General features: G+C 43.1%; 3 protein-coding genes across 4 annotated transcripts; 2 read left to right on the top strand and 1 right to left on the bottom strand.

Annotated features, from left to right (window-relative positions):
* The first annotated feature begins 45,719 nt into the window (after positions 1–45,719).
* Positions 45,720–55,710, top strand: ACP5 (acid phosphatase 5, tartrate resistant). Of its 2 annotated transcripts, none has more exons than XM_075276062.1 (5): positions 45,720–45,819; positions 49,309–49,588; positions 51,292–51,419; positions 53,264–53,609; positions 54,633–55,710. In XM_075276062.1, exons 2-5 carry the CDS (start codon positions 49,316–49,318, stop codon positions 54,870–54,872), a joined length of 987 nt encoding a protein of 328 aa, XP_075132163.1. In that variant the 5' UTR covers positions 45,720–45,819; positions 49,309–49,315; the 3' UTR covers positions 54,873–55,710. The 2 variants fall into 2 exon arrangements, with proteins under 2 accessions (XP_075132163.1, XP_075132162.1); XM_075276061.1 differs by lacking the exon at positions 45,720–45,819 and adding an exon at positions 45,884–46,073.
* A 4,880-nt stretch (positions 55,711–60,590) lies between these two features.
* Positions 60,591–67,170, top strand: ELOF1 (elongation factor 1). Its single transcript, XM_075272546.1, has 4 exons — positions 60,591–60,692; positions 63,039–63,163; positions 63,746–63,816; positions 65,098–67,170. Exons 2-4 carry the CDS (start codon positions 63,048–63,050, stop codon positions 65,160–65,162), a joined length of 252 nt encoding a protein of 83 aa, XP_075128647.1. The 5' UTR covers positions 60,591–60,692; positions 63,039–63,047; the 3' UTR covers positions 65,163–67,170.
* A 1,663-nt stretch (positions 67,171–68,833) lies between these two features.
* CNN1 (calponin 1) lies at positions 68,834–119,843 on the bottom strand. Its single transcript, XM_075272572.1, has 7 exons — positions 119,739–119,843; positions 75,089–75,210; positions 74,926–74,992; positions 74,500–74,637; positions 72,877–72,987; positions 72,461–72,607; positions 68,834–70,055 (listed from the first exon to the last, which is right to left on the bottom strand). The coding sequence occupies exons 1-7, from the start codon at positions 119,796–119,798 to the stop codon at positions 69,810–69,812; spliced, it is 891 nt and encodes a 296-aa protein (XP_075128673.1). The 5' UTR covers positions 119,799–119,843; the 3' UTR covers positions 68,834–69,809.
* Positions 119,844–144,179: the final 24,336 nt, after the last annotated feature.

Raw genomic sequence — 144,179 nt, 5'->3', positions numbered from 1 at the left:
TTATAGTAGTTATATTCTTGTACATAGGGGCAGTATTATAGTAGTTATATTCTTGTACATAGGAGTAGGATTATAGTAGTTATATTCTTGTACATAGGAGTAGTATTATAGTAGTTATATCCTTATACATAGGAGCAGTATTATAGTAACTATATTCTTGTACATAGGAGCAGTATTATAGTAGTTATATTCTTGTACATAGGGGCAGTATTATAGTAGTTATATTATTGTACATAGGAGCAGTATTATAGTAGTTATATTCTTGTACATAGGAGGTAGTATTATAGTAGTTATATTCTTGTACATAGCAGCAGTATTATAGTAGTTATATTCTTGTACATAGGAGGTAGTATTATAGTAGTTATATTCTTGTACATAGGAGGCAGTATTATAGTAGTTATATTCTTGTACATAGGAGTAGTATTATAGTAGTTATATTCTTGTACATAGTGGCAGTATTATAGTAGTTATATTCTTGTACATAGGTGCAGTATTATAGTAGTTATATCCTTATACATAGGAGCAGTATTATAGTAACTATATTCTTGTACATAGGAGCAGTATTATAGTAGGTATATTCTTGTACATAGGAGCAGTATTATAGTAGTTATATTCTTGTACATAGGGGGCAGTATTATAGTAGTTATATTCTTGTACATAGGAGCAGTATTATAGTAGTTATATTCTTGTACATAGGGGCAGTGTTATAGTAGTTATATTCTTGTACATAGGGGGCAGTATTATAGTAGTTATATTCTTGTACATAGGAGCAGTATTATAGTAGGTATATTCTTGTACATAGGAGCAGTATTATAGTAGTTATATTCTTGTACATAGGGGCAGTGTTATAGTAGTTATATTCTTGTACATAGGGGGCAGTATTATAGTAGTTATATTCTTGTACATAGGAGCAGTATTATAGTAGTTATATTCTTGTACATAGGGGCAGTATTATAGTAGTTATGTCCTTATACATAGGAGCAGTATTATAGTGGTTATATTCTTGTACATAGGAGCAGTATTATAGTAGTTATATTCTTGTACATAGGAGCAGTATTATAGTAGTTATATTCTTGTACATATAAGGCAGCATTATTTTAGAAATACAGTATAATATTATCGAGAATCCTGAATAAGAATTATGTTTTACCAATTTAAAGGAATAATTAATTCACCACCTGACATTTATGAGTTTTGTAATGTACAAAGTATTCATTTAATAAATTGATTTTCATACCTGCTGGAAACAGTAATATAGTAATATAGGTGCAGTATGCAGTTCTTAGTTTCTGGCCCTTTATAAAATCTATAATTTGTATTGATCAGTCGTCCTTCATCTTCCTCTCTTCTTTTATCAGCACTCACTGGCAGGCACATAGAAAACCTCCATCCAGCTTACAAGGAACTATGATTTATCAGGATGAGACTAACATACAAGTAACTAAATATATCTTCCAAAATGTAGACTGTGTATAGACATAACCCTTTTAATAAGGAGAATGGCTTCCTAGACTTCTAGGAGGAATAACTGAAGATCCTTTCAATGCCTATTTTTGAGAAAAAATGCCCCAGAATTGTTATTTTATGGGAAATGCAAGTATTTACTAAAACAGCCTTGTCGGGAGAGGTGAAAGGTCCCTTTTATCTGTGCCAATACAAATATCCCACATGTCACAAATATTTAAATAAGGTCTTATAGTTGGATCTCCCAACGCTACATTTCTAGTTCTTCCTGTTGCTATAAGGTCATGTCCAGGTGCACTGGATTTAATGCCGTGTTATGGTGTGGATTATACAGAAATCTGCTGAAAATTACAATGGATGTAGTTTTACACTCTATAGACATACGGATAGGGAATGAATATTGGGAGCCCTATATGGGACAGTCACCATAATGTCTCTAAAGCGCTGTGTAATATGATGGCCCTATAAAAGTAAGCAAAAGAAAATAACAATTCCATTCTAATTCCACTCCACATGGACATCAGATAATGCTGCGGATTGTGATTCACCATGGAGTTCACCCTTTGCAGTGTATATGATAAAATCATCAGCAAAATTTTGTAGTGTTAGACACAGATTTTGCATTCAATTTGCTGTGCCTCTGCTGCTTTGCTTTTTCACCCCTCATACCGCTATACATGGAGAGATAAAATCTACACGAGCAGAATAGAAATGACAGGAACAAGCTTTGTGCAGACACCAGTCCAGCAGAGAATGGTGTGACTTTTAGGACTAGTTCACAAGGGGGGTTTTGACCACGTATTTTGATACTGATTTTGGAAGTAGTTGACATCAAAGGTAGCTGAACTGCAGTACTGGCCTCGGCCACTATACAGGAACCAGAACTATCTGCTTCCGTCTCTGGATTGTGTATGGTATGTGAGTTAGAAGAAGCTCTGTATAGCTGATTGGAGCAGGGGGCCAGCTGTCGGACCCCCACTGATCATATATTTATGACCTATCCTAAGGATAGTAAAGTCCTAAAACCCGGACAACCCCATTAAGGTTGAACCTGCACCTGCACATATTACCCCAAGAACAATGGCGTAACTAGGAATGGCGGGGCCCTTTGGCAATCTTTTGACATAAGAACCCTGACCGATGCCGAAGACACCGACCGACACCCCCCCCCCCCCCCCCCCGCGCATACCTGCGCGTTCTATTATGCCCCATAGTGGCCCCTATACACAGTTTTATGCCACATAGTGGCCCCTGAACACTGTATTATGCCCCATAGTGGCCCCTGAACACAGTATTATGCCCCATAGTGGCCCCTGCACACAGTATTATATGCTATAGTGGCCCCTGTACACAGTATTATATCCTATAGTGGCCCCTGCACACAGTATTATATGCTATAGTGGCCCCTGTACACAGTATTATATCCTATAGTGGCCCCTGCACACAGTATTATGTACACAGACTCCAGAGTATAATAATCGGAGACCGAGGGGGGGATACAAACATAAAAAACACTGTCACTTACCTATTCCCGGCAGTCCTTGGTGGTGTCGGCCATCTTTAATGACGTCAGGATGGCACATGACCCCCCGGTCAAGTGATGTCAGGGACGTCACACAGCTAGGTCCGATGCCTGTATGGAGCATGGAGAGGTGAGTAACACTGTTTTTATGTTCCCTTACCTCTTCCGTGACTCCAATCGTTATACTCGGGGGTCTGAAAAGACCCCCGAGTATAATAATAGTGTTTGTGGGGCCCGTGGCATTACTTACTGATCCCGTACCCTGCCAGGATCGGTAAGTAAATAGGGCCCGTTACCGGTTGACGTTACTCCAGCCGGTAACGGCCTATTAAGAAAAAAAAATAGCCCGCAGCGGTAGCGGCTGTGACCGGGCCACTAATGTCCCGGACCCTGTGGCAGCCGCTATCTCTACTACCCCGGTAGTTATGCCACTGCCCAAGAATCTCTATTGCACTAGATGGTTCATCATATGGTCTCATCACACATGATCCTATAAATACAGCCTATCTGGTGTTGTGAGCAAAATAGGCATTGTCCATTCCTGATTTACTGAGTGTGTATAGATAGATTAAGAAAAGCTGACAATTCTTACAATATAAGAGAAAGTCTCTCATCTGTACATTGGCCTCGCTCTGTCATTCACCAGCACTGTAAGTGTTAAGAGCTTTGTGTCTGTATCCAGCGCAGATGTGATAGTTAATCTATCTGTGCCCCTTTCTCGTCTCTCACTGAAGTAAGGGTATCCAAATGGGGTCATTAGATTTTAGCACGTAACTCTCCCTGTCCTTGTACCTCTCGCAGATCCCCTGCTGGTAGGACGTGATGCCAGTGCAGAAAGACCAATACATACGGGTACAAGCAAATACATTGAACATCGTAACTCAATAACCCTTTAGAGGAAAAACTCGTTTTCAGAAACGTCAGTCACTAGAAAAGAGCAAGCACAATATTATATATTAGGAGAAAATAAACCTAACAAGGACTGCTCTCTTTTCTACCGCTTTACATATCGAGGCATAATAAAAAACATCTGAAGATCTTAAAATGAGGTGAATCCGACCTCAGATGGACAACACAAAACGGTTTCCTCTGGGGGGCCACACAGTGGCTCAGTGGTTAGCATTGCAGCCTTGCAGCGCTGGAGTCCCGGTGCTTAAATCCCGCCAAGGGCAGTAAAACCATCTGCAAGGAGTTTGTATGTTCTCCCTGTGTTTGCATGGATTTCCATCCCATACTCCAAAGACATACTGATAGGGAAAAATGTACATTGTGAGCTCTATGTGGGGCTCACAATCTACATTTAAAAAAAAACAAAACAGTTTCCTCTGGGACATTGTTTATTTAACGAAAATGAAGCCAACATAAAAGAGACTTGTGTGAAAAACTAAGTGCCCCCATGAATCAGTAGCTTGTAAAACCAACTTCATAGTTTTCTGGATGATGTTATCTCATGGTGTTGGACATTATTATATTTTTTCCAAGGTGTTGTACAGCTAGAAACCCGACAGTGCACTGAAGTTAGCTTTGCTGGTATGCGCCCAGGTTGCCTTAGGGTAAGTTCACACAGAGTATTTTGGTCCGCCTCAGGTTCCGGACCAAAGGACGGGTAGCCACGACTGAAAGCCAGTGCACTGCATCGGCATCCAGCTGTGCACTCCGCTCCGGATTAGGCCCAATGAATGCGCTTAGTCGGTGACTAATAAAATGGTCTAGTCTGAGCTGTGCCCACTTCCAACCCCCCGTTCTTGTGACTCCCCATTAAAAACACCGACACATTGGCTGGAAGTTAAGGCCACAGCGGCCAATTTTATTAACACCATCTTAACAAAAAGTTCTTAAACAAAACCAAGAATAACATTGACATTATATATAAAATAAACATCATCCTCCCCCCACGATAATTCTACCCCACATAAGGAGGGGTCTCTGAAGGCCCAATTTACCACCACCATAGAATAGCAAGACTCCGGCTATTACCCCTGGCCGTGCACACCTAGCCCAGGGGCACCCACACCAGAGTGTAAACCGTCCTGGGTACCCTGCCTCAGGACTTCAACCATTAAGTTTCACCAACAAACATCCATACTGACAAGTGGGTGGAGTTAACCCACTTTTGTCCTCCACCCCCGTTTAGCCTACAAAGACCCCTCCTGACCACGCCGCCGTGACAAGTAAGAATAAGGGAGGGCGGGCGGGACAACTTTGTTCCTTGAATCTCCTTGCTGGAATTAGCCCCTCACTAACAGACCCTATTTACCAAATAACCCCTAGCTAACCCGCCCCTGTGTCCCTGACTTCACCCCTTCACCTAAACTTGACCTACTAGCTCTCATCCCATTTCTAGTCATGACCTCCACTCCACTACCCTTTCAGGTCCACTTCGTTCTGCTGTCTGGAGGAGGGAGTGTCTTCAGGCTGATTCGCGAGGCGACTCCACCTGAAGAATGAGCACCTCGCTTCTTTTTTCCGGGAGCCGGAAGAAACGGCTCCCGTAAAAAGACCTGAGCAGCTCCCATTGATTTCAATGGGAACCATCTTTTTGGTCAGGATTTTGAGGCGGATGCGGCCTCAAAATCCTGACCAAAAAACTCTGTCTGAACTTACCTTTAGTGGAGGGACATTGCTGCCAAAACCAACAGCATCGATATCTCCGGCACTAGGCGCATAGCGGCAAAGCTGACCTCAGTGCACTAACTGTACAACACCATGGAAAAAATATAATAATGTCCAGCACCATGGGATTAATGGTGCTCTAAAAATGAATAAATGAAGAATAATAATATTTACATGCTAATTGAGGCCTGTAGAGTTTGAGATGTAGCTTCTGGCTCTTTTACAGTTTCTCTGAGAACTGCAATTTCTGACTTTTGGTTGAAATTGCTGAGCTATCTACTACTGGGAAGATAGTCAGCTGTCTGGAATGGTCTCCACTTGTGAATAATCTTTCTCGTTGTAGAATGATGGACTCTAGATTTATTGGAAATGGCCTTATAACCCTTCCTAGAATGATGTACAGCAAGTGTTGCTTCTCTAAGATCATTGTTGATGTCTTTCCTCCTTGGCATTGCATTAACACATACCTGAGTGCTCCAGACCAGCAAACTTCCAAAATGTCTGCTTTCCTAGATGTGGTCACAGTTGCTGGTGATCAATTATACAAGGGCATTTGATCAGCAGCACCTGACTGCTACTTACCCTCTTCATTCCTATGGAAGCAGTAACTCAGTACCTAATTTTTCACAACCTCCTTCTGCATTTTGACTTAATTTTTGTGGAATAAATAATGACGCAGTGCTGCAATCCAACCACAAAAAGTAGGATTCATCCAACTGCCCTACTATGTCCTCACCACTTACCAGTCCTTCGAAATGATCTTCTATTGCCCTTCTGGTCTTTTGTTCAATACTTCAAGACCAATGTACTGTATGTAGTTTCAAAACTTCCAAGGCACCTCTGGGTCACTAAACCCACTTTTAGTGCCAACTGGCCCCTTGGTAGTTATTGGTCACTGACAAACCTTCATGACTACCTGACCATACCACCATTCTTCAATAAATATATACCATCACTTCTGGACATCACCTTTAAGTCCAAGTCCCTACTTTCCTCACCCAAATACTGTAACACCTACGTTCCATCCTATTGTTCCCATACTTCTCCCTTAGACGACCTGGCACCTGCAACTATCTAACCAACTCCCCTGTGCACATGTAGCAAACTTCCTTGGTGGCACTTGGCCCTCCTAATGGTTCCTTACAACAATTTTTGCCCATTTATCACTTTTTCCGTAAAATTCCAGGAAAAGTAGATTGTTTCCTCTTGTTCACTATTTTGTGATCAGGTATACCCCACGGATAACTGAATTGCTTTACCCTTCCTTACTGCCCACTCTTACATTTTTCTTAGTTTGTTCAAGGCCCGCCTCAGATTTTGGCCTTAATCCATACTTACCAACAGTCCTCATATATTTGGAAGGCTTCAGAAAACGGGTAACCTCCTGTTCCTCCTGCAAATTGACATGTTGTGGTCTAAAACGTGCAGCCCAGGTGCCCTTCAGGTGCAGCTTTTAGTCACAGCACCATAATGCTACTGTAGATGGCAGGGGCCAAACTGCCGCCATCACTGCCCATGTAGCTCCAGCCTCAAAGGGTTTGTCCATGATTTTTTTTTTTAATGGTCTGTCTTTAAGATATAACCTAAATATCTGTTCAGTGGGGTACCAGCAGCTGGACCCTGCACAGATCAGCTGTATGGAGGTGTGTCCAGTCCTGGTACTATACAGTGCACAGAGTTGGAAGCAGGTAGCCCTGTAGAGTGGCCTGGTTGGTGTTATTGCAGCTCTACTCCCTTTGACTTCAATGGGAACTGAGCTGCAGTAACAGTTTATTACTGATCCATGCAGGGGCCGCTGTTGGCCCCACACCGATCAGATATTTATGGCCAATCCTAAGGAGAGGCGAATTAAAAAAAAAGTTATGGACCACCCCTTTAGGGGTATTTTTTTTCAAGTCTAGTGTTTGGTTAAAAGAGTATTCCAGCTAGAACAAGTTACCCCAATCCAAAAGAAAAGGAGCAACTTTCTCTAACTCTGGTGACCCCCACCAATCTTGAGAAGTAGGGTGTTTTGCACTCTAGTTCCGACCAGAGTATTTGGTTGTACAGCATACACCGCTCTATTCATTTGAATGAGGACCGCCAGAGATAGCCAAATGCTTACTTAACTTGTTCTAAATGGAATACCCCTTTAAATTGTCTGGTTTCTAGTGTTTGGTTACATATAGACCTCCCTTCGCATTTATTAATATAGTTTCTCCAGCTGTAATATATTCTAGAGATATGGTGACAGTGACAATGGGACGTCCTCTACATCTAGAGCAGCGGTTCTCAACCTGTGGGTCGCGACCCCGGCGGGGGTCAAACGACCACAACACAGGGGTCGCCTAAAGCATACCTCCCAACCGTCCCGGTCAGTGGGAGGTATGACCCGGTTTCAACTCATCAGCGCCCGGAGGACGCCAGCTCCTGCTTTAATGCTGCACTGCGGCTTCTGCATGTGTAGCCGCGATGTGATGACGTCACATCGCGCCTACAATTATATGAGTGAGACTGCGGAGAGAGAAGCGGGGGAGCGTTGGAAGGTCAGTATAAGAGGGTTTTTTTGTTTGTTTTAAACATTAAGTTGGAACATAATGAAGGGGCCCATGAAACTGGGGGCAGATGAAGGGGGGGAAGGCATGACACTGGGTCAGATGAAGGGGTATGGACAGCATGACACTGGGGACAGAAATGGAGGGACATGAAACTGTGGGCAGAGATGGGGGAACATGAAACTCTGGGCAGAGATGGGGGAACATGAAACTGGGGGAAGAGATGGGGGACATGAAACTGTGGGCAGATGAAGGGGGTGGTACGGCATGACACTGGGGGCAGAGATGGGGGGACATGAAACTGGGGGCAGATGAAGGGGTTATATGAAACTGGGGGCAGATGAAGGGGTTATATGAAACTGGGGGAGAGATGGCGTGGGGACATATAATGTACGGGTGATTGTAGGAGGATTATACTGTGTGGGGGCACATGAAAAATGAATGAGAATGGGCGGAGTCAACATAAAAGTGGGCGGAGTTGAATTTGCTGTCGCGGCGCGCAGAGCGTGCCACACATTTTCTCCCTCTTTCTGATCTTCAAAAGTTGGGAGGTATGCTTAAAGCCATCAGAAAATACATATTTCCGATGGCTTTAGCCACTGAGAAGTCGCGCTACCGTCTGCAGAAGCACTATTCAGCTGGAACGCATGTCATTATGGATGTGCGTTCCAAACTGAATGGGGTCACCGCAAAATGAGGAACTGTATTGCGGGGTCACAGCATTAGAAAGGTTGAGAACCACTGGTCTAGAGAAAAGAAAACCTCACCTGCAACATAGAAGGGGATTTTTTTACAGTAAGAGCAGTGAGATTATGGAAGTCACCGCCATAGGATGTGGTGATGGTGGACTCATTGTCCATGTGCAAGAAGGGCCTCAATGCCTTGAATGGAAAAATATTAGGGGTTATGGGTTTCAGACTTTGGCAAGGACACGTTGTCCAGGGTTTTATACTGACTTCTGGAATTTTTCCTCTGACATGGGGCAATTGGCATCAGGTTCATGGGGGAGGGGGTTGGCCTTCCTCTAGATCAACCCTGTAGGGTTAGGGTCAGTTCACACGTGAACCAACCGCGCGGGTTTTGACACAGAGAGAGACGTGGCGAGCCGCGTCTCTCTCTGATCAAAACCCGCCTGCCACGACCATCGCGGTCGCGGCTTTCCCCTCCTATGTTGGCTCAAATGAATGAGCTGAAACAGGAGGGTGCTGCCGCTAGGCAGAAGCCGTGGCCCAGCACGCCGCGGCTTCCGCCTGAAGAAAGGGCATGTCGCTTCTTTTCTCCGCTAGCAGCAGCCCGCCGCTAGCGGAGAAAAGAAGCCCGGCGGTCTGCATAGACCACCATTGTGAACGAGCCCTTATAGGTTGCACTTGATAGACCAATGTCTTCCTCTACTATATAACTATGTAACAAAATGTTAATTCTGGAAATCAAACAGAGTAATTTTTGAAAAATGATGTTAATGTATAGGAAACAAGCCGAGGTCTTAGTCATCGGTGATTCCTTGATGTCTTGTCTGCAGTTAGAGGGGAGGGGGACGGTTACTGTGCTGATACGGGAAGCAACGTGACAACACAGACACACAGAGGAAATTATCCATTGAAGCTTATATTAAGTCGTGAGCTCTGATAATATAGTGTGAGGATGTAACATGTCATACAAACATGGTGGCAGGACATCACATCTATTATGGTTGATGTATATATATTAGATAGTTCTAGCAGCATATACTATGAACAGCGTGATATATCATCATCATCATAATAAAAAAAATTAGATACGAAAAAATGGCTACTTCATGTTGGGAATTTAGAAATGGCTTGGTAACACTGAGAAGAAAGCAGCTACCAAAAATGTCTATTACTATGGGTAACTTGTACATTGAGCCTATTCATATCCTTGGGACCCATGTAATGCTCCATTTGGCCTATTCGCACTATATTGGAACTGAATCCTTGATGCCAGGTTCCCTCTCAGGCTAGGTTCACACTTGCGTTGGGTTTTTGTCCTTTGGGTCCAACATGGGGACCTGAAAGACAGAAACCCTGTGAGCGTTAAAAAGCGGTGACCCACAAATACCTGTGCACTCCATAAACCACAATGGGGTCCACCAGGTTTCTTACGATTTTATATTGAAATTGGTGAAGAGAAAAGTCATATACTTGCAGTACTTTCCTGGACCGAGATGAGCAAATACTAGTGTGAAGCTAGCATCCAATATTTCTATTATTATCTACAGTCTGACTGCCATCTCCACATACATGTGCACTAACATGCATTACACTTTAACCACCTTGTTTTCCGTCGGTATCATTGACATGCTGCGTTTTGTAAACACCTTCGTGTTTTTGATATCGCAGCATTTCCCCTGCAGATTTTTTTTTGCAATGTGTGGATGAGATTTGCCATAATCTCACCTACTTTGCAGGGACTGTAACTTGCTGAGGTTTTTTTTTTGCTTCAGAATTCCTTCTGCAGCCAAAACTATTGATTTTCACTATGTATGGCCCTGGCCTTAAGCAGGCTCTGCATTATAAAATCTGCTAACAATGGACCCAGAAAAACAAAAATATAACAGCAAAGTGAGCAGAGCCGTGCTATTGTCTAGACCCTGTAACCTGTTTTGCTCACTGACCTTATTTAACCTTTACAGATCCCAGATCCTGTTCTACAATCCCTCTGATGTTTCTGCACTGACCTCATTTGCTTTTAGAAAACTTAGATCCATCTTACCCAGTGGCGAACTTTTGACATGGGCGCCCCCCCCCCCCCCAACCGACCGCCGAAGACCTCGACCGACCCCCTCCTCCGCACTCTATTATGTCCCTTAGTAAGCCCTGCACACAGTATTATGTCCCTTAGTGTCCCCTGCACACAGTATTATGTCCCTTAGTGTCCCCTGCACACAGTATTATCCCCATAGTGTCCCCTGCACACAGTATTATCCCCATAGTGTCCCCTGCACACAGTATTATGTCCCATAGTGTCCCCTGCACACAGTATTATGTCCCATTGTGGACACCCATAAACAATTATTATACTCTGGGGTCTTTTCAGACCCCAGAGTATAATAATCGGGGAATAAAAACATTAAAAAAACAGAAACAGTTGCTAACGCTAGGTTCACACCTGCGTTCACGGTCTCCATTCTATGGTTTCCGTCTTCTGCATGCCAGAAGACGGAAACCATAGACCGGGTCCGGCCGTGAGCGGTTGGTGAGCGTTTTAGGCTCTCCGCCGCGAAACCGGATTTGTTTATCCGGACACAGAGTACTGCATGTCCGACTCTGTGTCCGGATTATAAAACCCGGTTTCGCGGCGGAGAGCGCAAAACACTCACCGCCGCTCACGGCCGGACAGCTTTCTCACCCATTCAAGTGAATGGGTGAGAAAGCCTCCTGCAGGTTTCCGTCTCCTGCCTCTGTTTTAGGCAGGAAACGGAAACCTCAAGTACGGAGTGCCGGCGCAGATGTGAACGAGCCCTTACCTGTCTCCCGACTCCTAGGCTGTCGGCCGCCGCTCTTGTCTTGCTTTAATGATGTCGGATGTCACATGACCCGGGTCATGTGACGTCAGACACGAATGACGGAGGCCTGGCAGGATCGTGGAGAGGTAAGTAACAGTATTTTTTAGGTTCCCTTACCTCTCCCGATCCGCTGATCATTATACTCAGGGGCCTGCAAAGACCCCCGAGTATAATGATAGTGTTTGTGGGGCCCGCGGTGTCACTTGCTGATCCTGGCTGCGCCCGTAACGGCCTATTAAAAAAAAAAAAAAAAAACGCAGCGGTAGCGGCTGTCACCGGGCCCCCTAATGGCCCAGGCCTTGTGGCAGCCGCTTCCGCTGCCTCTATGGTAGTTACGCCACTGATCTTACCCATCTGTTTGTGTTCAGAAATTTGTGTATCCAGCCTAAGGCCCCTTTCCCACGGAGTAACGCGCCGCTCATTTAGACATGTAAACACGTGTCAGAGCGCGGCGCTTCAAAATAGATCCCATTGACTTCAATGGGTGCCGGCTTACACGCGCTACACATTGAAATCAATGGGAGGCTTTATAACCCATTGATGTCAATGTGTAGCGCGCGTAAGCCAGCACCCATTGAAGTCAATGGGATCTATTTTGAAGCGCCGCGCTCTGACACGTGTTTACATGTTGTCAGGTTCTGGGGTTGCTAGGTGGGATGGCATAGACACACAAGTCCAGTTTCTTTAGTCCACAACAAAGCTAGAGTTTATTTTCACTCAAAAAGGTAGTGCAGCAACAAAAGGAAACAATACAAAAATAAATACCTGCCCGGCTAGACTCTAATTAAACATAGAATAGGTTACCTCACCTAGAATAACAGAGATCCAAAAAGCTAATTGAGTCATTCAGGACACAGCTCCAAAAATATGACCTCTCTGTTTGCTCTCCAGCCAAACTCTGCCTAGAGTCTGCTGCTGCTGGAGCTGGCTTCTTAAGCCTCCTTGATGAGGAGACTCTCTGCAGCTGAGTCGCTGCTGGAACATCCCCAAAGTGTGGACTGGAGGGGGGTGGGATAACAGGTCCCACTACCAATCCTACCTGCCATTCCTAAAAATCCAGCCCAATACTGAGCATTTATCACAATGCTCAGCAGACGAAAGTTGTCTGCTGAGAACAAACATTCCTTCTGGAGTTTTCTCATCTCACCCACCTGAGTAGTCTGGGCGAGATGTACACCCCCTCCATTACCTGACCAGCCATCGGCTTACAGTGTCTAAATGAGCAGCACGTTACTCTGTGGGAACAGAACCTAAGGATCAAGCAATTTATTATGTTTTTCCATGGTCACATTTTTATTTTTTTTAGCTCTATGAGCACTTCTTTCTTGTGGGATTACATTTTTGGGTATATAAAAGATATAACTGATGTACTTTTATTAAATTTTTCCTGAAATTTTGTTGTATACAGTATGGTAAAAATAATTCTCTTGGTTGGTACAAATCCAATGATACTAAGCAAGTATTGTTTTATTTATGTTGTAGTAGTTTTGCATAACAAACATTTTTTAAGGCAAAAAAAACAGTCGCATCCCAAGCATCATAACTTTTTGATTTTCCTGATATATGAGACTAGCTCTCGTTCATATGGGGGGCGGTGGGGCAGATTTTGGCACCGAGAGTGATGCGAGGAGCAGCATCACTCTCGGGTCAAAACCCGCCTGCCACAACCGTAGTGGTCGCGGCTTCCCCCTCCGGAGTCGGCTCAGATGAATGGGCGGACTCCGGAGGTTGCTGAGCCGCGGAATCCACCTGAAGAAAGGGCAGCTGCTAGTGGTCTCCATATATCATCATTGTATGGAGGCGGATTTTGAGGTGAAATCCGCTGTCAAAATCTGCCTCCTTGCCCCCGTGTGAACTAGCCATTCGAGTTTTCTGCTAGCAGAAAAAGGATTCCTTTGAAGTCAATGCGAGGCTTTTTTTTTCAGCGCTGAAATTCAACACCAAATTCCTCACCATTTTCCTCCGTTTGAATGGATCCTTAGTACTACTTTGGAGTAAATATAATTTATTGGATTAATTTTTAGAATTATGCCGTTTTGACAGCTCTCAAGCTGTCCTGCCACTGAACTTGTTCCTTGCACTGTGCCTGTGATTGTTCCGACATCTCAGCAGCTCGCTGGGATACCATATAATGAGCGTGTTGTTGACGTTAATGATCCGCCTGCTCCGGCATTTTGGCTGATCTAAGAGCTGTCACGAGGCGTGTTTTCAATGGGAGCCGGTTTTTGGTCAGGATTTTGAGGCAGATTCGCTACAGAATAGACAAGTGTTAGTCTATTATTATGCTTAGTGAACAGAGTGAAAATTGTATGTTATAGTACTTAAAAAAAGGAAGAATTAAATATAAAAACATCAACATTTATCGAATTACTTGTTTTAAAAAGGCTATCTTTAATGACGCACTCCCTTTCACAGGAATGCATTCATTCTAATCCATCCCAGTAATCATCCAATCATAATCTCATGGATTGTCAAAAAAAAAAACAGGACGCGGATTGTCATATTTTTGTCCATTTTCACTGATCAGTCAACAGGTTCCATAATGCAAAACGACTGAGAATAAAGCCAATAGTTCATCAGATTTACGGACATTTTTTTTCAATGTTCATGTGAGTGACATCTAAGAGGATTTGGAGTTTTATGTCCCAAAAACTGAGACCTATAACGATATAGTAAGAGCTGAACCAGCACAGAATTTTGGACTTATTAATATTAAAGGGATGCTACTATTAAAAACCTTTTTTTTCTCCCTAATACGTACGAATAGCCCTAAAAAATGCTATTCTTCTCCTACTTTTAGATGTCTTCTCCACCCCGCCATTTGGTTAAAATCCCATTTCCTGCCAGTATGCAAATGAGTTCTCTCTCAGCACTGGAGGTGGTCCCCAGCGCTCAAACAACTTGCACAGTATTGTAAGTCGCCATTTTCTTGTGGCCAGCGAGCATGCGCAGTCGGCTTTACCCTAAGCCCGAGACCTAGAAGTTTGAAGCCAACCCCAGAAAGAAGACGCAAAGAAGATTCCTGAAGAAGATGGAGGCGGCGCTGGACAGTTCTCTCGCAGCACTGGGGACGCCCCCAGTGCTGTTTAAGTGCTGGGGACCGCCCCCAGTGCTGCGAGAGAACTCATTTGCATACCGGCGGAAAACAGGATCTAAAGGTAGGAGAAGAATAGCCTTTCTTAAGGCTATTCCTTCGTGTTAGGGGGGGGGGGAAGGTTTTTATTGGTAGAATCCCTTTAAATGGAATGGAAACTTGAACCTTCTGATCTCTCAGTTTTTCCAGGACTGACTGTGTTCACTCTACTCCATCTGCACGTCACTTAGTGACCCTACTCGTCCCATATTACATCTTATCCCACTCTGTAGGGTCACGGCTTTCCTATATGGATCCCGTTCATTCGTTCCATACATTCTTCCTCGCTGTCCTTAGGTTGGGTTCACGCTTCTGATCATTATTATTTTTTTAAGGAACTAGCTATGAGTCTCTCCAAGAGGAAAAAAGGTAAAGGAAAATTTCATCTTATGTCTCTTTTTAGATTTTCCCCCCACTTTTTTTAATAAAAACAAGTGCAGATCATGAGTGACGCGGCTGCCGTGTGAGCCCGTCCTTACACTGACCCTCCTCATCTCTCTCCACTTGTCTTGCAGGCTCTCTCTGATTCTCCTTTCCACTCTGCTACATAACTACTATTCCTGCACGGATCCTGAAATGTCACGGGCCGATCTCTCCACACCACCTGCCCAGTTCTATGCTTCCTGTTTGCAGTATGCAGGAAGACATGGAGGAAACAGATGCAGCAGCTTTCACTGCTATTACTGGGGCCAGGTGCATCCTATGAGTAAAAGGAAGACTGAGAAAGACCGAGAGGGGAGACACACTCAGAAGTGTACCCCACTATGAAGCACCCCCTAGTAGGGGCTTACCCCCTCACAGCTGCTCTATGACACAACCTTCACTCAGAAGTCAAAAATAGCAAAAACATGGTCACCCCCAAATAGCCCTGACCCAGTGTGGAGTTGCCTGGTCTTTTGAGCGCTGCTGGGTATCTAACTATTGTCGGGGGGGAAGAATGTACAAGTTGTTTCGAAAAATGGTGCCATATTTATAAGATGAATTGGACGTAATTTTTTGCTCTCTAATGTCACGGCAATATTTTTGATGGACGAAACCAAATATGGCGCAGACCGGCTGCTCATGATATGGGGCTTGTGCTATTGTGTAATATAATGCCGGCAGCCATAAACATTACAAGGGTTCTTATAAAATGGGGCGTAATGCTGGTGTAAGAACCAAAAAGACCCTCTGAGGCTAAAGCCCCACGGGCTGTATCCGTAGCAATAAAGCGCTGCAGGAAGAACCGCTGCGTGAACGCATTGCGGTTCTTTCCGCAGCACTTTTAAAAGAAAGTTCACAGAGTTTTCCTCCGCGGACTTTGCAAATCGCAGTGTGTCCGCGCTGCGATCTTTTCCGCAAAGTGGGCATGGCATTTACATGAATCCCATTCACTTTGCCAGCACTATACAACGCCACGATTTTTCCCGGGCAAATCGCGGCGTTTCCGGGCTGTGGGGCCCCGGCCTAAAGCCTCCGAGTGAATAGAGTGCTAGTTCGCCTGCATGAACAGATCTTATTTTTAGTTTATTTTTCATTACATTGGTATGGATACAGCGGCAACTCATTTCTACGGCTTTTTATGTTTTGATAATGTTATTAATTATTTTTTTTTTAACATTTGTTTTTGCGCCATCTTTTATTTATTTTTATTTTTTTAATTGTTTATTTAAAGGGGTTGTCCAGGCTAAAATTTCCTGGACAACACCTCTCTGCTCTCTGGAGAGAGTGCACTGCCATCTTCTAAAAGCCATATCTTTTTTACTTTTCTATTGACAGAGCTAGTTAAGGGTAAGTTCGTATGGGGCTTTTTGGTCCAGAACCTGAGGTGGAGGCCACCTCAGTTTCCGGATCAATAAACAAGTTGCCGCAACTGAAATCTGGTGCACTGCACCGGCATCCAGTCGCGCACTCCGCTCCGGATTAGGCCCAATGAATGGGCCTAGTCGGGAGGAGGGAGTGTCTTCAGGCGGATTCACGAGCTGAAACGCCCTGAAGAATGAGCACCTCGCTTCTTTTTCCTTGCGCCTGGAACAAATCGGCTCCCAGAAAAAAGACCTGAGCAGCTCCCATTGATTTAATTGATTCCCACTGATTTCATTGATTTCAATGGGAGCCGTCTTTTTGGTCAGGATTTTGAGGCGGATACGGCCTCAAAATCCTGACCAAAATACTCTGTGTGAACTTACCCTAAGGGAGCCTGCACACGGATTTTACACTCACTCATTCTGAACGTAAACTCAGAATGAGTGAGCGGTGTAAAAAACAGATCCAATTGTCTTGAATGGGTGCCGGCGTACACGCGTATCACATTGAAAGCAATAGGTAAAAAAAGTCTCCAATTGATTTCAATGGGTAGCGCCCATATGTCAGGACCCATTCAAGTCAATGGGATCTGTTTTTTACGCCGCTCACTCTGATCGAGTTTACGTTCAGAATGAGCGGAGCGTAAACTCCGTGTGAAGGCTCCCTTAGGGCATATGTTATTAGTACTTTTTTTAATTGTATCATTTTGCAGTGTGTGTGACTTTTCAAAGATTTTTATTCCATTTTTTTGTAGGTAAAGTGAGCAAAAAAACTGAATTTCAGGTGTTATTTTTCTAACTTTCTTCACCCTGATGGATAAATAACAACCTGTTATATAGCACGAGTCATTATTGAAGCAAAGTGATGGAAATTCTGGTTAATCTCATCCAGGCATATTGGGGGGAGATGTAGCATGATTATTTTAGCTGCAGAAATGCAAGCATTTTCCATATATATTTAATAGGGGAAGGAAAAACGCAGCATTTTCACTCTGTGTTTTTTCTTTTTCTTTCCATGTTTCACTACCTTGGATTGCCAGAGTATTAGTTCCCGCCAAAAACTAGGTTAAAGGGGTATTCCCAAGTACATGATTATATTTGTAGATAATTAAAAGTTAAACATTTTTGCACATATAAGTAGTTACAAATTCTGCAGAGTTTTAAAGATTTCCTCTAACTTTCTTAGTAGTGACAGTCTGTTGTCTTGATCGGTAGCCAATGGATATGACCACCAATGCAGAAACTTTCTATGGTCTGGGACTTGTCAAAAATCCAGCCATGATTTTCTTATTGTAGCTGTGTTATCAGGCAGGGACATTACATGTATCAGAAGATATCCCGGCCACAATGAGGAAACCATGGCTGATTTTCTGACCTTAGAAAGTTCCTGCATTCATAGTTGTATTCACTGGCAACCGATCAAGACAACAGACTGTGACCACAAGATATTTAGAGAAAATCTTTAAAACTTTGCTAAATGTTTAATTACTTATATTTGCAAAAATGTTTAACTTTTAATTATATGCAAATTTAAAATTAATTCTGTACATGGGAATACCCCTTTAATGATGGCTCTACTGGATGCCTTGAACTGGCCTTAGGCTTCCATCGAAACACATTGGCACCCCCTGACTGCAGTAGGAGGAGCCAGTGCAGGGGATTTAACCATTGGGCACTTCTTAGATGCCACAGTTACTATAGACAGCGGCGTCTATAGTATTAAACAACCAAGAACAGAGTAATGTCTCCGCTTATGGTGCTGGCTTAGCTCCTAAGGTAGTGCCATATCCAGGACATAGCAGTATGGCTTGGTGCACTTACTTGCTACTTGCCTGCTGCTTTTCTGTATGTGCAGTCTATAGGAGACATCACATCGGCCAGTCTCCGCCTCCTGTCCCCATAGACTTCTATAGGCATCATTTGTAAGCTGATCTCTCGTTGGCTTCTGTATATGCATTTTCTCAGTAGATTTAGTGTGAGTGATCAGTGTAGGAGGACAGTAAGTGGAGAAATATTACTGGCGCCTAACTCCGACCCAATTAATACATATGCAGGTCAAAGAGCAACCACTTCTGGCCTATTAGTCAGAGACTGCTCATGTTAGATGTAGATTTCCTATTATCACATGAATATTTAGGACACACTGCTGTCGATTTGAGACAGCCGGCAAGGAAACCAACTATTAGTTATCAATCCCCTCCTCCTGACAGGTCCACTTTAATCCCCCCTTCCTGTCCCTTTACTACTTCCTTCATTCAGCAGTTTGCACTGTATTGCAGGAAGCGCTCTGCTCTCTCCAATGGACTTGTGTTCTTATTATTTTGCAGCATATTATATATTTAGTGCACGTTTGCTATTATTTTATGACTAGGGTAGGGTTAGCTGGATGGCCTGGAAATGACAGCAATAAAATGTAACACTATTGTAAGTGACTGCAGAATGTGAATGATTTCCTTAAAGGGGTTTGCCTACCTTTAGAGATGAGCGAGGACTATTCGAAACGGCCATTTCGAATAGCACGCACTCATAGGAATGAATGGAAGCGGCCAGCACGCAGATTTTACCGGCGGCAGGCCGCTTAACCCCCTGCGTGCCGACTGCCTCCATTCATTCCTATGGGTGCGTGCTATTCGAAACAGGAGTTTCGAATAGTACTCGCTCATCTCTCCCTACCTTTACAACTTAACTCCATCCACGGAACATCTCGGGGCGTCCAACCACTGGTTCCTCCACTGATCATGAGAACAGGGGTCACCTGAATGTTATGACAGTCATGAAGGCACACTGCCACTCCATTAAAGGGATACTATCATTTGATACCCCTTTTCTCACGTCGGAATAGCCTTAAGAAAGGCTATTCGTCTCCTACCTTTAGATGTCTACTCCGCGCCGCCGTTTTCTTGTGGCCCGGGCATGCGCAGTCGGCTCTGCCCGAGACCTAGATAATTGAAAACCCAGGATGGAAGAAGACGCACAGAGAGGCGGGTTTCTGAAAAAGATGGAGGCAGCACTAGAGAGTTCTCTCACAGCATTGAGGACACCCCCATTGCTGTTTGAGTGCTGGGGCCCACCCTCAGTGCTGCAAGAGAACTCATTTGCATAACAAAGAAAACCCGGTTTTCTACCAAACGGCAGTGCGGAGAAGACATCTAAAGGTAGGAGAGGAATAGCCTTTCTTAAGGCTGTTCTGACTTATTATCGAGAGAAAAAGGGTATTCAATGATAGGATCCCTTTAATCTCTATGAGCCTACAAGTTATAGCCAAGTTCGGTACTTCAATGGGATTGGGACACACTAAAGTACTTAGAAGAAGACTACGGGGCAGATTTATTAAGACTGACATATCGTATGCCATTATTAATAAGGGCTTGACTGGCGCAGGGCATGGCTGATTTATGAAGGGGCCCCGGCATGTGCTCATGCACCAAAAGGAGGATCTACGCCAATTAGGAACTGATGTTCATTTCCATAATAACTCATGCCTGCAATATGTTAGTTTGAGGATTCCCCAGCACAATGTGGTGAGCGAAGAGCATAACAGGGATTGTGGTGCACTCTTGGCACAGGAAAGGAACTTGCGCCAAATGTGCACCACAGTATCACCCCTCTACGCCAGTTTAGGAATTGATATATTTTCTCCATGTGTAGCTTCTGTTAATAGCTTCTGCTTCACTGAGGAATTTTCTCTCTATCCCCCACTGTTCCTGAGCAATCAATGCAGTTAGTTTTGGTGCCTGATATGCTATTTAAACTCTATAATGTCAGGTGAGCGGTGTCAGGCGGGGGGACGGGGGGGGACGACGACTTAGAGATCCAATAACAGACCTCATTGGTAAAGATAGCCATACACCTTGTACAGCTATTCCCCTGACTCCTTCACACACATGCATGCTTAGCTGACCCTCCATATCTCTTCAATGGGAAAAGAAGAGTAAACTACTGACTGCCAAACACCTCTATCAGCCCATTATCTACCCTGAGAACAGAAGCATCAACATGCCCGATCCTTCTTTGTCATGGGACAGTCAAGTCACCCCATAGGTATCAAAATAGGTCAACTGTACTGAAACCGGCAGGTTCAGCTGACATATCTAATGTTCAAGGGCACCTTAAGACTTACCAAACTTTATCAGATCGCAGTATATTTCACCAGACCCTGACACCCAGATGTCACCAGATCCTAGCAAACTGAATTTCCGTGTTATGGATGGCAGCATAATATAATTCACCATAAATGGTAATAATAAAATACAAAATTGACTGAATCTCTAATGTCATTTACGAGTCTAAGTCATTTTCTAGGTCTCCAGCAGAGGGCGATAGAAACCGCAGATTACTGTTGTGTACAGAAAATACTGTCACCTACTGATGAGTTGTCACAGACCAGATCTAGAGTTGGGCAGGCTAGCTATGCTCAATGTAAACCCACTAACCTCACCAAATATGGCTCCCTCTGAATAGACTTTGCATGGAACGGGGATACTTGGCTCAAATGTAATTTTTTGTGGTTTGGTGAAATTTTCCTTGAACGGGCAGATTTATCAATCCCTCAATGCCAGTTTTTTGGTGTAGAGAGAGGGAGAGGATATTGTGGTGCACATTTGGAACATATCCCTTTCCTTATTGTGCCCGGGTTATCTTCTCATACCTGTAGTGTCCCTGTCTGATAACCAGTCCACAGTAAGGACATCGTGGCCGGGTTTCTGACAAGTCCCAGACCATAGAAAGTCCCTCCATTCATGGTCATATCCATCGGAAACCGATCAAGACAACAGATGTCATCACTGAGATGGTTAGAGGAAATCTTTGAAAATCTGCAAAATTTGCAAAAATGTATATTTGTCTACAACTTTAAATATAGATATATTCATGAGAAACCCCTTTAACCCGGCCATACAGTGTTGGCCAAAAGTATTGGCCCCCCTGCAATTCTGTCAGATAATACTCAGTTTCTTCCAGAAAATGATTACAAGCACAAACTCTTTAGTATTAATATCTTCATTTATTTTGCTTGCAATGAAAAAACACAAAAGAGAATGAAAAAAGTCAAATCATTGATCATTTTACAAAAAACTCCAAAAATGGGCCGGACAGAAGTAGAAGGCTCAGTCGGCCTCAATGACACTGCGCTCTCCTGGTTCTCCTCTTATCTCTCAGAGCGCCCCTTCAATGTATCATTCGCGGGCTCTGTTTCCTCCCCTCTTTCCCTTGCTGTTGGGGTTCCTCAGGGCTCGGTCCTAGGCCCCCTCCTCTTTTCTCTCTACACAGCCCCCATTGGACAAACCATTGCCAGATTTGGCTTCAGGTACCATCTTTATGCTGATGACACCCAATTATACACATCTTCCCGTGACATCACCCCTGCACTCATACAGAACACCAGTGACTGTCTCTCTGCTGTCTCTAATATCATGTCCTCACTCTATGTGAAACTAAATCTCTCCAAGACTGAACTACTACTGTTTCCACCATCTAATAGATCTGTCCCTGATATATCCATTGCAGTCTCAGGCCTTACTATAACTCCTAGGCAGCAGGCCCGCTGCCTCGGGGTCATGTTTGAAGCAGACCTTTCCTTCACCCCTCATATTGAATCACTCACACGCTCATGTCTCCTCCACCTCAAAAACATCTCCAGAATACGCCCTTTCCTTACCAGAGATACACTAAAAACGCTTATTGTCTCTCTGATTCATTCTCGCCTTGACTACTGTAACTCCTTACTTATCGGTCTTCCCCTCACTAAACTCTCCCCACAATCTATTCTGAATGCAGCGGCCAGGCTCATCTATCAGGCTAGACGCTATAGCGATGCCTCTGGTCTGTGCCAGTCGTTACATTGGCTGCCTATTCATTATAGAATAAAATATAAAGTTATCACTCTCATCCACAAGGCTCTCCATAATGCCGCACCTCCATACATTTCCTCCCTCATCTCTGTCTACCGCCCAACCTGTGTTCTCCGTTCACTAAATGACCTAACACTTACATCCTCTATTATCAGAACCTCCCACGCTCGTATACAAGACTTCTCCCGAGCTGCACCACTTCTCTGGAATGCTCTACCCCGGACAATCAGATTAACTCCCAATTTCTACAAAAACACATAAAGAGGCCAATAATACATACTGTGGTTACGGGACTCAGCTCATATATACAAGAAAAACAACCATATCCACAAACAAATATAAAAGTATATAATTTTTATTACTCTCCAATTAAAAAGTTTTTCATGGACATACAGTAACACATTATTGTTATTAACTATATTGTACTATATTAATTTCAATATTTTATTTGTTTTTTCACTCTTCCTTGCACATGCGCACCGGTCACTCGTCACGGCACTATTCCTTTCCCAATTTTTATTTTTATTTTATTTTATTTATTATTTCATTGTTTATTTCTTACTATTATCTTTATTGATATCTGGTCTTCTACACTTCTATTAAATGTACTTACACTATTAATATGCGAGTAATTTATCTAAAAGAAAAAATTTTTTAAAATTATGTTTGTATTATATGTACCTTATTTCACTTATATAATGAATTGCATCTATTTATAACATATATTTATATTTTTAGGCAGTAGTAATCTAATAGATTGTGACACCGATTTCATGTTTAAAAGATTTAGTAAATATAGATTTAATTCAATTGCTGGGATATGGGTTGAATTTGTTTCCTATTTGCCATGTTTACAATAATAGTACTAAACAATAGCGGACGGTATACACAGAATGGTCCGTCCGTTTGAATATTGGAGAAAATGTAGTATCGCTAGATACAATTCCACGCAGACGCACTAAGACCTATATTAGAGCAAGAATGAAAAACAACAGTGGGCGGTACAGATAGAACGGTCTGCCCTCCTGCAAACTGTAGCTAGCGTAGTATCGCGAGCTTTGAACTTAACGCAGGCGCACTAGGACAGTACCCGGTCCCGGAGTACTTAGAAGGGATCATATCATAAGATGTTATTAGAAGTTGGTGGTTATGCGCAAAGGCGCTTTTTACATATATATATATATTCTGTGGACATTATGGGATAGATATTTTGGTGTTTTTATATGGGTTCATTTAACTCCCGCATGCGCAATGCAAATGGCGGCGGCCATTTTTTGGACATAGGCGGAAGCCTATGGACTATAAATAGACGTCATCTCTAGTCGACAATTGTCCCCGGACGAAGCCCTGTAGCAGGGGTGAAACGCGCGTCGGACAGTTTATATGATGTTAAGGTGAGCTAAGGCATATATTCTTTCCATATGTGGGCACTTTGGGATAAGGTTGAGCTGCTTGACTTTTAACTACTATGCCATATGTAACTTCATATAGTAATGGACTAGAAGTCCTTTTTCTTATTATGGCATATATGTGTGCATTTATACTATTCAACTCATCTCTCAGTTGCCCGGCCCATGGCTAAATAGTGACTTTAAACACTTATGCTCTTATCTCTCTGACATCACTCTGGCTTGCTGGCACTTATAAACCTCATGGTTTACCCTGTTAATTTTCTGTTATTTGTGTAATGTGTTACTGTATGTCCATGAAAAACTTTTTAATTGGAGAGTAATAAAAATTATATACTTTTATATTTGTTTGTGGATATGGTTGTTTTTCTTGTATATATGTCCCAATTTCTACAGCTTCAAACGCAAACTAAAGACGCATCTTATCAGACAGGCCTGTCACAATGTCTAACGTAAACCCTTCCGTACTATAATTAGAATCCCCAAAATGTAACCCTCCTCTGTCCCCGCTCCCACATTACCCCATATTATATGATGTCATCTCAGGATAACTGTATCTGTCCAAGCTCCATCCACATGTTAAAGGACACAATTGTTGACAGCTCATAAAGTTTTATGTTTGTGTAATGACAGTCACCTCTATTACAGAAGTGTCTGACCTCTGTATAAGCAATGCCGCCCCTGCTACCTCTTGTGTCACCCCCTCTACCTCATAGATTGTAAGCTCTTGCGAGCAGGGCCCTCAGTCCCATTGTGTGAAGTGACTTTCTTTGTAATGTATCTTTCTGTCTGTATTTGAACCCTACAAATTGTACAGTGCTGCGGAATATGTTGGCGCTATAGAAATAAAATTTATTATTATTATTATTATTATTGGCCCCCTCAGCCTAATACTTGGTAGCACAACCTTTAGACACAATAACTGCGCACAACCGCTTCCAGTAACCAGCAATGAGTTTCTTACAAGGCTCTGCTGGAATCTTAGACCATTCTTCTTTGGCTGCTGCTCGCGGTCCCTCCTGAGATGTGAAGGGGGCCTTCTCCAAACTGCCATCAAGAGATCTCTCCCCCTCCCCCACAGGTGTTTTATGGGATTCAGGGCTGGACTCATTGCTGCCACTTTACAAGTCTCCAGGGCTTTCTCTCACCACCATTTTCTAGTGCTGATCTGAAGTGTGTTTTGGGTCCTTGTCCTGCTGGAAGACCCCTGACCTCTGAGGGAGACCCCGCTTTCTCACACTGGGCCCTACATTATGCTGCACAATGTGTTGGTCGTCTTCAGACTTCATAATGCCATGCACACGGTCAAGCAGTCCAATGCCAGAGGCAGCAAAGCAACCCCAAAACATCGGGGAACCTCGGCCATGTCTGACTGTAGGGACCGTCTTCTTCTCTTTGAAGGCCTCTTTTTTTTTTCCTGTAAACTCTATGTTGAGGCCTTTTCCTACTTTTGTCTCATCTGACCAGAGAACATTCTTCCAGAACGGTTTTGGCTTTCTCAGGTAAGTTTTGGCAAACTCCAGCCTGGCTTTTTTATGTCTCTGGGTAAGAAGTGGGGTCTTCCTGGGTCTCCTACCATACAGTCCCTTCTCATTCAGACGCTGACGCTGGATAGTACGGGGTGACACTGTTGTACCCTCGGACTGCAGGGCAGCTTGGACTTGTTTGGATGTTGGTCCAGGTTCTTTATCCGCCATCTGCACAATCTTGCGGTGAAATCTCTCATCAATGTTTCTTTTGCGTCCGCATCTAGGGAGGTTAGCCACAGGGCCATGGGCTTTACACTTCTTGATGAAACTGCGCACGGTAGACACAGGAACATTCAGGTCTTTGGAGATGGACTTGTAGTCTTGAGATTGCTCATGCATTCTCACAATTTTGCTTCTCATGTCCTCAGACAGTTCTTTGGTCTTCTTTCTTTTCTCCATGCTCAATGTGGTACACACAAGGACACAGGACAGAGGTTGAGTCAACTTTAATCCATTTCAACTGGCTGCAAGTCTGATTTAGTTATTGCCACCACCTGTTAGGCGCCTCAGGTAAGTAACAGGTGCTGTTAATTACACAAATTAGAGAAGCATCACATGATTTTTCAAACAGTGCCAATACTTTTGTCCACCCCCTTTTTATGCTTGGTGTGGAATTATATCCAATTTGGCTTTTTGACAATTCTTTTTGTGGTTTTCCATTGAAGACAAATTAAATGAAGATAATAATACCAAAGAATTTGTGATTGCAATCATTTTCTGGAAGACACTGAGTATTATCTGACAGAATTGCAGGGGTGCCAATACTTTTGGCCAACACTGTACATATTGTGTTTGATTCATTAAAAGGAACCTGTCACATGAAACACGCTGCTCAATCTGCATGTAGCATGGTATAGGGTAGATCAGTGGCGTAACTACCGGGGTAGCAGTGGTAGCGGCTGCTACAGGGCCTGGGACATTAGGGGGCCCAGTGACAGCCGCTACCGCCGCGACTTTTTTTTTTCTTTAATAGGCCGTTTAATAGGCTGTTATAGGCCCTATTTACACCGCGGGCCCCACAAACACGATCATTATACGGAGGCCCAGGAGAGGTAAGAAACATAAAAAAACACTGTTACTTACCTCTCCACGATCCGGCAGGCTTCAGTCCTAGTTGTCTGACGTCTCTGATGTCACATGAACCTGGCTTGCGTCCCGGGTCATATGACGTCCGACGTTATTGAAGAAGGAAAACAGCGGAGGCCGACAGCGTAGGAGCTGGGGGACAGGTAAACAACAGTAGTTTTTTATGTTTTTATTCCCCCGGGTCTCCGATTATTATACTCTGGGGTGTGAAAAGACCCCAGAGTATAATAATTGTTCATGGGTGTTCACAGTGCAGCATACTACTGAGTGCAGGGGCGACTAAGGGACATAATACTGTGTGCAGGAGCCACTATGGGACATAATAGTGTGTGCAGGGGCGACTAAGGGACATAATACTGTGTGCAGGGGCCACTATGGGGGATAATACTGTGTGCAGGGGCCACTATGGGACATAATACTGTGTGCAGGCGCCACTATGGGGTATAATACTGTGTGCAGGGGCCACTAAGGGACATAATACTGTGTGCAGGGGCCACTATGGGGTATAATACTGTGTGCAGGGGCCACTAAGGGACATAATACTGTGTGCAGGGGCCACTAAGGGACATAATACTACCGTGTTTCCCCGAAAATAAGACAGTGTCTTATATTAAATTTTGGTCCTAAAGATATGCTATGTCTTATTTTCAGGGGATGTCTTATTTTATTTTTGTGTCCTGCTGCCACCAATGTGCTTGCTGCGCAAAGACTGTATGAACAAAAACATTGCAGCCGGCTGAACACTGTGTGCGGTGCTCTGTGTGCACAGGAAAACCGGCTGCTGCTGTGATACTGCACGTTGTATCCACAGTTCCTGCTGCTGTGGAATGATCGGGGAGAGTGGACCCCTGCTGCATATGATGATTAGTGTATGCACAGCGGGCATCTCCCATCTCATCCTACAGCAGCAGGAACAGTGGATACAACTTTTCGCAGCGGTGTCAGCAGCCGGAATACCTGTGCACACGGAACATCGCACACAGTGTTCAGCCGGCTGCAATATTTTTCTTCATACAATCTTTGTGCAGAAAGATTATTATTATTGGGGGGATGTCTTACTTTTGGGGGGTGCCTTATATTAGGCAATTCAACAAAACCTCTGCTATGCTTTACTTTTGGGGGATGACTTATTTTCGGGGAAACAGGGTATGTGCAGGGGACACTATGGGGCATAATACTGTGTGCAGGGGCCACTAAGGGACATAATACTGTGTGCAGGGGCCACTATGGGACATAATACTGTGTGCAGCGGCGACTATGGGGTACAATACTGTGTGCAGGGCCACTATGGGGCATAATACTGTGTGCAGGAATGCCGAGGAGGGGGTCGGTCGAGGTCTTCGGTGTCGGTTGGGGGGGGGGCCATGTCAAAAGTACGCCACGGGGCCCCGCCATTCCTAGTTACGCCACTGGGGTAGATGGAGGAGAAGATTGATATACGATGATGCAAATAAATTGGCAACTGGGTGTTACCATTTACCTTATCAAGGGGGTGTCCCCCTACAATGTCAGCACTGATTGGACACTTTCAGGAGTGTGTGAGGACAAACCACACCCCAAACTGGTTGTCAAATTAGTCTGTAACACAGACACATCAGTACAAGAGGAAGTGCTATTATTATACTCTGGGGTCTCCTGACACCCCAGAGTATAATAAGTGGATACCCAGGGGAAGTGAGTAAAAAGAACAAATAGTTGAAGGGGTTTTCTGGGTAGAATTTTTTTTAATAAAGGTCTGAGAGTGCTAGTACTGGGTTAAGAAGTGCACCCATATACCTTTAGCAGTGTTGGGAGTGATTTCTAGGTGTCTCTGGTCACTGCTGTATCTTCTGTGTTTGTTTACATGCTGTTTCCTTCCTGCCATGCAGCTTCTTGTGACGCTGCTGCACTAACTCCCTCTCACTCAGCCACTCCTCTCTCACTCCTACACCCCCCTCTCTGTCTCTCATTAGCATAGCGATCCCGTCATTACTAACCCCTCCCACCCTTCCATGTCTCTCATTAGAATAGCGATCCCGCCCATTACCAGCCCTTCTCACCCTCCCTGGCTAAACTATTTTGCTCACCGTAGAAGACAGGAACAGGGGGAGAACCTGTTCTCCGGACACAGGAAGTCTGGTAAGTATTGCAAAAGATAGGGGAGGGGGAAGGTTGATGGTGACGTTCCGTTTCGGAAGCGGTGAAATGGAACGCCACCGGATAATCAGAAAGTGTTCTTGGAGCGGTCACATAACTGCTCCAGGGATATGGGTAATTATACATTTTTTTTTTATTGAAGTAAATTAGAAGTTAGGTGGGGGGGAGGAAGTCTAGTTTAATGGTTAATTTTTAGCTTATCCTGGACAACACCTTTAATACTTACCTCTCCTGGCCATTCTTGCTATCATCTGACGCCATGTGCTGCAGGGTCATCACTAAGGCCTGGTCCTCAGCAGTCACATGTGGACCACTGATGTCATGATACTTTGACCCAGTGTCATGATATCAGTGTACCCCACATGACAACTGAGGCCCAATCCCAGGCCTCAACAGTGACCCTGGAGGATTAGTGGACCAACGGAAGTCACAAGAATGCCCAGAAGAGGGTGGGTAAGAGTAAGATAATCCTTTAATAGTCCCACCATGGGGAAATTCAGTGTGTTACAGCAGCATGGATAATACAATAATACTACTAGAAAAACAACATACAAAAAGCTTAGATAAAAAGATAAAGAAGATAGTGGGAGGGCTATCACAACTTAAGGATCTTTCAGTTCTCAGTGATCTTCACTTAGCCTGACCACGGTTTTGAGGAAGGATCTCCGATAACTCCTTCTCACGCTTGGGGTAAAGCAGTCGGTCACTGACAGTACTGTCCAGTGCTGTCACGGTCTCATACATGGGGTGGGAGTTGTTCTCCAACATGGAGCTCACCACGGACAGTGTCCTTCTGTCACCCACCACCTGTACTGGGTCCAGGGGGCTCCCCAGGACAGAGCTGACCCTTCTGATCAGCCTGTCAAGTCTATTTCTATCCCTGTTTGGTACGCTACTCCCTACAGTATGACTGTTAGTTATTTTTACTCACTTTCCCTGGGCATCCACTTATCATACTTTGGAGTCACAGGATACGCCGGAGTATAATAGTGTTTCTTGGGTGACAAACCCCAAAAGTTTCCGGTTTGGGTCGAATCTGATTGATCCAAATTGATTTCCTCCTCCCTAGTTCTGGCCTATCTTTAGGATAGGTCATCAGTATGAGATTGCTGGGGTTCGACACCTAGAACCTATACCGATCAGCTATGGCTTTTTCATTGTATACCAGACACAGCGCTATACATAATTGACGGTGCCTGGTATATCAGTCCCAATTATTTGAATGGACATGAAAAACACCACAGCCATTCACCCAACTAATCAATGAAGGTGCCAGGAGTTGGACTCCTGCCAATCTGATGACGTATGCTAAGGATAATTCAGTAACGTAAAACCCCTGGAGCACCTCTTTATATACTAATCTGCAGCCACCACTAGGGGTGCTAGCTGTATAACGATTTCAATGGAAACTGATATATCTAGAGACACAAAAACACCTTTAAAGGGGTTGTCCGGAATAACTAGAAATCCCTACACTAGTCTAAACACCCTCCTCCCTCCTACTTTCTAAATAACATAATTTATCAAAAAATAGCCTCTGCCCACGACTTTGTCTGCGTGTTCTTGGCGTCGATGATCCGCCTATATTCAGCAAATTGCTGCCATCGATGACCCGCCTGCTCCGGCAGCGTTTCGGCAGCTGTCAAGCTGGCCTGCCGCTCAACTCGTTCCTCTTGCCGTACCCCTGGGACGACATATAACGATGATGTTGTTGGTGTCGATGATCCATCTGCTCCGGCGTTACGGCAGTTCTCAAGCTTGCCTACTTCTGAACTTGTTCCTCACACCGTGCCTGTGATTGTTCTGGCATCTCAGCAGCTCGCTGGGATGCCAGATAATGAGCGTGTTGTCAGCGTTGAAGATCGGCCTGCGCCGACGTTTTGGCTGCTTTAAGAGCCGCTTGACTCCTAGCTTGCTCAATCCTCCTCAGCTCCACTTGAGGAGAACTCTGTAACTTCTGGCTCCTTCATAGCTCTCGTTGTTTTAGAATTTTGCGACAAATTAGATTTTCTTTTTCTCCGGCATGTTTAAAATTGGGAAACTGACAATTTGGAATAAAGGGGTTTCCCATGTCATTGTCTCAGCGATGGAGCAGATCAGATAATATGCAAATGCTTGTACACAATGGGCTCAGTGTTATCTGTGTGTTTACATAGAGAGATAACAGACCATGCTTTATCAGCAAACTCCAATTAGCCGATAGTGCTGGCAGCAAGAGCAGTTTAAAAGTAGCCTACGTGTTAATCCAGGTTACAATCTATCTGTGCGCCAAATTTAATCTAAATCCGTTCTGCCGTTTTTGCGTGATTCAGTAACAAACAAACATACAAACTTTCACATTTATAATATTAGTAGGATAGGATAGGATGGATAGTTACCCATATCCCTGGGGTGGTCATGTGACCGCCTCAGGGACATTTTCTGATTATCCAGTGATGATCCATTTCCCCATTTCCAGAAACGGATCGTCACTGCTACTTCCCTCCCATCCACTCCACTATACTTACCATCCAGGCTTTTTCCGGCAATATGGCTCCTCCTTCTATAATGAATCTGTCTGTGTGTGCTGCCACCGGTAATTCACCTCTACTGCGCATCCACGCATGTGCAGTAGAGGTGGATCATCACTGGAGGAGAAGGAGGAATACAGGAGCAGTCTTGGAGGTAGGGGGTTGGGCTGAGTAGGTAGGGAAGGGCCAGATAGTTAGAGAGACAAGCAGGGGGTGTGTGGGAGGGGAAGTAATTTGAGAGAAGTGAGTGAGGAAGTTACATAGTGGGAAGCAGAAGCAGGTAAACAAAAGCAGAAGACATTATAGGCCTCCAAAGACACACAAAAATCACTGAAAACACGGCTAAAGGTATATGGGTGCATTTACACAGTCCAGTCATATTAATGTGACCACCGCCTACTTTTGACGTCAATGTTAAATAACCAATCGCAGGCGGCACATGTCATCAGCCATCTGGGTGCAGTCATCATTGTGGAAGGCATGATGGATCAACACAAGTATGCATCTATCCTTTTGGACCATGTTCACCCCTACATGCTGTTTTTCCTCAGGATGATGGCACCTACCATCAGGACAATGCAACGTGTCATAAAGCTGGCAGTGTACGTGTGTGGTTCGAGGAGCACCAGGATGAGTTTACCGCACTCCCTTGCCCAGCAAATTCCCCGGACTTGAACCCAATCGAGAATCTGTGGGACCACCTTGATCGGGTTTTTTGCACCATGGATGCTGAACTGCGTAACCTAGCACAGCTGGCCGTGGCACTGGAGTCGGCATGGCTCAACATCCCAGAGAACATCATCACAACATCCCCTCTCTTCCTGCACGTCTCGCAGCGGTCCGCTCTGCCAAAGGTGGTTATTCTGGATTTTGACAGGTGGTCACATTAATATGACTGGACTGTGTAGTAACTCATTTAGTAGCACTAACAGGCATTTAAAGAGGACCTTTCATGGTCCGGGGCACATGCAGTTCTATATACTGCTGGAAAGCTGACAGTGCGGTGAATTCAGCGCACTGTCGGCTTTCCCGATCTGTGCCCGGTGTAAAGTGCTATCGGTCCCGGTACCGTAGCGCTTTACAGTCAGAAGGGCGTTTCTGACAGTTAGCCAGGGTCGCCCTTCTGCCCAGCAGCGCCTATCGCGCTGTACAGTGTGAGCGGGGAAGAACGCCCCCTCCCCTCCTGATAGTGCTCGTCTATGGACGAGCGCTGTGAGCAGAGGGAGGGGGCGTTCCTCCCCGGTCTTAGAGCACAGCGCGATAGGCGCTGCTGGACAGAAGGGCGTCCCTGGCTAACTGTCAGAAACGCCCTGTTGTTGACTCCGCCCACTCGTTAATTTTTCATGTGCCCGCACACAGTATAATCCTCCTACAGTCACCCGTAAATTATATGTCCCCCCTCTATCTCTCCCCCAGTTTCATATACACCCTTCATCTGCCCCCAGTTTCATGTCCCCCTTCCATCTCTGCCCCCAGATTCATGTCCCCTCCATCTCTGCCCCCAGTTTCATGTCCCCTCCATCTCTGCCCCCAGTTTCATGTCCCCTCCATCTCTGCCCCCAGATTCATGTCCCTCCATCTCTGCCCCCAGATTCATGTCCCCCCTCCATCTCTTCCCCCAGATTCATGTCCCCCATCTCTTCCCCCAGATCCATGTCCCCCCCATCTCTTCCCTCAGATTCATGTCCCCCCATCTCTGCCCCCAGATTCATGTCCCCATCTCTGCCCCCAGATTCATGTCCCCATCTCTGCCCCCAGATTCATGTCCCCCATCTCTGCCCTCAGATTCATGTCCCCCATCTCTGCCCCCAGATTCATGTCCCCTCCATCTCTGCCCCCAGATTCATGTCCCTCCATCTCTGCCCCCAGATTCATGTCCCCCCATCTCTGCCCCCAGATTCATGTCCCCCATCTCTGCCCCCAGATTCATGTCCCCCCATCTCTGCCCCCAGTTTCATGTCCTCTCCATCTCTGCCCCCAGATTCATGTCCCCCCATCTCTGCCCCCAGATTCATGTCCCCCCATCTCTGCCCCCAGATTCATGTCCCCCCATCTCTGCCCCCAGATTCATGTCCCTCCATCTCTGTCCCCAGATTCATGTCCCCTCCATCTCTGCCCCCAGGTTTATGTCCCCTACATCTCTGCCCCCAGATTCATGTCCTCTCCATCTCTGCCCCCAGTTTCATGTCCTCTCCATCTCTGCCACCAGTGTCATGCCGTCCTCTCCATCTCTGCCCCCAGTGTCATGCCGTCCTCTCCATCTCTGCCCCCAGTGTCATGCCGTCCTCTCCATCTCTGCCCCCAGTGTCATGCCGTCCTCTCCTTCATCTGCCCCCAGTTTCACGTTCCACCTCCACATTACACTTACCTTCTCCTCCCTCGCCGCTCTCTGCACGCCTCTCTCGCTGACACATATGCGGCTGAAGCAAGAAGTTGACACAGGTCAGCTCCTCGCTTAGCCGCTGCGCGCCTCTCTCGCTGACACATATGCGGCAGAAGAGAGGAGCTGACCTGTGTCAGCTCCTTGCTTCAGCCGCATATGTGTTCAACTCAGATCTGCGTTCTCTGGACACAGATCTGAGTTGAAATCGGGACATACCTCCCTCCAACCGGGACCGCGGGACATGTCACCCAAATCGTGAATGTCCCGCGGAAATCGGGACGGTTGGGAGGTATGGATAAGGGGCACACCATCAAGGCTGGTCAGGAGAACACCATCATGGCTGGTAAGGGGCACACCATTATGGGTGATAAGGGCACACAACCCAGGGTGCCCAGACAATTCTCATTGTGCCTCTGAAGCGAGGTGTATGAGGACTGTAGTAGACTCTATAGCAGGGCTGGACCAGACATGGCAGGGTGCTCCAGTAGGCCCTGGTTCTAACATGACCCAGTCACATGGGAACAGCCCAATTTGCTGCTAGCAACCACTGATATCGATGATGTCCCTCCAAATGAGTCCTTTGGTGTAAGATATGGTAGTCTCACACGACTCTGTATAGAGAACAGCTTAGACATGAGTCTTATCTCAATCTTTATGTGCATGTCACCACTCCACCACATTACACACCATGAAACAAGACACTGTGTGACCTTTCAGCCCTGATGTTTTTCCCATCATGTGACATTTTGTTGTTTATCTTATCGTATGTGGTTTTGCGTATTTCAGTTCCTCTTATTACATACTAGGGTCAGGAACCGTATCTACCTATTTATCCAGTCGTATGACTATATTATATATTTCATGTGCACTAGGTGGCAGTAAGCAGGAAACAGGTGGTCTGTTCTATGTGACTGTATGGCGCCTGCTCTTACAATGTAGCTATAAAGGGTGCTGTAGCCACAGGGGGTGCAAAGACCTCTCTACAAGATAGAAAGGAACCATTATTATAGGTAGCACATGGTAAGTGAGGTCCCGTTACATATTTTGTATTGGGACCCAGGAGCTTCAAGTTACGCCTCTAATAACCGCCCCATCCTTTTTTATTATAGGGGCATCCATCTTACCTGACCGGTTATAAACTCCATTTAGATATGACTACATTAAATATAACAACCTGTAATGTGGAGATGACTCAGTTACCTTATATGGGATATTGTTGTGGGCATGCTCTGTGACCTGCACAAAGGTCACGGTGCAGGGAGGACGTGAACTCTGACCATCACCTATTGTGAATGGAAAACCCTGTGTTATCTATAGCAGGATGATATCCTCATTGTAATCCTGATACCTGAACACGAAGTGTCAGTTTTCAGTATGAGGATTGCAAGATTTTATGGCTTATAAAAAAAATATTCAAAATGACAAAAAGACCAAAATCTCTTTAAAAAAATAAGTTTAGCATAAAAACTTGATTTAGATGATTTACTGAAGTCACTTCCCTAAAACGGCCCTTTGAGCTCTCTGACGTTTCGGCACTGATATTGCTCCACTGTCAGAAGGGCGGCCCTTATAGCTCAGGGTCTTAGACTTGTACGGTCAGTGGGAGGTTCCTCACAGCCCAGAGTTGAGGCTCAACTGTAAAGCCCGCCTTTCTGACAGTGCAGAGATATCGGTGCTGATAATAATGGCGCCAATATCTCCAGCATCGGGGTGCATATCGCGAAAGCTGACAGTGCGCTGAATTCTAGCTTCTGTTTCTAACTCTGTACAATGGCATAGGGGAGCGGTCAATGAAGGACGGGGGGAGAGGTGTATTAAGCGAGCAGCACAGTTCATGGTGGACTGGAGAGGGCGAGAGTATTTGCAGGGAGGCCATGGAGAAGGGGGCTACAGTAATCTAAGCGGGAGATAATGAGGGCCTGGACTAGTATCTTTGTGGTTTTAGGGGTGAAGAAGGAACGGATTCGATGGATGTTCTTGAGTTGGAGGTGGCAGAAGATGTTAAGGATGTATACCTTACATATGGCTCTGATAGCCAAATCAGCTAACTGAGGAGGGGTCCAGGTGTTGGACCCCCATGGATCAGAAACTGATGACCTATTCTATGGGTAACCAAAGCCTTTGACTGCAGAAATACACATCTGATATTAGTGCTGACATATGAGCACAAGGCCGACGCCAGACTGTGGATGAGCAACAGATCGGCACAAGGAATACCCCTGTTGTAATTGGATGCGGCTAATCCGTGGCTTCGCCATGCTATATATTTCAATGGCTTCCTTTTTTTTCTGTGGTTCAAAGATAAATCTGTATGGAAATTTTCTGTATCTCGAATGTGGAAATCCCATGTCAGGGCTCGTTCACATCTGCGCCCGGGAGTCAGTTTTGCAGGTTTCCGTTTCCTGCACAAAACAGAGGCAGGAGGCAGAAAACTGCAGGACTCTTTCCAACCCATTCATTTGAATGGGTTTGAAAGGTGTCCGGCCGTGAGCGCCAGGGAGCGTTTTATGCTCTTCATGGTGAAACCGTTTTTTTTAAACGGACACAGAGTCGGACATGCAGTACTCTGTTTCCGGTTTAAAAAAAATGGTTTTGCCGCGGAGAGCTTAAAATGCTCACTGGCGCTCATGGCCGGACTCGGCATGACAGGTTTCCATCTTCTGCATGCAGAAGACGGAAACCTGAGAACGGACTGCCGAACAATAGTGTGAACCCAGAGTTAAGGATACAGCTTGATGTCAGATTTCCATTTCAGCGCGGGATCCATTCCTAAATCTGTAGAAATGAACCAACTTGAGCTGGCCATGCCCATTAGATTTCAGACTATCTGCTGATGGTTCCGTTCGCTCCGCATAAGCCAACCATCAACTAAAGTTGGTCAGAACCAAAATCTGTTGCATTACATTTTTCTTCCATGACTTGTTGTGTATGAACTAGTCTAACAGACCTGTGTGAGAGCGTGCAGACCTGGCGGGACTAAAGGGCTAAGGAAAGGTGGGCGAGGTGGGCTCAGACTCGTGCTGGCCTGGATATTGGGTCTAATCTGACAGGGCAGGAGAATGAGGATATCGCTGTCACTCCACTTGGGTTGGGTTGGGTTAGCCAATGTCAGGTTCTTGAGTGTTGGGCACTGGATGGCATGACGTGGCAGAGAAGTCTGTGGGCTCCTTGGACTATAGGGCCTGGTATATAGTTATACCACTGCACAGGGGCCTCCACCATGCATAATCCAGCCCTGGTTACAAGTCACGTCTACCTCTCATTTCCTTATCTGTTATGCACAATGTTGGCAAACAAAGGTATGCGTCCTGATCTTTTACCTATAAGCCTTACATTGGCCACGTTACAGAAAGGTTGCACTTGTACCCTATTACTTCTACTGAGTTAATTGAGTTTGTTGAGTTGCAATTTCACAATAGCTTGTTTTGATGGTTTGATTTTCAAGGGCACCATTCATCTACACGGCACGGAGGTAACTTCATGTTGTAAGGATCCTGTAAACCCTCTAGAAAGTAAATAATGAGATGAAGGCCTGACCCTTCAGTTCTAAGAATGCACTTGTTACAGTATCCTTGCCTACATTAAAGGGGTTTTCTAGGAATATTCATGACCTATCCCTAGGGACTGATGAGGGAGTCACAATCCTCTAGTTTCTATCAGCCTGTGTAATGCGGACAATATGAAGGAGTGATGATCAACGCGTTCCTCATTGGCTGGTATCTAGCTGTCTAATACACTCTTTACAGTTAAGGTGTTAAGTGCCCATATCCTGCAGTAACAACAGGGTGAAGAGGAAACTCTACATCCTACTGGGAGAAGAGGAGACCACTGTGGAGATCGCTGCCCAATACGTGTCCAGCTGTCGCCAAACAAGAGGAAGATGAGACCCCAAAGACTATTAAACCCATCACCCACCCATACCCACATGTCCTAAACAAGAATGACGAGAGCCCAAGGACACTCGTACCCCCAAACCACACACCCCACGCCCACTCCCCCCCCCCCCCCACCATTCTTTGCTTTAGCAATACCAAATGTTTTTTCTTCAGTTATGCTAATAAAGCCCCTTTGTATCTTGTATCTGGGTGTCATCAGGAGGCAGAGACACCACTTAGCGAGGGCGTAGACTGGTGCACTAAAAAGGTCCTAATTCTCTCCCTGCCCTGTGTAATACACGTCACAGTACAAAAATACATCAGTCACACAGAATCCCGGCAGATGAAGAATCACGTTACACCGTGTTCCAAATTACTATGCAAATCGTAGTTAAAGAGCACCTTTCATGTTCTCTGAATTAAGTGCACGGTCAGCTTTCCCGGTATGTTATATTCTGCTTTCCTGGTAAACCAGTCCTGGTAGCTTCGGCACCGATATCCCATAACCATCAGAAGGGTGGATCTTACTGCTCAGCGCCATCGCTTGACAGTAAGACGCCTCCCCCCCCTCCCCAACAGTACTCTTCAATTGCCTTGTACTATCACATGGGTGCGTTCCTTACTGCCCAGCAATGACCCTAAGCATTAAGGCCTACCCTTCTGACAGTGAAGAGATATCAGTGCTGAAACTACCGGCAGTGTGCTGAATACCGCCAGTACCAGAGAACGTGGAAGGTCCTCTTTAACCGCTTCCCGACCGGCCCCTGTAGATTAACGTCGGCGCGGCTTGGGCTCTGTGCCGCGCCGACGTTAATTAACGGCCCCTTTTAAAATGGGGATCGGGTCTCCCCAAGGGTCGGGAGCTCCGTGGACCCAGCGCTAATAGCTGCTGGGGTCCACGGAGACATGATCAGGACCTGATAGATTCAGGTCCCGATCATGTAGCGGCCATGTCAGGGAAAGTTTGTTGCAGTAACAAACTTTTCCTGACATGCGATGCCGCCCGCAGGTTAGATGATCCTGCGGGCGGCATCGGAAGCAAGTATTAGCTATATCTTATAGCTAGCACTGTGCCCGATGTACTCCGCTCGGAGCTGGTCTCCGAGCGGAGGTTTTAACCCCTTAGATGCCAGCGGTGAAACATCACCGCCGTACCCAAGGGGCTTAGAAAAAGATAAAGTGCCCCCTGGGCACCCCCCGCGGCGAGATCGGGGGGTGCCCATAAGTATCTTCTGCAGCCTGGGGTCTGACCAGTGACCCCAGGCTGCTAAGAGCCCCCAGTACCTGGTTGATCCTACCAGGTATTGAGGAAGCCAGCCGATACGTCTGTATCGGCTGGCTTCCTCCATAGACTGCAATGCACTGTATTGCAGTCTATAGCATAGAGCCAGCGATCCTCTCTGATCGCTGGTTCTAGTGTCCTTATAGGACAAATAAAAAATGTAAATAAAAAGTTAAAAAACAAATAAATAAAGTGTGTAAAAATTTTTTATATAGTTATAAAACCCCCAAAATTCCCTTTTCTTATATAAAATTAATGATATAAAAAAACAAAAACAAAATATTACTAAAAACAATACATATTTGGTATCAACGCGTCCGTCATAACCTGTACAATAAAACGGAAACAATATTTAACCTACACAGTGAATACTGGGGAAAAAAACGCAAACAACCCGGCAAAAGTAATGTTTTTTCGCCATCTCACCTTACAAAATATGCTATAAAAAGTGATCAAAAAGTCACATGTACCCCAAAACAGTACCAATACAAAGCACAGGTTGTTCCGCAAAAAATAAGCCATAAACCAATTCTGTCAACCGAAAAATGTTACGCGTCTCAGAAGTTGGTGATGCAAAAGTAATTAATTTATGTCCCCAAATGGATTTTTTGTTCTGCAAAACTTGTAACACATAAAAAACAATATAAATGAGGTATCGCCGTAATCGTACCGACCCGCAGAATAAAGGTCACATGTTACTTATTCTATACGCCTTGCTGAAATTTTTTTTAAAAGCAAAACACAATACCAGAATTGATAGGGATTTTTTTAATTCACCAAGAAAGAGCTAATAAAAGTTAGTCAATATGTTAAAAACACCCAAAAATGTTATAACAAAATACATCTCATACCGCAAACATCAAGCCCTCATGCGGCCACATCACCAGAAAAATAAAAAAAAAATTATAGCTTGTACAATGTGACAAAAATAAAAACAAAATCACCAAATCATAAGAACACAACTCGCTACGGCAGGAAGGGAATGTATAAGCTGTGTGAGCGAATATTGGGGTACAAACCAGATTTAGAGCTTACGACGGAAAATAAACCAGAACTGCCCCCCAGAGTGAACCCCCCCACTCAAACTTAGTAGCTACTGCGGATATAGTAGGGAATTTGGTGTTCCCAATGTAGTCCGCACAGCTTACATATCTACTATTCACCATCCGCTGTGCAATCACGTTTAGGATACTATTGCCCGATACACTCCCTAATAAGTTCTATGAGGGGTGCAGTTTTTAAAACGGGGTCATTCTCTAAGGGATTCCACTTTACTGGTACTTTAGAGGCTCTACAAACCTGACATGGGCAACCAGATACCAAACATCTGAATCTGCGATCCAAAAAACAAAATAGTGCTCTTTCTCTTCTGTGCCTGACTGTGCCCAAACAGCCGTTTCTACCCACATATGGCATTAAGTATGTTATCCTGGGTACACCAGTGTCATACATGTGGGCATAAACTGCTGATTGGGTACACAGCAGGGCGCAGAAGGGAAGGAGCGATATGTGCTTTTGGACAGCTGATTTAGATTGTTTGTTTTTGGACACCATGTCACGTTTGTAGAGACTCTAAAATTTCCCCTACAAAATGGGGTCACTTGTTGGGGAATTCAAAATTACCGGCACCTCCAGGGCTCTGCAAAAACAACATGGCGTCAGGAAACCTCCAAATCTGTACACCAAAAGCTAAAAAGTGCACTGCTCCTTCCCTTCTGCACCCTGCGGTGTGCCCAAGCAGCAGTGTACACCCACATATATAACTTCTTTCTACCCGGGACAGCCCCTTAATAGTTTTAGGAGTGCAGGTCTCTGATAACACAGAGTGGGTGCAACTCATTGGGCACCGAAATGGCAGATTTCTTTCAAAATTTCAATTTTCATTTTGTACATTAATTTTTGGGAAGCATTTTTAGGCTCAGAATGATAATACCCCTTGATACATTCCTTGATGGGTGTAGTTTCTAAAATGGAGTCACATTTGAGGGTTTTCCATTGTATTGATACTTTAGGGGCTCAGCTAATGCGACATGGCACCTGAAAACTATTCCAGCAACATCTGCCCTCCAAAATCCAAATAGCGCTCATTCCATTCTGAGCCCCACCATGTCCCCATACAGCAGATTATGGCCACATATGGGGTATTGCCGTGTTCAGGAGAAATTGTGTAACAAACTGTGGGGGGCTTTCTCTCCTTTAACCCCTTGTGAAAATGAAAACTTTGGGGATAAAGGGACATTTTAGTAATTTTTAACCTACACATCCCAAGGTTAGTAAAATCTGTGAAATGGCTATAGGGTCAAAATGCTCACTATACTCCTCAATGAATACCTTAAGGGGTCTAGTTTATAAAATGGGGTCATTTATGGGGATTTTCAATTGTTTTGGTAACTCAAATCTTGTTCGAATGCGCAATGGGTCTGAAACATTTTGAAGCAAAAATTGTGTCTTGAAACCCAGTTGGTGCTCCCTTCTTTTTGGGCCCTACTGTGCGTCCGTACATAGGATTAAGGCCACAAAGTGTACATTTTTGAACACAGGAGAAATGTGGTAATCTATTTTAGGGTGTTTTTCTTTATTTTCATGTGTTTTAGGGAAAAAGGCTGCCTTTAAAATGACACTTTTGTGTAAAAAAAATATGAAAAATTCTTGTTTGATGCAAATTTTTTCAAAACCTATGGGGTCAAAATACTCACTATAACCCTCAATAAATACCTCAAGGGGTCTAGTTTCCAAAATGGTGTCACAATTTGGAGGTTTCTACTGTTTGGACACCTAGAGGGCTCTGCAAATGGGACATGGTGCTTGATCATGATTCCAGCAAAATCTGGCCTCCAAAACCCAATTAGCGCTCTTTCCGTTCTGAGCGCTGCCATGTGTCCGTATATCAGTATACCAGCACATATGGGATATTGTTGCATTCAATAGAAAGTGTGTAGCAATATGTGGGTTGCAATTTCTCCTTTAACCCCTTTTGAAGATGAAAAATTGGGGGCTAAAGTGACATTATATTAGAATTTTTATTTTTTTTTAATTTTCATGTCTCAATGGTAAAAAAATCTGTGAAACACTTGTAGGGTCGAAGTGCTCACTATACCCCTGGATACATTCTTTGGGGGGTCTAGTTTTCAAAATGGTGTCATTTTGAGGGGGTTTCCACTGTTCTGGCACTTCAGGGGCTCTGCAAATGTGACATGGTGCCTGAAACAGATTCCAGCTAAATCTGCCCTCCAAAATCCCAATAGCGCTCCTTCTGTTCTGGACCCTACAGTGTGCCCATACATCATTTAACATTCTCACATGGAATAGTTTCATGCTTGGGGGGAATTGTTTAATAGAATTTAGAATGTGTTTTCTCCTTTAACCCGTTGTTAATGTGTAAGTTCTAGGGCTAAATGAATATATTAGTGAAAAAAAACTGAAATTGTAAATTTGACCTCTATTTTGTTTTAATTGACGTGAAATGCTGAAAGGGTTAAGAAACTTCCTAAATGCAGTTATGAATTCTTACAGGAGTGAAGTTTTTAGAATGGGGTGATTTATGGGGGTTTCTAATAGAGAGGCCTTTCAAGACCCCTTCAGAACTGAACTGGTCCCTTGAAAAATATGTGTTGGAAATATTCTTAAAAATTTGGAAAATTACTGCTTGACTTGTAAGCCTTATAACATCTGAATAAAATGAAAGGGCAATTAAAGTTTGATGCCAATATAAAGCAGAGATATGGCAAATTAAATGTATGAAGTAATTTGGGTAGTATGACATTCTACATGAAAGGCATGCAATTTCAAAGTTTGAAAATTGCATTTTTTTCTAAATTTTCACCAAATTTCCTATTTTTTCATAATTAAAGACAAAACATATTGACCAAAATCTACCACTGACAGGAAGTACAAGGTGTTGCGAAAAAACAATCTCAGAATCACCATGATAAGTTAATGCATCTCAAAGTTATTACCACCTAAAGTGACACATGTCAGATTTGAAAAATGAGGCCTGGTCATCTAGGTACTTTTAGGCTCGGTCTTGAAGAGGTTAAAGAGGACCTTTCATCAGATCGGGCACATGCAGTTTTATATACTGCTGGAAAACTGACAGTGCTCTGAATTCAGCGCACTGTCGGCTTTCCCAATCTGTGCCCGGTGTAAAGCGCTATCGGTGCCGATACTGTAGCTCTTTACAGTCAGAAGGGCGTTTCTGACACTTAGCCAGGGACGCCCTTCTGCCCAGCAGCGCCTATCGCGCTGTGCTCTAAGACTGGGGAGGAACGCCCCCTCCCCTCCTGATCATATTCGTCTATGGACGAGCTGTGTGAGCAGAGGGAGGGGGCGTTCCTCCCCAGTCTTAGAGCACAGCGCGATAGGCGCTGCTGGGCAGAAGGGCGTCCCTGGCTAAGTGTCAGAAACGCCCTTCTGACACTAAAGTGCTACGGTATCGGCACCGATAGCGCTTTACACCGGGCACGGATCGGGAAAGCTGACAGTGCGCTGAATTCAGAGCACTGTCTGCTTTCCAGCAGTATATAGAACTGCATGTGCCCGGTCTGATGAAAGGTCCTCTTTAAGAGTCATAAAGATGTAATTTTTTTGTTTTTCAATGAAACTCATGGCTGCTCTTGTATCTTGGGGGTCTTTGGATAAGTGAAATCAATCTGAAACACCAGGTGAGCCCAAATAATGGAAAGCTACTAAAGGCTAAGGCTCCACGTTTCAAAAACGCAGGGTTTTTTTGTTGCAGATTTTGTTGTGTTTTTTTTGAGCCAATGCCATGAATGTCTACAAAAGGAATGGGAGCCCTGAGTTCAAATCCTGCCTAGGACAACATCTGCAAGGAGTTTGTATGTTCTCCCTGTGTTTGCATGGGTTTCCTCCCACACTCCAAAGACATACCGATGTGGGGGTGGGGGATTCATTGGATTAAGAGCGCAGCTGCTAAAATACCATTACAAAGCAGCAAACAGGTACATGAAGCTTTATCAACCCTACACCAGGCGTCTGTGATGAAAGGTATTAGGGGCTCCCCATAGGAGGAAACATTTTTCAGGGTTTTCCCTGCAGTAATAAATCACTTATAATAAATCACTGTCTAAGACTACGTTCACATTGCACCTAGTCTTTGCTGGAGACTATTACAATGTCCGCCTGAAGTTGGGGGATAATCGTACACATCACGGAGAGTGTGTGCCTGAAGTTGGTGAACAAAAAAGTCCTACAAGCACAGCTTTCAATTTCAAAAGGGCAAACCCCCTTGGACCCCATTATTGACAAAGAGATCCATCAGGCTCAGTATGTAATGGCCATTTTATTGGTCCACCAACCTCTCGTTGTAAACCTCTGATAGATCAGAACAATGGACAGCCAATGCTAATGAGAACGTATTGTTACACTTTGGTTAATCTGCACCAACCTGAAGATCTACCCTAACACCAGACTACAGATCCTAAATATAGTCATGTGACAAAACTGGGAGCGGAGTGCAAACCTGCCATTTGGAGCTATTCAAGGCTACATGTGGTGTCGGGGGTGGGGAGGATCCATTGTATAACCTCCCTTATTACCTCTGAGTTGTCCCTCTCTCTGTGGGGTCTGGTATGCAGAAGGAATCCCAAATCCAAAAGTCTTTTTTTTTTGTTTTTTTAAGTTGGGATAAATTTCAAAAGGGAATTTTTTTTTTCTATTCACTCAAACTCCTTTTTATACTATTTTTTGGCAAAATAAAAACACAAGATTTTCTGGGGTACCAGGCTTTAGAAAGTTATACATTTTTAGGGAAATTGTATTTTGGGCAAAAATTTCTACCTCCTGTTTATTTCAATGCGAGTTCTCGGCGGAATCCGCATGAAGGACACATAGAACGCTTATCATTTCTCCTAGAAGAAAAAGTAAAATCAGCTACTGCGTCCCCCTGAAATAAACAGGAGGCTGATTTTAGGCAGAATTTGTGACGGATTCCACCTCAAATTCCTACATGTGAACACTCACACTTCGGATACGCTGACTGATTCTGAACGTTAAAACACGTTCAGAATCAGCGCATATAAACCAGTTCCCATTCATTTCAATGAGAGCCGGCATACGAGCGCTCCCCATTGAAATGAATGGGCTGCTTTTTTCTCTAAGAGCGCTCCCATTGAAGTGAATGGGAAGTGTTTAGAAACGCTCGCGTGTACGGCTTGGAATGAGCCGAGCGCTTATGCCGTGTGAAGCGGCCCATAGAGAAAAAAGCAGCCCATTCATTTCAAGTCAGCGTATCCGAAGTGTGAATGCACTCTAAGGCTGCCTTCACACGGAGTTAACGCTCCGCTCATTCTGACACATAAACTCGTTCAGAGTGAGTGGCGTAAAAACCAGATCCCATTGACTTGAATGGGTGCCGGCATACGTGTGTATCACATTGAAAGCAATAGGTGAAAAGCCTCCCATTGAATTCAATGGGTAGTGCACGTATCTCGGCACCCATAGAAAGCAATGGGATCTGTTTTTTACGCTGCTCACTCTGAACGAGTTTACGTGTCAGAATGAGCGTAGTGTAAACTCCGTGTCAAGGCTCCCTAAGGCCGAGTTCAGACAAGGTTTTTTGGGCCAGATTTTGAGGCGAATCTGCATCAGAATCTGGCTCAAAAAACCGCCTCCCATTGAAATCAATGGGAGCCGGTAATTTCCTTTTTCTGCAAGTGGTTTGTTCCCGCTCCCGGTAAAAATAAGTGACCTGCCCTTTCTTCAGGCGGATGCCACGGCTGAATCGTCCATCTTGCGACACCTACCCCCCAAATAGGCCCAGTCATTTGGGCCTAATCCAGTCGCAGCTAGCCGTCTTTTGGACCAGAATCTGAGGAGGGCTTGTGTCAAATTTCGGTCCAAAAAACTCACGTGTGAACTTACCCTTAGCTGTATTTAATATGCACCTGAACTGGAGCAGTAATATAAATGTAAAAAGGATGTCTAGGAGTAAAAGAAAGGTCTACTTTTAATGTTTTCCTAACACCAGCGCCACTTCTGTCCACAGGCTGTGATGAGTACTGCAACCTGGCTGTAGGACATCTAGTCTGTCACGTGGATGTGCTCACCGGCGCGGACTCTCGTGTGGTTGCTTCATATGACAACACAATGGGCTCACCACGTTTCGCTTCCTGAACAAGCCAAGCTTCTGTCCCAGCTGTAGTCAGCGCTCCGCTGCCTTGTTCTGCTGGGTAAGCACTTCATTAACTTTTTGGGTCAGCAAAATTTTTTTATGATTTTTTTTTTTTTTGCATGTATTGAGGAATGTAGAGTGTGTATTAGTATGTGAGAGGCCGGAGGAAGTGCTGGTGTCTTCATCCTGATAAGACAAGTAACTTGAGAAGGAGGGGTGAGGGGTTAGGTATTGTGTGCAAAGTGTTAAAACAGGGCAAGGGACTCCATGTGAGGATATCAGAGCAGAGAGGAGCAAGGTGAGCACTGCAAGGTAAGGAAGGCTGCTAGTTATCTGCTGTATACCATTATGTGGCTCTTATGTTGTGTGTGTATATAGATAGATAATAGATTTATTATGTGTGTGTGTTTAGTGACTGACATGAATGTGCGGCTCACTGGCTTCAATAGAAGAGGTTATGAAACCACAAGTGCTAGCAAACCTCGCCATGTCTATAGTAAGCCAGTTACATGGAGCTGAAGTTTACTAGTGCGCCGAATAATGATAGGGATACTGTACTGTACCTTTAGTGAGTACGGGGGTCTCTGGGGTCCGTGTAGGGTTATACTTTGTATCTGCACATGTAACATATGATATTATTATTATTATTTATTTATATAGCACCATTAATTCCATGGTGCTTTACATTTGGGGGTTAAGACCTGGCCATGTGGGTGCTTTCTGTCCTATATTATTTTCTGGGGGGGGGTCAGTTCCAATCTGATTTCACATAACGGAGCATCAGAGTCGTCTTTGGACAACACACTCCATTGTGTACAGGAGGCCTTAGGCCCAGTTCACGTCCACGTTCGGGGAGTCCACAAACGGAAACCTATACGTGTAAAAAAAAAAGTTACCTGGGCAACCCATAGACTAAAATGGGGTCCATATTATTTCTGCATAAAACATGCGGAGAGAAAAGTGCTGCTTGCAGAAACCACACAGACCCCTTTATAGTCTATGGGGTCTGCGGGTTTCCCAGGTAATCGCTTTTTCATGCGTATAGGTTTACATTGGAGGGGTCCCCAATCAGATTCCCCAAATGGAAACCCAAACACGGATGTGAATCGGCCCTAAGAAAGATGTATCAAACCGGGTGCAGAGACAAAGTGGGGCAGACCAGTCCAAATACTAGGTTTCATTTTTAACAAAGGCACATTCACACGCTGCCTACATGCAGTATTGATGCGGTTTTTGTTGCCGTGTCTTACTTTTACACCTAAACACTAGTTTAACCTATTTCACCACGAGACTGCCAAGCACTGTGTGAATGGTCCCTAAACCTGAGGCCATTTGCTTCTTGTAATTCGGTGCCAGAGTGGGGGATGTGACTGTATTTGTTTATGTGCAATGTAACCTGAATCCAATACAAGATGGAGGATACACAATACACACTGCTGTAAATGTGACTAATGTACTATACCGCAGACAGGACTCCGCACATTGTACTGCCAGGTATATAGCGTGTTTCTGTATACAGGGTGTTTACCTGCTCACATGACATTGTTATGGGGCGTCTCTTGCCCTTTAATAACACCCCTGCTTTACACAGCACCTGCACGTCTGCAGAGCGTCACATACATCCCGTATGCTTGGGATTTGATATTCTGGCTTGTCAGACTTCCTATAGTCTGAAGTGGCAGAATAAGCCATGGGATCTAGGGTGAGATGGAGCAGGAGGCTTGTTTGATTTCATCGCCCTGCTCCAATCTCTGGATCCCATTGAATACAATAGTAGGAGGAATCTATCTCAAAATCAGCAACAGGTTCCTCTCTAGACTGCAATACCAAGCACAGCCACGACACCAAGTATGGCGCTGTGCTTGATGAGCAGTGAACAGACTCTTCATATAGCTCACTGGTGAGGTGCCGGCTTTCTGAGGACAGCTCATCCATATTGTAATCCCAGAAAACCCTTTAAAACTCCTGTAACTAAAAATCCCCCGGGTCAACATTAGCAATTCCTTTAGTGTGACTGTAGGTGTGTCGGATGGCTCCTGTATAACAATGGAGGCAGTAGTGAGCATTGTCTTTCTGTTTGTAGAATTACAAAAGATAAAGATGCACAATGTGAACACCGCCCCTCCTCCTCCTCCTTCCGCATTGTGTTTTGGGCCTAGTAGGCTTCGATTTGTTTTAGAAGTCTCCTGATGAACTAGTTTTGGATCCCTGGAGGTGACTGCTGATAGCAATTAGATGTTTGCCTTAAAGGGATTGTTAAGGTTTGACCTAGCCTTATAATTAGGATACCTAGTCATTGGGAGGGGGTAACAGATATATTGTGTATAGGACCTCACCGATCAGGTATTTATGACCTATCTTAACACCTTGCAATCCCTTTGGCCTTATTCACACTAGACCGCTGTGTGATGGCCCTTTTCAAAACCATGAAAGTCTTTGGCTATAGTTACATAAAAGTTGATACGATTGTTTTTCAGGGACATCTGGCATGTAAAACAACCCGGAATGGTCATGTGAATAACGTCGGCCACACCGGCTGTTTGTATTGGGACTGGCCGACCATCTAATATGTAGGGAGGAGACTCACAGATATTGGGGGGAAAGTGGGGTTGGACATGTTGGATTCCAACATGCCTGATCCCCCATAAGCGACCACAGGTGTCTGACATCAGTTTACTCCTCTCTCCCTATTTGGACTTGCTGAGCATGCGCGTGTATGGGATAAATCTCGTCTTTCTGGAATGTTTTGTCCACGTTAGATTTGAGTGAATGTTGTAAATAACATTTTGTGACATTACATTCCCCCCCCCCATTAGCTAAACATTTGCTCACTAGGTATTTGAGGAGTGTTATATAACCCCGGCGGCCTATAGTCACATGACTGTTTGTAAAGCTGATAGATAAGAAGTCCTGCCCTAGTCATATGACTGGATAACAGCGCAAAAGTCCTTGTGTCAGGGTTATGGGCCGCAGCCAGAAAACCTCATAGAATCCAGAATAATACGGGTGTAAGACTGCCCCCTATCCTGGTGACCTGGTCACTGCTCCTAGACAGCGGCTAGTCTCAGAGATCATCCATCATACCAGAACACGATGGGGGATATAGTACGGTGTGGTGCTCTCAGACTGTATCACACGTGATAGGCTTAGATACAATGGTTCAGAAGCACCGTATTACCAGGGTTGGCTTAGATATAGTGCCTCAGTGAGTGTTATATAGGATAGGCTTAGATACAGCGGTTCAGTACAGAGTATCGCCTTAGATACAATGGTTAAGAAGCACAGTATTACCAGGGTTGGCTTAGATATTGGGCCAGTTTGTATCCAAAGACTCGGCACATAGGGTATAGCACCCTAGCGGCAAGCAACATACAGGATAGGCTTGATACACCGAACACTCTGCACACAGGATGGGCTTAGATGCAGGAAGTATCACACATGATCGGCTTAGATACAGGAGCGCAGTAGCACATTGTGGAGGTACATGTATGATGTGATTTATGTAATTCCTTATATTAATATTCTGCCTCTCCTGTTTCCCTCACAGATCCAAAATGGACAAGTTTATTGTCCTCCTGACCATTCTGTCATGTGTAACTATGAAGTCCATCTCGATCCCCCTGAAAGACAGTGTTCCCTCTCTTCGCTTTTCTGTGCTTGGTGACTGGGGCGGAGAAGACCATCCCCCTTACTACACCAAGCGAGAACACCTGGTCGCTGCCGAGCTTGCCAATACCGCATCCAAGTGGGGAACCGACTTTATCGTAGCTGTGGGTGACAACTTCTATGATGACGGTGTGACCGATGTGACAGACATGAGATTTAAGGTAAAGAAACAAACGTATTACTGGCCATAACTAGAAAACTACATTGCCTTCCCCTTACAGAGAGCTGCAGTAGCACAGCATGGCCACTACACAGTATATGGCGCTGTCTGACCCTGGCTCAGACATAGTATCAATTGTTGGACCCCCCCCACCATCAGATAGTGATTGGCCATCAATATATAGTCTTGGGCCACCCCTTTATTCCATAATATACAGTATGTTTATTGTGGCAGTTCTCTGTTTTTTGTTTTTTTTTCCAATACAGAGTTGCAAAAGTAGGTGATAAATTATTGTTACCTGCAGCCACCACTAGAGGGAGCTTACTGCATACTGTTTTATCATTGAGTTCAATGTAGTAAGCTCCTGAGCTCCCTCTAGTGATGGCTGCAGGAAACTGAACTAGAAGGTTAACAAGATTGAATTCTCCCCCTCCCTCTGGCCTGGTGACCATTGTTCCCTCTATGTTGTGTTGCTCTGGGATAGAATTAAAAATTCCAATCCTTGCAAACAGGTAAATCCGCATTTGGGCTTGATAACCCACTTAATATGTTTTAACTCATTCTTTCCCAGACCACACAGCTTAGCGGGAACACTGCTGGTGACCAGGACAAGACAGATAAGCTGGTCCGCTCAGTATGTAAATCACCTACCATGCAGGGACTCCGCCTGCCCCTTCCAGCTAGTACAGACCCACATGCCTTCCGCCACCTCCTGTTAGTTGCCAAGAATATAATGAAGTTGCCCAGACTCTAAAATCCATAGACTATATATCTTTTAGATATATGTATAGTCTGATGCTCAAATTCTACTGGTTGCTGTGGGAAACAGACAGCAGGTTATCGCCCAATTGTTGTCAGTCATGTGACTTAACAGTTGAGCTATAACTCTGTAACTGATCTCCCACAATGCATTGCTCTTTAGTAATAGGAAATCAGGTTTCTGAAATCGGCTTTACCTCATAGCTCAAGATAAGTAAAGCAAAGTGGCTACAAGTAACTCCCTATGTATAAAGCGTAACCATTGTGAAAAGGAGAGTTCCTAAATTATGACCCCAACTGACCAAGAGGACTGGGTTAGGCTGGCATGCATTGATTTCAATACGTTCCAGAGATAGTTGAGCCCTGTATGTTCTCTGTGGTGCTCCTGCTGAAATGAATAGAGTGGGCATGTACCTGCCTGATTGATGGTTATAACTTAAGATGGGAGTACCCCTTTAAAGAGATTCTACCAATAAAATCAAAATTTTTTTTTCTCACGAACACATAGGAATAGCCTTAAGAAAGGCTATTCTTCTCCTACCTTTAGATGTCTTCTCCGCGCCTCAGTTTGGTAGAAATCCCGCTTTTCGTCAGTATGCAAATTAGTTCTCTCGCAGCACTGGGGGAAGTCCTCAGCGCTCAAACAGCACTGGGGGCGTCCCCAATGCTGCGAGAGAACTCTCCAGCGACGCCTCCATCTTCTTCAGATACGGCCTCTTCACGCGTCTTCTTCCGTCGCTGGGGGTCAAACTTCTAGGCCTCGATCATGCCCACAGGCCACAAGAAAATGTCTGCTTACTTGCTGTGTAGTAAGTAAGCCTACAGTATACAGTGACCCTACAGTATATTATACATGGGTTAAGCTGTACATGACATCATTGACTTGTAAACACCTTTCTGTAGGATGTTTGTTTAACCCCCTTTATAACTTCATTTTGCATCTAGGAAACGTTTGAGAATGTGTTTAACGGGGAGTCGCTTGCCAAAGTCCCCTGGTATGTTATCGCCGGCAACCACGACCACAAAGGAAATGTCACAGCTCAGATCGCCTACAGCAACGTGTCTCCTCGCTGGTAAGGCTGACTAACCACTTTATTTCTTGTGAATTGTAAAGGCATCTGCACTGTACATGTATGACTATGGTTTCCAATAGGATGGATGCAGATGGCTGTGGTTTGGTTGGGTCCGCTGTATAGCGATGGTTCTGGAGAATTACAATGTGACTTCTATTAGATGGATAGGAGCCCCCCGCACATTCTCCCTATCCACAGGCAGGGGCACTATCTATCTATCTATCTATCTATCTATCTATCTATCTATCTATCTATCTATATGATATAGATAACCAAGCCACAATAAGGACATCATGGCCGACATTCTGACAAGTCCCAGACAATAGAAGGTTCCTGGATTCAGGTTGTATCAATTGGCAACCGATCAAAACAACAAATGTCACCACTAAGATTGTTAGAGGAAATCTTTAAAAATTTTCAATTTACAAAAAAAAAGTTTAAAAAAGCTCCAATTAAGAAATTACCTTTCCCGGAGGGTTTTTCCAATTTGAATATGATGTTGGTTGTTGAGGGATATTAAAGGGGTATTCCCATCTGGGACATTTGTGACATCCTATTAATAAAAGTTTGTGGGTTTGTGTGTTTGGATGTTTGTTCCTCAATCACGCAAAACCCGCTCGACCGATTTGGCTGAAAGTTTCCACAAACATAGTTAATATACCCAATTGTGCAATAGGCTACTTTTCGTCACAATAGCGCACATATGTTTGTGCCAGGACCCCACAAAACCCAAACTCACATCACTATCTCTGCAATCTCACACACTTTGGACCATAGCAAGCCCCAAAATTCATATTGCCCTCTACAGCCTCGCCCCTAACCCCACACAATCACATATACATATACTCTATCACTTTGCCCCTCACCTTAACGATACTCCAGCAGGCTCTCTTTAACGCTCTGGAACAGCCATGTTTGCCGACCCCCACCGCTCTGACAATCCGCGACACCGCCCACCCATGTCAATACCCCTAGGCGGTCTAATAAATGCAAAAACCAAAACAAAAAAAAAAAGTATTACAAATTCAAATCCCCCCCCCCCATTTCCCTAGAACACATATAAAAGTAGTTAAATACTGTGAAACACATACATGTTAGGTATCCCCACGTCCGAAATCGCCCTACAAAGCTATACAAATATTTTGCCTGGATGCTTAACGCCGTAGCGGCAAACATACTGAAAAGTCCAAAACCGCTGTTTTTTCACTATTTTCATTATCATACAAATATCAATGAAAAGTGATCAAACCAATAGCATTTCCCGAAAATGCAACAACTAAAAACTACACCCGGCCCTGCAAAAAAAGACCTCCCCCGACACAGACAAATAAAAAGTGACTGCTGTCAGAATATGGCAAATAACAAAAAAATGTCAACACACTACTGGCAGAAAATAACAAATCGTACAATGTCGTATATCGAGGTATATTCACTTCAAATACTTCTGTCCCAAAGACACTATGTACAGTTTATACCAACACCGTATATATAGCAGCTCAAGTACAAATTACATTCAACACAAAAGTCTCACGTATTCTCAGAATTACAGCAACAACAAGATACAAAGTTACATTTCATATCCCATACCTTATACACAGTACGAAAACCTTACCCGCGCCTGTATATACCCACTGCTACAATCACCGCAGACGAAGTCGCGGGTACCAGCTAGTATGCCATAAATGGTCAATATGTACATGTCTGATCTCTGGGATAGGAGTACCCCTTTAAGGTCTACAGTATTTCCCTGATGTATTTAAGGGATGATAGTAATCAATAAGGGGTACGGGGTTAGAGTCCCTCTACAATACTCTCCGTGACGCTCTTTCTCCTCTGCCCCACAGGAAATTCCCAGATTTCTACTACGACCTCTCCTTCAAGATCCCGAGCACCAATGTGTCTGTGAGAATTCTGATGCTAGACACCGTCGTCCTGTGTGGGAACTCTGATGACTATGGAGGGGAGCAGCCATTGGAGGCAGAAAACCCAAAGTTGGCAAATAAACAACTGGAATGGCTGGTGGAGAAACTGGAGACTTCTAAGGATGACTACTTACTTGTGGCCGGGCATTACCCAGTGTGGTCGATAGCGGAGCATGGGCCTACCGCCTGCCTCCTTGACCTTGTTGAGCCCCTGCTGAGGAGGTACCAAGTGACAGCTTATCTAAGTGGCCATGATCACAATTTGCAGGTAAGTGTCTTCACTACATAGTACTTGGTGCTGACTCCGTACTTGTGACATCAGGGATTGCGGGAGTGGAATTTAGTGAAGTGGGAAAATTCAGCTTCAAATCCCTGAAATTATCCAGTTGTGTGAACATACCTGTAGTGTCGTCTGCAGTGTGTGTGTGTAGATATACTATAGAGATGGATGTGTACAGGGACAATATGGTGTGGACCCTATACTTGCCAGCAATGACTGGAATTCGAGATTATTCTGTCCCATTGATTATTATTATGTTTCTATAATGTAGATTGTGAGCCCCATATAGAGATCACAATGTACATTTTTTTCCTATCAGTATGTCCTTGGAATATGGGAGGAAATCCACACAAACACAGGGAGAACATACATACTCCTTGCAGATTTTGTCCTTGTCAGGATTTGAACCCGAGACTCCAGCGCTGCAAGGCAGTGCTAATCAATGAGCCACCATGTTGCCCCCTTTTGGGTTTTCCAGAAGATTAAATATTGAATAATACAGGTTTAAAACATATAATAATAATAATAATAATAATTATAATTATAATTAATAATAAAAAATAAAATATATATATAATATATTTGTAGAAAACTTTGGGTGGAAATTCCAACTAAATAAATAAATTGGTACCAGAATTGCTGTTTATCTCCCAAAAAGGGAGGGGGATGGATGATGGGGAAACCTGTGGCCTTGATGGGTTAATCATAGGTATGTTGGCAACACGGTGGCTCAGCAGTTAGCACTGTAGCCTTGCAGCGCTGGAGTCCTGGGTTCGAATCCCGCCAGGAACAACATCTGCAAGGAGTTTGTATGTTCTCCTAATGTTTGTGTGGATTTCCTCCCATAGACATACTGATAGGGGAAAAAAAATGTACATTGTGATCGCTATGTGGGGCTCACAATCTACGTAACCCCCCCCAAAAAAACAAAAACAAAAAAAAAAAGGTGTGTTAAACATGTAGTTCTTCTTCGTAAAGCATGACCACAACATTCCTGTTTTCTTTTTCCAGTACCTGCAGGATGACAGCGGCATCGGATACATATTGAGTGGAGCAGGAAACTATATGGATCCCTCTCGCAAGCATGAGGCAAAAGTTCCCGATGGCTACCTGCGTTTCTTCTATGGTCATTATGATGACCTGGGGGGCTTTGCATACGTGCAGGTCACACCTACAGAAATGAATATAACCTATATACAGTCATCCGGTAAATGTCTATACCAAACTACCCTATATCCACGTGATCTATAGGCTCCTCAGCCCTGCCTCCCCTCCACAATGGGCATTATATACATGACTCCAGGCACCGCTCTCGTCTCTGATGGAACAAGCTCTTGATTTTACATTATGGACCGTTCGGAATGACCAAATCTCGACTGTATTTGTGCCAGTTTTAGGGTTTAGTGTTGATTTTAACATTTTAGTCTGTTGTAAAGTTTACCTTCACTATAGGTTGCAGCTATTTTTAATGGGGTTTTCCAAGCCTTATTAATTGATGACCTATCCCTAGGCCTAGAAAACCCCTTTCTGAGGATGAGCCTGCAGTGACGTCCAATCTGTTGCAAAACTACAACTCCGAGTACGACCGCTCTGGCCTGTGGACACGCTGGGAGTTGTAGTTTCTCAGTACGTGGCAAGTTACAGGTTGAAGACCCCCAGGCTAGAGCCTCACTAATGCCAGTCACAGGCGGTGGGGTACATTTTTGGTCCATCTGTCGGGTGTGCTGATTTTAGTTCATCTTGGCTCCCTTCAGACTGGTGACTGAGGCCGTTACATGAAGTAGTTTTCCTACCCGTCTGAAAAGTCATGTGACAAAAATGGCTGCCTGCAGGCGGGACTTAGAAATCTGAAGAATCTAAATGTTGTAACCTGCAGCAAATTATTCTGCAATCTGTAAAAATGAAAGTGTTTCAGTAAAGAATGAGGTATTATTTATTGACGAGCCTTTGATCAGGTGACTTTATGTTACAATAATCGGGTATTGGGAAGTCGCGGGGAGTTGAGCGGGGATGGCACATATTGTATATATGGTCTATGTTGGAGACGTTCTTGCTGTTTGCTGTGTTTTCTTCCTTGTTGAGGTTATGTTTACAGACTTTCATTGTTTTACTGTGTCTTTTAATTGTACGATATTAAAATTTTTTCTGTATTTGACTTGTCGTCTTACTCACTTTGCCTATAGAAGAGGGAAGATTGGGAATGTCGCTGCTGCGTCTCTATGGCCAATGCCACATATTGCAGAGAGAGTGCATCTGTTTGAGCCAAAACCAAAAGGAATATAAAGGACGCCCTTCCCCTATATTCAGCCAGACTGAATTCCAAGTGGGGGAAGAAAACCCAGTCCTCAAGCTCAGGGAAGGGGCAGACAGACAATCAAAACACCCCCTCCCCTTCCCCAGCAACTACTGCACCCAAAAACTCTGACCATTTTAATTTTTGAAATTTTCCAGTAGCTGCTGCATTGCCCCCCTCGGCTTATACTCGAGTCAATAAGTTTTCCAGTTTCGGCTTATACTTGAGTATATACAGAAATTTTTCTGCACAGTGTGTTCTCAGCTGAAGACCTTATTCACACGACTGTGCCATGTTTCACCTTCACCTGTTCACGAACAGCTGTGTCGGTCCGTTCAAGTCCACAGACATGAGAATGAATAACTTCTTTAACAAAAACCAGCTGTCACAAGGTTATTTTTCACTATTGTGTGAATAAGGCTTAAAGGGAGACTCATTGGTAAAACTCATTAAACACATTTCAGAATAGCCTTTAAAAAGGCCATTCTAATGCTGTCATTATATTTTCAAGACACCCCGCTGTTTCATTATAAATCCTTATAATTATTTATGCCAATGAATTCCCCCCCCCCCACCCCCCCCCAAAGTCATACCTTTCTTCATCCCCTCCACTGCTTGTGCTCCATCAGCCCTCCTCCTACCTGGATATTCGCCCGCCCGGATCGTGCTCCTGCAGTTCAAATCTTAGGCATGCGCAGTGTCACTCCGTCCAGAGCGGTACTGCATGTCTGACAGCCATCTTGTTGTAGTATGCTCAGTTCTCCAGCAAACTACATCAAAATGGCTGTGGGCATTAGCGCATGGTGTCTGCTGTATGAAACCCGGGCGGCTGCCACAGTTATCCGCTGTACTAGTATGGCAGATGTCAGGAAGGGGTTAAAGCACTGTTCCCAATAGCGTGCGCGCGTGGGTGGCTGCTCACCTATTGCAGCCACCCCGCTCAGCCAGAATTAATGCCCGCGCACTCAGGAGGACAAGCAGCCAGCGGGGGGAAGCGAGCGGTTGTTTGGGGCGGCCCTGTGGACGCAGCGCTGCTTTAACTCCCCTATTACAGTGCTGCTCCAGTGGCCGCTCCTTACGCTTTGCAGAGAGCAGGTCCTCTTCTTGCCTGCTCTCTGCATACTAACGCCGCCCCCTCCTCCCCACACGCCGGGTGACATGGCCACGTAATCAGGCCCGCACCCGACGTGTGCCTGCGTCCTACGCGGTCGCTATTCACAAGACCGCTGCGCAGGTAAGCTTCTGCAGCAAAAATAACTGATTTTTCAAGTATTTATCCCCTATCCTATGTATAGGGGATAAATACTAGATTTAGGGTGCATGCACACTACGTAACGCCGGGCGTGTATGAGAGCCGTACACGCCGGCGTTACAGCAGGGCTGCCGAACACTATCCTATGTATAGGGGATAAATACTAGATTTAGGGTGCATGCACACTACGTAACGCCGGGCGTGTATGAGAGCCGTACACGCCGGCGTTACAGCAGGGCTGCCGAACACTATCCTATGTATAGGGGATAAATACTAGATTTAGGGTGCATGCACACTACGTAACGCCGGGCGTGTATGAGAGCCGTACACGCCGGCGTTACAGCAGGGCTGCCGAACACTATCCTATGTATAGGGGATAAATACTAGATTTAGGGTGCATGCACACTACGTAACGCCGGGCGTGTATGAGAGCCGTACACGCCGGCGTTACAGCAGGGCTGCCGAACACTATCCTATGTATAGGGGATAAATACTAGATTTAGGGTGCATGCACACTACGTAACGCCGGGCGTGTATGAGAGCCGTACACGCCGGCGTTACAGCAGGGCTGCCGAACACTTCCCATTCACTTCAATGGGAGCGCTCGTAACAGCGGCGTTTACGAGCGCTCCCATTGAAGTGAATGGGAAGTGTTCGGCAGTCTGCTGTAATGCCGGCGTGTACGGCTCTCATACACGCCCGGCGTTACGTAGTGTGCATGCACCCTTATGATGATGGGGGGGTTGGGGTTCTGGGGAATGGTTGGAGTGCTGGGGGGGGGGAGGGGCTTTTGATTGTCTCTCTGGCCATTCCTTGGGCTTCAGGACAGTTTTTTTCCCACCCACTTGTAATTCTTGCACTTGGGGGTTAAAAGGAGCACCAAGTGCAAGAATTGCAAGTGGGTGGAAAAAAAACTGTCCTGAAGCCCAAGGAAGGGCCAGACAAAGATTCAAAATACAATAATGGTGTCTGCTGTTTAACATTAACCCCCAGCTTTGACTGAGGCACCATTTTACCAGCAATCACAGGCACCGGAGCAAGCTTTGGGGCCTGTGTCCGTTTTTATGACAGCCAGGAGCCTTGTGAAGGCTCTCCAGCCTGTCATTCTATACTTTCTATTGTAGGCTACTCTATGTAGCTTGCAATAGAAATGCTGGATTTTTGCGATGCATTGTATTATTGATCAGACCCCTAGGGGGTCTAATAAGTACAAAAAAATAAATAAAAAATATTAAGAAAATAAAAAGCATTAACAATTCAAATCACCCCCCTGTCCCTAGAACACATATAAAAGTACTAAAATACTGTGAAACACATACATGTTAGGTATTCCTGTGTCCTAAAATGCCCGCTCTACAAATCTATAAAAATATTTTTCCTGTACGGTAATCGCTGTAGCAGGAAAAAAATCAAAAGTGGCAAACTGATGGTTTTTTTTTTTTTACTGTTTTGCCTCTAATAAAAATTTAAATAAAAAGTGATCAAAGCAATAAACAGTCCCCAAAATGGTAGAACTGAAAAGTACAGCTGGCCTCGCAAAAAAAGACGCCTTATGCATCCCCGTACACTTACGTATAAAAAAGTTACAGGTGTCAGAATATGGTGACTTTATATAGGGACTATTAGGGGCATTATTAATTCAAGGGGGTATTATTAATAAGGGGCACTATTTAAAAAAGACCTTTTATCAGTTGGGCACATGCGGTTTTATATATCCGACAGTGTGCTGAATTCAGCGCACTGTTGGCTTTCACAATCTGTGCCCCCGCTAAAGAGCTATCAGTGCCGGTACTGTAGCTCTTCACTGTCAGAAGGGTGTTTCAGGAATGCCCTATAGCGCTGTACTGTGAGAGGAGGGAGGAACACCCCCTCACCTCCTGATAGTACTTGTCCATAGATGAGTACTGAGGGAGCGTTCTGTTTGGCCATCAGGTCGCCCATCATTGACGGAGCCTTGCCCAGCTCACTAGCTGTTCCACTCAGCAGCTTCCAGGGCTTAGAGGGAACATTGGGTTAAAGATGTCCCTTTTTCACAGCAGTCTTGAATCTTGGCCGTGTGACTGTCATGCAGGTCCTTGTGCCTGTTCCAACAGATCAAAATAAAATATTAGAATAGAAGCTGAGAAGGCACCAGGGTAGAAATCCCTGTGCACTTGTGTTTATGAAGCCTAAGGCCCAGTTCACACAGATGTGTTCAGTCCATTCCATTCCCCTATCTGCATGAGCAGCACTTTTCTCTCCGCATTTTTTGTGTGGAAAACACACGGACTCGACTATTGTCTATGGGGGTCCACGTGTTTCCTAAGGTCGTTGTTATGCGAATAGGTTTCCATTCATGACTAAGAACATGGGGAAGCATTGGACCAGGCCCAGGAGATTTCCCCAGTCCTCCAGGACTCTATCGGAGATAGAAGGCTGACCATGGTCATGTGATTTATGGTCCATGGTCATGTGATGAGCACACAGGTGCACAGCTCGTTACTAGGCAGATGTCTGATTACTGTGCTGGGACTCTAACGAGCTGTGCACCTGTGTGCTCATCACATGACCATGGACTGTAAATCACATGACCATGGTCAGACTTGTATCCACTAGAAGTAACAGAATGAATGACAGCAAGCCGAAATCTAGAAAACTGTAAGGAATTGATACAGAAAGTATATTGGAAAATTGTATATCTTTGTATTGTACAAACAATAACATTTGTCTCTCAATATTGGTCTGAAAGTGGCCAACCCCTTTAAACGGGAGGGGGGGGGGGTCATGTCTGCCTGTTGTTGCCCCAGTTTAATGTCCCCCTCTATGTAAACTGGAGCAGGAGGAGAGAGACTTCTTACTGTGGGGCAATTTCAGGGGAACATTATACTGTGTGGGGAACATTATACTGTGTGGGGAGCATTATACTGTGTGGGGGAGCATTATACTGTGTGGGGGCACAAAAATAAGTGAGAATGGGCGGGGTCAATGTAGAAGTAGGCGGGGCTACACTTGCCGTGGCGCAGAGCATTGTGTCCCTCCCTCTGTCACTTGTGTCATGGCCTCCTAAATAAAACCAACCCCTCTCTATACGTGAGGCTTATACAAAGTGCAGCAGGTATTGCTCCCATACACTTATATATAAGTCTAGATAGTATAGATATATAATCTATATCTATAACGTGTATATAAACGGCCGCGACTCCTCCACTACAGCCCGGGTCTAGCCTCACGCTCTAGGCCTCCTTAGCAACCCTTCGCACTTAGCAACGACGCACAGGCTTGACGTATTCTCCGTCCAATCAGGGACGTCCTCTCGCGGCTTTCCGCCAATCACATCCCGAGTTCTATCCCAATGGCTTGAAGAGCCTATTTGGACGTTCTCCAATCGGAATCCAGAGGAGGCGGGACAACGTGTGTTATGCATCAGCTGATTGGCTGCTGACCGGAAACAGGAAGTGCAGGTAGTGAGGGGGGATTTCTTTCCACGCTCATTACTGATCGGAGCCGTGAGGGAGGAGACAGCAAGTATCAGGCGGGAAAGCTTGAGGTGATTACTGCCGCATGTTGTGATCTGGGCTCTAGCAGTGCGGGGAGGGGGTTAATGTTTATGTGCCGTGTGTGGTGAGGTGGAGCGTGTTCACACCTCGTGTATTACAGCGCAGCATATGGCGGCGGTATCAGCACAGGCTGCTGCTCTGTATACGGGGACAGTCACTGCAGCCCAGAGCATCAGCTTAAAGGGGTGTGCTAGTAGTTACCAGTCATACAAGGGTTAATTGCTACATTGTGCGTCCCATAGGCGTTATATAGAGGAGTGGGGGGTCAGGCTGCTGATCTGTTTATACCAGAGGGTCCTACCAGCCGGACCCCCATGGTCACATAGCTATCCCCTCTCTGTCACATTCCCTTTAAATATTTAAAGGGATGTTCTACTAATAACATGTCATACCCTGTGCACTGGATAAGGGGTCACGGCTGGATCAGTTGGGGACCCCACATGATCATAAGAAATAGGGGTCCTGAATCCTGTGTTTATGGAGAGGGGGTGCACATGCACACATAGACATGCTTATGGGGGAAGGGGGGGAGGTTATAATATTGATGACCGATCCTTAGGGTAACAATATCAGATTGTACGGGGGTCTGACGGATCGCATTGTACGGGGGTCTGACGGATCGCATTGTACGGGGGTCTGACGGATCGCATTGTACGGGGGTCTGACGGATCGCATTGTACGGGGGTCTGACGGATCGCATTGTACGGGGGTCTGACGGATCGCATTGTACGGGGGTCTGACGGATCGCATTGTACGGGGGTCTGACGGATCGCATTGTACGGGGGTCTGACGGATCGCATTGTACGGGGGTCTGACGGATCGCATTGTACGGGGGTCTGACGGATCGCATTGTACGGGGGTCTGACGGATCGCATTGTACGGGGGTCTGACGGATCGCATTGTACGGGGGTCTGACGGATCGCATTGTACGGGGGTCTCACGGATCGCATTGTACGGGGGTCTCACGGATCGGATTGTACGGGGGTCTCACGGATCGGATAGTACAGGGGGTCTCACGGATCGGATTGTATGGGATCTGTACAGCTTTATGTACTATGTAGTGGCCATGTTGGATCACTTGATGGCTGCAGACAGCTGGTAGGTGGGGGTGTCGGCTGTAAGACCCCTGCTGATGGAATATCCTAAGGATAGGTCATCACTACCCAAACCTTCTTAGGCTGAGCTCACACATTGTGTGGAGATGGGTTGTTTTTTTTTTCTCAAGCCACAGCCAGGAGTGGATTTAGCTGGAGGGAGATTCACAAGTCCCTCTTTTATATTCCCCATTTCTTTTGTGGACGTGTCAATATCGGGACCCACATACGCTTGCCATGACTGTCAGTCATGGCTTCCCGCTCCAGAGTAGGCCCAAAATGAATGAGCCTAGTCCAGAGGGTGCTGCCGCGAGGTGGATGCCAGGGCTCAATGAGAGCAGCTCACAACATGCCGCTAGCGGTCTCCATAGACCACCATAGTGAGGGGGCAGATAATGACGTCGATTCTGCGCCATAATCCGCCCCCTCTGTGCCCGTGTGAACGAGCCCTAAGGTGAATAAGTGAGCAAAGGTTTTCAAGGTGAAATTCCAGGTTAGACTTTATTCCTCAGCTGATGTTTGGTTATAAGAGTAACGTAAGTGACCGTGACGGCGACTTTTGTCTGCCAGAAATAGATGAGAATGTGACACGGTCATTCGCTTTTGGCCGATCAGCTGATATGTGCAGGCTTCCTTTTTATTTAATGAAATGTTACTCTCTTGCCCTGGTCAGGGGTGTTACTGAACCCCAATTATTCACAGGAACTGTTTGGTACCCCAGTTGTGAGTGGAGCGACCGGTTGGACAGCGCGCACCATCACATTGTTGTCAGTTACATTGCTGGAGGTCGCTGATACTGTACTTGTCTGTCTGCGACGGTCCCAGTGACGTGTTGTCTGACTAGCCGCTCCAATCAATATGGGGGTGCAGAACACCCCGGTCTTCCAGCGTCTTTATACTCGCATAGCATAGGCCATCCGTATCTGGTCAGGGCTCCGATCACCCCACGCCCCAGCTGATTTACCTGCCTCCTGGTGCAGGAAGCTACAGCCGTCTATGGGACTGGTCTGCCCTAAGCCAATAGGCACAGATCTACAGCCATGGACACTCTAGTGGTGACACCAGGGTACTGCAGCTCTGCACCAGTTTTGTTGGTTTGGCAGGTTTGGTGTAACACCAGTCATTAGTTGAGGGTACAAGAGATTGCGATCTATAAAGGAAACCACGACCGCTCTCTGCACCAGCAGATTGTGGATGTGGAGTTGTTGACGCGTCTGGTGTAACATTCCTGTCTCTTTATAGTTGTAGAAGATGGGACGCAGAAAGTCGAAGAGAAAGCCTCCACCCAAGAAGAAGATGACGGGGAATCTGGACACCCAGTTCACGTGTCCGTTCTGTAACCACGAGAAGTCGTGTGATGTAAAAATGTAAGATGACGTTTGTGTGTAGGGTGTTGTAATGTAGGTGGTGCTCTGTAGGTTTATTTTATTTGGGGGTCACATGATGCCTCACAGTAGTTTAAAAAGGGTCATGTGACGCACAGTCCTTACTGATGTTGCTGACTGCATCACAGTGACCCCCATACACATGGCAGTGACTTTCACAGGTCGGTGTGGGGGCCATAAGGTTAGGGCAGGTCCTATTACTTGGCTCGTTCATTCAAGTGTATGAGACTGTGGAAAGCATGGACCGCATACAGACACCATACAGACACCATACAGACACCATACAGACACCATACAGACACCATACAGACACCATACAGACACCATACAGACACCATACAGACACCATACAGACACCATACAGACACCATACAGACACCATCTTGGTGCCATCCATTCCTTTTTTTTTTTGCAGGCAGACTAATCCGCGCACACAGTCGTGTGTGTTTCGTCTTACAGGTTCTTTGATGTTCATAAAATAAATATTTGTGTATTAAATATAAAGTTTTCGGAGAGATATTTTTATTCTTTCATCTATGTCACTGTCTCCATCTGTTTCCTCAGGGACAGAGCTCGGAATACGGGGGTCATCTCTTGCACCGTGTGCCTGGAGGAGTTCCAGACCCCCATAACATGTATCCTTTATCATGTTGCATATATGTCAGCTAGGTCATGTAGATAATAGAGCGTTCGTCCCCCATTACCTTACAGTGGCCTCCCCCATGTCCTACTGTCACCGAAAGGAAAGTGTTAATAATCTGCCGGGACTTTTCCAGGGCAGGACGGAGATAAACGGTGAGCTGAGGATAATCCCGGGGAATAAGAATACGGTGAAGGAGCTTTTCTGAGCCGCATTAGGACGGGCGTCATTTTGGCGCATTAACCTTTCCTGAGTTTATCATCTGCACCCCCGTGTACTGAGAATAGTTACATTCACAGACCTAATATTTCTCAGCTGAGGGTTTGTTACAATTGTTAAATAAATTGCTGATCTGACATGTATCCTGTAAATGGAGGTGTTTCTTCCTGCATTGTGGATGTCGGCCGCAGACGCCCCTGCTTGATTTCTGCTGGAGCGCTGGAAATGGCAGAGTGCTGTACTTTGGCTATCTCTGGTACAAGTGCATGGAGCGGGGAATGTGTCTGCGTCCATTGCTGCTACATTCATAATGAGAGTAAGGCGCCCCCCGGTTTCATGATCAGTGGGGGTCTCTGGTTAGGTCAGTAATTTATCTCTCTTATGGAGTTTTTGTGGCTTCAACCCCTAAATTCATCATTTGATAGTATATCAGTACTGATGGAATATCACACTGTATACTTCCCAGGCTGAATACAATTGTAACAAACCCTCAGCTGTGAGAAGTCATAGATCTGAATGGGTTTCCAGCCTCTGGATATTAATAACAGCGCGATCTATCACTGAGAGTGCGCAGAGACGAGATCAGAACACATATAGTATATAATGAATAAGAGTAACTTCCATAATAACAAAAAATACCGTATCCCAGCCTTAGAGAGGTCTCTTCATGTGTAATGGCGGTTCTAGTATACCGCTAGGGCACGGCGTTCTCTGCACTGTCCGTTTCGATGGTGTCTGCCCTGATTGTAGAGATATCAGTGCGTTGGTTTCATCACTGAAATTGCTCCAAGGTGGTGGGGGAGGGGGTGACCTTACAGCTCTTCCATGGCTGGGGCGTGAGCAATGCCCCCTGATGGTACAAGGATGTGGGGGGTACCATCGGGGGGGGCTTTCCTCAACACCCTGCGCACTGTAAGGCCTGCCCTTCTGACAGTGCAGGGATATTGGTGCCAAAAATGAAGGACCTGAGACCTCTCCAAACAGAGCAGGGTCCCGCAGCCCTATGATTGGGCCACGTCATGGCTGCCTGTGTGTTTCCCTTCACTCTACCTCTCAGATCTGTCAGAGCCGGTGGACGTTTACAGCGATTGGATCGATGCTTGTGAAGCCGCTAACCAGTAGCGTTACCCCAGGAGGGCGATCTCCTCCATCTGTACCAGACACCCTCTCTCTATTGGCCTGTACTTCTCACCTGACTTCCCAAGGACAAGTTTGGAGCGCCCTCCGGTGGCAGCACAAGACTTCACTCTGTATAAATATGGAGCCGTGGCTGGCAGCAGCTGACTCTAGTGGGGCGTATTAGCCCAGCGAGGTTATTTGCAACTTTAGGTTTAATTTTTTAGGATTTTTCCCCCCTTATAGTGATGATTCTCTTGTGTTATTTATGTACGTCCCTCCTGACGCCCCGCAGGTGGGTGCACAAGGTCCCGCTGCTGCTGCTGCTGCTGCTGCTGCTGCTGTTGGCTTCTTGGGGTCCTCAAAAAAATTAAGTTGCTTTTATTTTTTGGAAAAGTATGAAAAATTATGTAACATGGCAAATGCTTTACTACACGAACAATGAGTTACATTGTCTTTTACTCCATTCCCAACCAGAGCTGCACCCTACCGCTTGTTGGCCTCAGGAACGTTGCTGTTTGCTGTGGTGCATTGTGGGAGATGTAGTGTTTACTATGCACACCAAAACATGCTACAGCTCTTCTAGTATGCTATATGAAGCGAGTTAATTGTAAGTTCTGCTCTAGGTGTAACTAGAGTATATGTAACGTAACATTGCACAAAATGTAGAGCGAATAGCACACCAAAGGTTGTAAGGGGGATGTACTACAACTCCCAGCATGCACACTTTACTCCGCTGCCCTCAGAAGTGGCGCAGCCTAAGGTCGCTGATTTCTGCTTCTGAATGCAGCTTTAGGTGTGACTAGAGTATACATAATGTCTCCTTTCACTGGTCTGTGCTGCATTCTCTGCAATTCCTCGTGTAGTGTTTGCGCCACAACCAAAGCCCGATCCATTATAAGACCCGCTTCTCGATGCAGCTCTGGGTGCGACTAGAGTAAATGCAATGCCACCTTTCACTGGTGACTGTTTGCACCACACCTCCAACGGTGCACACCAAAGTATATGATCTATGATTTGCTGCTCTTGATGTGACTGGAGTATATGTCATTGTGTAACCTAAGAGGAGAAAATGGAAGTGTTTGCCAGTAATCGCTCCGCCTCATACGTGGTCTAAGGCTCGGGCTACAAGACGACATTGGCAGTGGCCCAAGATGGCAGCGTTAGCCTTATGTAAGTAGATGGAGTCACAGCTCAGGAGCCAGCACCATGTCACTTCTGAGGTGCCCACATACAGGGGTTTAGGGGAGTCCTAAACCCCCTGGTTTCTTATGTTGTCTAAATTAATAGGGAGCGGCCATTTTCTTGTAGGGGAACTCCAACAGACTTGACACACTACGGTATAGGAAGGGATAAACAGTGGCCGGTGTCAGCTCATCCTCCATTGCAGGGTTAATTGTTTGAGAGGCTGCTGAGATGTGTAATATCATGGTTTTACCACAAGATGGTGCTGTCATATGTACAATATACATATGAATGATCATGGCGGACCAGCGAATTAAAGGGGTTTCCACGTACAGCACTTATCTATCTATAGGAGGTCTGATCACTGGGACCCCCACCAATTATGAGCTTAGGGGTCTCTGTTCCTTGCGGCAGTATACCCGTGTGACCACCTTGCCATTCACTTCTATGGGACTGATCCAGTGCTGTATACCAGGTCACGTATAGTACAACTCCATTCACACAGTGGGCATGGGACCCCTATACTTGTGATGGGTGAGGGTCACCGGGAAGGGACAAGGTGTTGTTTGTGAGAGAACCCCTTTAATAAAGGCATGGCCATGGTCAGTGTCCAGGGGCCGCCATACTGTATAACCTTTATGTGATTTTTCTATTGTATATACCGGATCAGTCCTCAGCTAGTGTCCTGGTTTAGCGCACTAGTAACTGATTATTCTTTAGTAGGTAATGGGTGCAGTGTGTGTGACCCTCCGAGCAGCCATCGCTCACCTCTGTTATGTCGACGTGATTATTATTTTTTTTTAATAAAATGGACTGAGGTTTGAAGCAAGTCTGGTGTCTGTGTCCTGGATGTTCCTTGTCCGCTCGTCCCTATTAACTGGATGTACAAGGTCAGACCGGTGCTTGTGGTGCGGATACTTGGCATGGGGGCGTCTTATATACCATCTCTCCTGTAAGAGTATCTGCACGTGACCTCAGGCCAGATTTCCCGGCTTCATGTTCATGTTGGGACCAGGATTCCTATCCATGTAGTTGTATTAGGCGTCCCGTCCTCCCAGTGATGTACTGCCCTATCCTGTTATTGGTCAGGACTCCTACCATCATACATGACTATACTTCTCTGAGTCCCGGCCCAGGATGAAGTTCATGCCGGTCAATCTGACTGACACACGGACTAAGTTACATGGGTACAACTCTGTCGTGTGCAGCCGACCTAAGAAGGTGTTTCCATAAAGTGTTTCTGGGGCTTTTATTTTGTATGTTTATGGCAGGCCATCATTTGGGGAGGGGGTCTGACTCCGAGCATCGGCACTACTCAGACGACTGGCAGGGTTGTGGTGTTCTGTCAAGCTGTAATACCGAGAATAACCACCACTAAAGAATGGCGATGTGTCTGGTAAGTGCTATGACCCCTCCAGTCAGCTGACAAGTGGACGGTGCACCCCACAATACAGGAGGAGTGTTATTCCCTCAGAAGGCAGGCTGGCACAGAGCTATCATGGGTATTGGGTAGTGTTTACGCCCTTGTCAGCACTAGGGGTACACTGGCATGGACACTTTCTTGGGTACACACTGGCACAGAGCCGGGCACTGTACGCGTTATTTTGGCAATGGCTGGTGCTACTTTGAGTTGTAATGTTGATGGTTGTCGTTGTAGTCCCTGTTCTCCATGGGCCTCAAACCACATGGACCACACGATCGTCTATGGTAACCTTAGGTAACCGCTTTTTTTTAGCATAGGTTTCCATTAGGGGGTAGCCAAGCGGACTCCCCAATGCAGATGTGAATAGGGCCTAAGGCAGTAAAGCGGTGCAGGTTTTGTATCAGAGCTTCCTATATAGTTCACGCTTCTCTTGGCCCGGACTTAAAAAAAAAACTGCAGCAGAATCTACAAGAAAAACAAAAATGCAGCTTTTCTGCAATATGTGACTTCACCCTTAAAGGGGTTTTACTTTATTAACAAAACATGGCTGCCTTCATTCAAAAACCACACCACCGTATTGCATGTTCCGCCATATTCCCTTCTGTAGTACAGAGCTGCAATACTCTATATAACCTGTAGAGGCTGTATGTGCAAAAGAGCAGCCATGGTTTTCTAGTCCTGGACAACCCCGTTAAGTCTCATTGAGCCATTGGGAGGGTCTGGTAATCTTCAGCCACATTGGGGTCTTGTTGGGTGACTTAATCTGATTCCCAATAATATTGTTGAGGCCACTTCCTTCCACTTCCTTCCAGAAACCAAACGCCCCCACAGGTTGGGTGTGCTATTGCAGCTCAGTCCCTTTCACTTTAATGGAGGTAAGCTGCAGTACCAGGCACCACCTATGGCCAGGGGTGGCGCTGTTTCTGGAAGAAGGCAGCCATGCATTTTGTTATCCTGTACAACTACCCCAAACCATTAGTCTCCCCCCCCCCCCCCCCTTCCCGGCCCATAGATTCCGGTTTAACCCCTTCATTCCTGCCGCACAGAAATAAATGACACGGAGCCGGTGTAGAAATATAGAACTAGAGATATATTTGCAGTCGGTTCTTGTACAGAGCTGAGGTGTCGTGTTGAATACTGCGGTGATGAGAGGAAATGGTGGAGGAGGGGGGAGAGCGAAAAAAACGTAGCCAGGCAAGTCATTCATGACGCTGTAGTCTGCAGAGCATTGCACCCATCTCGGTGGTTGTCGTAGCCCTATTAATCTCTCACCTGCCAGAACATGATCCTATAGACATCCCTCTGTGTCCCATCCACTCGTAGCTCGATCATCAGTAAGACTAGGAAAGCTGCAGAGCATCGCTGCCCTGACGTCACCTATTCTATCCCCTCCAGCCCACCTCCGCAGCGATGCTCTGCAGACTAGTCGTCGCTCTAGAAAAGTAGCAGTGCTTAGCACGGGGGGAAAGGATTGTGACGTGTAGCTTATAGATCCCCACACCCGGGAAGACTGGCATGTCTCCCATGAAAATAGTAATACAAAAACAAGTTTATGCCCCCTGTTAACCATTCATGTGAAGGAAGAGGAAGAAGCGGACGAGGTGCGATGCTCTGCAGACGTCCACCTGAATAAAATAAAATAGGAAATGTGGCGCTCATTGTCAGTCTGTAAAGTGGTGTCAGGCGCAGAGGGAATGGGCTGCCAAAGCAGCGGGCATAGGCTGGCACAGAATGGGAAGCTTTACCCCTTTTCTGCCAGGAGAGCAGAAAGTGGGTAGGATGAAGATCATTCTCTGCCAGAACAGCAGGTATGGGACGGGCAGCATCTAATTGCCAGAAGGCAGGCTGGCACAGAGCGGGCATCATCTATTTCTTCCTTTGCAAGAGCAAACACGGAGAGTGGGTAGCATTTAACCCCCTTTGCCAGAGCAACTAGCACACACTGGCATAGAATGGGCAGCATGAACACCGTTCTCTGCCACAGTAGCAGGCACACACTGGCACAGAAGAGGGTGGTGTACGGGTTATTTTGGGTATGGATGGCGTTACTCGGAGTTGTAATACTGATGGCTGTCGTCGTAGTGCCCGTCTTCGTTGTACAGGAGCATGTTGGGATCCCCACAGTACTTGGAGTCGTAGACCTGGCGAGGGAGGCCGTACACGGTCATGCCCTGCTGGGATGCCCCCTTGTTTGTTCCCATTTGCAAGGGTATGGTTTGGGTGTCGCATTGCTCCATGCCAAGCTTCTGCTCGAAGATCTGGCGCTTGGTGCCTGGAGCCGTCATGCCGGCCTAGGGAAACGAAATAAGAGTGTGAGTTCTGTACTAAAGCGGTGACCAGTCACACTGCCGTAATTTAAAGTGATAACATTATGCCCTTTTGTAGTCACCACTAGGGGGAGCTCACTGTATTCATATGTCATATCGCTGCCATTAAACTCAACTGGAGCTATATGATTCCACATGCAGTGAGCTCCCCCTAGAGGTGGCATGTTCTGCATGGCATGTGCAATATCACCCCCTTTTTTGGGGGGTATCCTGGATAATCGAGCGGACAACTATATTCTAAGCACAAGTACAGAGTAACAGGAGTCGCGCAGGCGCCAAAGCCCACAGGTCTCTGCTGTATGATTTTCCCAGAAAATTGTAACATCAAGTTTATTTAGATCAAAAACATTCTATATAAGGTATCTACACATCCAAAAATACCCACTACAGACATACAAATATCCTATGGGGAGGGGGGATTTGGGGGGTTGATGAGTGTGTGGGGGTGTTAGTCAAACAATCCCAAAGATGTTAGCAAAAAACTTGCCCCACAACCCCCCCCCCCCCAAAAAAAAAAAACAAAAAAACCTCTTTAGACAGTTCTATACAAGGAATGTTCTTTGAAGTACCATATGCTGACACCCGTTTAGACTTTTGTGGGGCGTTCCCACTGCTGCCTGAGAGCTCACTCCTGAGCCGCCTCCATCTTCAGCTGCAACCCCGCCTCTTCTGTCTTCCGTCTCGGTCCAACTTCCGACGCCTGCGTAGTACACTCCTGTATTGAACTACAAGAGCAAGAGCGGCCTCCCAAAAATGGCTGCCGTACTGTGGCCGGCCGGTGGCCATTTTTGGGAGGCTGCTCTTGCTCTTGTAGCTCAATACAGGAGCGTACTGCGCAGGCATCAAAAGTTGGACCGAGATGGAAGACAGAAGAGGCGGGGTTGCAGCTGAAGATGGAGGCGGCGCTGGAGAGAGCTCTCGAGCAGCAGTGGGGACGCCCCCATTGCTGTTTGAGCGCTGGGGCCCGCCCTCATTGCTGCGGTGAACTCATTTGCATACCGGTTAAAACCGGTATTTCTACGGAACGGTGCCGCGGAGACCACGTCTAAAGGTAAGAGACGAATAGCCTTTCTTAAGGCTATTCCGATGTGGTAATCAGAAAAAATGTTGGTTTAGTGGTAAAATCCCTTTAAGAAAGGCTATTCTTCCCCTATCCTTAGCAGTCTTCTCCGCACCGTCATTTGGTATATAGTGCCAGTTTCTTCATTATGGTAATAAGTTTTCTTGCAGCTCTGGGGGCGCCTCCTGTCCTGCGAGAAAAATCTCCAGTGACACCTTCTTTCTGTTCTCTGCCTCTTCTTTCCTGTTCGGCCACAGGAAAATGGCCGAATATGCATGTCACTCGGCCATTTTCCTGAGGAAAGAAGAGTCTGAGAACAAGAAGAAGGCGTCGCTGGAGAGTTTTTTTTCGAAGGACAGGGGACATCCCCAGAGCGGTGAAAAAACTCATTACCATAATGAAGAAACTGGAATCTATACCGAATGACGGTGCGGAGAAGACTGCTAAGCAGGGGTGAACCATTGGTTTCTGCCACCTGAGGCAGACGTCAGAAAGCCGCCCCCCGGGGAGGGGGTGGAGGGGGCGGGGCCTCACGGAGTGAGTGTCTTTAGCAGGCAGAGAGCAGGCAGGGAGAGGACCTGCTCTCTGCCTGAGCGTGAGGGGCGGCCGCTGGAGCAGTGCTGCTCCAGTGGCTGCCCCAATCCACCGCTCAGTGACGGTGACCCTAAGCCAGTCCAGGACAGCTTGTCCTGGACTGGCTTAGGTCAGCAAAAATGCCGCCCTCCCTGGGGCCCTGACATAGCGCCGCCTGAAGCGGTCGCTTCAGGTCGCCTCATGGGAGGTGCGGCGCTGCTTCTAAGGGTAAGTTCTCACAGTTTTTTGAACCGGAATGTGAGGCAGAGGCCACCACAGGTTCTGGTGCAAAAGACAGGTAGCTGCAACTGAATGCCGATGCACTCCGCTCCGGATTAGGCCCAATGAATGGTCCTAGTCAGTTTTGGGACAGCTCACACGTTGTACAGACTGTAGCCGTGAGTGTAGGTACAGTAGCGCTCTCCATAGACTTCAGTGCGGCAGTGCTGCAGAACCACCACCCGCCACTACAGTTTATATGACCAGTGATCTGCAGGGGTCCTGGGTGTCAGATCCCCTTAGATCTAATATTGATGATCTATCGTAAGGGTAAAACCAGAGAACCCCTTTAAATGGAGATATTAAGAAGTTTCCTTTATCCCGCAAAAAATAAGCCCCGATACAGCTGTTTACAGAAAAATAAAAAAAGTTGTGACTTTTGGAAGGCAGGGAGTATAAAATGAAGAAACAAGATGGCTGTGGAGAGAAGGGGTTAAACGAGCGCTGCGGTCCTCACCTGGGACGCCCCTTTATTGGTGCCCATCTGTAAGCTGATGGTAGCTTGGTCCAGCGGCTGGTCGGTGCCCAGTTTGGGGTCATACAGATGTCTGCGGGTGCCATATGACGTCATCCCTTTTTGGCTGGCAAACTTGTTGGTTCCCATCTGCAAGGAGACCAAAGGCTTCATCAAATCTCCAGTATCCCTAATCTGGTATTACTCTGCTGCCACCTAGTGGTGAAGGGTGGGAGGTGACTGTCCATTGATCATTTCACCAAAAATGTCCAGGTTGTTGTGTGCGCCCCCATCAGCGGACACAGGGTATAACACCCTCTATAGGATCTGCTTTCTATATACCTTGCTCTGGACTATGTTGGAGCACAGCTCCCCCTGCTGGTGTGGTGTGAGAATGCACTTAGCCCAATCTCCCTCACCTGAAGTCCAATGATATTTCTTCCTTCCTTGAGTTTCTGAGGGTTGAACTTCCTCTCCTGTCGGTCGGCGTACTTCACTCCAAGGTTCACTTTGGCACCCTTGGACTTGGCCTAAAATATTGAAGATATAGGTAAGTATGTGATGTGACCGAGCTGTGTAGATTTATCCACCTAGTCCATGATTGTGACTCCAGTTTTACTGCCCTTGTCTGGGGTCAATGAGAGTCTAAAATGCCCCTGTCCTCTCCTCCCATGCTTTACACTGCAGCCGCGCTTACTCTTGTGTATAACCATTGTGTATAGAAAGCAGCAATCTATCCTCTCTCCTCTGCTCCAGTCACTTCCAGAGCTGCAGTTAATTGTGTGCTGATTTATTCCTGTGTAAATTGTAGATTTTTTCCTTTCTTAGGTGACTTGACAGCGCAGTGCGTTACAGAGAAGTATATACTATAAGGATCTAGAGGTGAACACCAGGATGCAGCTTTGGATGTGATTGGAGTATAATACTGGTGAGATTAATACAGATACATATAGTATGTCATTTAGGATCCTAAACTGTAAGGTCATACTGTACAAGTCAGCAGGAGATGAATGATGTGTGGGATCTACTGGTTAGACTGTACTGCAGGTAACATTGTGGCCACCAGGTGGCAGAAGGAAACTACAAATAATTAGTTTGGTTTCAAAAACAGGTTTTCAGATGATCTGATGTGATATACAGTATATACAGGGATTACATCAGGCGGTGCAGTGTATGGGAGGCTGCTCATATATACAGTGCATGTAATACCAGAGGTGACTAGTAATATTATATCATTATATTCTCTAATTATAAGTGCAGAGTCGTGATGTCATCTCAGTCACATGACTCCATGAGAATAAAACTGGTACAGTGACTGTAACCAGCAGAATAGTGAGCGCAGCTCTGGAGTATAATACAGGATAAGTAATGTAATGTATGTACACAGTGACTGTAACCAGCAGAATAGTGAGCGCAGCTCTGGAGTATAATACAGGATAAGTAATGTATGTACACAGTGACTGTACCAGCAGAATAGTGAGCGCAGCTCTGGAGTATAATACAGGATAAGTAATGTAATGTATGTACACAGTGACTGTACCAGCAGAATAGTGAGCGCAGCTCTGGAGTATAATACAGGATAAGTAATGTAATGTATGTGCACAGTGACTGCACCAGCAGAATAGTGAGCGCAGCTCTGGAGTATAATACAGGATAAGTAATGTAATGTATGTGCACAGTGACTGTACCAGCAGAATAGTGAGCGCAGCTCTGGAGTATAATACAGGATAAGTAATGTAATGTGTGTACACAGTGACTGCACCAGCAGAATAGTGAGCGCAGCTCTGGAGTATAATACAGGATAAGTAATGTAATGTATGTACACAGTGACTGCACCAGCAGAATAGTGAGTGCAGCTCTGGAGTATAATACAGGATAAGTAATGTAATGTATGTACACAGTGACTGTACCAGCAGAATAGTGAGCGCAGCTCTGGAGTATAATACAGGATAAGTAATGTAATGTATGTACACAAAACATTGTATACACCTAAATATTATGGCTCCTTATCGGTTGGGTAATGGCTGACTATAGTGACTTACCATGCCGGCCAGGGCGAGGAGTGTGGACTGGACTTGGGTGAGGTTGGTGTTCTCAAACAGGTCATTTGCCTCGAATATATCATGTGGTTTGACTCCGTACGCTGTGATGGCCTTAATGAAATTTCCAATATTTTCCAGCTGCAAAGACAAATAAGCAGGTCGTGTATGATGGTGATAAAAATGTTCCTCAAAGGGGATTAGTAAAACATGTCTGCCTTCTTCCCAAAACAGTGCCACACCAGTCTAATAGGTTGAGTCTGGTATTACAACTCAGCTCTAGAGACCTGAAATTCTATATAGAAACCATGGACAGGAGTGGCACTGTTTATTGAAGCATACAGATATGGTTTTCTTACCCCGTACCTAGCACACTATGCCATAGTGCTCAGTGTCAGTGTGGGGCAGGAAAGCCTCTGTGTCACTTACCTGATGCCAGTTTTGTGTAGACTCATTGATCTTCCTGACGGACCCAGGCTGCAGCTTATTGATTAGTCTGTTGGGGGAGGGAATGAGAAATGTAGGTCAGAGGGTTATAGTGAGGGACCCTCTTAAAGGAGACCCCCTTATAACAGATGTAGGCTCTACTCACTCGCACAGGATGACGCCATCCTTCAGCGACTCCATGAACTTGTTTCCAATATTCCTCCCAGTTGTGCTTTCTATCCAGTCCCTCAGCTCGGCCTCCAGGTGGGGGTCATATTTAGAGGCCAACTAAAAGTGAAGAAAGTAACAGGTCAGCAGCGGTACATGTAATGTCTACCCCCAGCCTATCAGCTTGGCACGTATGTCTACTAACCCCGGCATTCATTTGTACATAAATCCATAGTGCCAGTCAAAGGAACAAACTTTATAATATACTTTATGTAAGAAGCGTTCTCGTATCGTCACTTATTTACCTCCTTCCTCCAGTGATCAAATCTGTACAATAGACGTCTATGGAGAAGAAGTGGAGCGCTCCTCGAAGCGGAGAGACATCAGTGTTCTCTTTCACAACACATTTGGGTTATAAGGATTTACTATCCAGCCTTCTCAGGACAGAAATAGCTCATTTAAGGCTGTGGACGGCCTCGTATTTCCGTCATCATTTTCAACCCCCCCCTTGTCCCTCTCCATAGACTTCATTGTAAACTGAACAAAATCACTTAGATTAGTAGAAAGACGGAAGAAATACTTAAAGGCACAGGCACTTTTCTTACATGAGCGGTGTGACACTGACTATAGACTGCAGGGCTATGGTAACAGCATGAGAGCTGGGTCCAAATTGCTTGCTATGGTAACTGCTCCGCTTCTCTTTTGCACCGATTTTGATGCATCTCCCCCATTGTACTTCAAACCAAAGCCGCAAAAGAAATCAAGATCCGATTCTATTCCGAATAATCTCTTTTCCGTTGGGTTATAACCACTTACAGACCTGCAACATGATGTTATAAATCATACCGTAATAATATGTCTGGGCCCTTTAAGTGGCAGATCTAGTAGGAGAGATCCCTGTGTACTAGAAATGCGGTCCTGTCCCTTTAAGCCTGGCATCTCCTCTAGGTTTTATTGCCACCAAATTCAGCAATTGGCGACCATGGAGGAGCGGAGCGGCGTTATCTGCCTGTGCCCAGGTGGCGGGTTGGCAGGAGTGCGCCCACTTCTGGCTTTGTTCATTTGGGGTGTCATTAATCAGGGAAATTCATTGACATATTTGGCCAAAGGTAAAAAGTGAGATTTATGGAAATGGACGTGACCGGATAATACAGCGACCAGTCTCTTGTCAGATATGGCTCTCGCACGGGTGCAGTCATAAGTCACACGGCTTACTATGGAAGAAACCGCTCGTGGGAATCTTCTCGCTGTCTACCGGCAGTGGAGCCCCCTAGCTTGTCTTTATGCCATAAAATCAATGTGCGATTCTTCTCTTATTACTCCAGGACTAGGATTAAACTGATAACTGGGCAATACCACTCGTCAGTGGCCCCACAAAAGCTTTTATTGCCCAATCGGCGCTAAGAGTGTTAGGGTGTATAGTGACACCCCCGTTTCTATGGGACTGATATCAGTCAATGACAATTTTTTATTTATATATTTCCAGGAGGAATAACAGAGGGTCGGCAGAACTGAAACCTTCAAACAGGTCAGGAGAACAGGTCGCTCCTCTATAAATCGCCAACTTAATAGGCCGAGTTTATGGCTAGAGCGAAACAATGACTCCCTACATTGTCCTTGTCATCCTCTGGAGCCAGAACCAACAGTCCCCATTCACACAAAGCGGTGGTGCTGCAGTACTGCACCTTAGCTCTGAATGACGGCAGAGCTGCAATACTGCGGCACAGTCACTGCACGTTGCGCTGCGTGATGGCTGCCATTGCTGTGATACTGTTCCTGTTGGCACAGGCGTAGCATGGTACCGGTCCCTGGACCCTGAGGGGTCCTCCAAAGTCTACCTTCCAAATATATTGCATTGGGGCCCAGAATCTTTATGTTACGCTTCTTCAGGGATACTATTAGGGTAAGTTCGCACTGAGTTTTTTGGTCAGGATTTTGAGGCCGTATCCACCTCAAAATCCTGACCAAAAAGATGGCTCCCATTGAAATCAATGGGAGCCGGCTTGTTCCGGAAAAAGAAGCGAGGTGCTCATTCTTCAGGCAGTTTCGCCTCGCGATTCGGCCTGAAGACACTCCCTCCTCCGGACTAGGCCCATTCATTGGGCCTGATCTGGAGCGGAGTGCGCGGCTGGTGCAGTGCATCGCGGCTACCCGGTTTTTGGTGCAGAACCTGCGGCTTCATTCACTTCAGGTTCCGGACCAAAAAACTCCATCTGAACTTACCCTTAGGCTGCTATACTCCTGCTGGGGGTGCTGTGCTGCATAGCGCCCAAGGAACCCATTATAGTCTATGGGTCCCTCCCTGTGATGGAGAGCAGAATTGAAGGCTGGAGTAAGCCAGATGATGTGACGCGTGTAACTTGCACATCTGGACCCTAGCCAGGAATGAGGAGCATGCTCGGCATACACCTTAAATCTTTTGTATCATTCATACACAATGCCAGGAGCGATGTGGCAGCGAGGAATGTAGGGGGCATGGATAAACTATGTGTGGGTGGTAAGAGGAGGAGAGGGGGCCAATTTCCAGCCCTCAGGGGCACCATTGTGGCGTCTACCAAGTTTATATAAAGAACAATGACCCAGTAAATCTCTGCGTGAACCATGGAGTCAGCTATGTGAGAAATCACAAGGCGGGCCTGCCAACATTCACTGCATGCCAGACTGCTAGGACCACACAGCAGCACCTCTAGGACAGCCGAGCGCTGTGTGTCTGGCCACACTGGAGTAGAATAGTATCGGAGCCGAGTGTATACGTCACTGCTATCTCATGTTGTCAGGTTCATTGCATAGTCTATAGGGTGTAGTGAAACAGGAGGTTCAGGATGAACAGTGTAGTAAGCGAGATAAAGGAATGCATGAAACGGCCGAATCCTGACCCTGGGACAATGGGGTTATATATGGGACTATAAATAGGATACAGGGGTTTGAGGGTGGTAGGAAAAGCAGTTTATTGACCAAATATAACAGAGTATGGATTAAGAAGGAATTGTAGGACAAGAGGGTGGGATGATAGCGATGATGATGCAACGACACTAAACTCTGTCTGCTCTGCCAACCCAAACATCGACAGATCTGGAATTGACCAAACTAGGGAGCAGACAAGAGACACAGGCACAGACCCCAACCTCACATACACCGCCAAACAGACACAGCTCTGCTACACCCAGACTCAGAAACTCACTATATAACATAGCATATCCAGCAGAATGTCCTATGTCACAGATATACGGTCTATAATGTGTGATACAACGGCTTAGGAGCTAATACCACACATCATAAGCTTGCCCTTTTACCTGAAGGAGAGTAATACTACCCCAGTGGTAGCTAAATAACACCACTATACAATGCTCTTAGAAAACTGCCAGAGTGTGTATATAAAATAATGCTATACAATGAACACATAGCAAGTTTGCCTTTTATCTGAAGGAGAGTAATACTACCCTAGTGGTAGCTAAATAATGCCGCTATACAATGCTCTTAGAAAACTGCCATAGTGTGTATTAAAAAAAAAAAAAAAAAAAAAAATGCCATACAATGAAGAAATATTTATCTGAAGGAGGAAAGTAGAGTATTACTGTCCCGGTCGTAGACAAATAATACGTTTTTACGTTTTTATATGACGGAGAGAAATGGAAAATAATACTGCCGCAGTAATAGCTAAATAATACCACAATACAATGCTCTTACAGTATAATACTACCATAGTGCGCCATACAATAAACACAAAAAGTTTGCTTTTTTAGTTGAAGGAAATAGAAAAATTACACTACCCTATTGGTAGATAAATAATACCGCTATACAATGCTATAACACTATACAACATTATCTAACCAAGGATTATAAATGGACTAGCACCCAAAGATAAAACCCGCATAAGACTAAGGCCCCAGAAAGTCCACAGATTTTTCTGTAATGTCTTATCCACTTTGCAGGGACTGTAAAAAACCGCAGTATTTGCCGCAGGGTTTACGCCACGTGGTGCCCCGGGCCTAAGCCACAATGTATACTGGGCCTGATATTTGTTACCGCTCAGCTACTTAAGAAAAAGCCCAGACTTCTTTTACTTGTGTCGCATCCAAGTCAACCAGGGAATCCTGAGCTCTCCGAGTTCCCAGCTTTCCGAAAATACCTTGGACCTTATTTTTCCTATTTTGGGTTTCGTACATACTTATAAATATCTGCGGGTAGATCTGTGACCTGTAGCTTTCCAATAAAACATTACGGCTTAAAGCTAAGCAAACAATTTACTGGAGGTTACTATGGCCTCCTCCATTCATATACAGAGCTGCCCTCAGAAGTCTGCTGCTTACCCTTGGAAACAGACAGCAGTATTACTCCGCCCTGTTGTCAGACATGTGACCGTAACATCTGAGCTCACACAATGCAAAGCTTTCTAGTAAGAGGAAACCCGAAGAATTTCTAATGTAGTGTTAAGTTATATTCACATTAGAGTTTTGGAGTCTTCGTCAGCAGACAGAGGATTTGGATCCATCATACACTGTCGGAGGCCAGTACATACTTGACAACTCTCCTGGAAACTCCAGGAGGCTTCTGAGAAAATGAGTGACCTCCCAGACCCCTGAAACACTGCCAAATCTCCTGGGCCTGGCAAGATATTCTCACATCAGCTGGGCTAGGAGTCTCTTTGTACATGACCTTGGCACTTTAAGTGCTGATCCTGTCCAAAAAGGAGGTTTGAGTAGCACATCTCATACCCCCATCATGAAAAAGGGTACAAAGATCATAGGGGATAATATCAATGATCCACTAGACATTGGGGATATCATCTATGATCAAGTAGACACCGGAAATATCACAAATCTAATTGACACCGAGGATATTATCATTGAGCCACTAGAACCAGGAATATTAGCAATAATCCACTAGACACCAGGGATATTATCATTGAGCCACTAAACCCTGGGGATATTATCTATGATCCACTAGAGAACGGAGATATTATGTTTGAGCCACTAGACACCGGGGATGTTATTAATGATCCACTAGACACCGGGGATATTATCAATGATCCACTAGACACCGGGGATATTATCAATGATCCACTAGACACTGGGGATATCATCTATGATCCTCTAGACACCGGGAATATTATCATTGAGCCACTAGACACCGGGGATATTATCTTTGAGCCACTATACACCAGAGATATTATCTTTGAGCCACTAGACACCGAGGATATTATCAATAATCCACTAGACACCAGGGATATTATCATTGATACACTAGACACCGGGGAGATTATCACGAATCTTCTAGACATCAGGGATATCATCATTGATCCACTAGAGACTGGAGATATTATATTTGAGCCACTAGCCACCGGGAATATTATCAATGATCTACTAGACATCGGGAATATTATAATTGAGCCACTAGACACTGGGGATATCATCATTGATCCACTAGACACCAGGGATATTATCAATGATCCACTAGTCACAGGGGATATTATCATTGATCCACTAGTCACAGGGGAAATTATTAATGATCCACTAGACACCGGGGATATTATCATTGATACACTAGACAACGGGTAGATTATCACGAATCTTCTAGACACCAGGGATATCATAATTGATCCACTAGAGACTGGAGATATTATCTTTGATCCACTAGACACCGGGAATATTATCAATGATCCACTAGACACCAGGAATATTATCATTGAGCCACTAGACACCGGGGATATTATCTTTGAGCCAATAGACACCGGGGATATTATCTTTGAGCCAATAGACACCGGAGATATTATCATTGAGCCACTAGACACCGGGGATATTATCTTTGAGCCAATAGACACCGGAGATATTATCTTTGAGCCACTAGACACCGGGGATATTATCTTTGAGCCACTAGACACCGGGGATATTATCTTTGAGCCAATAGACACCGGAGATATTATCTTTGAGCCACTAGACACCGGGGATATTATCTTTGAGCCAATAGACACCGGAGATATTATCTTTGAGCCACTAGACACCGGGGATATTATCTTTGAGCCAATAGACACCGGAGATATTATCTTTGAGCCACTAGACACCGGGGATATTATCTTTGAGCCACTAGACACCGGAGACAGTGGCGTAACTACCACCATAGCAGCAGTAGCAGCTGCCACAGGGCCCGGGACATTAGGGGCCCGGTGACAGCTGCTACTGCTGCTATCATTATGCTCGGAGGTCTTTTCGGACCCCCGAGTATAATGATCGGGGCCCCCTGCTGGTGGAATACTTTCCACCAACAGGGGGCCCCGAAGCTGCTGCAACGGAGACACAGGAGCTGCAGCTCTGGCTCCTGTCAGCGCTGCAGGACGCTCTCCCTCTCTCCCCCCTCCCTTTCTCTGCTGTCCTCTGCCCACCAATGAGAGGAGGAGGCGGGGCTTATCCCTGCCGAGCTCCTGCACAGAAGAGAATAGGAAGCTGCTCTAGGAAAATGAAACTGAAGCTACACAGGTACGTACTGGGGTTACTATACTTATTACTATCAGGCATTTGGGGGGATTACTTGTGTTTTAGTAACTCCATGTGCCTCATAGTAATAGCAGTTAACCCCATCATCTCCCTCACATTAACCCCTGTGTGCCTCACCATAAGAGTTACTGATATGTGAGACATATGGGGGTAATAATAATGAAGATACTTTATTATTACCTCCATGTCTCTCACATATCAGTAACTCTTATGGTGAGGCACACAGGGGTTAATGTGAGGGAGATGATAGGGTTAACTGTTATTAATATGAGGCACATGGAGTTACTAAATTGTAATGCACATGACCAGATTTTTTTTTATCCACAATTTGTCCTGGTATAGCGGTCAGCGGGTGACAGTATTTAGTCCTGTAGGGGCCACTAAGGGACATAATACTGTGTGCAGGGGCCACTAAGGGATATAATACTGTGTGCAGGAGCCACTATTGGGTATAATACTGTGTGCAGGGGCCACTATGGGGGATAATACTGTGTGCAGGGGCCACTATTGGGTATAATACTGTGTGCAGGGGCCACTATGGGACATAATACTGTGTGCAGGGGCCACTATGGGACATAATACTGTGTGCAGGGACCACTATGGGGACATAATACTGTGTGCAGGGGCCACTATGGGACATAATACTGTGTGCAGGGGCCACTATGGGGGATAATACTGTGTGCAGGGGCCACTATGGGACATAATACTGTGTGCAGGGGCCACTAAGGGACATAATAGTGTGTGCAGGGGCCACTAAGGGACATAATACTGTGTGCAGGGGCCACTATGGGACATAATAGAGCACGCAGGAATGCGTAGGAGGGACTCGGTCGAGATCTTCGGTGTCGGGGGGGGGGCCCCATGTCAAAAGTTCGCCACGGGGCCCCACCATTCCTAGTTATGCCACTGACCGGAGATATTATCATTGAGCCACTAGACACCGGAGATATTATCAATGATCCACTAGACACCGGGGATATTATCAATGATCCACTAGACACCGGGGATATCACAAATCCACTAGACACCGGGGATATTATCAATGATCCACTAGACACCGGGGATATCACAAATCCACTAGACACCGGGGATATTATCATTGAGCCACTAGACACCGGGGATATTATCATTGAGCCACTAGACACCGGGGATATTATCATTGATCCACTAGACACCGGAGATATTATCATTGATCCACTAGACACTGGGAATATCACAAATCCACTAGACACCGGGGATATTATCAATAATTCACCAGACACCAAGGATATTATTATTATTAATAATAATGATTATAATAAATGTATTCTTGGTGTTTAGTGCATTAATGATAATCCCCCTGATGTCTAGCGGGTTATTACTATCTCTGGTGTCTGCTGAAATAATAATCATAATAATAATGGTGATAACGATAGTATTATTCCAGCAGACACCAAGGATATTATTATTAATAACACACTGGTCACCGGGAATCCTTCATCACCCCTATATATAAAAAAATAAAACAACAACAAGAAAAACCCAAAACACACACAGAGCCCCTTTAATAATATACAATTTACTTGGTGGATCATTAAAAAAATATATATATTTTCAGACACCATGGACATTATTCATTCACTACACACAAGGAACATTAGGAAATATCTATTAATATAAACATGCCAATATTCTGGTGCAAAAGTAGTACAGCACAGCATTTTGCACCAAAAAAATATTTAAAAAATGTGCCACTTTCTCAATTTTCGTACCTACTTTCTGCATTTTAATAAAGTGGGGGCAGAACTGGGTGAAGATGAAGAGGGTCTGTGAGGTCTACTACACCATATATCAGTGTCAGGTACACCGATCATACTGTATAATGGTATATCTATACACTGATAATATATATACTGTACTGTATAATGATATATCTATACACTGATAATATATATACTGTACTGTATAATGATATATCTATACACTGATAATATATATACTGTACTGTATAATGTAGTATCTATACACTGATAATATATATACTGTACTGTATAATGTAGTATCTATACACTGATAATATATATACTGTACTGTATAATGATATATCTATACACTGATAATATATATACTGTACTGTATAATGTAGTATCTATACACTGATAATATATATATACTGTACTGTATAATGATATATCTATACACTGATAATATATATACTGTACTGTATAATGATATATCTATACACTGATAATATATATACTGTACTGTATAATGATATATCTATACACTGATAATATATATATACTGTACTGTATAATGTAGTATCTATACACTGATAATATATATACTGTACTGTATAATGATATATCTATACACTGATAATATATATACTGTACTGTATAATGATATATCTATACACTGATAATATATATACTGTGCTGTATAATGATATATCTATACACTGATAATATATATACTGTACTGTATAATAATATATCTATACACTGATAATATATATACTGTACTGTATAATAATATATCTATACACTGATAATATATATACTGTACTGTATAATGATATATCTATACACTGATAATATATATACTGTACTGTATAATGATATATCTATACACTGATAATATATATACTGTGCTGTATAATGATATAGCTATACACTGATAATATATATACTGTATACTGTATAATGATATATCTATACACTGATAATATATATACTGTACTGTATAATGATATATCTATACACTGATAATATATATACTGTACTGTATAATGTAGTATCTATACACTGATAATATATATACTGTACTGTATAATGATATATCTATACACTGATAATATATATACTGTACTGTATAATGTAGTCTCTATACACTGATAATATATATACTGTACTGTATAATGATATATCTATACACTGATAATATATATACTGTACTGTATAATGATATATCTATACACTGATAATATATATACTGTACTTTATAATGATATATCTATACACTGATAATATATATACTGTACTGTATAATGATATATCTATACACTGATAATATATATACTGTACTGTATAATGATATATCTATGCACTGATAATATATATACTGTACTGTATAATGATATATCTATACACTGATAATATATATACTGTACTGTATAATGTAGTATCTATACACTGATAATATATATACTGTACTGTATAATGGTATATCTATACACTGATAATATATATACTGTACTGTATAATGATATATCTATACACTGATAATATATATACTGTACTGTATAATGGTATATCTATACACTGATAATATATATACTGTACTGTATAATGATATATCTATACACTGATAATATATATACTGTACTGTATAATGATATATCTATACACTGATAATATATATACTGTACTGTATAATGGTATATCTATACACTGATAATCCTATTAATATTATAAATGTGAAAGTTTGTGAGTTTGGATGTTTGTGGCTTTGACTTTTCAGATGTTTGTTAGTCAATCATGCAAAACCCGCTTGACCGATTTGGCTGAAATTTTCCACAAACATAGTTAATACACCCCATTGCGCAATAGGCTACTTTTCGTCACAATAGCGCACATACGGTTTTCCCAGGACCCTTTGGATGTTCGGATCTTTGGCGGTCAATCACGCAAAAACCGCTCCACCGATTTGGCTGAAATTTTCCACAAACATAGTCCCTATACTCGATTGCGCAATAGGCTACTTTTCGTCACAATAGCGCACATACGTTTTTCCCAGGACCCCCACAAAACCCAAACTCACATCACTATCTCTGCAATCTCACACACTTTGGACCATAGCGAGCCACAAAATTCATATTACCCCTTACAGCAGAGGTCAGCAACCCCTGGCACACGTGCCAAGAGTGGCACTCCTGCCATATTTCACTGGCATGCCAGCAGCACAGGACCTGCAAGAGTTAAATGAAGTCTCTGCTAGAGCTGAGGCATAAGGACACTCCCCTTTGCAAGATGTGCAGGAAACCCAGGGGGTGGAGCTTAATCGCTCAGGTCTCTGCCTGCTATAGTGATAGCTCCTGCCGAAGCTGCTAGCAAACTGAAAGTAAGAAACACACAGCTCCCTTCCTTTACTTCCTATTCTCATTAATGTCAGGCATGGGGTTATTAGTTTAGTGTTAGTAACTCCATGTACCTCACATTAATAGGAATAACCCCCATCATGTCCCTCATATTAACCACATGAGGACCGCCGTACGTAAATTTACGGCCTCATGTGCTGGTACCTAAAGACCGGACTATTGTCGAAATACGTCCGGTCTTTAGGTGCCATTTCGGAGCAGATCGCGCCCCCCCTGGTAACAGTCCCGCCCCTACCTCTAGCCCGGGACTTGGTGAAGATGCCGGGGACCGATCTGATTGGTCCCCGGTCATGTGATCGCTGTGACAGCAAGTCACAGCGATCTCTTTTATTTACAGTACAGGCAGCGTCTCAAGTCTCCTCCCTCTCCTCTTCTCCTTACACATTGTTACTTTGTGAGGAGAAGAAGGAGAGAGACTTGAGACATTGCTTGCTAAAAAACACCCATATACACAGTTTCCACTGACCGATCCTGCCCCCAAACCCATCGATCCCCTAATTCCTAATCCCCTATCCCCAAATCTATATATAGATCATATATATATATATATATATAAAAAAATAAATATATATATATATATCTGTGTATATCAGAGCTAGATAGGGAGATATATATATATATACCCACCATATAGGTATATATATATATTTCTGTCACTTGTATAGCGCTAACATATTCTGTGGCGCTTTACAGAAAGTGTCAGTCACCGTACCCTATAGGGCTCACAATAAATTGCTCTCTAGCACCATATATATATATATATCTACCGTATAAATTTTAGATATATATATATACATATATATATATATACCCGCCATATAGGTATATATATATATCTGTGACTTGTATAGCGCTAACATATTCTGCGGCGCTTTACAGCCACTCTACCAAAGAGGGCTCACAATAATCAGCTCTCTAGCACTATATATATATATCTACCGTATAAATTTTAGATATATATATACATATATATATACCCGCCATATAGGTATATATATATATATATCTGTGACTTGTATAGCGCTAACATATTCTGCGGCGCTTTACAGCCACTCTACCAAAGAGGGCTCACAATAATCAGCTCTCTAGCACTATATATATATCTACCGTATAAATTTTAGATATATATATACATATATATATACCCGCCATATAGGTATATATATATATATATCTGTGACTTGTATAGCGCTAACATATTCTGCGGCGCTTTACAGCCACTCTACCAAAGAGGGCTCACAATAATCAGCTCTCTAGCACTATATATATATCTACCGTATAAATTTTAGATATATATATACATATATATATATATATATATATACCCACCATATAGGTATATATATATATATATATATATCTGTGACTTGTATAGCGCTAACATATTCTGCGGCGCTTTACAGCCACTCTACCAAAGAGGGCTCGCAATCAGTGACATTATGGCGAGGAGGTTTTATACTAGTGAGGAGGCATACGCCATTCTTTGGTCAGATGCATCAGATGCGTCTGACACTGAAACATTTGCAGACAATGAAAATGACAATACAAGTGTCATTTCAGATTTGTCTTCAGGAGACGTTCTCCCTGATGACATTGACTCTTCGGATGGTGAAGGTGCAGGAACTAGCAGTGCGGCAGCAGACAGTGACACTTTCCCACTAATTGATGTGCGTTCCCTCCAGTGGGCACCTGCTCCATCTTTTGCCCCTAGAGTCCACCCATTTACTGCATCTCCTGGCATAACAGTGGATGATTCCCAGTTTACCCACATGAATTATTTTAGTTTATTTATAAGCGATGACCTCCTCAATGAAATTGTCCTTCAAACGAATTTATATGCCACCCAGTACATAACCCAAAAACCTTCCTCTGCCCATGCCAAAGATTGGACACCCACAGATCTGGTGGAAATGAAAAAATTTTGGGGCCTCACCCTAAATATGGGTATTGTAAAAAAGCCCTCAATCAGATCATATTGGTCAAAAAGTCCCGCACAGTCAACCCCAATATATTCGGCAGTCATGTCCAGGCTTCGCTATGAGCGAATAATGAGGTTCCTTCACTTCAGTGATAATTCACAGGCCCCCCCAAGTGATGATCCAAACCGTGATCGGTTATTCAAACTGAGACCCCTCATAAATTATTTGAACCACTCCTTTTTACAACATTACACCCCAGAGCAAAACGTCAGTGTGGACGAATCCCTCCTTAGTTTTCACGGTAGACTGAGCTTTCGCCAATATCTCCCTTCCAAACGGGCAAGATATGGCATAAAGTTATATAAGCTTTGCGAAAGCAGTTCTGGCTACACCGCCGCCTTCAGAATATATGAGGGACGAGATAAAAAAATTAATTCCCCAGGATGCCCCCCAAATTTTCCCATCAGTAGTAAAATAGTGGTGGAGATAATGCAGCCCCTGCTACACAAAGGGTACCACTTGTATTGTGACAACTTCTATTCAGGTGTGGCCCTATTTAGACACTTGCATTGTGCAAACACAGGAGCATGTGGAACCATGCGCAAAAACCGAATTGGTTTTCCGCAGCAGCTAGTGGGGAAGGGCATACAAAAGGGGGAGTCCTGTTCTTATTCTTGTGAGGAGCTGTTGGCGGTGAAATACAGAGATAGGAGAGATGTATATGTGTTGAGCACAATACACCCCACAGGAACAGTGGCAGTGAGGGAAAGAGGGGCAACAGCAGACAAGCATAAGCCAATAAGTGTGTCCGAGTATAACAAACACATGGGGGGGGTGGATTTAAGTGATCAAATCTTACAGCCCTATTTAGTAAAAAGAAAAACCAAAACCTGGTATAAAAAAGTGGCCATTTACCTCTTTCAAATTGGAATCCAAAATGCCTTTTTACTTTATAAAAAGAAGGGAGGCACCGACAAATATCTGGATTTCCAGGAAAAAATAATTCACAACCTCCTTTTTGACCCTCAGGACCCCATAGAGACCCCCCAGTCTGAAGATGTCAAACGACTCACTGAAAGGCATTTTATTAGTCTACTTCCCTCCACAACAACACGAGCTAACGCGCAAAAAAAATGCCGTGTCTGCACCAAAAATGGGCGACGCAGAGATACCCGTTACCATTGTCCCTCATGCCCCTCAAAACCAGGCCTGTGTATTGTCCCTTGCTTTGAGAGATACCACACTGTTCTTCATTATTAGATCTCTTCCCCAGAAAATTCCACTTCTAATTTTGTGATTGCCACCAAGCCCCATCTTTTGCATAAACCTGCAAATTCCTATTGTTATAAACTCTAAATTCCCTAAATTATACCCCTAGATGAATACATTGGGGAACAAAAATACTAATTACATTTTTTTGCATCTTTTTCAACATTTCACAAAAAAATCTGGATACTCTAAGAAGATGCTAAAGCACTTATTGAATGCCTGCAAACTATTCTAGCAAAATCTGGCCTACAAAATCCAATTAGCGCTCCATCCGTTCTGAGAGCGACCGTGTGCCCGTACATTCGGGTACCAGCACATATGGGGTATTGTCACGTTCGGGAGAAATTGGGTAACAAAATGTGGGGTGCAATTTCTCCTTTAACCCCTTGTGGAAATGCAAAATTTGGGGTAAAGCAACATTTTATAGCAAAAAATGTCATTTTCCCATTTGCTGGGCCAATTCTGTGAAACAACTGTAGGGTCAAAGTGCTCAATATACCCCTTGATAAATTCCTTGAAGGGTCTAGTTTCCAAAATGGGGTGATATTTTGGGGGTTTCCACTGTTTTGGCACTTTGGGGGCTCTGCAAAAGGGACATGATGCCTGCAAACTATTCTAGCAAAATCTGGCCTACAAAATCCAATTAGCGCTCCATCCATTCGTACATTAGATTACCAGCACATATGGGGTATTGTCACGTTCGGGAGAAATTGTGTAACAAAATGTGGGTGCAATTTCTCCTTTAACCCCTTGTGGAAATGCAAAATTTTGGGTTAAAGCAACATTTTATAGCAAAAAATGTCATTTTCCAATTTGCTGGGCCAATTCTGTGAAACTCCTGTAGGGTCAAAGTGCTCACTATACCCCTTGATAAATTCCTTGAGGAGTCTAGTTTCCAAAATGGGGTCATTTTTGGGGTGTTTCTACTGTTCTGGCACTTCAGGGGCTCTCCAAATGCAACATGGTGCCTGAAAGATATTCCAGCTAAATTTGCCCTCCAAAATCCCAATAGCGATCTTTACATTCTGGACCTCACAGCGTGCCCATACATCACTTTACAGCCACATATGGGGCATTTCTGTAGTTGGTGGAAAATGCGTAACAAATTGTGGGGTGCATTTTCTCCTTTAACCCCTTGTGGAAATGCAAAATTTTGGGTTAAAGCAACATTTTATAGCAAAAAATGTCATTTTCCAATTTGCTGGGCCAATTCTGTGAAACTCCTGTAGGGTCAAAGTGCTCACTATACCCCTTGATAAATTCCTTGAAGGGTCTAGTTTCCAAAATGGGGTCATATTTTGGGGGTTTCCACTGTTTTGGCACCTTGGGAGCTCTGCAAATGGGACATGGTGCCTGAAAAGTATTCTAGCAAAATCTGGCCTACAAAATCCAATTAGCGCTCCATCCGTTCTGAGAGCGACCGTGTGCCCGTACTTTACGGTAACAGCACATATGTGGTATTGTCGTGTTCGGAAGAAATTGTGTAACAAAATATGGGGTGTAGTTTCTCCTTTAACCCCTTGTAAAGATGAAAAATTTGGGGCTACAGTAACATTTTATTATGAAAAAAGTAATTTTTCATTTTCACGTCTAAATGGTAAAAAAATCTGTGAGACACCTGTAGGGTCAAAGGGCTCACTATACCCCTTGATAAATTCCTTGAGGGGTCTAGTTTCCAAAATGGGGTCACATTTGGGGGGTTTCCACTATTTTGGCACCTTGGGAGCTCTGCAAATGGGACATGGTGCCTGCAAACTATTTTATCAAAATCTGGCCTACAAAATCCAATTAGCGCTCCATCCGTTCTGAGAGCGACCGTGTGCCCGTACATTAGGGTAACAGCACTTATGGGGTATTGTCGTGTTCGGAAGAAATTGTGCAACAAAATGTGGGGTGCATTTCCTCTTTTAACTCTTAGTAAATGTGTAAATTCTAGGGCTAAATGAATATATTAGTGATAGGAATTGAAAAATGTAAATTTGACCTCCATTTTGTTTTAATTGCTGTGAAATGCTGAAAGGGTTAAAAAACTTTCTACCTGCTGTTTTGGATTCTTTCAGGAGTGCAGTTTTTAGAATGGGGTGACTTATGGGGGTTTTTATTACAGAGGCCTTTCAATTTCCCTTCTGAACTGAACTGGTCCCTTGAAAAATGTGTTTTGGAAATATTCTTGAAAATTTTGAAAATTACTGCTTGATTTGTAAGCCTTATAATATCTGAAAAAAATTAAAGAGTGATTAAAATTTGATTGCTACATAAATGAAAGACATGGTTAATTATATTTATGAAAAAATTTGGGTGGTATGACTTTCTATTTGAAAGACATGCAATTTCAAAGTTTGAAAACTGCATTTTTTTCCAAATTTTCGCCAAATTTCATATTTTTTAATAATCAAAGACATAACATACCGACCAAAATTTACTACTGACATGAAGTACAAGGTGTTACGAAAAAACAATCTCAGAATCACTTGTCTATGTTAAAGCGTCTCAAAGTTATTGCCATTTAAAGTGACACATGTCAGTTTTGAAAAAAAAGGCCTGGTCTTTAACATACTTTTGGGCCCGGTCCTTAACCGGTTAACCCCTGTGTGCCCCATATAAAGGTTACTACTATGTGAGACATATGGAGGTACTAATAAAAGACCTCAGTAATGAAGATACTTAATTATTACCTCCAAGTCTCTCACATATCAGTAACTAGAGATGAGCGAGTACTGTTGGAATCAGCCGATCTGAACAGCACGCTCCATAGAAATGAATGGATGCACCTGGTACTTCCGCTTGGACGTAGCCAGCGCGCTTAACCCCCGCGAGCCGGCTACGTCCATTCATTTCTATGCGAGCGTGCTGTTCGGATCGGCTGATCCCAACAGTACTCGCTCATCTCTATCAGTAACTCTTACACTGGGGTTAATGTGAGGGACATGATGGGGTTAATTGCTATTAATAAGAGGCGCATGGAGTTACTAAACTGTCATGCACAGGGCCAGACTTTATGTTGCTTACTCAAGAGTATCCTGTGCCCAAAACTTACATGTACTGGCGGAAAATAACAAATCATACAATGTCGTATATCGAAGTATATTAACCTGAAATACCTCTGTCCCAAAGTCACTATGTACAGTTTATACCAACACCGTATAGCGGCTGAAATACAAATTACATTCAACACAAAAGTCTCATGTGCTCTCAGAATTACAGCAACAACAAGATACACAGTTACATTTTATATCCCATCCCTTATACACAGTACGAAAACCTTACCCGCGCCTGTATATACCCACTTCTACAATCACCGCAGACGAAGTCGCGGGTACCAGCTATATATATATATATATATACTGTACTGTATAATGATATATCTATACACTGATAATATATATACTGTACTGTATACTGATATATCTATACACTGATAATATATATACTGTACTGTATAATGATATATCTATACACTGATAATATATATACTGTACTGTATAATGGTATATCTATACACTGATAATATATATACTGTACTGTATAATGTAGTATCTATACACTGATAATATATATACTGTACTGTATAATGTAATATCTATACACTGATAATATATATACTGTACTGTATAATGTAGTATCTATACACTGATAATATATATACTGTACTGTATAATGATATATCTATACACTGATAATATATATACTGTACTGTATAATGTAGTATCTATACACTGATAATATATATACTGTACTGTATAATGATATATCTATACACTGATAATATATATACTGTACTGTATAATGTAGTATCTATACACTGATAATATATATACTGTACTGTATAATGTAGAATCTATATACTGATAATATATATACTATACTGTATAATGATATATCTATACACTGATAATATATATACTGTACTGTATAATGATATATCTATACACTGATAATATATATACTGTACTGTATAATGATATATCTATACACTGATAATATATATACTGTACTGTATAATGTAGTATCTATACACTGATAATATATATACTGTACTGTATAATGATATATCTATACACTGATAATATACTGTACTGTATAATGTAGTATCTATACACTGATAATATATATACTGTACTGTATAATGATATATCTATACACTGATAATATACTGTACTGTATAATGTAGTATCTATACACTGATAATATATATACTGTACTGTATAATGATATATCTATACACTGATAATATATATACTGTACTGTATAATGATATATCTATACACTGATAATATATATACTGTACTGTATAATGATATATCTATACACTGATAATATATATACTGTACTGTATAATGATATATCTATACACTGATAATATATATACTGTACTGTATAATGATATATCTATACACTGATAATATATATACTGTACTGTATAATGATATATCTATACACTGATAATATATATACTGTACTGTATAATGATATATCTATACACTGATAATATATATACTGTACTGTATAATGATATATCTATACACTGATAATATATATACTGTACTGTATAATGTAGTATCTATACACTGATAATATATATACTGTGCTGTATAATGATATATCTATACACTGATAATATATATACTGTGCTGTATAATGTAGTATCTATACACTGATAATATATATACTGTACTGTATAATGATATATCTATACACTGATAATATATATACTGTACTGTATAATGTAGTATCTATACACTGATAATATATATACTGTACTGTATAATATATCTATACACTGATAATATATATACTGTACTGTATAATGATATATCTATACACTGATAATATATATACTGTACTGTATAATGATATATCTATATACTGATAATATATATACTGTACTGTATAATGATATATCTATATACTGATAATATATATACTGTACTGTATAATGTAGTATCTATACACTGATAATATATATACTGTACTGTATAATGTAGTATCTATACACTGATAATATATATACTGTACTGTATAATGATATATCTATACACTGATAATATTTATACTGTACTGTATAATGATATATCTATACACTGATAATATATATATACTGTACTGTATAATGTAGTATCTATACACTGATAATATATATACTGTACTGTATAATGGTATATCTATACACTGATAATATATATACTGTACTGTATAATGTAGTATCTATACACTGATAATATATATACTGTACTGTATAATGTAGTATCTATACACTGATAATATATATACTGTACTGTATAATGATATATCTATACACTGATAATATATATACTGTACTGTATAATGATATATCTATACACTGATAATATATATACTGTACTGTATAATGTAGTATCTATACACTGATAATATATATACTGTACTGTATAATGTAGTATCTATACACTGATAATATATATACCGTACTGTATAATGATATCTATACACTGATAATATATATACCGTGCTGTATAATGATATATCTATACACTGATAATATATATACTGTACTGTATAATGATATATCTATACACTGATAATATATATACTGTACTGTATAATGATATATCTATACACTGATAATATATATACTGTACTGTATAATGTAGTATCTATACACTGATAATATATATACTGTACTGTATAATGATATATCTATACACTGATAATATGTATACCGTACTGTATAATGATATATCTATACACTGATAATATATATACCGTACTGTATAATGATATATCTATACACTGATAATATATACCGTACTGTATAATGATATATCTATACACTGATAATATATATACCGTACTGTATAATGATATATCTATACACTGATAATATATATACCGTGCTGTATAATGTAGTATCTATACACTGATAATATATATACCGTACTGTATAATGATATATCTATACACTGATAATATATATACTGTACTGTATAATGTAGTATCTATACACTGATAATATATATACTGTACTGTATAATGGTATATCTATACACTGATAATATATATACTGTACTGTATAATGTAGTATCTATACACTGATAATATATATACTGTACTGTATAATGTAGTATCTATACACTGATAATATATATACTGTACTGTATAATGATATATCTATACACTGATAATATATATACTGTACTGTATAATGTAGTATCTATACACTGATAATATATATACTGTACTGTATAATGATATATCTATACACTGATAATATATATACTGTACTGTATAATGATATATCTATACACTGATAATATATATACTGTACTGTATAATGTAGTATCTATACACTGATAATATATATACTGTACTGTATAATGTAGTATCTATACACTGATAATATATATACTGTACTGTATAATGTAGTATCTATACACTGATAATATATATACTGTACTGTATAATGATATATCTATACACTGATAATATATATACTGTACTGTATAATGTAGTATCTATACACTGATAATATATATACTGTACTGTATAATGATATATCTATACACTGATAATATATATACTGTACTGTATAATGATATATCTATACACTGATAATATATATACTGTACTGTATAATGTAGTATCTATACACTGATAATATATATACCGTATTGTATAATGATATCTATACACTGATAATATATATACCGTGCTGTATAATGATATATCTATACACTGATAATATATATACTGTACTGTATAATGTAGTATCTATACACTGATAATATATATACTGTACTGTATAATGTAGTATCTATACACTGATAATATATATACTGTACTGTATAATGATATATCTATACACTGATAATATATATACTGTACTGTATAATGGTATATCTATACACTGATAATATATATACTGTACTGTATAATGTAGTATCTATACACTGATAATATATATACTGTACTGTATAATGATATATCTATACACTGATAATATATATACTGTACTGTATAATGTAGTATCTATACACTGATAATATATATACTGTACTGTATAATGTAGTATCTATACACTGATAATATATATACCGTATTGTATAATGATATCTATACACTGATAATATATATACCGTGCTGTATAATGATATATCTATACACTGATAATATATATACTGTACTGTATAATGTAGTATCTATACACTGATAATATATATACTGTACTGTATAATGTAGTATCTATACACTGATAATATATATACTGTACTGTATAATGGTATATCTATACACTGATAATATATATACTGTACTGTATAATGTAGTATCTATACACTGATAATATATATACTGTACTGTATAATGATATATCTATACACTGATAATATATATACTGTACTGTATAATGGTATATCTATACACTGATAATATATATACTGTACTGTATAATGGTATATCTATACACTGATAATATATATACTGTACTGTATAATGTAGTATCTATACACTGATAATATATATACTGTACTGTATAATGTAGTATCTATACACTGATAATATATATACTGTACTGTATAATGATATATCTATACACTGATAATATATATACTGTACTGTATAATGATATATCTATACACTGATAATATATATACTGTACTGTATAATGATATATCTATACACTGATAATATATATACTGTACTGTATAATGATATATCTATACACTGATAATATATATACTGTACTGTATAATGATATATCTATACACTGATAATATATATACTGTACTGTATAATGATATATCTATACACTGATAATATATATACTGTACTGTATAATGTAGTATCTATACACTGATAATATATATACTGTACTGTATAATGATATATCTATACACTGATAATATATATACTGTACTGTATAATGTAGTATCTATACACTGATAATATATATACCGTACTGTATAATGTAGTATCTATACACTGATAATATATATACTGTACTGTATAATGATATATCTATACACTGATAATATATATACTGTACTGTATAATGTAGTATCTATACACTGATAATATATATACTGTACTGTATAATGATATATCTATACACTGATAATATATATACTGTACTGTATAATGATATATCTATACACTGATAATATATATACTGTACTGTATAATGATATATCTATACACTGATAATATATATACTGTACTGTATAATGGTATATCTATACACTGATAATATATATACTGTACTGTATAATGTAGTATCTATACACTGATAATATATATACTGTACTGTATAATGTAGTATCTATACACTGATAATATATATACTGTACTGTATAATGTAGTATCTATACACTGATAATATATATACTGTACTGTATAATGATATATCTATACACTGATAATATATATACTGTACTGTATAATGTAGTATCTATACACTGATAATATATATACTGTACTGTATAATGATATATCTATACACTGATAATATATATACTGTACTGTATAATGATATATCTATACACTGATAATATATATACTGTACTGTATAATGTAGTATCTATACACTGATAATATATATACCGTATTGTATAATGATATCTATACACTGATAATATATATACCGTGCTGTATAATGATATATCTATACACTGATAATATATATACTGTACTGTATAATGTAGTATCTATACACTGATAATATATATACTGTACTGTATAATGGTATATCTATACACTGATAATATATATACTGTACTGTATAATGGTATATCTATACACTGATAATATATATACTGTACTGTATAATGTAGTATCTATACACTGATAATATATATACTGTACTGTATAATGATATATCTATACACTGATAATATATATACTGTACTGTATAATGGTATATCTATACACTGATAATATATATACTGTACTGTATAATGGTATATCTATACACTGATAATATATATACTGTACTGTATAATGTAGTATCTATACACTGATAATATATATACTGTACTGTATAATGTAGTATCTATACACTGATAATATATATACTGTACTGTATAATGATATATCTATACACTGATAATATATATACTGTACTGTATAATGATATATCTATACACTGATAATATATATACTGTACTGTATAATGATATATCTATACACTGATAATATATATACTGTACTGTATAATGATATATCTATACACTGATAATATATATACTGTACTGTATAATGTAGTATCTATACACTGATAATATATATACTGTACTGTATAATGTAGTATCTATACACTGATAATATATATACTGTACTGTATAATGATATATCTATACACTGATAATATATATACTGTACTGTATAATGTAGTATCTATACACTGATAATATATATACTGTACTGTATAATGGTATATCTATACACTGATAATATATATACTGTACTGTATAATGTAGTATCTATACACTGATAATATATATACTGTACTGTATAATGATATATCTATAAACTGATAATATATATACTGTACTGTATAATGTAGTATCTATACACTGATAATATATATACTGTACTGTATAATGGTATATCTATACACTGATAATATATATACTGTACTGTATAATGTAGTATCTATACACTGATAATATACTGTACTGTATAATGTAGTATCTATACACTGATAATATATATACTGTACTGTATAATGATATATCTATACACTGATAATATATATACTGTACTGTATAATGATATATCTATACACTGATAATATATATACTGTACTGTATAATGATATACCTATACACTGATAATATATATACTGTACTGTATAATGATATATCTATACACTGATGATATATACTGTACTGTATAGTGATTATATCTATATTTTCAGTGTCATTTATTATGTTGGTACATATATGAACATGCTCAGGTTATTGTTATTATTGTGAGGATACTTTTGGGTAGTTGTAGTCTGTAACCATGGAGACACATAGGGCTTCATGTAAGCTGTAAACATTTAATCGGGAATAATCCATGTACTTTCTTCACTATGCATTGTTTTGGGGCCCACAGTTCCTAGCACATGATGGCTACCTAGTTGAATGTACAATACTCATCTTTACGGGAAGGGGCAGACAATATTCAGCACTGTAGTAAGTTATATATGACAGTACCTGGTTTTGTCATTAGGAGTCAAGGGGCCGACAGATCCCAGCACATGACATGTGTTTGCACTGTATACACTGTGATCTGTCTGAAAAATGCAAAAAAGAAAACAGTTAACCTTTTCTTACTAAAATATCATAGGATCCCTTAATAACATATATACAGGCGCCCTGTGGGAACCTCTATAGACTGTGTACATGCTGGATTTATTTGGGCATTGTAGGTATATTATTTAGGTTTAGTATAGAGAAAGTATAAACTGAGGGTTTTTTTTGTTTTTTTTTGCTTGGGCTCTGGTGCATTATACCGTTATATCGCTACAGTACGTAGTATTAGCCTACTATGTATGAGATTATTTCGGCACTATGTATTGGTTTATGCGGGCTATGGATGGTATTTTTTTAGGCACTATGCTTTATTTATTTATTTTATCCATTGAGCTTTATTTATCTCTGTTATGTGGCCGACATACGGTTTTATTATTTGGGCACAGTCTTGCAGTATTATGTTATCTCTGCACTATACATTACTGTTGTGTGGGCAATCTATATATCATATCACAGTGTATGTCACACACATTGGGTAATATATCACAGTGTATATTATTGTGTATCACAGTGTATAATACAGTATATTACAGTACATATAATACAGTATATGACAGTGCATATTATACCAAATTGTATTAATGTATCACAGTGTATATATCAAAATGTATAATACAGTATATCATATCACAGTGCATATTACTGTATATCACAACATATATCACATTATATAATACAGTATGTCATATAATATTGCATATATCACACTGTATAAAACTTTATATAAAATCGTTGAGCATATTATATTGCCATATATATCACAGTGTACATCACAGAACATATTATATCATCATCCATTTTTATGGGTTTTCATTGAAAACAGCTCAGTTCATAGTCAGTCTTTAGAGCACATACACATAAAGTCCCGAGATACTGTAATATACTGTATATAATTCACAGTACATAGCAGGACAGCGCACCATACCGTACAGGTTAACTTTAACTAATGTGAAGCTGCCAGGGCCTAGTATTCGATTGTTACTTCTGCACCCCCTATAGCTGTGATGGTGAACCTATGGCACGCATGTCAGAGAGGGCACGCAGAGCCTTCTATGCTGGCACGCATGTGGTTGCCTGGATCGCTCACTAACGAGGATTCCATTGTAGGATTCCCCATTGATGAGCGATCACTGCTTTCATCTGCGCCTATGCAGGCGTGATATCAGCACCCACAGTCAAAAGGAGGACTACGCCTGGCTGCTCTTCATGGATAAGTCTAATAGTGTGTGTGATTGTGTGTGTGATACTGAAGAGCAGATAATACTGGGGGGAAGATGCATACTGAGGAGCATATAATACTGTGTGTGTGTGTGGGGGGGGCACTGAGGCACATGTCATACTGTGTGTGGGGGTACTGAGGAGCATATAATACTGTGTGTGTGGTTGCCACTGTGGAGCATATAATACTGTGGGGGATACTATGGAGCATATAATACTGTCTGGGGGCCACTGCAGAGCATATAATATTGTCTGGGATCCCCTCACTATTTATATCACACAGTGTCTGTTTTATAGCAGATGTGATATTAGTGCAGGCTGTAAGGACATTTCACGGTCACTATAAAACAAATCCTGTGCGATGTAAATAGAGAACATTAATTGTTGAAAAGTACCAAATGCAGAGACCTCTACCTTTCAGTACAAAGTTGTTTCTATTATTGAAAGCTCTGTAAAGACCCATTCACATTACTGTAATTTGTGGGTCCGTAACTGTCCGCAATTGTTGAATCCGCACAGTATTAAGGTTAAATTGCCGTGTTGGCACTTTGCGATAATTTAGTGGGTTTTGGGTTGCAGTTTGGGCACTCGGTCTCTAAAATGTTCGCCATCACTGCCCTATAGTAATCCCCTGTTTAAACTATAGATCTCACTGCACATAAGAAGTCCAATAATAAAGTATTACATAGGATGGGGGAGACGGGAAAAGGATGCTTAAAAAATAGTACAATGTGCCACACACAGTGCACAAGGATATGGTCTATAAAAGAGACAGACCACCACAAACCACCATATGGTGCTGTAAGGTTCAGGGAGAGCCGCCTTGCTCCCAATTGGCACCTAAGCTGTTTCCCCAGTGTCCACCAAAAGAGCAAACTCACAAATAGTCAGTACTGCCAAACAATATGAAGTATACGTGCAGGTGCGCATTGCAAAATATGGTAACAGCGCTTAGCTCTTTATGGGCCTAGGCCCCAGGGCCGGCGTCAGCGCACGGCATAGTCGGGCAAGTGCCGGGGCCCACAGAGCCTCTGGGGGCCCCCCCCGGCACTTGCCTGTCACGATTTCAGCTCATCGGTGTCCGTCCGCCGATGAGCTGGAATACATACGCGATTAAAGCAGGAGCTGTGAGTTCAGCTCCTACTTTAAAGCTCCGGCCCGGCTTGCGTGTGTAGGCGCGATGACGTCATCACGCCTACACACGCAAGCCGGGCCGCAGCTAAGCAGGAGCTGAACTCACAGCTCCTGCATCGCGTATGTGACTGGAGAGAGAGAGATGAGCGTCGGGGGATCGATGGAAGGTGAGTGATAGAAGGTGAGTGTAAGTGTTTGTTTTGTATTAAATATAAAGGTGGAACATAATGAAGGGGGCCCATGAAACTGGGGGGCAAATGAAGGGGAGGGGGGGAACGGCATGACACTGGGGAAGATGAAGGGGGTGGGGAGAGAATGGCATGAAACTGGGGACAAAGATGGAGGGGGCCCAATGAAACTGGGGGGCAAATGAAGGGGAGGGGGGAACGGCATGACACTGGGGCAGATGAAGGGGGTGGGGAGAGAATGGCATGAAACTGGGGCAGAGACGGGGGACATGAAACTGTGGGCAGATGAAGGGGGAGAACGTGATGAAACTGGGGACAGAGGTGGAGGGGGGGACATGAAACTGGGGGCAAAGGAAGGGTGTATATGAAACTGGGGGAGAGATGGGGGGGCATATAATTTACGGGTGACTGTAGGAGGATTGTACTGTGTGGGAGCATATGATAAATGAATGAGAATGGGTGGAATCAACAAAAGTGGGTGGAGCCAAATTTGCCGCGGCGCGCACATTTTGCTCCTCTTTCTTCTCTTTAAAAATTGGGAGGTATGGCGTTGGTGACGCCACACTCCTGCATGACGTCACTCGCTTCATCTGCGACGCACAGTGTCTCGACTCCCCCACCTCCTTTACAAGGGGGCCCACTGAGGCTCTGTCGCCCAAGGGCCCATAAAAACCTGGAGCCGGCCCTGCTAGGCCCCCAATGAATTCAGGAGAAGTGTATTTCAGCCATTTTAGGTGTCAGTGACACCTCAAATGCACAAGGCAACAAGCACATAGTGTGGCCAAACACGTTTTCTGGTGTAAATGGTTGATATTATGGTGCACATTTGGCACAGGATCTTTTCTCGCACCAAACACCCATGTTTTGTGCCTTAAATGTTCCCTCCCCTGTAATCCCCTTCTATTGTGGGGTTGGGGGGAACAAACTCAACTCTGGCTCCTTGTTGGAAGCACAAAACATTACTGCCAGGTGTAATATACAGTATATATCTATGGTCCCTGGTTCTTTGTATAGGCCCCACACTCTACAATACAATGGGGCAGATTTATTAAGACAGACTAAAAGCAGAACTGTCTTTGTTGCCCATAACAACCAATTACAGCACAGCTTTCATTTTGTATTTTGCTCCTGAAAAATGAAAGCTTTGCTGTGATTGGTTGCAATGGGAAACTAAGACAGTTCTGGGTTTAGACGGTTGTATACACAAAATAATGCGGCGTATACGATCCAGGCTCCCACTGAAATCAATGGGAGCTTTTATGGCGCTCAAAGTCTCACACGCCGTATACGTGCCACATCACGCGGCACGTTACTCCGTGTGAATGGACCCTTATAATGTATGGTTATAGTATTAGTCATCTAATATTTGGCAGAGACACCTTATGGATTCCCTAAGGCCCGAGTGCGACTGCAATCCTCATGTTATGCCCCTGGTAATGTTGTAGTATGGATACTGGTGATACCCAAAGAGCCGGCCGGGGTATATGGGGTCAGACAGCACTTTACTCCACGCCTGTCTCCATTGCTCTGCTTCACCCTGGTCTGCTCCTCCGTCCTAACACCTCAGGCTAGGTTCACATCTCCATAGAAGACAGATCCCAGCTAAAATCTGTGGAGAGAGAAGTTCAGCAAAGAGGACTATGGGGTCCGCAGGTAATCGGTTTATAAATGGACAGGCTCTCTGTCCCCATGTGTACCTAAATAGCGGAGAGCCGAACGCTACTGTGAACATAGCAGCATTGCGAGAGGGCAGAACTGGAAAATGTCTGAAGCGCAAACCCAAGTGCACAACAGTCCTATAACATCACAAGTGCACAACAGTCCTATAACAACCCAAGTGCACAACAGTCCTATAACAACCCAAGTGCACAACAGTCCTATAACAACCCAAGTGCACAACAGTCCTATAACAACCCAAGTGCACAACAGTCCTATAACAACCCAAGTGCACAACAGTCCTATAACAACCCAAGTGCACAACAGTCCTATAACAACCCAAGTGCACAACAGTCCTATAACAACCCAAGTGCACAACAGTCCTATAACAACCCAAGTGCACAACAGTCCTATAACAACCCAAGTGCACAACAGTCCTATAACAACCCAAGTGCACAACAGTCCTATAACAACACAAGTGCACAACAGTCCTATAACAACCCAAGTGCACAACAGTCCTATAACAACCCAAGTGCACAACAGTCCTATAACAATATAAGCGCAAAACAGTCCTATAACAACCCAAGTGCACAACAGTCTTATAACAACACAAGTGCACAACAGTCCTATAACAATATAAGCGCAAAACAGTCCTATAACAACACAAGTGCACAACAGTCCTATAACAACCCAAGTGCACAACAGTCCTATAACAACCCAAGTGCACAACAGTCCTATAACAATATAAGCGCAAAACAGTCCTATAACAACCCAAGTGCACAACAGTCCTATAACAACCCAAGTGCACAACAGTCCTATAACAACCCAAGTGCACAACAGACCTATAACATCACAAGTGCACAACAGTCATATAACAACCCAAGTGCACAACAGACCTATAACAACCCAAGTGCACAACAGTCCTATAACAACCCAAGTGCACAACAGTCTTATAACAACACAAGTGCACAACAGTCCTATAACAACCCAAGTGCACAACAGTCCTATAACAACCCAAGTGCACAACAGTCTTATAACAACCCAAGTGCACAACAGACCTATAACAACCCAAGTGCACAACAGTCTTATAACAACACAAGTGCACAACAGTCCTATAACAACCCAAGTGCACAACAGTCTTATAACAACCCAAGTGCACAACAGTCTTATAACAACCCAAGTGCACAACAGACCTATAACAACCCAAGTGCACAACAGTCCTATAACAACCCAAGTGCACAACAGTCTTATAACAACACAAGTGCACAACAGTCCTATAACAACCCAAGTGCACAACAGACCTATAACATCACAAGTGCACAACAGTCATATAACAACCCAAGTGCACAACAGTCATATAACAACCCAAGTGCACAACAGTCCTATAACAATATAAGTGCACAACAGTCCTATAACAATATAAGCGCACAACAGTCATATAACAAAACAATTGCACAACAGTCCTATAACAATATAAGTGCACAACAGTCATATAACAACCCAACTGCACAACAGTCCTATAACAACACCACAATGTACAGAGCAGTCAGGCCATGTTCACCGGTGGAAAGAAAAGTTGGAATTTGAGGTGGACTGCCATGTACAGTGTGAGTCTCTAAAATCAGCATGTATGACACACGGATTGGTATCGTCATCTGTGATTTTCATTGACCTATGCACAGAAATGAATGGACATGGTCACACATACAGACAAGTACTGGGCAGGCTCCATATTTTGCAGCTCTTCACTAAGGCCTGGACACAACTTTAAAAACTTTGGCTGTGTGTATGGGCCCATAGAAATGAATGAGTTAGTTGTGTGAACGGAGCCTGACTGATATCAGTTTTCTGGTGTGAGTTACAGGAGATCTGTCAGTTCTCGGGGTCTCTGCCCTGGTTTGCTTTTCTCAAGAAAAGTGAGGAGGTCACAAAACGGACAAAGCACAAACACGTTTTTGGTGCAAAGCGCCAAAAACGTACCATTCTTGCAACAGAAAATTGGCGTGGTAACTTTAATCATTTCCCCCAGGGGGTATTCGACAGTTACATATTTTTCATTCTACAGTGATGATACGGGGTAGGAATTCTGTATCGTCTGAACATCTCCATATCACCGCCCTAAGCGGTAGAGACGTCCTGTGAGAACCCAGACATCCCAGAGTCGCCCTGTGCCAGAAGAGAGGCAGATTCCTAGGAATGGCTGCAGAGCGCAGGATGGCCGCGACTGCGGAACGTTTCTCATGCTGGAATGTTCCGCTCCAGGATTGTCATGTAATTGCCAGCTGCTAATTACCAGGCAGGGCAGACAGTATGAATGGGGGAAGTGAGAGGAAAGTGACAGGGAGGAGGGGGTCTATTCACACCTGGGTTATGGATTTCACCAATACCCTTATATAGTAGAGACGTTTCATGTGAGACGCGCTGGCCTTATATGGTCTGAGCTCTGTTCCAGGACAGATTCCCTGTGCTGTGTACAGCCCGGCCAGCAGATCCCTGCTGGAAGCCGCAGAGTTAAATTATCTGTCTGCACACTGCCGGCTTCCCGACTGCTAAATATGTCACTTATTACATACTAGCTGTGCCAGATCCCAAGTGTGTCTGCTCCCTACTGTGTCACCCTGAGGTGGGCAGGACGCAATCCATGTCACATAGATCTTAGCCCCTCTTTATATCACCCTTTGGTGGGAGGGCACATTTCGAGTCACAAACCTTCTCCCCTGGTTTGTGTTGCCCTGTGGTGGGAGGGGCAAAGTCCATGTCGCATATCTCCTTCCTTCTGTCTGGATCACCCCAAGGTGGGAGGGACAGAACACGTCATATAGTTCCTCCCTTTTTTATCACCCTGTGGTGAAAGGACACAACATTGAGGATCCACCAACTCTAGTTATTTGCATCTCAGCTGATTCTGGTGCAGTTGGATTTTTTTCTCTAGCACCCACCATCCCTGAGCAATTAGTGTACTTAGTTTTAGTGCCTAAAGTGCAAACTAGGCTCCCTATAGTCAAGTGGGTGGTCCTAGGGAGGGGCAGGAACGTGGTGTGATTCAGAATTCTCTGACTGGACCATGTCAGAAAGCTCTGGCTCATGCCCGCTTGCCTGCTTCTGCCTGATACCACCCTCTTGCCATTAGGGAGCCTAGTTATATTACCAGGCACCAAAATAATCTGTACTGCTTGTTCCCAAATGGTGGGGGCTATGAAAAAATTCCAACTGTACCAAACTCTGTGAAGTCATACCTATTGAAGTATGCAAATTACTGGAGTCTAGAGGTGGTCAAAAGTTCCAGGTTGACGGGGTTGTCCAATATTAAAAAAACATGACCACATTCTTCAAGAAACAGTGCCACAGCAGTCCACAGGTTGTGTCTGTTATTGCAGCTCAGCCCCACCAAAATTAAATTAAGCTAAAATACCACATATAACCCATGGACAGGTGTTGTGCTGTTTTTGGAAGAAAGCAGCCATGTTGCTGTATTCCTGGTCAACCCCTTCAAGTCACAAATCTCCTTCCCCTGTCTTTGTAGCCGTGTAGTGTTAGTTAGGGGCAGAATTCATGTTACATACAGTGTTGGCCAAAAGTATTGGCCCCCCTGCAGTTCTGTCAGATAATACTCGTTGTCTTCCAGACAATGATTACAAGCACAAACTCTTTGGTAATATCTTCATTTATTTTCTTGCAATGAAAAAACACAAAAGAGAATGAAAAAAAGTCAAATCATTGATCATTTTACAGAAAACTCCAAAAATGGGCCAGACAGAAGTATTGGCGCCCTCAGCCTAATACTTGGTAGCACAACCTTTAGAGACAATAACTGCGCACAACCGCTTCCGGTAACCAGCAATGAGTTTCTTACAAGGCTCTGCTGGAATCTTAGACCATTCTTCTTTGGCAAACTGCTCCAGGTCCCCCCTGAGATGTGAAGGGGGCCTTCTCCAAACTGCCACCAAGAGATCTCTCCCCCTCCCCCACAGGTGTTCTATGGGATTCAGGGCTGGACTCATTGCTGTCACTTTACAAGTCTCCAGGGCTTTCTCTCACCACCATTCTCTAGTGCTGACCTGAAGTGTGTTTTGGGTCCTTGTCCTGCTGGAAGACCCCTGACCTCTGAGGGAGACCCAGCTTTCTCACACCGGGCCCTACATTATGCTGCACAATGTGTTGGTCGTCTTCAGACTTCATAATGCCATGCACACGGTCAAGCAGTCCAGTGCCAGAGGCAGCAAAGCAACCCCAAAACATCAGGGAACCTCCGCCATGTCTGACTGTAGGGACCGTCTTCTTTTCTTTGAAGGCCTCTTTTTTTCCTGTAAACTCTATGTTGAGGCCTTTTCCTACTTTTGTCTCATCTGACCAGAGAACATTCTTGCAGAACGGTTTTGGCTTTCTCAGGTAAGTTTTGGCAAACTCCAGCCTGGCTTTTTTATGTCTCTGGGTAAGAAGTGGGGTCTTCCTGGGTCTCCTACCATACAGTCCCTTCTCATTCAGACGCTGACACTGGATAGTACGGGGTGACACTGTTGTACCCTCGGACTGCAGGGCAGCTTGGACTTGTTTGGATGTTAGTCGAGGTTCTTTATCCGCCATCCGCACAATCTTGCGTTGAAATCTCTCGTCAATTTTTCTTTTCCGTCCACATCTAGGGAGGTTAGCCACAGTGCCATGGGCTTTACACTTCTTGATGACACTGCGCACGGTAGACACAGGAACATTCAGGTCTTTGGAGATGGACTTGTAGCCTTGAGATTGCGGCCACAAAATTACGGGCGCAAAATGATGCGACGTATACACTCTTAACTCCCATTGATATCAATGGGATCTTTTTGAGAACTCAAACTCTGACATGCTGTATACGTGCCAGATCACGCTACACGTTACATCGTGTGAACGCACCCTCACAATTTTGCTTCTCAAGTCCTCAGACAGTTCTTTGGTCTTCTTTATTTTCTCTATGCTCAATGTGGTCACACAAGGACACAGGACAGAGGTGGAGTCAATTTTAATCCATTTCAACTGGCTGCAAGTGTGATTTAGTTATTGCCACCACCTGTTAGGTGCCTCAGGTAAGTAACAGGTGCTGTTAATTACCCAAATTAGAGAAGCATCACATGATTTTTCAAACAGTGCCAATACTTTGTCCACCCCCTTTTTTATGTTTGGTATGGAATTATTTCCAATTTGGCTTTTTGACAATTCTTTTTGTGGTTTTCCATTGAAGACAAATTAAATGAAGATAATACCAAAGAATTTATGATCGCAATCATTGTCTGGAAGAAACGGAGTATTATCTGACAGAATTGCAGGGGTGCCAATACTTTTGGCCAACACTGTATGTCTGACCACCAAGTTAGGAGGGACAAGACCCATGTCATAGAACTTCTCCCTTTATGTTGTCCTGGTGAGAGTGCAGACTTCAAGTTGTGAAAGTTATCCTCCTGGCATTGTCACTGAGGTGAAAGGGGCATAATCCATGTTACATACAGACATGTCTACAAGGCACTGCCTCCATTACTCCTTTACTTGAGCCGCTCCCTCCATTTCTCGCAATAGAAGGTTTTTCTCTTACCAAACTTCAATAGTAGGCATATAAAATTGAAGTTTGGTAAAAGAAAAACCTCCCAGTAATGCCAATGGCGGCAGTGGCTCAAAAGGGTTAGGGTAAGTTCACACAGGGTTTTTTGGTCAGGATTTTGAGGCCGTATCCGCCTCAAAATACTGACCAAAAAGACGGCTCTCATTGAAATCAATGGGAGCCAGTCAATTCTTTTTTTCCGGGAGCCGTTTGTTCCGGCTCCTGGAAAAAGAAGTGAGGTGCTCATTCTTCAGGCCGAGTCGCCTCGCAATATCCGCCTGAAGGCACTCCCTCCCTCCCTACTAGGCCCATTCATTTGGGCCTAATCCGGAGCGGAGTGTGCGACTGGATGCCGGTGCAGTGCAGCTACCTGTATTCTGGACTGGAACCTGAGGCGGCCTCTGCCTCAGGTTCCAGACCAAAAAACCCTGTGTGAACTTCCCTTCAGTGGCTGCATTACACACGTTGGCCTGGATTTGTCCTTTCCCCCTATGCACACCAGGTGCATATGACTAAATATGGCGTCCGCTATGAAGAAGAGCGGATACACTATCTGTTGGGTCTGTGCTGTTATCCACAGCAGGGGCTTTGGGAAATCACATGTAATCATGGTCAAATCACTCAGATGCCATGGTTCAATGCGAGTGATTACTTTGAGTAACGTGATGTCCCCCTGCATGGCATGATCATAGGGCCATGGAAGAGGTTAGGGCTTAAAAAATAAAATAAAATATAAAAAATTGTAAAAAACCTAAAAGTTTAAATCACCCCTTTCCCTAGATCACATATAAATAAGTAATAGTAAACAAAACAGTCCAAAGATAAACACATTTGTCCCATACAGTAAAAGGAAAAGGACCCGTCATAAAATACTATTTTTTTTTTATTTTATTTCAATTGTTTTCCCTTACTCCCCAGTACATTGTACAGAATAATAAATGGTACCATTATGAAGTACGGCTTGTCACACAAAAACAAAGCCCTCATATGTCTACAGAAATGCAAAAATTAGAAAGTTATGGCAAGGAGTAAAAAACGAAAAGACAAAAATGAAAAATGTCTGTGTCACGTCAGGGAAAAGAAAAAATACGTAGAAGAAAAATTGAAATAGATGGGGGCCCGCGGTAACTTTTGTTATATTTTAGCACTTTTTTGTAAAAAAAATAAGACCTATGTTTATGAATTATTATTATTTATATAACTTATATCATAGGAAGTAACCTAAACATATTTGGTATCGCCATAAGGGGATGTCCACAAGGAGGAAAAGGTTGCGAAACCTGTTCCCCCTTGTGAATATTCCAGGCGGCATACCGCTCCTGACTAGGCCCGAAGGAATGGGCCTAAACGGAAGCATGTCTCGAGCCGTGGACCCCGATAGGTCATGTCGCTTCCGATACTAGTCAATGGGAGCCATTTTTGCAGGCGGGTTTTGAGGCAGATTCTGCGTCAAAATCTGCCTGCAAAAAAAACTCTGCTTCCAAAAATTTTTAAAAATATTTAACGTGATCGCTATACGGCATGAATAAAGATATAAATATTTCTTATATTTAACCAGTAACAAGCTGGAATCCTATATGCAGGGCCGGCTCCAGGTTTTTATGGGCCCTTGGGCGACAGAGCCTCAGTGGGCCCCCTTGTAAAGGAGGTGGGGGAGTCGAGACACTGTGCGTTGCAGATGAAGCGAGTGACGTCATGCAGGAGTGTGGCGTCACCAACGCCATACCTCCCAATCTTTTAAAGAGAAGAAAGAGGAGCAAAATGTGCTCTGCGCGCCGCTGCAAATTTAGCTCCACCCACTTTTATGTTGATTCCACCCATTCTCATTCATCATGTGCTCCCACACAGTATAATCCTCCTACAGTCACCTGTAAATTATATGCCCCCCCTCCATCTCTCCCCCAGTTTCATATACACCCTTCCTCTGCCCCCAGTTTCATGTCCCCCCTCCATCTCTGTCCCCAGTTTCATCACGTTCTCCCCCTTCATCTGCCCACAGTTTCATGTCCCCCGTCTCTGCCCCAGTGTCATGCCGTTTCCCCCCTCCCCTTCATTTGCCCTTTCAGTTTCATTGGGCCCCCTCCATCTCTGTCCCCAGTTCCATGCCGTTCTCTCCCCACCCCCTCCATCTGCCCCAGTGTCATGCTGTTCTCCCCCCCCCCTCCATCTGCCCCAGTGTCATGCTGTTCCCCCCTCCCCTTCATTTGCCCCCCAGTTTCTTTGGGCCCCCTCCATCTCTGTCCCTAGTTTCATGCCGTTCTCTCCCCACCCCCTTCATGTTCTCCAGTGTCATGCCGTTCCCCCCCTCCCCTTCATTTGCCCCCCAGTTTCATGGGCCCCCTTCATTATGTTCCACATTTATATGTAATACAAAACAAACACTTACACTCACCTTCTATCACTCACCTTCCATCGATCCCCCGACGCTCCTCTCTCCAGTCACATACGCGATGCAGGAGCTGTGAGATCAGCTCCTGCTTAGCTGCGGCCCGGCTTGCGTGTGTAGGCGTGATGACGTCATCGCGCCTACACATGCAAGCCGGGCCGGAGCTTTAAAGCAGGAGCTGATCTCACAGCTCCTGCATCGCGTATGTATTCCAGCTCATCGGCGGACGGACGCCGATGAGCTGAAATTGTGACAGGCAAGTGTCGGGGGGCCCCCAGAGGCTCTGTGGGCCCCAGCACTTGCCCGACTGTGCCGTGCGCTGACGCCGGCCCTGCCTATATGATATAGGGTCTGAGTATATTTAGCCATGCCTTTATATACATAGGCCACACCCCTTGAAAATCACCCACTTTTTTTTTTCCCCCTTTGGTGAAATGACATTTGTGTATCACCCTTTGAAGGGCAATTCCAAATTGACATCTCTGCCCCTAGCCCCTACCTCCTATCTGTATAACCATAGTGGGAGGGGTATAATCCGTTTTATATAGCTCCGCCCTTCTTTTTGAATTGCCCAATGAAGGAGGGGACACTCAAGTATATGCAGCCCTGAGGTGGGAGGGGCAGAATCCTTATCACTAACTCTTCCATCCATTGGTGGGCGGGACATGCTGTTCTTGCTCCTCCCTATATTTTTTGTCCCCCTGTAGTGGGGTGGGGAGACTCCAAGGTTTTCCCTCCAGTGAATACTAATCTAGGAAGTATTTACTGACCCCCAGAGTATTGCACGCCATCACACACCACACAAAATCTGAGAACAAGAGTAAACTTCCCATGTGAAATATTTTTGGCACGTTATAAATAATTTCCTATAAAACATGACTTTTATTTGATGTAGTAGACGTTTCTGTAATGTTCTCCTGACGGTGCCCAGTCTGTGCGCTCAGTCATTCCAAACATGTATCTGCTGAACTTATATAAAATCCCACGTTTTACATGTTTTAAAGAAGACCTTTCCCCTCCTGGGGCACATGCGGTTTTATATACTGCTAGAAAGCCAACAGTGCGCTGAATTCATTGTACTGTCGGCTTTCCCGTTCTGTGACCCAGGTGAAGAGCTATCGATGCCGGTATCGTAGCTCCGTTAGAAGGGCGTTCCTGACAGTCAGTTAAGAATGTCCTCCCTCACAGCAGCGTCTATCGCGCTGTACTGTGAGAGCGGGGCGTTGCTTACCGCCCGCTGATGACGCTGAGCGGAGCGCTCACCACTCTCACAGTACAGCGCGATAGACGCTATGGTGAGGCAGGGCGTTCCTGACTGTCAGAAATGCCCTTCTGACAATGAGGAGCTACGGTACTGGCACCGATAGCGCTTTACCCGGGGCACAAATCGTGAAAGCCGATATTGCGCTGAATTCAGTGCACTGTCAGCATAAAACCGCATGTGCCCCAAGTGATTAAAGGTCCTCTTTAAGATATATAACACCATTTTTGTATGTACAATATTATAAACATGGCCTATATCACTGTATACAAGAAGATGTATGACCTATACCAGCTGTACATATATCATTATATACAGGAGATACCCAGGTTATACCAGCTGTACATATATATTATATACAGGAGATACCCAGGTTATACCAGCATGGCCCATATCACTATATGCAAGAAGATGTATACCTTATACCAGCTGTATATATATATATATATATATATACATACACAGGAGATACCCAGGTTATACCAGCTGTACATATATATTATATACAGGAGATACCCAGGTTATACCAGCATGGCCCATATCACTATATGCAAGAAGATGTATACCTTATACCAGCTGTATATATATATATATATATATATATATATATATATATACAGGAGATACCCAGGTTACACCAGCATGGTCTATATCACTGTATACAAGATGTATGCCTTATACCAGCTGTATATACGTAACTATATACAGGAGATAGCCAGGTTATACCAGCATGGTCCATATCACTATATACAAGATGTATAACTTAAACCAGCTGTACGTATATAATTATATACAGGAGATACCCAGGTTATACCAGCATGGCCCATATCACTATATACAAGGAGATATATAACTTATACCGGCTCTACATATATCATTATATACAGGAGATACCCAGGTTATACCAGCATGGTCCATATCACTATATCCCTTATACCGGCTGTACATATATATTATATACAGGAGATAGCCAGGTTATACCTGCATGCTCCATATCACTATATACAAGGAGATATATAACTTATACCAGCTGTACATATATATTATATACAGGACATACCCAGGTTATACCAGCATGGCCCATATCACTATATACAAGGAGATATATAACTTATACCGGCTCTACATATATATTATATACAGGAGATACGCAGGATATACCAGCACGGCCCAGGAAATCTCCAGAAACATTAGGAAGCATGTATGGCCACTTTCAGTCTATAAGACGAGCCATTTGGAGGGAGACTGGGGGATCTCCAATAGTTGGGCTTACAATCGTAGTATTATGATGAGGCAGCCGACAGCTATTCCTCTAGAACTCCCCATACACATGCATGGGCAGAGAGGAATAAACCGTAGCCAGACCCTTTGATGGTGGTTATCTGCCGTGAGGACAAACTATTGGGCATGCTGACATTCAACATGCCTCATTCTTGATTTCCCCAAAATATACCTAACAAATGTCCGCTGAGCATTCCTTACACATTGGTTGGATGGCCATGATGTTCTATTGACATAAGTCCAATGTGTACGGCCACCATAAGTCTCCTGTCCCATTATTTACACCACAAGGTTTTTCCTGTCTGAGCTTGTACTTTCATCGTCTTCACCATACAATACTATACTGTTACTATGTCATCAATGAAATCCTTTCAGTTGTGCCAGCAATCCATGATATATGTCATTCATAGCCAGTACTAAATCATGTCCACATGGTGCCAAACCACACATGCCCTTTACAAATGTTAGGCTAACGCCCACGCCACGTGGAAGCCGTCCACACCGTTGCCTAATGATTAGAGGGCATGTTGGTTGCATAAGAACAATACAAACTTGGAATGAAATTCAATCTGCTCAGTCATCCCATGAATTCGATGGGAGGTCTTCTCTTCACAAACCCTATTGAGATACCTTCTAAGGAAAATTTAGCTATTGGGAAGAAGATGGGAGGAATTCCTCCCCTCAGGCCCATCATCCACCATTACCCAGAATCTGGAGGACCCTTCATAGAATCCAAGACTATGAACAGAAGGGTTGTCCATGGGATCAGTCTCCTACAGTTTCCTCATGATCAGCAACTGATTTTGAAGGCTCATAAGGTGTCCTACACATTAGATGAATGTTGGCCAACCAAGTGACCTGTATGGAGGAAAAGTGTTATATGTGCTTGGCCATCCTTACCAATACATGATCAGCTTTTGGAAAAGCGGACATGTAGCGTGAAATTTGATTGTCCAATTGGACAACCAATTTGTTGACAACCCTTGTTGAAAACCTACTGTGCAGGCTTAATATAGGTATTCATCTGGGTGACATCAGTGTGACTGGTTCTCTACAGGTGACCCTACACTTTTTGATGAATGTTTGATGAACCGGCCATTTTTGGTGGAACCAGATTATCTAAGACGTTATGTGGTCACCTAGAGTTGAATCTCCACACACCTGAGCAGTGTTATGGAAGATAAACCTCCACTAGAATTTTATTGCAATGATCTATCTCTCCAAATGTAGAATACATGCATGCTTAACCAAGCTTCAATGTGCATCGATGGAGTCCTGCATTGTAGATGTGACCACTTACTGTGCTCCTGCCTACTTCATCCTCTCCTGCCTTGGTCCAGGAAATAGACAAATTACAGCCACCATTTTCGGCAGCCATAGAGTTAGTATTTAGTCACTAAGTCGCCCACTTTCCTAAAGATACATAGCCCCTTCTTTAAAGATTCCGGAAAAGAAATGTGGAACCTAGGATTGAAAGACATCTAGTCATCGTAAGGCCTCGTTCACATCTGCGTTGGTATTCCGTCCGGGTGAAACTGCATTAGAACCAGCTCGAATGGAATACCGAACGCAACTGCAAGCGGGTGCCAGTGAAAGCACATGGACCCTATAGACTATAATGTGGTCCATGTGCTTGCCGCCAGATCTCCACAGGGATCATGCGGACAAGAAAGTAGTTTACCATCTACTTTCCTGCCCTTGTGATTCGTGCGCGCTGCAAGCACACGGACCTCATTATAGTCTATGGGGTCCATGTGCTTTCACTGCACACCGCTTGCAGTTGCGCTTGGTATTCCGTTCTGGGGAGGGGGGTCCTAATGCAGACTCCCCCGGATGGATGAAGGGCAAGAGCTGGATCTGAGCCGTCCATCAGTAGCTTCATAGGACTGCGCAGAGTAATGGTCAGTTTTTTCACGTCTGTTTTGACCAGGTTTCATGAATCCCTCCTAGTCTATTGAGGGACCCATGGAAATGGACAATTTTTATTTCTTAGAACGGACCGTCAAAAAACAAATCTGTGAATAGTCACATTGAAATTAATGTGCTCTAAAAACATCCAAAAACACTTGTCACACGGCCGTTTTTGACCTTCATATGAATATGGCCGGGGGTGGGGTGGGTTAGGGGAGTGATGGGTCTTTGCTTGGCTATGCCGATCACTCAGAAGGACCTGCTTATCCCACCTAATCCCGCTTTGTCACTGACCACATCCAGCCTAGATTATAGGCTTAATCCCCGCATCTGCTGCTGGCTGTAAACCTCTAAACTGACAGAATTATCAAGGCTAAGATTAGCTCTGACAACCATGGCCGCCTTCAAGTGCGGAAAATTCTTAACATTTCAATAGTTTAATGTGTTTCCTAAATTTTTGGCTTGTCTGGCGATATTGAAGTTTTTGCATTTTAAAAATCAGCACTTTGGACACATTGATTCAAACTAAAGGGGGTGCTGGGGCCACATGGTGACTCAGTGGTTAGCACTGCAGCCTTGCAGCGCTGAAGTGTTTGGTTCAAATCCCGCCAAGGGCAAAAAAACGCCTGCAAGGAGTATGTACAGTATGTTCTCCCTGTGTTAGCGTGGATTTCCATCCTGTACTCCAAAGACATACTGATAGGGAAAAATGTACATTGTGAGCTCTATGTGGGGCTCACCATCTACATTAATTTAAAAAAAACTAAAGGGGGCGCTGTTGTAATCTATGGGAAAGAGCTGACAGTGGTGAATAGTGCTACTGAAAAATTATTTGTCACTGAATTTTTTTTTTATGGGCTGTCAAAAAATAAGACGTGTCCCACATTCATGGCTGTTTTGCACACGGACCCCAATATAGTCTATGGGGTCCGTGTGGTTTCTTTGCTAACCATTTTTTAACGTGTACGGTATTCCGTTTGGGGGTCCCCAAGCGGACTTCACGAACAGAATAACAAAAGCAAATGTGAACTGGGTCTGACAATGAGAGCCTTAGGTGAAAGGGATTTTCTCAGGACTATAACCATATTAAAATTCTTAGAAAGTTAATAGTTAAACATTTTGCAAATATAAATTAAAAACTTTGCAAAGTTTTGAAGATTTTCTCTGCAAATTGTTAAACTTTTTATATTAGCAAAAATGTTTCATTTTAGTTTGCAATATATATAGTAGAAATATTTTTTTATTTATAGGAAGTTCTCTTTACACTGAGGCCCCACGTTGCGGAAACGCTGTTTTTTTGTTGCAGATTTTTGAGTCAAAACCAGTGGATTGAGCAGAAGGGAGACGTATAAGAACTTCTTAGATATTTCCCATTCTTCTTTAGCCATTCTGGGCTTTGGCTGTAAAAACTGCAGCAAAATCTGCAACAACAAAAAAATGCGATTCCGCAACGTTGGCCGTTACCTTGGAGGTTCTCCATATACTGTATGATCCAAGGCTCCATATGGAATTCAGCCCTAGCTTTAGTAAGTCTTCTCCTAATGAACCCAAGACCACCACTAGAGGTTGGAATGGACTCCAAGAAAGTTGGTGGTCCATCCATTGGAGATAAGGTTGGAGGAAAAAGAGTTGGTCATTGAGGACATGAATGAGCCTTGGTATAAGTGCAGACAGGACATGAGCGCCTGCTCTGGAGGTGAAGCAGACCTCAGTAGCATCAGCCGCGCTTTCAAATAGAGTCAACAATCTATCAACAAACAAGCGTATTCCAGTGTTGTGAAACCTCTTCTTCATGTCCCAAGAATCCAGCTCATGTGCCAGATTATTACACAGAAGACAGAAATATAACAAAGAGTGTGAGCTATATATGTCAGACAAAGGCTTACTCATCTGTATCTCTAGGGGAGCCTGACAACCAGGACAGCGACACACTGACAACTAGGGTACAAGAGAATAACACACTGACAACTGGGGTGCAGGAGAATGACCGGCTGACACTTGGGGTACAGGAGAATGACAGGCTGACACTTGGGGTACAGGAGAATGACCGGCTGACACTTGGGGTACAGGAGAATGACCGGCTGACACTTGGGGTACAGGAGAATGACAGGCTGATACTTGGGGTACAAGACAATGACAGGCTGACACTTGGGGTACAGGAGAATGACCGGCTGACACTTGGGGTACAGGAGAATGACAGGCTGATACTTGGGGTACAGGAGACTGACAGTCTGACACTTGGGGTACAAGACAATGACAGGCTGATACTTGGGGTACAGGAGAATGACCGGCTGACACTTGGGGTACAGGAGAATGACCGGCTGACACTTGGGGTACAGGATAATGACAGGATGACACTTGGGGTACAAGACAATGACAGGCTGATACTTGGGGTACAGGAGACTGACAGTCTGACACTTGGGGTACAACAGAATGACAGTCTGACACTTGGGGTACAACAGAATGACAGTCTGACACTTGGGGTACAAAAAAATGATAGTCTGACACTTGGGGTACAGGACAATGACAGACTGACAATTGGGGTACAGGATAATGACCGGCTGACACTTGGGGTACAAGAGAATGACAGGCTGATACTTGGGGTACAATAGAATGACAGGCTCACACTTGGGGTACAAGAGAATGACAGGCTCACACTTGGGGTACAATAGAATGACAGTCTGACACTTGGGGTACAAAAGAATGATAGTCTGACACTTGAGGTACAGGACAATGACAGACTGACAATTGGGGTACAGGATAATGACCGGCTGACACTTGGGGTACAAGAGAATGACAGGCTGATACTTGGGGTACAGGAGAATGACTGTCTGACACTTGGGGTACAGGACAATGACAGACTGACAATTGGGGTACAGGAAAATGACCGGCTGACACTTGGGGTACAAGAGAATGACAGGCTGATACTTGGGGTACAATAGAATGACAGGCTCACACTTGGGGTACAAGAGAATGACAGGCTCACACTTGGGGTACAATAGAATGATAGTCTGACACTTGGGGTACAGGACAATGACAGACTGACAATTGGGGTACAGGATAATGACCGGCTGACACTTGGGGTACAAGAGAATGACAGGCTGATACTTGGGGTACAGGAGAATGACTGTCTGACACTTGGGGTACAGGACAATGACAGACTGACACTTGGAGTAAAGAACAATGACATACTGACACTTGGGGTACAGGAGAATGACACACTGACAATTGGGGTACAGGAGATGGACACGCTCACACTTGGGGTACAGGAGACTGACATGTCAGGCTGATACTTGGGGGTACATGAGAATGACAGCCTGACAACTGGGGAACAGGACAATGACAATCTGACACTTGGGGTACAGAATATTAACACACTGACACTTGGGGTAAAGGATAATGCCATGTCGGTACAGGATAATGACAGTCTGACAATTGGGGTAAATGATAATTTACATGCTGACAATTGGGGTACAAGACAATGACACACTGATACTTGGGGTACAGGAAAAGGAGACACTGGTACTTGGGGTACAAAACAATGATACGCTGACACTTGGGGTACAGTATAATGATACACTATCACTTGGGGTACAGTATAATGATACATTATCACTTGGGGTACAGTATAATGATACACTATCACTTGGGGTACAGTATAATGATACACTATCACTTGGGGTACAGGATACATAGTACATTAGTAATCAGACTGTTAGCTCTTCTGGTCACATGTGTCTTCTCACTCATAAGATAAAATTCAGGTAAACATCCCAAATCTACAATATTGCCGATTATTACTATTGCTACTATATATAATAGCTGCAGTCACCGGTCAGGTCAGTCATATGATATAGAAACATTAGTACATTGATAGTCAGCTCTTGTGGTTAGGGCTCCACTTACGCTCCACATGTTACCCTTTGGATTGCATGCTCTTGGGTCGAGCTCCTCACCTTGTTCTTAACCTCCGCACTGAGTCCATAGGCTGGGCCCCTGTTAAAGTGGGTAGACATGTTGCTGTGTCCTGTAGCCTCGCTCCTTCAGAAGATGCTTTCAAAATCTTTCCTTCAACTTTTTAAATGTCTCATTATCCGGGAGATGTGTGTCTGCCGAGGGGCTGAGGGATTGGTTCAGTGTGTGGCCAATTGTCGAGCCGTATTCCCTGTGATGTCAACACGTTGGTATTAAAAAAAAAAATAATGAAATATATATATATTTATATAGTGAGATATATCAGGACTGTGTCAGATTTTCCAACTTTGGAATTTTTTTGGACTGATGATGGCAGAGAAAGAGAAGGAGGGGGAGGAGGGAGGAAGCCAGACAGAGGATTGAGAAACAAAGATAGGGAATGAGGGGGGAACGCAAAGAGAACGGGATAGGATCAGGGGACTAAGGGGTTAAAATAATGCCAGGAGGGAAAGACGGAGTGAGATTGTATAAATGGGAAAAGTGATGGAGCTAAATAATAGCTGATGAGATGAAACAATGTAACGGATGCAAACTATAATCCACTGCCAATATAGAGAATAACCGACTAGAGTGTCAGCTCTGCAGTACCAGTCACTCCCCCAACCCCCTCCACATACAGCGACAGATCCAAGAGATCCATTATCACGTCTCATCCAGACTTCAAATACACATCTATTTGTATATAGAGGCCTGGACTTATAAGGAGAGTATATGTCTGGAATTCAATGTCCAAGCGTAATGTATACATCTCTATTTATTTTACTTCACTGAGGGGAATAGATCTATGAACGAATCTCATGTCTTATATTCTGTGTTATAATAGTAACTTCTTACCTCCCCTGTACTTAAAGTAACCCAGTCCCTAATCCTCTAAATACCCTGTTACATCTTATTACAGTAACCCGGCTGCTGATCCTCTTATTACCCTGTAACATCTTATTACAGTAACCCGGCTCCTGATCCTCTTATTCCCCTGTAACATCTTATTACAGTAACCCGGCTCCTGATCCTCTTATTACCCTGTAACATCTTATTACAGTAACCCGACTCCTGATCCTCTTATTACCCCCTGTAACATCTTATTACAGTAACCCGGCTCCTGATCCTCTTATTACCCTGTAACATCTTATTACAGTAACCCGGCTCCTGATCCTCTTATTACCCTGTAACATCTTATTACAGTAACCCGGCTCCCGATCCACTTATTACCCTGTAACATCTTATTACAGTAACCCGGCTCCTGATCCTCTTATTACCCCTGTAACATCTTATTACAGTAACCCAGCTCCCGATCCTCTTATTACCCTGTAACATCTTATTACAGTAACCCGACTCCTGATCCTCTTATTACCTTGTAACATCTTATTACAGTAACCCGGCTCCTGATCCTCTTATTACCCCTGTAACATCTTATTACAGTAACCCGGCTCCTGATCCTCTACCCTGTAACATCTTATTACAGTAACCCGACTCCTGATCCTCTTATTACCCTGTAACATCTTACTACAGTAACCCGGCTCCTGATCCTCTTATTACCCTGTAACATCTTATTACAGTAACCCAGCTCCTGATACTCTTATTACTCTGTAAAATCTTATTACAGTAATCCGGCTCCTGATCCTCTTATTACCCTGTAATATCTTATTACAGTAACCTGGCTCCTGATCCTGTTGTTACCCCTGTAACATCTTATTACAGTAACCCAACTCCTGATCCTCTTATTACCCTGTAACATCTTATTATATTAACCCAGCTCCTGATCCTCTTATTACCCTGTAACATCTTATTACAGTAACCCGGCTCCTGATCCTGTTATTACCCCTGTAACATCTTATTACAGTAACCCGACTCCTAATCCTCTTATTACCCTGTAACATCTTATTATATTAACCCAGCTCCTGATCCTCTTATTACCCTGTAAGATCTTATTACAGTAACCCGGCTTCTGATCCTCTTATTACTCTGTAAGATCTTATTACAGTAACCCGGCTCCCGATCCTCTTATTACCCTGTAACATCTTATTACAGTAACCCGACTCCTGATCCTCTTATTACCTTGTAACATCTTATTACAGTAACCCAGCTCCTGATCCTCTTATTTCCCTGTAACATCTTATAACAGTAACCCGACTCCTGATCCTCTTATTACCCTGTAAGATCTTATTACAGTAACCCGGCTTCTGATCCTCTTATTACTCTGTAAGATCTTATTACAGTAACCCGGCTCCTGATCCTCTTATTACCCCATAACATCTTATTACAGTAACCGGCTCCTGATCCTCTTATTACCCTGTAACATCTTATCACAGTAACCCGGCTCCTGATCCTCTTATTACCCTGTAACATCTTATTACAGTAACCTGGCTCCTGATCCTCTTATTACCCTGTAACATCTTATTACAGTAACCCGGCTCCTGATCCTCTTATTACCTTGTAAAATCTTATTACAGTAACCCAGCTCCTGATCCTCTTATTACCCTGTAAAATCTTATTACAGTAACCCGGCTCCTGATTCTCTTATTACCTTGTAACATCTTATTACAGTAACCCGGCTCCTGATCCTCTTATTACCCCTGTAACATCTTATTACAGTAACCCGGCTCCTGATCCTCTTATTACCCTGTAACATCTTATTACAGTAACCGGCTCCTGATCCTCTTATTACCCTGTAACATCATATTACAGTAACCCGGCTCCTGATCCTCTTATTACCCCATAACATCTTATTACAGTAACCCGGGTCCTGATCCTCTTATTACCCTGTAACATCTTATTACAGTAACCCGGCTCCTGATCCTCTTATTACCCCTGTAACCTCTTATTACAGTAACCCGGCTCCTGATGCTCTTATTACCCCTGTAACATCCTATTACAGTAACCCCATAACATCTTATTACAGTAACCCGGGTCCTGATCCTCTTATTACCCTGTAACATCATATTACAGTAACCCGGCTCCTGATCCTCTTATTACCCCTGTAACATCTTATTACAGTAACCCGGCTCCTGATCCTCTTATTACTCCTGTAACATCTTATTACAGTAACCTGGCTCCTGATCCTCTTATTACCCTGTAACATCTTATTACAGTAACCCGGCTCCTGATCCTCTTATTACCCCATAACATCTTATTACAGTAACCCGGGTCCTGATCCTCTTATTACCCTGTAACATCTTATTACAGTAACCCGGGTCCTGATCCTCTTATTACCCCTGTAACCTCTTATTACAGTAACCCGGCTCCTGATGCTCTTATTACAGTAACCCGGCTCCTGATCTTCTTATTACCCTGTAACATCTTATTACAGTAACCCGACTCCTGTTCCTCTTATTACCCTGTAACATCTTATTACAGTAACCTGGCTCCTGATCCTCTTATTACCCTGTAACATCTTATTACAGTAACCCAGCTCCTGATACTCTTATTACTCTGTAAGATCTTATTACAGTAACCTGGCTCCTGATCCTCTTATTACCCTGTAACATCTTATTACAGTAACCCGGCTCCTGATCCTCTTATTACCCCATAACATCTAATTACAGTAACCCGGGTCCTGATCCTCTTATTACCCTGTAACATCTTATTACAGTAACCCGGCTCCTGATCCTCTTATTACCCTGTAACATCTTATTACAGTAACCCAGCTCCTGATCCTCTTATTACCCCTGTAACCTCTTATTACAGTAACCCGGCTCCTGATGCTCTTTTTACAGTAACCCGGCTCCTGATCCTCTTATTACCCTGTAACATCTTATTACAGTAACCCGACTCCTGTTCCTCTTATTACCCTGTAACATCTTATTACAGTAACCCGGCTCCTGATCCTCTTATTACCCCTGTAACCTCTTATTACAGTAACCCGGCTCCTGATGCTCTTTTTACAGTAACCCGGCTCCTGATCCTCTTATTACCCTGTAACATCTTATTACAGTAACCCGGGTCCTGATCCTCTTATTACCCCTGTAACATCTTATTACAGTAACCCGGCTCCTGATCCTCTTATTACTCCTGTAACATCTTATTACAGTAACCTGGCTCCTGATCCTCTTATTACCCTGTAACATCTTATTACAGTAACCCGGCTCCTGATCCTCTTATTACCCCATAACATTTTATTACAGTAACCCGGGTCCTGATCCTCTTATTACCCTGTAACATCTTATTACAGTAACCCGGCTCCTGATCCTCTTATTACCCCTGTAACCTCTTATTACAGTAACCCGGCTCCTGATGCTCTTATTACAGTAACCCGGCTCCTGATCCTCTTATTACCCTGTAACATCTTATTACAGTAACCCGACTCCTGTTCCTCTTATTACCCTGTAACATCTTATTACAGTAACCTGGCTCCTGATCCTCTTATTACCCTGTAACATCTTATTACAGTAACCCAGCTCCTGATACTCTTATTACTCTGTAAGATCTTATTACAGTAACCTGGCTCCTGATCCTCTTATTACCCTGTAACATCTTATTACAGTAACCCGGCTCCTGATCCTCTTATTACCCTGTAACATCTTATTACAGTAACCCGGCTCCTGATCCTCTTATTACCCTGTAACATCTTATTACAGTAACCCAGCTCCTGATCCTCTTATTACCCCTGTAACCTCTTATTACAGTAACCCGGCTCCTGATGCTCTTTTTACAGTAACCCGGCTCCTGATCCTGTTATTACCCCTGTAACATCTTAATAAGAGGATCAGAAGCCGGGTTACTGTAATAAGATCCCTGTAACCTCTTATTACAGTAACGGCAGCACACCGTATGAAGCCTGTATACTTCCTTGTCCTACTGTATCTCATGTTGTATCCAGGCTAGAGGTCCCAACATGGTCCTAGAACCTCCACCAGATTATACTGGTTTTCCCAATAAATTTTTTTGGCTGTATTATTGTCATTACTCCCATAGATCATTATTATATTCTGTATATTGTACATATATTTGCAGCACATCGATAACCTAGAACACATTATATATGTGTCAGGATAGCTCTTCAGTCTGCATGTGCTGAGTATATGCTGCGGCTTTCCTCTGTGGACTTTCTGCTTTATTTATACCTATAGGGATAGAGCCGGTATATCCATAGATATAAATAATCTGCTGTGATTTACAGAAAAAAAACATTTTTCAAATTGCTGCATGTCCTCTACTATTTATCTCGGCCGTGCTCTCTGTTCCCTCTTTTTTCTGGGACCCTCATAAATGTTCTAGGAAAGTTGACAAGTATGAATACTGCCCCCTCAGTGCCCTCACACAGTGTAAAGCCCCCCACCAAATAATGACTATTTATTACTCCTACACATAATAATGGCCCCCTTAGTGTCCCTCAAATAGTATAATGTCCCCTTCAGTGCGCCCACACACTATATAATGATCCCTCATTAAGCTCCCATATCATAGAATGGCCCTTCATTGCCCAACATACTGTATAATAGACCCTTAGTGCCCCCAAACAGTATAATAGTGCCCTCAGTGATCCGAAGACACAGTATAATGTTCCCCTCATTGCCCTTCTACATCATATAATGGCTCCCTCAATGCCCCCACATGGTATAATAGCCCCCAGTGTCCCAACAGCCAGAATAATAGCCTCTTGTTGTCCCCCACACTAAATGGCCCCTACACAAAATTCAATAGCTTTATCAGTGTCCCCCCCCCCCCATACAGGATAATGCATATTCCGTTCCCCTACATAGTATAATGGCCTCCTCAATTCTCCAGAACACAGTATAATGGCACCCTCAGGACCCCCACATGCCGTAATGTCCAAGGAGTTAGGGGTAATGGATCCATTGCTCACAGCTTTGCTACCTGCTTCTTCTCTGCTCCAGGGTCTGATCTGATGTCGGTACTTGGTGCCTTGAATAGGGTGTAGATTAATAAAATCAGCTCACCCCTTTCGGCCTGAAATGCCGATACTGATGGAATTGCTCATGGCGGTTCTAATCTACCGGGACAGCCTGGTAAGGCAGATTGTGGAGAGTAAAGTAAAGATGGCACCCAAGGGTGTTCCTCCTTCCATAGCTGGTGGAGAGGAACAGTGTTCTGAGCGTATCTCCAGGGTATGTGTACACAGGCTTGTGTCGTACATACATCCCATAGGGGCATCTCATGGCATTCATATGAGGTCATCTATTGGTCTTCAAAGGTGCTGCATGATGTGTTACCCTGTTCTTAACAAAAGGCCCTTCTGTTAAAATGCCGACTACTATCTACATTCTGGCAGGATAATGAGTGAATACTAGAAGATGGAGAAGAATATTATTCTAGACTGATTCTAGGGCTGATTTATAGAAAGTAAAAGTTGGGAATGAGGAAGAAGGTCAAGGCTGGAGAAAATCTTTTGCTTGGGTTCCAAGTAACAACTTTCCTTTTTCCCTAAATTTTAATAGGATATCACCGTTGCTGGAATAGTCCATTATTTTATTGCTGGATCTAGCAAGTGTATTTGAGAATTCAGCCAGGCAGTTGTTGTTTCTTCATCCAGACCTCCAGAAAATGTGATGCTATACATGGATGGAGTGGTCCACCAGAATAACACCAGATTCTTCACCGAACCGAGGTTCTGCCTAGTAATGGCCAACAACCAGAGTCAGTATGGGCCACCTGAGTACCAGAGGAGCCTTTGGTGGGCCTAGGCTCTATAGGACTTTTACCTACTCTCATGTGGATGGCAACGTTTTTCCTAGACCACAATAGATATTGTATATAACATCAGAAATGGGTTAAGAACTCATTGAGGGGATGAAAGGAACAGCTGTTACATGAAATTTAGGATAAGGGAAATAATAAAGATTACCAACCCCGGCAGGCGCTGTGATATCTCTTCTTCATTTCCATTTTGTCCTTACAAGGACTCCCATTGATATGACTGTCATGTTCTCAGACGCTTCTACTCCTTCGGATGTGGGTCTTAAAGAAAACTTAACCTTGTGTTTGGAACCTCAAGGATGACTTGGCTCCTAATATAAATCTTTCAGTCTTCTCGAAAGCTTCTAAGATGCATTAAGCACTTGTTGGGTACACATGCACACTCAACTCGGCAGAGTGTGCAACCTTATTCCAATGGGTAGAGTCTACTAAGCCAATGCCTCCAATGGGAACAAAGGATTGGGCATGGTGAAATTCAGCATTCCTGATCATTGTGCCAATTAGACAGAGGGTGGACTTTACTGTAGGGACATTACCATCTACAATTCTGAATCTCGGTCCCTTTACCAATTTTGGAGGGTGAAGCAGCAGCTACTTACAAGGCTGATAAATGTGCCTTGGGTGATAGTTGAGTGTTCGGAGACAATGGTTTGATTGAGCCAATGAACCATACTAGAATCTGTGATCCGGAGGTGTCCCTGGATTATTGCAGACAGTTCTGGGGAGTGCTTGTACTTTGAGTTGAGGGAGGCTTTGCCCTGGGAAATAGTGATGTTTTTGACCATAGAATGAGGTTCTGCTCACTCAAAGAACCCTGCAAAGTTCAGGCATTGTAAGGTGCCCTCTAAAAGAGCCTGTAACCACCAGAGAATGCAACCATGCTGAAGTGTGACCATGACCACCAATTCTTATAGGCATTTTTGCTTGTAACCACCAAGATGAGTGCCTTGTACTGTAACCACCAAGTATGGTGTCAATTGTTGGAGTGCACAACCATGTGCTTTGTCAGGGCGCTCTTTGGGTGGTCCGTTGGGTGGTTATAACTCCGGAGGCAGAAGTCAGGACATGTCTTATTCCTGTATTCTTTGCTGTCTGGGCTTTGTTCATCAAAATGTATGGGTCCATGGGGTGGCACATGGATGGATGGATGGCTGGCACATGGATATCATCCATGCCATTTTCTCAGGGTCTTATATAGGTACATGTTTGTATGCATGTAAGTACACGTGTGAGCCTTAAGTTTACTTCTGTGTGTCTCTCTATCTATCGCAACATCCTTGAGTGGGGTCCCCTATTAGGCTCAAGGGTCACACACAAGGCCGACCCTCTTACACCCCCATACATATTAGCTGGATGTTCAGTCCTGTTGAACTCAGCAGATTCAACCAAGTTCTCCTCTAATATAAATGAGCACCTTAACAGAATAACTTCTAGGATTAGTATGGCAGGTTCTGAGCGCTTTTATCAGGGTCTGTCAAATATTCCAGTCTGGAAATGTAGATATCCAAAAAAAAGAATATTTTGTGACAAAGATAATGGGGCTCATGTTAAAACTGTCTATAGCAGAAGAAGAGAAGATGTATGTATGGATGGATATTAAGCTTTGCATTACTATTGTTGACCTGTACAGACCTAAATACTTTCTAAACAAGAAATGGCGCCAGCCAAGAACCTCGCATCCCAAAGTCATCCTCATAACAGCAGACACACATCCATGCAATGTCTGACCTCCTTTGTCTAATCTATTGGATCACTCCATGGACCACCGTTGAGTCATTTTGGTTGGAAGATATTTGGTCAAACTAAATGTCAACCGTGTTGGTCTGGGGATCCTTGGGGTCACCAGAGGAGATGGTTCTCCATTGTAATTCAACTATAAGACCTGGCCAACTATGAGAAGTATGTCCGTGCTTCTCGCTGTAGAGTACTATGGTCCTAAACATCAGCTCATGAAGAAGGCCACCAGAATCTGGATGATGGGATCTATATAAAAATACATTGAGATGGAAATGTTCCTCAATATCAAAGAAGACTTCTTGAAGAATAAGCCATTGTGGTAATAATACTTGATAAATTGTTATTAGTGTTACCTGCTAGCGGAGAGTGTTATTGTCATAGTGAGATAAGCAGTAAGGAATTTATGTCTCCACAGCTATAAATAATGCCGTGGATGGTCTATAGTGACTCACAGCGAGATCATCAGCATCATCAACACTAGTCTTCAGGCCTTCAGCACTATGGCCTTCTCATTCTCAGAGGGTCCCAGAGGTCAGATCACCATGATCATTACATTATGGCCTATCTTTGTGATATTCCATCACTTTATCAGATGAGGTAGCCATTGTCCACTGCCATTGGTAATATATGACTCATATGTACAATCCAGAAGCATAACTTGGAGCTCTTGTGCCCTTGTGAGACCTAATGGTGGTAACCTTACTAAAGAATGTTCCGGACTCAGAAAAACTGAACAATATAACTCCTATCCAAAATGTTGTTTCTTTCCTGAAGAATTACAGAACAGGGATTTCCAAGACCCTACATTCTTGATATCCTAAGGATGGAGATTTGGGGATCTCTATTACCATTTGAGACAACAGATTCAATAAAACTATGTCCAACAGCAGGCAACACTTCCTTTACCAATGGCACCCAGGAGGCTAAGAGAGTCACTGTAGATCTTCTGGAAATATGGGTACACTACTAACTCATAGCATTATAGAGATGAGCGAGTACTAGTCGAAACTCCCGTTTCGAATAGCACGCACCCATAGGAATGAATGGAAGCGGCCGGCACACTGACTTTGCCGGCGGCCGGCCGCTTAATCCCCTGCATGCCAGCTGCATCCATTCATTCCTATGGGTGCGTGCTATTCGAAACGGGAGTTTCAAATAGTACTCGCTCATCTCCAGTGGCCATAACAAAGTCTGAGTTCCTGGGTAGGAGGAAAGCTACAACTCTCTGAGGTTTATGTAACTTTGATGAGCAATGGTCTCTTTGCAGGAGATCATATGTTTGGTACCTGTTCCCCAGGATCCTCTGTACTCTTATGTGAGATGAGAGGAGACTTCTATATGGGTTAGGTTAGCCATGACACTCTGTGACTATCTTGCACACTGTCCACTGGCCAAGGACTCATTTGTCGATCAACTCCCTCTTTTAGCAAGTTTTTGCCTTCCATATTCCTGGCCTTGGCCATGGATTTCAACCCTGAATAACTCTTCTATATGGTAATGTTGTCAGGTCAGTCTTAAAGGCTCCATCAGTGACAAATCTCTCTTGTCTTCGAGAGTCTTTAGAGATGTCTTTCCATCAAAGGCCCCAAACCTTACTCCCTTCCAAGCAGACACTACGTGTTGTGCCCAACGTCAATGTAACTCCAGTGCAGAGTTCCCATATAGTACCTGCGGCTCACCCGACTCCCTATGAGATGGCGAATAGAAGCAACACTCCTGGCGCCATCCCATTTCTAATCAGCGGGAGGCAGCGAGCCAAACCACAATACAGAATAGCCCTCCATGCCAATGTGTCTAATAGCAGTGCAAATGTAACAAAATGAACATAGAAGGTATTCTACCCAAATTGCACCGTTACGTCCTGACTAAAAATTTGTACCAGGGCCCAAAAACTTTCATGCGTCATTTGTAGAATTGGTAACCTTATATGTGACAGAGGGAACATATGGGCCACCTGAGACTCCAGGGCATTGGTGTGACCTTAGTGTCCGGATTATGTATAGCTGCCCACCTGAGGAGACCCTAATACCTGTAAAATCATATTGTACATCTATGTCGTGATTAACCCTGTGTACAATAACCTAGGCCCTCGCTGCCATAGTACAATGCAGGTGAGTGCAGGCTCGTAGCGTCTGCTGGTGGATTGTGAAGCTGAGCTGGCTCTCTCCTGCCTTCCTCGCACTGCGCTCCTTATAAGTCCGTCTCCGGGAATCTGAGTTTTTACTCTTAAATAAATCTGGTAGCAATGCAGAGAGCAGGAGCAAGAAGGAGCGAGCCTGGCAAGAAGCCGGAGGGAGGGAGAAAATCCGAGAGGAAGATGAATTCCTGTCTTTAAACCAGCTTTTGTAAACAGATGAATGTGCCACTGATTCAGTCTTTATATGGAGAAGAGGGTCTCAAGTAATCAGCTCACAATCCTCATCTATGAACGTAACCTTCACACCAGCAAACCGGGAAAGCCAAATTCTAGGGAGTGCACTGAACACGTCAATAATGCCCTGACATCAAGAGGAATACTGTAATAAAATCCTATCATAATACCCTCATTATGATTATATGATCACCCCTATAACCCCTTATAATAGTGTCATGGGTCACTGGTGCAATTAGTCATCTCCTGATCTTCTTTCAACACCTATAACTTATTTCAATAACCAGCTCCTGATCCTCTTATTACCCTGTAACATCTTATTACAGTAACCGGCTCCTGATCCTCTTATTACCCTGTAACATCTTATTACAGTAACCCGACTCCTGATCCTCTTATTACCCTGTAACATCTTATTACAGTAACCCGGCTCCTGATCCTCTTATTACCCTGTAACATCTTATTACAGTAACCCGGCTCCTGATCCTCTTATTACCCCTGTAACATCTTATTACAGTAACCCAGCTCCTGATCCTCTTATTACCCTGTAACATCTTATTACAGTAACCTGTCTCCTGATCCTCTTATTACCCTGTAACATCTTATTACAGTAACCCGGCTCCTGATCCTCTTATTACCTCCTGTAACATCTTATTACCGTAACCCGGCTCCTGATCCTCTTATTACCCTGTAACATCTTATTACAGTAACCCGGCTCCTGATCCTCTTATTACCCTGTAACATCTTATTACAGTAACCCAGCTCCTGATCCTCTTATTACCCTGTAACATCTTATTACAGTAACCTGGCTCCTGATCCTCTTATTACCCTGTAACATCTTATTACAGTAACCCGGCGCCTGATCCTCTTATTACCCTGTAACATCTTATTACAGTAACCCGGCTCCTGATCCTCTTATTACCCCTGTAACATCTTATTACAATAACCCGGCTCCTGATCCTCTTATTACCTCCTGTAACATTTTATTACCGTAACCCGGCTCCTGATCCTCTTATTAATCTGTAACATCTTATTACAGTAACCGGCTCCTGATCCTCTTATTACCCTGTAACATCTTATTACAGTAACCCGACTCCTGATCCTCTTATTACCCTGTAACATCTTATTACAGTAACCCGGCTCCTGATCCTCTTATTACCCTGTAACATCTTATTACAGTAACCCGGCTCCTGATCCTCTTATTACCCCTGTAACATCTTATTACAGTAACCCAGCTCCTGATCCTCTTATTACCCTGTAACATCTTATTACAGTAACCTGTCTCCTGATCCTCTTATTACCCTGTAACATCTTATTACAGTAACCCGGCTCCTGATCCTCTTATTACCTCCTGTAACATCTTATTACCGTAACCCGGCTCCTGATCCTCTTATTACCCTGTAACATCTTATTACAGTAACCCGGCTCCTGATCCTCTTATTACCCTGTAACATCTTATTACAGTAACCCAGCTCCTGATCCTCTTATTACCCTGTAACATCTTATTACAGTAACCTGGCTCCTGATCCTCTTATTACCCTGTAACATCTTATTACAGTAACCCGGCGCCTGATCCTCTTATTACCCTGTAACATCTTATTACAGTAACCCGGCTCCTGATCCTCTTATTACCCCTGTAACATCTTATTACAATAACCCGGCTCCTGATCCTCTTATTACCTCCTGTAACATTTTATTACCGTAACCCGGCTCCTGATCCTCTTATTAATCTGTAACATCTTATTACAGTAACCTGGCTCCTGATCCTCTTATTACCCTGTAACATCTTATTACAGTAACCCGGCGCCTGATCCTCTTATTACCCTGTAACATCTTATTACAGTAACCCGGCTCCTGATCCTCTTATTACCCCTGTAACATCTTATTACAGTAACCCGGCTCCTGATCCTCTTATTACCCTGTAACATCTTATTATAGTAACCCGGCTCCTGATCCTCTTATTACCCTGCAACATCTTATTACAGTAACCCGGCTCCTGATCCTCTTATTACCCTGTAACATCTTATTACAGTAACCCAGCTCCTGATCCTCTTATTACCCTGTAACATCTTATTACAGTAACCCGGCTCCTGATCCTCTTATTACCCCTGTAACATCTTATTACATAACCCGGCTCCTGATCCTCTTATTACCCTGTAACATCTTATTACAGTAACCCGGCTCCTGATCCTCTTATTACCCCTGTAACATCTTATTACAGTAACCCGGCTCCTGATCCTCTTATTACCCTGTAACATCTTATTACAGTAACCCAGCTCCTGATCCTCTTATTACCCTGTAACATCTTATTACAGTAACCCGGCTCCTGATCCTCTTATTACTCTGTAACATCTTATTACAGTAACCCGGCTCCTGATCCTCTTATTACCCCTGTAACATCTTATTACATAACCCGGCTCCTGATCCTCTTATTACCCCTGTAACATCTTATTACAGTAACCCGGCTACTGATCCTCTTATTACCCTGTAACATCTTATTACAGTATCCCGGCTCCTGATCCTCTTATTACCCCAGTGTAACATCTTATTACAGTAACCCGGCTCCTGATCCTCTTATTACCCCTGTAACATCTTATTACAGTAACCCGGCTCCTGATCCTCTTATTACCCTGTAACATCTTATTACAGTAACCCGGCTCCTGATCCTCTTATTACCCTGTAACATCTTATTATAGTATCCCGGCTCCTGATCCTCTTATTACCCTGTAACATCTTATTACAGTAACCGGCTCCTGATCCTCTTATTACCCTGTAACATCTTATTACAGTATCCCGACTCCTGATCCTCTTATTACCCTGTAACATCTTATTACAGTAACCCGGCTCCTGATCCTCTTATTACCCTGTAACATCTTATTACAGTATCCCGGCTCCTGATCCTCTTATTACCCCAGTGTAACATCTTATTACAGTAACATATCAAATTGAAAGCAATAGGGAAAAAAGCACTGAACACGTCAATAATGCCCTGACATCAAGAGGAATACTGTAATAAAATCCTATCATAATACCCTCATTATGATTATATGATCACCCCTATAACCCCTTATAATAGTGTCATGGGTCACTGGTGCAATTAGTCATCTCCTGATCTTCTTTCAACACCTATAACTTATTTCAATAACCAGCTCCTGATCCTCTTATTACCCTGTAACATCTTATTACAGTAACCGGCTCCTGATCCTCTTATTACCCTGTAACATCTTATTACAGTAACCCGACTCCTGATCCTCTTATTACCCTGTAACATCTTATTACAGTAACCCGGCTCCTGATCCTCTTATTACCCTGTAACATCTTATTACAGTAACCCGGCTCCTGATCCTCTTATTACCCCTGTAACATCTTATTACAGTAACCCAGCTCCTGATCCTCTTATTACCCTGTAACATCTTATTACAGTAACCTGTCTCCTGATCCTCTTATTACCCTGTAACATCTTATTACAGTAACCCGGCTCCTGATCCTCTTATTACCTCCTGTAACATCTTATTACCGTAACCCGGCTCCTGATCCTCTTATTACCCTGTAACATCTTATTACAGTAACCCGGCTCCTGATCCTCTTATTACCCTGTAACATCTTATTACAGTAACCCAGCTCCTGATCCTCTTATTACCTCCTGTAACATCTTATTACAGTAACCCGGCTACTGATCCTCTTATTACCCTGTAACATCTTATTACAGTATCCCGGCTCCTGATCCTCTTATTACCCCAGTGTAACATCTTATTACAGTAACCCGGCTCCTGATCCTCTTATTACCCCTGTAACATCTTATTACAGTAACCCGGCTCCTGATCCTCTTATTACCCTGTAACATCTTATTACAGTAACCCGGCTCCTGATCCTCTTATTACCCTGTAACATCTTATTATAGTATCCCGGCTCCTGATCCTCTTATTACCCTGTAACATCTTATTACAGTAACCGGCTCCTGATCCTCTTATTACCCTGTAACATCTTATTACAGTATCCCGACTCCTGATCCTCTTATTACCCTGTAACATCTTATTACAGTAACCCGGCTCCTGATCCTCTTATTACCCTGTAACATCTTATTACAGTAACCCGGCTCCTGATCCTCTTATTACCCTGTAACATCTTATTATAGTATCCCGGCTCCTGATCCTCTTATTACCCCAGTGTAACATCTTATTACAGTAACATATCAAATTGAAAGCAATAGGGAAAAAAGCACTGAACACGTCAATAATGCCCTGACATCAAGAGGAATACTGTAACCCTGTAACATCTTATTACAGTAACCCAGCTCCTGATCCTCTTATTACCCTGTAACATCTTATTACAGTAACCCGGCTCCTGATCCTCTTATTACCCTGTAACATCTTATTACAGTATCCCGGCTCCTGATCCTCTTATTACCCCAGTGTAACATCTTATTACAGTAACATATCAAATTGAAAGCAATAGGGAAAAAAGCAGCCCATTCTTTTCTATGGGGAGCACTCGTATGCCGGCTCCCATAGAAAGCAATGGGATCTGTTTTAGCACCGCTGATTCGGAATGTGTTACGCGTTCAGAATCAGTGAGCGTATACTCCGTATGAAGGGGCCCTTACTTTACCTATATCATCTTATCTCTATATCTTAGCCCCTTAGCCAAGTAACTTACATGCATGCAAATGATCCTCGATTTTATCCTATTACTTTACTGGTTTATATGATCCTAAAAATGGCATAACAAAATCCCAGGCATGCCAACTTGAGGAGGTTTAAAAGTCACATTCCCTTCCAAATCCCCACAGAGCAGGGAGAATTGCCGCCGCCATCAACTTCTTACTTTTAGCTGTTTTTTTAAATAATCAAATCATCTCAATATAAGAAAGACAAAAACATATTTTTGTGCGGGCGCTGAAACTTCTATTAGGTAAACGTTCCTTAAAAGGATTAAACAATTCGAGGTCATCCCTCAGCACCAAGACATCTGCTCCACCAGGGGTCCAGTCATATCCCCAGTGGGCCCCTGTATTGCTTGGGGCAGGACACCTAGTTCTACGTTTTTTGGGGGTCAGCTCTGTGGTCTGAAATTATTGACGTCTCACTGAATTGTAGTCTGGTCTGGGATTGTGTCATTTACTGTTTTGGCCGGGAGTCTGAATTCATTCTCCAGGTTGATCTTGAGCTCAACTTAAAATTTGGTCTAAGGCCTATCTTGTGAAGTTCTGCTCTTGCTTCCACCCTAGTTCGTATACTCAGGACCGAAAGATAAACTGCCGTGTCGTGGCAAATTTAGCTCCACCCATTTATTAATAGATTCCGCCCATTCCCATCCATTTCTCTTTGTGCACCCCACACAGTATAATGCTCCTACAGTCACCTTAATATTAAATGCCCGCACATTATAATGTTCTCCTCAAACTGACCCCACAGTATAAAGTCTCTCTCCTTTGCACTCATAGTTTAATGTCATCCTCCAGCTGCCCCAGTTTAAACTCGGAGCAACTAGAGGGGGACATTAAACTGGGGCAGCTGGAGGGGGACTTTAAACTGTGGGGTTAACTGTTGGTGGACATTAAACTGGTGGAAACTAGAGGGTGACATTAATGTCCACCTCCAGCAGCCCTGAGTTTAATATCCTCCTCCAGTTGTCCCCAGTTTAATGTCCTCCAACAGTTGTCCCCAGTTTAATGTCCTCCTCCAGCTGCACCCTCAGTTTAAGGTCCTCCTCCAGCTCCACCCTAGTTTAATGTCCTCCTCCAGCTCCACCCTCAGTTTAATGTCCTCCTCCAGCTCCACTTCCAGTTTAATGTCCTCCTCCAGCTCCACCCCAGTTTAATGTCCTCCTCCAGCTCCACCCCCAGTTTAATGTCCTCCTCCAGCTCCACCCTAAGTTTAATGTCCTCCTCCAGCTCCACCCCCAGTTTAATGTCCTCCTCCAGCTCCACCCCAGTTTAATGTCCTCCTCCAGCTCCACCCCCAGTTTAATGTCCTCCTCCAGCTCCACCCTCAGTTTAATATCCTCCTCCAGCTCCACTCCCAGTTTAATGTTTCTTCTTCTTTTGCTCCCAAAGTTTAATATCCCCCTCATATTCTCCCAAAGTTTAAAGTCCCTTTTCATATGCCACCCTCCCCCGGGCATATGTTCAGGAAGCTGCAGGCGCAATGTGAGTGATGTCATCATATCGCGCCTACAGCTCCCGGAGTTCGGTGCACACAGGGGTACAGTAGTGAGGTAGGGGCTGCTTCCACCACTGTATTCAACTCATCTGTGCCATCATATTCCACAGCGCTTTACAGCCATTGTCAGTTGCTGTCCCATATAGGGCATTCCCTATCAGTATGTGGAGTGTGGGAGGAAACCGGAGTACCCGGAACATGAGAACATAGAAACACTGAGCCCCCTTGCTATACATTTAGTATGTATAGCACAAAACATAACATTCATGTGGATTTCACATTTCACCCCATATACTTTCCTCCCCTCCCCTAAATAATGTAATGAAAGTTGATCAATAAAATACTGTTCCCCAGGACGGTGCTAATAAAAACTACAGCTTGTCCAACAAAAAATTGTAAAAAAAGAAACACATTTGGCTACATTGAAGGAAAAAAAGTTCTAGCTCTTGGATTCCCGCAGCACTTTTTTTTTTTTCCAATAATTCCAATGTTTTTGATGTTCAAAAGTAGTAAAATCTGAAATAAAATTTGACCTATTTGGTATGTCTGCAGTAGAATGACCTGTAAATTTAGATCATACAATGCTATAAATAGATAGAGGGTTTGCTCTAGTCAAAATCGGAATGAGAGATGTTCTATCTAGCTCTGTCCTCATCTCCTACCTATGTGTGTATATGGGGACAGATGGAATTGTCTTACAGCTGAGTCATCAGTGGAGAGGCTGATCACACTGCTCCGCTCTGGCTCATATGGACACTTTCTGATTGGTTTGCCTCTCTTTGTATATTCCGGCTCCTGTTATAGTGTCAGCTCTGGGCCTTTTATCCAAGCCGTCCTTGTATATGTCTAGTATCTTGTATCTTGCCTAGTTTGCTTATGTAGTTAAAGGGGTTGTCCAGGATTTACAAAATTTTGCCAGCGGGACGGAGGAGATGGAATTTTTTTTTCTTTTTTTAAATAACATACCTGTCCCTGGTTCTCTGGGGTCCAACGCTGCTGTCCAGTTAAGTGGCGCCTGGGGACTTGTTCTAGCGACCATTGAAACAATCAGAAGCCTAAGGAACGGACCTGGGATGTTACGCACATATGTCACCTGTGACGTCCCAGTTCCTTTCCTTAGGCTGCGGAGTCCAGTTGCATCCAGCGAAGACTTCCACCATAACAAGTCCATCTACACCCTTGGCCTGGGCCAACTCATAGAATCTCATGGTTTTCAGTACCACTGCTATGCTGATGGCACCCAAATCTACATCTCTGGACCAGACATTACCTCCCTGCTGGCCAGAGTTCCAGATTGTTTAGCGGCCGTAGCCTCCTTCCTCTCCTCCCGCTTTCTCAAACTGAACATGGAGAAAACAGAGTTCATCATTTTCACCCCACCCCGTATGGCCCCTCCACCTGACCCATCTATCAAAGTTAACAGAACCACAATTACCCCTGTCCCACAGGACTGATGCCTTGGGGTAAGCCTGGACTCCGACCTATCCTTCAAGTCACACGTTCAAACCCTCAACACCTCCTGCCGCCTCCAACTCAAGAACATCCATCGAATCCGCTCCGTCCTCATCTCTGAAACCACTAAGATGCTCGTCCAGGCCCTCATAATCTCCCGCATAGACTACTGCAACACCCTTCTCCATGGAATCCCAGCAAACACCCTCGCCCCCCTCCAGTCCACCCTAAACTGTGCTGCTCGCTTAATCCACCTTACGCCCCGATCTTCATCGGCTGCTTCCCTCTGCCAGTCCCTCCACCATCTGTGGTGAGTAGATATGCTGTTTCTGGTGACAATAACCTATCTATCTGTGGTGGGTTGATATGCCGGGTTCTGGTGACAATAACCTATCTATCTGTGGTGGGTTGATATGCTGTTTCTGATGACAATAACCTATCTATCTATGATGGGTTGATATGTTGTTTCTGGTGACACTAACCTATCTATCTGTGGTGGGTTGATATGCTGTTTCTGATGACAATAATCTATCTATCTATGATGGGTTGATATGTTGTTTCTGGTGACACTAACCTATCTATCTGTGGTGGGTTGATATGCTGTTTCTGGTGACAATAACCTATCTATCTCTAATGGGTTGATATGCCGGGTTCTGGTGACAATAACCTATCTATCTGTGGTGGGTTGATATGCTGTTTCTGGTGACAATAACCTATCTGTGGTGGGTTGATATGCTGTTTCTGGCGACACTGACCTATCTATCTGTGGTGGGTTGATATGCCAGGTTCTGGTGACACTAACCTATCTATCTGTGGTGGGTTGATATGCCGGGTTCTGGTGACAATAACCTATCTATCTGTGGTGGGTTGATATGCTGTTTCTGATGACAATAACCTATCTATCTATGATGGGTTGATATGTTGTTTCTGGTGACACTAACCTATCTATCTGTGGTGGGTTGATATGCTGTTTCTGGTGACAATAACCTATCTATCTCTAATGGGTTGATATGCCAGGTTCTGGTGACACTAACCTATCTATCTGTGATGGGTTGATATGCCGGGTTCTGGTGACAATAACCTATCTATCTGTGATGGGTTGATATGCTGGGTTCTGGTGACTCTAACCTATCTATCTGTTTTGGGTTGATATGCCGGGTTCTGGTGACAATAACCTATCTATCTGTGGTGGGTTGATATGCTGTTTCTGGTGACAATAACCTATCTGTGGTGGGTTGATATGCTGTTTCTGGTGACAATAACCTATCTATCTCTGATGGGTTGATATGCCAGGTTCTGGTGACACTAACCTATCTATCTGTGATGGGTTGATATGCTGGGTTCTGGTGACTCTAACCTATCTATCTGTGGTGGGTTGATATGCTGTTTCTGATGACAATAATCTATCTATCTATGATGGGTTGATATGTTGTTTCTGGTGACACTAACCTATTTATCTGTGGTGGGTTGATATGCTGTTTCTGGTGACAATAACCTATCTATCTGTGATGGGTTGATATGCCAGGCTCTGGTGACACTAACCTATCTATCTGTGATGGGTTGATATGCTGGGTTCTGGTGACTCTAACCTATCTATCTGTTTTGGGTTGATATGCCGGGTTCTGGTGACAATAACCTATCTATCTGTGGTGGGTTGATATGCTGTTTCTGGTGACAATAACCTATCTGTGGTGGGTTGATATGCTGTTTCTGGCGACACTGACCTATCTATCTGTGGTGGGTTGATATGCTGTTTCTGGTAACAATAACCTATCTATCTGTGGTGGGTAGATATGCTGTTTCTGGTGACAATAACCTATCTATCTGTGGTGGGTTGATATGCCAGGTTCTGGTGACACTAACCTATCTATCTGTGATGGGTTGATATGCTGGATTCTGGCGACACTGATCTATCTATCTGTTTTGGGTTGATATGCCGGGTTCTGGTGACAATAACCTATCTATCTGTGGTGGGTTGATATGCCGGGTTCTGGTGACAATAACCTATCTATCTGTGGTGGGTTGATATGCTGTTTCTGATGACAATAACCTATATATCTATGATGGGTTGATATGTTGTTTCTGGTGACACTAACCTATCTATCTGTGGTGGGTTGATATGCTGTTTCTGGTGACAATAACCTATCTATCTCTAATGGGTTGATATGCCAGGTTCTGGTGACACTAACCTATCTATCTGTGATGGGTTGATATGCTGGGTTCTGGTGACTCTAACCTATCTATCTGTTTTGGGTTGATATGCTGGGTTCTGGTGACTCTAACCTATCTATCTGTTTTGGGTTGATATGCCGGGTTCTGGTGACAATAACCTATCTATCTGTGGTGGGTTGATATGCTGTTTCTGGTGACAATAACCTATCTGTGGTGGGTTGATATGCTGTTTCTGGTGACAATAACCTATCTATCTGTGATGGTTTGATATGCTGTTTCTGGTGACAATAACCTATCTATCTCTGATGGGTTGATATGCCAGGTTCTGGTGACACTAACCTATCTATCTGTGATGGGTTGATATGCTGGGTTCTGGTGACTCTAACCTATCTATCTGTGGTGGGTTGATATGCTGTTTCTGATGACAATAACCTATCTATCTATGATGGGTTGATATGTTGTTTCTGGTGACACTAACCTATTTATCTGTGGTGGGTTGATATGCTGTTTCTGGTGACAATAACCTATCTATCTGTGATGGGTTGATATGCCAGGTTCTGGTGACACTAACCTATCTGTGATGGGTTGATATGCTGGGTTCTGGTGACTCTAACCTATCTATCTGTTTTGGGTTGATATGCCGGGTTCTGGTGACAATAACCTATCTGTGGTGGGTTGATATGCTGTTTCTGGTGACAATAACCTATCTATCTGTGATGGTTTGATATGCTGTTTCTGGTGACAATAACCTATCTGTCTCTGATGAGTTGATATGCCGGGTTCTGGTGACAATAACCTATCTATCTGTGGTGGGTTGACATGCTGTTTCTGGTGACACACTCCCTTTAGATGTTGATCCCTGCCTGTTCCATACACACTGAAGAGGTGGTGGAGACACATTTACCTTGGATGCCCCTGGTCATTTACAACTTTTGTTGCCTATTGTCTCCTTACGTGCCCCGCCGGCCCTGAGGACAGCCATCGTTTAGTACATGGCATCCATGGCTGTCAGATAATCCGAGCTCCTGATTGCGCTGTGGTTTCGGTGGAATGAACTCATAATTTATTTCCGTGGTATTTAGGAAAGTGAATTCTCCCTTGTACCTCGGAATGAAGCAATCTCCTCCTATGAACAATTTACGTGAACAATGTATTTTTGTCTGATGAACATTTTGTTTTAACCCCCGGGGTGCTCACTGAATGTGTTCCGACCTGCTGGGCGCGCTTGCCGGAGATACTTCTATGTTGTCTATAGGATCCTTTCAGCTCACAATAGTTATATATAGCTCCAAATGATTTTCCACCCAACGCCTGATATAGAGAAGGTATTTAGTGTGAATCCCACCCTGGAGGACACTCCATCAGTTACACACCCGGCCAGGGCAGGTGGGAGGACAATGCATGTACGCTGTCCATTCTGAGTGATTGGTACGAAATAAATTCTAGAAATTGATTCATCTGGATCCTAAACATTTAGAAAATCAGGGCTACATTAGATTTGTGAAACATTATTTGTGTTCATCTTGACTAAGTATAAATCTTATCACTACTAGCAATGAACCAAGGGAATAAGGAAACCTGACTGCAGGGGGGGAGAGGGGGCGGCTGCAAGAGCTCAGATGAATACATACATGGACCTTCAGTACAGGGAGATCAGGATTCTAGCCAAAACTACAAATCCAGCATGGAGAGGAAGAGGATTAGATATGTCACACATGAAAGATCTATAACACTTATCTACACAAATGACACTTTATTAGTCAAGTGCAAGTATTATAGTAGTGATATACTATATTACATAGGATCGGTATTATAGTAGTTATATTCTTGTACATAGTGGCAGTATTATAGTAGTTATATTCTTGTACATAGGAGCAGTATTATAGTAGTTATATTCTTGTACATAGGAGCAGTATTATAGTAGCTATATTCTTGTACATAGGATCGGTATTATAGTAGTTATATTCTTGTACATCGTGGCAGTATTATGGTAGCTATATTTTTGTACATAGGAGTAGTATTATAGTAGTTATATTCTTGTACATAGGAGTAGTATTATAGTAGTTATATTCTTGTACATAGGAGTAGTATTATAGTAGTTATATTCTTGTACATAGGAGTAGTATTATAGTAGTTATATTCTTGTACATAGTGGCAGTATTATAGTAGCTATATTCTTGTACATAGGAGCAGTATTATAGTAGCTATATTCTTGTACATAGGATCGGTATTATAGTAGTTATATTCTTGTACATCGTGGCAGTATTATGGTAGCTATATTCTTGTACATAGGAGTAGTATTATAGTAGTTATATTCTTGTACATAGGAGTAGTATTATAGTAGTTATATTCTTGTACATAGTGGCAGTATTATAGTAGCTATATTCTTGTACATAGGAGTAGTATTATAGTAGTTATATTCTTGTACATAGGAGCAATATTATAGTAGTTATATTCTTGTACATAGGAGTAGTATTATAGTAGATATATTCTTGTACATAGGATCGGTATTATAGTAGTTATATTCTTGTACATAGGAGCAGTATTATAGTAGCTATATTCTTGTACATAGGAGTAGTATTATAGTAGTTATATTCTTGTACATAGGAGCAGTATTATAGTAGCTATATTCTTGTACATAGGATCGGTATTATAGTAGTTATATTCTTGTACATCTTGGCAGTATTATGGTAGCTATATTCTTGTACATAGGAGTAGTATTATAGTAGTTATATTCTTGTACATAGGAGTAGTATTATAGTAGTTATATTCTTGTACATAGGAGTAGTATTATAGTAGTTATATTCTTGTACATAGGAGCAGTATTATAATAGTTATATTCTTGTGTATAGGAGCAGTGTTATAGTAGTTATATTCTTGTACATAGGAGCAGTATTATAGTAGTTATATTCTTGTACATAGGAGCAGTATTATAGTAGTTATATTCTTGTACATAGGAGCAGTATTATAGTAGTTATATTCTTGTACATAGGAGCAGTATTATAGTAGTTGTATTCTTGTACATCGGAGTAGTATTATAGTAGCTATATTCTTGTACATAGGAGTAGTATTATAGTAGATATATTCTTGCACATAGGAGCAGTATTATAGTAGTTATATTCTTGTACATAGGAGGTAGTATTATTGTAGTTATATTCTTGTACATAGGGGCAGTATTATAGTAGTTATATTCTTGTACATAGGAGTAGTAATTTAGTAGTTATATTCTTGTACATAGGAGTAGTATTATAGTAGTTATATACTTGTACATAGGGGCAGTATTATAGTAGTTATATTCTTGTACATAGGAGTAGTATTTTAGTAGTTATATTCTTGTGCATAGGAGGTAGAATTATAGTAGTTATATTCTTGCACATAGAAGCAGTATTATAGTAGTTATATTCTTGTACATAGAAGCAGTATTATAGTAGTTATATTCTTGTACATAGGAGGTAGTATTATAGTAGTTAAATTCTTGTACATAGGAGCACTATTATAGTAGTTATATTCCTGTACATAGTAGTATTATAGTAGTTATATTCTTGTACATGGGAGCAGTGTTATAGTAGCTATATTCTTAAATAGAAAAAGATATAAAGTAGCTCACCCTTGTAGTCGTTCAAATGATGATTGTTGGTGCACGACCCTATTCTCCTTGACTCATTGGAGTAAATAAATGGAAGTATAATCTTGTCAAACCGAAGGTTCGATATAAGGGTCCGCGACTCACAGCTTGTAAAAACTTTTCTTTTTATTTCATCCTTTTAAAATTTCTGTTTGCCACCATAGGCTGGAGTATACATTTAAACACAAAAAAAAAAAAAACATAGTGTACATAGGAGGTAGTATTATAGTAGTTATATTCTTGTACATAGGGG

The sequence above is a fragment of the Leptodactylus fuscus genome, chromosome 5 (assembly GCF_031893055.1).
Source record: "Leptodactylus fuscus isolate aLepFus1 chromosome 5, aLepFus1.hap2, whole genome shotgun sequence".
NCBI lineage: Eukaryota > Metazoa > Chordata > Amphibia > Anura > Leptodactylidae > Leptodactylus > Leptodactylus fuscus.
Note: the sequence above shows the minus strand (reverse complement) of the source record. Positions and strands in the feature narration are given on the sequence as shown.

Coding starts and splice junctions, on each gene's coding strand:
- CNN1 (XM_075272572.1), bottom strand. CDS start 119,798: ATGTCTACCCACTTTAACAGGGGCCCAGCCTATGGACTCAGTGCGGAG. Junction 75,211..119,738: donor GTGCGGAGGTTAAGAACAAG/GTGAGGAGCTCG, acceptor CTTCACTTTTAG/TTGGCCTCTAAATATGACCC. Junction 72,608..72,876: donor GAAATATCATTGGACTTCAG/GTGAGGGAGATT, acceptor GTCTCCTTGCAG/ATGGGAACCAACAAGTTTGC.
- ELOF1 (XM_075272546.1), top strand. CDS start 63,048: ATGGGACGCAGAAAGTCGAAGAGAAAGCCTCCACCCAAGAAGAAGATG. Junction 63,164..63,745: donor AAGTCGTGTGATGTAAAAAT/GTAAGATGACGT, acceptor CTGTTTCCTCAG/GGACAGAGCTCGGAATACGG. Junction 63,817..65,097: donor GTTCCAGACCCCCATAACAT/GTATCCTTTATC, acceptor TCTACCTCTCAG/ATCTGTCAGAGCCGGTGGAC.
- ACP5 (XM_075276062.1), top strand. CDS start 49,316: ATGGACAAGTTTATTGTCCTCCTGACCATTCTGTCATGTGTAACTATG. Junction 49,589..51,291: donor TGACAGACATGAGATTTAAG/GTAAAGAAACAA, acceptor TTTTGCATCTAG/GAAACGTTTGAGAATGTGTT. Junction 51,420..53,263: donor AGCAACGTGTCTCCTCGCTG/GTAAGGCTGACT, acceptor TCTGCCCCACAG/GAAATTCCCAGATTTCTACT.